Genomic DNA, 102,225 nt, shown 5'->3' with positions numbered 1-102,225 from the left:
ACATTCTACATAACCAATATAACGTTCCTGGCTCCAAGCCTCCTTCTCCTCCCTTTACATCCCCACTGGGCTAATAAAAGGATTTCCAGCTTTGTGTAGAAGGGAGGACATCTCCTGTTCCCTATTGAACACTTCTTGTTCGCCAAGGTGAGCTAAACGCCTCCTCTCTCCTCCTCCTTCAATCGTTTCCTACCTCTTAGCTTCCTATTAACCCTTCCAAACCTGCCCCCAGTCCACCCTAAATCCGGGCTCTGGAGGAGACCGGCTGAAATGAATAAGGGGGCCGAGGAGGGTCAGCAGAAATGCATGATGGGACTTATCATGGAGCACATATGGGAATTGTGGGGGATTTGAGTGTGAGCGTAGCGGACACAGGAATGGATCAGCCTGTGACATCATTAACCACGAGGAACTTCCATCCGCTTGGATTTCTGGGATTTCTATAAGCCAGACGGTGGAGGGTTGTGAGAGGCCGACTGGTCGGGGGAGGGGGGTGGATAGAGAGACAGGATTTATGTGATTGACCGAAAAAGCTGATATTGTGTTTGAATTTTTAAATTCAAAAAGAAAATTAAAGTCGGAAGAGGAAATAGAGAGCCACAGAGGGTGCTTTCTATTTCTGTCTTTGTACCCGCTTTTCTTTTTCGCTCCATACATCACCATGAACGAGATAAACAAACATTCTCAATAAACACACACACACACACACTCGCCACGTGAGTGTGCCGCCCAAGCAGAGTTTGGAAGTGTCAGTGGGTAGGTTTGTCGCCGTCAGCAGGTCTGGTTGCTTGATGGTCGCACTTTGTCGAGGTGTTGTTTTTTCTCCCTTCGTTAGACTCGGCGTTAATTACTAATCTCACGGTCCAGCGCAGGACACTTGTGCTAACGTTAACTCTCTCTCACTAATGAGGGGGAAACCAGACAAACAGAGGGGATTTACAGCACAACACTATTGCACTGTCACACTCACTAAAACAGACACACAAACATTCGGAAAAAGAGGAGACAGAAGCTTTGAGAGAAAGAGACCAGCAAAGATGAGTTCATATAAAAATACAAATGCATAGAAACTTCACTCCAAAATAAATGTATGTATAAGCAAAAGTAATTGGGTCCAGATTCAGGTCTTAAAATAATTGTGTGGTTTTTTTATTTACAGTTTTTTGCTTTCTTGTTGTTTGTAAATTCTTCTTTTAAAAGTGTTCCAAATAAACGTGTTTTTTATTATTATGCTATGATATAAGAGTGCACAAGCCCAACCACACCACACCGCGCTCCATGCATGTTCCTCCAGAACGTACACGACACACAATGCACAGCTGCAGCTGAGATGCTTCGCCAGCACTTTGTCTGTCCCACGCCAGATGCAGCATCGACTTGGGGCACACACACACACACACAGACACACACACACACACACACAGACACACAGACACACACACACAGACACACAAATATTTGTTCTCCTCTACACTTCCGAGGACCCCCGTTGACAGAATGCATTTCCTAATCACTAAAGTTGAATTTACTCTTACCGTAACCCTAAAACCTGAACCCTTAAATGGCACGTTGAAAAGGTGAAGAACCGACGAATCGTCCTCTCTTTGCAAAACCTCATGTTCTTTGCAAAACAATCATGTTCACTTTTTTCCAAAAGACGATTGCTTTTTTCCAAAAGGACCCGACTTTCATACATGTCTTCATTTTCAAAATGCGTCCAACTTTCCAAAAAGGAATGCATGAACGTCCACATCTTTACGAAACAATGTGGACTTAAAAAAGTGTGCTGAACTTCTAAAAATGTCTTGCTTTGCAAAGAATTCCCTCGACTCCCAAATGTCCTCGCTTAAGGGCCAACACTCAAATTGGTCTTCGCAAAGACACAACAACAAACACACAAAGACACACGCGCACACCTTCCCAACCCTTCCTCGGTGTGCTGCCCCCTGAGGGACACCACAATTAATGACCCGACTGATGACCGCATCGATGCTGGTGGGAGAGGCGCCGTCCTCTGCGTACATGACCAGAGGTGAGCTGTGTGTGTGTGTGTGTGTGTGTGTGTGTGTGTGTGTGTAGGTGTGTGTGTGTGTAGGTGTGTGTGTGTGTGTGTAATCAGGACGGTGCACATGGAGGCAGGCCACTCTGGACCCAGGTGGTGTCACACAGCGCCGTCTGTGGCTGCAGGTGTATTAGCTCACGCATGTGTGTGTCGTCCACACTTGCTGCCCAGCGCCAGGTGACGGGTGTGTATCGACGGGGCCGGATGTGTGTTTTTGCTGATGTGTGTGTGTGTGTGTGTGTGTGTGTCAGAGGCAGACGCAGCATTTTAAAGCTCAGGCTTCAGCACAAAGGGAGCTGCGCTCGCTAACCATCAGCGCTTTAGCTGAAGCGTCCACCATTGAGTGGGGGGTGGTGTGTGTGTGTGTGTGTGTTGGGCTGCACCCCCCACCCCACACCCCCGCCCAGGAGCTCCCTGCCCACCCCCCTGTGTCCCCGTATACCTGGCAGGGTGATGAAGGAGAAGCTGTCAATAAGAAAACAGGCCACGCAGAGGTTCAAACAAACTGCTGTTAGAGACACAAACTAACAAGCCTCCGGCCAAGGCCTCTTCTTCATCCCTCTTCTTCTCTGTTCTTCTTCTTCTCTGGTTTTCAGCGTCTGCTTTTCAGTTGCTCAAAGGGTCCTTTAATCATGCACGTCACAGATTCCACCCTCTTCAGCACTTTGCCCGTTTGATTACACCTGTTTATGTGCTGGTGATGTTGTTTGCTCAGCCACTGTGTGTGTGTGTGTGTGTGTGTGTGTGTGTGTGTGTGTGTGTGTGTGTGTGTGTGTTAGTGTGTGCACGTGTGTTCTCTTAAACCAACCTGCTGACACGAGGTCTGTCCAGTTTAGATACCGAGCTCCGAGGGCATTGCTGAACTTGAAACTCTCCTCAGTTTCTTCAGAGTTTACACTGACATAAGTGTTCTCATTTACACTCTCGCTCAGCCCCTTCATGTGCACGTCGCCTCGCTGTGTGTTTTGGCTGCGGGCCGGACTGACATTACACATCAGGGCAACATCTGGATTTTTGCAAACAGACACAAGAGACAAGCTGCCAGGTCAAACTTGCTCATTTCACTTTGAGAATGTGCGGCCGGCGAGGACGGACCATCTGGTCCATCATGAGACAAATGTGGATGCAGATGACTAAAACTGTGTGGTTAACCGAAACAGCTGTAAAAATCTGTTACGATCTCAGACACTTAGGAAGTAGGACCCAATTGCACGACCCGGGAGACAGAGATAAAGTATTTGTAAGTACTTTATTTTTCGGTTCTGCAGTGAACAAAAATGAAAGCGCTCACGTAGTGAGGGATCAAAAACTTTTCAAGAGCACAACATAACCCGACCTGATCATGGCAAAAGACCAGGCAGACTGACAAGGAACACTGGGAGACAGGGAATTTAAGCACATGGTAACAAGACACAGGTGGGACCAATCAGGGCGGGCTGACACTGATGAGCATAGGAGACAGGTGTGATGACAGGTGAAAACAATCAGGAAGCCTGGAATGAGAGAAAGCGAACATAAATGACATGAACCTCTCTAGCATATCTGTCGGTGCACAACAGTACCCCCCCCTCTAGGGCCAACTCCTGATGGCCCAGGCTGATTGTAAAAGTCGTGGATAAGAGTCTTGTCTACGATAAATGAAGCAGCTATCCAGCTTCTAGCCTCAGGACCGTAACCCTTCCAGTCTACCAGGAATTGCTTGCCCTCCCTATTACGGACCTCCAGTAGCTTACGGACGTTGTAAAGGTCACCGTGTTCAAAGAACTGGGGCGGTGGAGGGGGCTTGGAGGCGGGAACAAGTGTGCTCTCACACACCGGCTTGATTTTACTAACGTGAAACGTTGGGTGCACTCTCAAGGTCCTGGGAGTTGCAAGCGGGTTGATGACTCTGGACACTGGAAACGGACCCACAAATCTCGGAGCCAGTTTCTTTGAGGCGACATGGAGTGGTAAGTCTTTGGTAGAGAGCCAAACCTTTTGGCCTGGACTGTAGGAGGAGCGACCCTGCGATGAACGTCCGCAACAGCCTTCATCCGAGCTGAACTGGAGAAGAGACTGGCGAGCACCAGCCCAAACTCTGCGACAACGTCTGATCATGGCATGTGCCGATGGAACCATCACCTCTTCCTCGTTGTTAGGGAAAAGTGGAGGCTGGAAACCATTGACACAATGGAATGGAGAGAGACCTGTGGCCGCCGTGGAAGGGTATTGTGGGCAACCTCGACCCATGTGAGGTGGTCACTCCAGGTGGTCTGGTTCCGGGAGACGAGACAACGTAGCATAGTCTCTAGTTCTTGGTTCAGACGCTCCGACTGTCCATTTGACTGAGGGTGATATCCTGATGACAGGCTGACGGTGGCACCTATGAGTCGACAAAACTCTTTCCAGAAGGCGGAAATGAATTGTGGACCCAAACAATGTCATTAGGGAATCCATGGATCCTGAACACGTGATTCATCATGACCTCTGCGGTGACTTTGGCAGAGGAAGCTTGGTCAATGGGATGAAGTGAGCCATCTTTGAAAATCGATCAACCACTGTTAGAACCGTAGTCTTGCCTCTGGATGAGGGAAATCCTGTCACAAAATCCATCGAAATGTGTGACCAAGGACGATGGGGAATCGGCAGCGGCTGGAGCAAGCCCATCTTAACTTGAGATGAGGTCTTATTACACGCACACCGGACAAGCCGCTACATACTCGGCCACATCTTTCTTCATGGATGGCCACCAGAAACGTTGTTGAATCCTGAACATTGTTCTTGCTACTCCCGGATGGCACGAAGCACAGATGAGTGAGCCCAGTGCATGACCTTGACGTGGAGAGCCTCAGGAACAAACAGCAGATTGTTGGGACACTCGCTAGGCGCTGGATTCATGACATTTGCCTCTTTAACGTCTGACTCCACTTGCCAGGAAAAGGCTCCGATCACCCGGTTAAGTGGAAGGATGGTCTTGGGCTCTACCGCAAGTGGTTCGGGATCGTAAAGACGAGACAAAGCATCGGGTTTTGATTCTGAGACCGGGACGAAAAGAGAGTGTGAAGTTGAATCTACTAAAGAAAAGTGTCCACCTGGCCTGACGGGAGTTGAGACGCTTAGCCTTTCTTATATATTCTAGATTCTTGTGATCTGTCCAGACTAAACACGGTTGCTCTCGCCCCTCTAGCCAGTGTCTCCATTCGTCGAGGGCAGCTTTTACAGCTAACAATTCCTTGTTTCACGTCATAATTCCGCTCTGCCGTTGTCAACTTCCGCGACAGGTAAGCACATGGATGCATCTTGTTGTCTTCTGCAGAACGTTGAGACAGTACTCCTCCAATTCCCTCATTGGAAGCATCCACCTCGACCATAAACTGGCGCTGGGGATCTGGAATGGTGAGTATGGGAGCTGAGGTGAATCTATCTCTGAGAAGTTTGAAAGCAAGATCCGCCTGGGGGGTCCACTTGAAGGGAACCTTAGGAGAAGTCAGAACATGCAGAGGAGCCGCAACAGAACTGAAATTCCTAATAAACTTCCTATAGAAGTTAGCAAATCCTAGGAACTGCTGAACCTTTTTCCTGGAGTCTGGTGTGGGCCACTGGGATACTGCACTGACTTAGGATCCATTTGGATATGATTAGGTGAGACTATGTATCCTAAGAAAGACACCTCTTCTGTGTGGAACTCGCACTTCTCTGCCTTGACATACAGCTGATTATCCAGTAGTTTCTGCAAAACTTGGCGGACATGGTTAACATGAGATTTAGCGTCTGGGGAGAAAATCAGTATGTCATCCAAATACACAAACACTGAAATATTCAAGAATTCCCGCAAAACCTCATTCACAAAAGCTTGAAAAACAGCCGGTGCATTGCACAGTCCAAAAGGCATTACCAAGTACTCATAGTGACCATTCTGAGTGTTGAATCCAGTCTTCCACTCATCCCCTTGTCTTATTCTAACCAAGTGATATGCATTTCTTAAATCCAACTTGGTGAATATCTTGGCCGTTTGAAGCAGTTCAAAAGCAGATGACATGAGTGGCAGAGGATAGCGGTTCTTCACCGTAATGTCATTTAGTGGACTGTAGTCTATGCAAGGTCTCAGAGACCCGTCTTTCTTTCCCACAAAGAATCCGCTCCGGCTGGAGGCGATGAAGGCGGATAATCCCTGATTTGAGTGAAGAGGAGATGTATTCATCCATTGCTGTTCTCTCAGGTCTCGAAATCGAGTAAAGTCTCCCTTGGGAATGGGGGCTCGGTAAGAGATCAATGGGACAGTCAAAATCTCGGTGAGGAGGTAGCGACAAGGCTTTAGACTTGTTAAACACTTCTTTTAAATCATGGTAACAGGAAGGTACCTTGTGTAGATCAGGATAGTCAGGGTGATCTATAATGATCCTACTAGAGTCTGTTGGTGCATTAACAGGTTGCAAAGTTTACACCTGCCCTTACAATCCTCTCCCCATTCCTTAACTTTCCTGAAGGCCAGTCTATGTGAGGATTGTGGATCTTCAGCCAAGGAAACCCCAAAATAATCGGGTGCTGAGTCGACTCAAAAATATGAAATTGCATGCTCTCGGTATGGTCCTTATTTATAGTAATCCGTATGGGCTCAGTGCAATGGGTAACTGTGAACAACAAGCGGCCGTCTAAGGCACTGGCACTAACAGGATGAGATAGCGGGACAGTTTTTATTTTTAGCTGTTTGACTAGGCCCCAGTCTATAAGGCTTTCGTCAGCCCCTGAGTCTATTAACACACCCTGGTCAAAGGTCTGATTGTTAATACAAATGTCTACCTGAGTAACAGGTCGAGGAGGGAAGTCTAAACTTGCTCACCAGCGCCCTCCTTTTGACTGGTGAGCACGATCTTTCCCGGGCATGAAGCGAGTTGATGACCCGGCTGGCGCAGTAGAAACAGCAACCCTCCGCGCTGCCTCTCCTCCAGAGAAAGCCTGGTTCTTCCAAGCTGCATGGGTTCCCTGGAGTCATTCGGAAGTGTAGTCCTCTGATGGTCCGGTAACATGAGCTGGAAATCCTCCGCTGGCGGCGCGACCCTCCGAGGCGAATTCTGGAAGCTGGGAATAACATCTCGGTTGCGCTCCTCTCTCTTTCGAAGACGGTTATCGATGCGGATAGCCACAGCGATGTGGCATTCCAGATCCCGGGGTGTCTCCAGTGGAGCCAGCTGGTCCTTTATCGGTTCCGAAAGTCCTGTCATGAAGGCGTCACGAAGAGCCGGAACATTCCATCCGCTGTCCGCTGCTGCTGTACGAAACTCGATGGCATAATCAACCACCTGACGGTTGAGCTGACGTATTTGAAACAGTCTTCTGCTGGCCTACGTAGCAGGCGATGAGTGGGCAAAAATGCGCCTCATAGTCTCTATGAAATCGGCCAATGAGTAACATAGTTCGGTGTCTCTAGACCATTCTGCAGTAGCCCAGGCTGCAGCTCTTCCCGTTAAATGTGACACAATAAACGCCACTTTACCATGCTCAGATAAAAAAGCTGCTGGGTTGTGTTGAAAATGCAGATCACACTGTACCAGAAAGGCTCTGCAGAAGAGTCTCCGAAAATCTCTCCGGAAGAGCCAGCCGGGAGGAAACAGCCTGACCTGGGTCGTCAGCTGGAGTATTGACAGGCAAATTCTCAGCTGTGGATGACGTCACCGGAGGAGCAGTCTGTTGATGAGTGAAAAAATTATTCATTTGGGCAACCAGTTGTTGCATCTGTGTAGATAATTCCTCCTGAACCCCGGCCTGGCGTCCTCTTAGCTCTTGTATTTCCCGGCTGACTTTGTCCAGTTTTTCCTCGTGATGAAAAATCGTCAGGGCCAGTACCGACAGAGCTGCGTGTAGCGTTCTTGGGTCGGCTGGGTCCATAATGTGGTCAGTGTTCTGTTACGATCTCAGACACTTAGGAGTAGGACCCAATTGCACGACCGGGAGACAGAGTTAAAGTATTTGTAAGTACTTTATTTTTCGGTTCTGCAGTGAACAAAATGAAAGCGCTCACGTAGTGAGGATCAAAACTTTTCAAGAGCACAACATAACCCGACCTGATCATGGCAAAAGACCAGACGAACTGACAAGGAACACTGGGAGACAGGGGAATTTAAGCACATGGTAACAAGACACAGGTGGGACCAATCAGGGGCGGGGCTGACACTGATGAGCATAGGAGACAGGTGTGATGACAGGTGAAAACAATCAGGAAGCCTGGAATGAGAGAAAGCGAACATAAATGACATGAACCTCTCTAGCATATCTGTCGGTGCACAACAAAATCGTTCATCCATCCACCTTCCAGGAATCAGCACCTTGAAAAGAGGCCTCCCACAGTACACTGGTACGCGTCTATTTCTCAAATGTATGAAAGAATATTTTCTGTTCCAACTTGGGTGATTATATTTGAAGTTTAGGTATCATGTTGTCTCCTAGTAATATGACCGTTATACTCATCAAAGAGATTCATGGTACAATATGGCTAGACAGTGATATCGCATCATCATAAGGCAAACCGAGTAAAAGCAACACAAGCGATCAGATTATCTGACCTGAAATCTGACCTGTGGTGAGTTTAATGAAATCCATAACAGCTATTATTGATAGAGGAATAACAGGCCAGTAAGTTTGGTAGTGTAGCCTTGTGGTTGGGTGGTGTCCTTGATATCAGGCGTTGGTGCTGAAGACAGCTGGCAAACATCAATGGGTCTTGGCTCAGAAGCTGCTGCCCTTCAAATTAAGATATTGTCAACAACAAAGAGGACGAAAGGTGTCTTCAGTGTCCTAAAAAAAACACACAATACAAACAAAATGAAGATATATAATGGATTTTAAAAAGCTGCACATGATTTGTGCAAGAAGTAACATGGTGAATATTTGTGTCAGTATTAACATGTCCTTCACTACTTTTGGGATAATGTTGTTGGGGTTTTGAATTAATTAAACGGAAGAGGGAAAGAGTTTGGTGGGGTTACCAGTCGACTTGCAGCCTGAACTCTGGATATATATAACCTGACGATGTCTTGTTGCAAGCCTTTGTGTCCTGTGACCTTAGATGATGCCCATGATTAGGTTTTACGAGGCCTAATGAATGCTTATGCATTCTCTGACCAGCTCTGATTAATATTGATGAGATCCTGGGATTGCTGACATGCACCTTTCCACAAAGACTTGATTATGACCCGTGCATGTTAACACATTAGAGGGACGAGAGGGACGAGAGGGGCGGCGAGCCACTGCTTCTCAGCCTGAGCGTCATAGCAACACAGCAAGTATTAGAAGTCATGGTGATATCGGTTTGAAAGTGTTTAGCTGCAGCAGGAGGGATGTAGCGAGGAAATTAAGCTGAGATTCACAACATTGAAATGTTCACTGAAATGTGAAACGCTGGACCCTGTGTTGAAATATTGGCATTGTATATGTCATTGTTGTATGATACGATGCATAATTGTGTTTTACATCAGCGCCAAATTTAAAGAGCTGTTAGTGTGGGAGGTAAATTAGATATTTTGCCATTTGAGAACTAAAATAGAAATTGGTTTTAGAAACCCAACCTCATTGATCAGTTTAATTTTGAATCTGTGAACAACTATTCCCTCCGTGGGGCCGTGAAGGCCACATCAAAATCAATTAAAAACCCACCTGCTCTTTTTTTATAAAAAAGACTAAATCTGTGTGTTTTGGGGTTAAACTTAAAGTTCTTATTAAATCTGAAGAAATATGCATGGGCTTGGCAAAAAGCGGACTCATTTAGGTGAGTTTGCTGGCATTCATTCACCTGGATTTGGCCCCGCCTTCAATAATTCAGGAAAATGGAGGTTAGCAAAGGGACTGTCCCCATTAGAGTGACCTGTCCATCACAGAGCTGTCACACAGCAGGCTCATACATTTACTCTGCATCACAGTTAAATCCACAGACTGTATCTATTAATTAGTAGCTCTCCCGTTGAGTGAAGGTAACAGCAATGAAATCAATCCTTTCTACCTGCAAACACAGAACGAGCACTCACAACGTTACGGCTCGGTCCAGCTGTTTGTGGCTCACTTGTTTTTACAAAGAGACCAAACCAAAGATAAACTTAGAGAGAGAGAGGGAGAGAGAGAGAGAGGGAGAGAGAGAGAGAGAGAGAGAGAAACGTAAAGGTGGAATGACAGGTGCGGAAAAGGGAGGCCTGAATAATTCAGTGAGTGGTCTGGCAGGATTTCATCTCTCCGTTGATCACTCTGTTCATATTTCCTGCTCTTGCTGCTTTTAACTTCCCTCTTCTTCCTCCTGCATTCAAATCTGGGACCTGATTTGCGTTTAGTACACTGGTTTTAGTCCCATTCTAAACACCGGATCATCAGGTCATTTGGACTATTTTCCATACTCTTGTCATTATCTAGTTTTGCCTATGTAGAGGGGGTTTTTCAGGCAAAATTCCCAAAACAGCCAAAAGATGATTGTGCCTTAAGAGATGGCGTAATATGAAGTGTAGAGCGGAGAATAGAATGGGTGTAGAACGGACATTCCCATTTAAAGGCAACCATTTTCACTCGTACTGTTGCCAGTGTGGCCGTTGTTGTGGGCTTTCTACCATATGAAACTAAACTGACGAACGGAAAGTTACGTTAAAACCAGAGTAAATGAGAGAGATATAACGAGTAATGCCAAATCCACACACTCCTGGTACACCACAGGTAAGCACATTGCCATTTCTGTAACCGCTGTCGCAGTAAAGCATGGTGGAAATAGCAAGTGTACAGCTTGCTCTTGGCTAGCAAGCTCCGCCCTCTTCCTGGGAAGCTGCAACAACACTGACGTGGACTGTCACAATAACAACATAACAACAATCAGGATTTTCTTTTCTTCTGGTCGACTGACCACGGAAAGCAGTTCAAAATCGGTTGCATATCTGAAATATATTGTACTTATATAATGACATAAAATTATTGATAATAATAATATTAATATATTAATAATTAATATAACAATATATAATGATTTGAGACTCAAATTAAAACAATAACTCCCAGTGGTTCCTCCGACTAGGTCGCCTTGGTTGGACCTTTTAATGGACACGATAGTGGGTGGGAAGCTCCCGGGCAACTGGGTGTTAGAAGAAGAGAAAGGTGGGATGAGTAGGAACAAAGACACATTCTTAATGGGAGAACAATGCTATCTATCATCACAATGAAAGCAATGGTACCTCAGTAATAACCTGGACTGTGTCCAAGTTTCAGTTTTCCTTGTTTCCGGAAAAACCTTTTTGTAAAGAGACCGATAGCTTAACACTCACACAAAGTGTCCTTGCCACCGTTTATCTACTTTATTTTGGTCTTCTATCGTCTACTTTCGGATCTGTTTCGTTCCCTCTCCGTCCTCCACCTTGTCTTTCCTCTTATCACGTCTTTCTCCTGTGTGTTTAATGCCTGCTGACTGTGCATTTCCTCATCAGAGTTGATACTCTACGCACATACAAGGCTATCTCAACACACACACACACAAACACACACACATACACACAAACAGACACCATCGGTGTTCAGTCTCTGTGGACTCTGACTCCCAGGACAATAAGCATCATGGGAACTGAACTCCTAATTGGAAGCAGGTAGGGGGCAACTCCGGTCGCGTGCCCATGACACCACTGCACTTTAAATATGTTGCTTGTTTACAAAACCATCGAATATACTGTATATGTATAGCCTCTGCACAAATTAACGTGTGGTGGAGAAATATTAAGCTGGGGGCGGGACAACGCTGAATCACAAAAGTGAATAAAGACAGTGAAGGAGAAAGAAGAGGCACGTAAACAGGCACAAGAGAAAGGAAGGCAACACTGAGGAGGGAGATAAAGATTGAAAAGAAGCGTAAAAGTAGTGTTTAATGGGGAAATGTTACTCCTTTAACCCGTGAGGCTCAGGTTGGCTCAGTTGGGTTTTTAAAAAAAATCAAAAAACAGGTTGCACTGCGAGGATGTGATCAACACAACAAGTCTCAAGCATACGTGCAGGATGCAGTTTTGCTTGGGGATCACAGGTTTGGGTGTCTGTGCAAGCCCGATGGTACCAAACCTGGCAACCTCACTGTGACGCCATCGGGACGCTAAGCACACTCACTGCCTCTGGCCGTCGTTCGCCTACAGAAATACACAAATTGTCCTCTTTATGCAAGGCATCAAACAAACAAGACACATATTGATGAGGGAGTTTTAGAGGAATCAAGAGGTCTATGTCTATAGGGAGGTCAGTCGGTCCACCACTTTGGTTCTGACTGTCTCAGCAATGAATGGACGGAAGTGCATTGACGTTTTGTACACGTGGTTACGGTCCCCAGAGGATGAATCATCTGGACTCTGGTGATCCTCCCGACTTGTTCTCTAATCAGGTAAACCTTTGGTTTGGACATCATTCCTGCAAAATCCATGACATTCCCATTAGCCTCACAGGTTTGTTTGTTGTTGCTAAATAGTGAATGTTACTTTGCAAACATGAGGAAATAAGTAATTATGGTAAACACGACTGGCTAAAGACCTGCTTGTAAGCAGTGCCATTGAGCGTAGCATATAACAAAGCAACAGGGATACTCTCACTGCTAACATGGGCCTTTTTTTAAACCAAGGCGGACTTTGTCTTTCCCGTACACTCAGTCTTTATGCTATCCTAGCCTAACTGCCTCCGAGCGCCAGCTCCATATTTAATGCACAACCATAAAAGTATTGTCAAGCTTTTTCCATCTCGCGACAACAAATAAGCGTATTTCCCACAATTTTGAACTTTTACTATTTAAAATGTTTCAATTCAATTCAGTTTATTCTATCCAGCCCAATATCACAAATTACGAATTTGCCTCGGAGGGCTTAACAATCTGCAGACGTACGACATCCCTGTCGAAGGACCTCACATCAGATCAGGAGAAACTCCCAAGAAATAGGAGGAGAAAAAGGGAAGAGACAGAAGGAGGTAGAGAGGAGGGGGGGGGGGTATCAGCAGGGCCATTGCAGGAGGCCGGCCCACCAGGCAGGAGGCATCACACACACAAAGACTCCGGGGAGGAAGCTGAGTTAGTAATGTACAATGGAGAGATGTAAATTCATCCATAAGGAGAGAGAGAAGTCGAGATAGTTATGCGAGGGCATTATGCAAAGTGGCACGTTTTTTGCTTTAACTTATCTTTATGAGGTACATTTTGATTGCATAATGTAATGGCTAAGGAATAACGTAACCATCTGCTTTTGGAAAGGTTCCATATCAGCCACAATTCTGCGTGCCACCGGACACAATCTCCCAGGAAATGGAGGCTCGATTGATGGCGCAAAGAAAGTGCAGCAACCACTGCGAGGACATCACTGACCGCCTGTGGAAATGAGTACCAGTGGAAAACAAAATGCAGTGGGTCCTGGGTGGTTGGTAGCCGGGCTCTCAGGGAAACGGAAAGAGATCCGGTTGCCTCTGAGACGGCGGCGCCAACAATAATATCACTAACACCACTTGGAAATGCTGAGTATACTCTTAGATACAATATTTGATATTTTACTTGGTGGAAAAGTGCGACATCATTGTTAGTTTTATCCTCTTACAGTACAGTACAGTCACTTTTTTTTTACATACCGTTAGAATCAGGGAGAAGCCTTCAGGTGTCCAAAGGCCACACCTTAGCAGGCAGAATCCTTCCCAGCTGGAAGGGCTGAGCTGGGAAGATGGTGTGAAGTGTGCCTCTAAACATGGCAACTGTGGCGGTGCATGTGTGTTATGATACTCCCTGAAAACACAAAGTTATTCATTAAAAAAAAGTGAGAACTATCTCCTTGGTAATTTAGCACCTTTCCCCTCTCTCCCTCCTGACGTTGACCTCCCACTGAGCGCACTGACTCCCCCGTCACATCCCATCCAAACACACACACACACACACACACACACGCTGCATGCCTCATGAATATTTAATCAGAACTGGTCTTATGACATGCAGTATCAGACCAGTGCAGAAACATCCCCATCCGAGCCCCACTGAGAGATTATTAATCTGTCAGAGGGGACACGCCCTCACACACATTCAAATATACTGTGTATGCAGAAGAACACGTTGCAATGCTCTATTATTGTGTGAGTGAATCACCTATATATGGCACAAATAAATAGCTTATTTCTAATAAAATGTATACGGAATCCTATCCTCTAGAATCTGTTTCATGTTGGGTGTGAATACACTTCTCCAGACATCAGGATGCTCTCATATCTCCGTCTCTTTCACCAGATCACCCAGGTGAGAAGATGAGATACAAAGGTGGGCTGGCAGAGATGTTTTGTGTAATTATCAGAACAGAAGGGGACAATTGAGACCCGGATGACAGGATTGATTCTGCCTTTTCCTCTGAATCAAATCAGCGGATGGATGTCATTCTATTTCATTTCATAGCTTCCAATTTTGTTTTAAAAAAAATTGTTGTGTCCTTTTTGTCCTGAACATATGTTTTCCTTAACATTCCTCAAACCAGAATATTTTTTTTAATCCTCTAAAGCTACTCTATGTTATTAGTATTGGAGATTCCAAAGGTTAGTTTTTATTTTATTTTCAGAAATCACATTGTCTTGCTATGTTGGTTTGCGTATGACCTTGAAGGCTATGTTACCCATGAGCCTCAGCTGCTGTTGTTATAAAGAAGCCACATTCAAAATGTTTCATGGTTTCAAACCAATGCTATTAACTGTATTTTGTCAACAAAATAATAATAATAACCACAAGGTTGACTTACTTGGTGTGCTGAAGCATGTCGTCACTACGGCCTCTTTAGCCGATGGGTTTGCTCCACTGTCTTGGTTTAATTTTTTTAATTATAGTCATATGATGTTTTAATTAAACTCTGCACATCCATCCATCTGCACAGTTAAGCTTAAACATCCAGACGACATAACAAGAGGCAAAACACAATCTTTAAGGTTCATTAAGTTCAGTGAGTGGTAATGACAACATTGCACCACAGGAGTCATTTTTTACTTCTCTTCTTTAGCGTTTATGTTCACAGGCTTGTTTTTAGTTTTTTTTAATCAAGAAGCCAGATATTATCTAACACAGTCGTTCACATTTTGTTCTGATGAGTCAACCAGGAGACCTTTAGGACCATCTAAGCCTATAGCTGTTACTGACCTAACATCGCATGTGCTGACAATGAATCGGACTTTACTGCAGGGTAAAAAGCTGGAAAATACCTCCTCCCATAGATTCCTCCAGTGGATCTCACACGGCTGTCACTCATTCCTGGTTCTTGTTACCAACCCGGAGGTCCAGTGGTCTGACATGATGTGGAAGATGAATCTGTCTCATCAGTAGCAGGGTGAGCTCCCTCTCCAGGGGGGATTCCCAACCGCTCCCCTCCTGACAGGTTTGATGAATCTCCACTTCCCCTCTATGCCCGACGCAAATCTTGAGGTTTTAGCCAAACGCACCACTGATCCATCTTTCAGAGGAGCTGGAGACGGACGGTGGGACTTTTCACTAATGAGAGACGTGACATTTCAACCTCAACTTCAGCCCAGCTCAACCTGACAGATGTGACTCGTCCTTCGGCTCTGTGGTCAAAGTCAACAGAATCCAGTGGGGGGGGGGGACGAAGGATTCAAATCTTTCATTTCTTTTAAGACAACAAATTGAGGAAATGACACAAATGTTTGCAAATACAAGGAAATATGCCTCCTTCAAATTTCTACTAAAATCAAATTAAACGTGACCTTGCAGTTAAACATGGTCACGGGTCAAGAGCAAACGCCCTCATAGTGAGAAGTAGTTTGGTTTCACTGTTGGGAAAAAATACCATACGGTATACACTACCGTTCAAAAGTTTGGGGTCACTCAGAAATGTCTTTATTTTTCAAAGAAAAGCACTGTTTTTTCAATAAAGATAACATTCATCAAAAATACACACTATACATTGTTAATGTGGTAAATGACTATTCTAGGTGGAAACGTCTGGTTTCTAATGAAATGTCTCCATAGGTGTATAGAGGCCCATTTCCATCAACTATCACTCCAGTGTTCTAATGGTACATTGTGTTTGCTAATCGCCTTAGAAGACTAATATCTGATTAGAAAACCCTTGTGCAATTATGTTAGCACAGCTGAAAACAGTTGTGCTGGTGATATAAGCTATACAACTGGCCTTCCTTTGAGCTTGAAGTTTGAAGAACAAAATTAATACTTCAAATATTAATCATTATTTCTAACCTTGTCAATGTCTTGACTATATGTTCTATTCAATTTTCAATTAATTTGATAAATAAAAGTGAGTTTTCATGGAAGACACAAAATTATCTGGATGACCCCAAACTTTTAAACGGTAGTGTATGTGTAAATGTGTTACTCTTTAAATAACTCTAAGAACTTTCAAAGATGGGAAATGATTTTTAAAAAGGATAGAGGAAAGACATAAGTGAAGGAAAGAAGGGCATAAACAAGTCAATAATGAAGAACCGAAAGAAGGATATTTTGGGAAAAGACAGATGAAGTATGTCCTCAGTGAAAAAGTAAATTTTTGGTTACTTGGTTGTACTTAGACTTAATTTCTCGCAGACAAAGTCACATCAGCATCTTAGTTACTGTTAAAGGAACCCAGTCCAACAGTCCAGTGCAGTAACCACTCCACCCTAATGTCCCATAACAACCTACACATCCAGTGTCATATTCTATCCCTAAAGACCAGAGTGTGGACAAGAAGTGGAACGCAGTCACCGTGATATCATCCATTGGTTAGTGAAGTACACTTTTGAAGCCTCAGGTTCAGCATTTTTGTCCATCGCCATCTTGGTTTTACAGAAGTGACACAAGAGGGTGGAGCTAAATACAAACTATGGCTGAATAAGACATTTTAGAGGAGCAAAAAGGTCACAATTAACTTTGATGAACTGATAACAGGCCGTGGACAATTGTAATGGTGCGTTCACACCAAAAGCGACGCGATTTTTTCCGCGCGACCAAATCCCATGAAAAGTCAACGTACAGACGCGCGTGGCTGCGATAGACGCAACATTTTTCAGGGCGGCGCGCTTGTGGCGTTCTGAGCAGCGATAATTTCGCAACTCGGGCCAATCAACTCTTGAGTTCCTCCGCGCGTGGGATGTCCTCAACAAGTATAAAGCAGAACTAGTGGTTAGTTATTCCGTGGTGGATGAAGGAAATGATAACGGTCTTTACGGAGACGAGACACGGAGATAAGCTTTTGGTGTGTACGTACCATGAGACAAAAACAGGGACCACTCCCAGACCGGACAACCCTGTGGTAGCAACCTGTCAATCCCAGGATAGCCATCCCCGAAAGCAAACCCGACTTCATCATCGACACAATCTAAATGATACCACAGTTTACGAAATGAACATCAGGTTGCATTGGAAAAAAAACTTGAAACGAGCCACCGAGGACATAAACCGGTGTTTACAATGTTTAATGAGGTAATAAATCATAGACTTCTATACAAATGGACTTCTTTTAACAACCAAAGGAGTCGCCCCTGGTTGGCCATTAGAAAGTATGCAAATCCAAGACACTTCATTATTGACTTCATTGGGTTGCCGCCTGGTAAAGACTCAAGGATCCTCCAACAGAACTAGTTCATACAACGTGTCCTTCAGCCTCGTAGGATGGCCAAAGTGACTTTAGCTGTTGCCACACTCAAAGGTGGTGAGAAAAGGCCTGCCGTCATTGAAGGGGGACGATGGCGGCACACACATCTGGGCAGTTTCTATTCAGACATTGATCTTGGTCGGCAAACAGATATCAAAAATGTGTATTTAAGTACATAAAGTACCGGGATAATCGCTAAGGGCGGCGTAGAGGGACGTCGGCATGGTTCTATAACTTCGGAGGTTTCTAGACGTTTGATGCCAAGCTGTCAATAAAAACTGGAGAGTTCACAGAGTCACTGCTGGAGGGGAACTATTATGTTTTCCCTTTTTGAGTAAATGTGATTGATCACTTCCCCTTTTCGAAGAATCCATGAACTGAAAGTGTACAAGTCGATGGAAACACATGAATGTTATCCAAATACTTAGCGTGACTCTTCTTTTAAGCTGAACTCCACCCAAGACTGTTGTTCTGCCTCGTCACAGCTGCTCGCGAAGACTCCAACCCTGACCTGTGAAAAGAAGGTCATTCACACTCGGCGAACAAGCAGGAACCATGATTTAAGACAACAACGACAAAACATCACCCATGTAGCTCGGGGGTTTGTGTTTTATTCAGACGGTGAGAAGGTTTTGGGCCTCCGTCCTTAAATGTTAATAAAGCCCATGCAAATTTAATCCATGTAAACGGGCAGCTGAGTGGACTGTGCAGGATGACTTATTCATGGGGGCCTATCTGACCGAGACCTGCTGGCAGTGGGGGTGGGGCTGGGTGGTTTGTTTGTGTGTGTGTATGGGGGGGGGGGGGGGGGTAATGTGTGTTCAACCGCTCATCAGGCTGATTGCGTGTGAATGTCACCACGCTCGATTGCTGATCGACACCACCAAGAATTACAGGTGGTTGAGTCACCGTGAAGATATTCTGTAGGAAGAACTGATGAGGGCGAGTACGTACAGAGAGTCTCCCGCCACATGGGACGATGATGTGGCAGGTTACTCTGATCACTTCCTCCTCTCCATGTTTGTTAGGTATATTGTCTTTTTTACTTTGTGCTGCAAAACTGCAGAATATTGACACTCCACAGCACATGATCGCCCATACAGTATAATCTGAAGCAACAGCAGTATCACTAAAGTGAACCAGTCTTGAGTTGACCATCGTTCACAGGATGGATGTGTTGTCACATAGTTCTGCCGGCAGACTTACTTTTTCTCTGTTAGCGTATGATTATTAAGCGAAAAACTTTTTGCAATGTAATCAAATAAAATGCAGAATTAAATAAAGTGAGGTTCCCTTCGTTGTAGCCTGACAAATTAAACATGGCTCCGGAGAATTCCATGAAGCAGAGAGGTGGGGATTACAATAATACACATTTTACTCACTTTTACTAATTTTACTCACTTTGAAAAAAGTGCTAACACTGGTCAAAACAACAAAAAAACTGATTAGATTAGATTTAAGATTGAAATAAACAAAAAAAGAATGGGCAAGTCAACACAAAAATGCTAAAGACAGTTAGAACGCCCACATGTTCACAGCCACTAATCAAACGTACTCCACTGATGATAACTATTGAGGATACAGGCATGTGAGGCAACATTTCTATGGCGGTAGTTCACCATGAGGCCGATTCAATTTAATTCTTTTTTTTTTATAAAGCCCAATATAACAAATTACATCAGCATCACCAGGAGGCCGACCCACCAGGCAGGAGGCATTGGACCCAGCCAGGTCCGATGGACCCAATGAGACGTCAAAGATTCCAGGGAGGAAGCAGAATGAATAATGTGTGATGGAGAGAGGTAAATTCATTCATAAGGAAAGAGAGAGAAGAGGAGATAGGTGCTCAGTGTATCCTAAAACATCCCCCAGCATCCTATAGCAGCATATCTATGGGCTGGACAGAGGAAAAGAGGAAAGTCTTAAGTCTACGGTTCTACAGGATCTCCTCGACATATTTCATGGCAAACTTTAAAAAGCTATGAAATAGAATGACGTCTTTTCTTGTGCCACAACTTGTATACCTGCACCCACTTCCGCTACATGTTGTATACTTACATAATTCATATATATTTAAACTTTTCAGAGATGCCTTGATCAATCCATAAGGAAGAATGCGGAGTGAAGATGCCTGAGCATCTTTTACCATTTATTTGACCAAAGAAGTGCCAAAGAACCTGAACTAACTTGTTCACTGAAGCGAATGAATATAACGGAAAATCAGTGAGCCGAAACAGAACAATAGGAAACAACGACCACAACAACAGCAGCAGCAGTGAGGGCGGAGAACATTATCAGTATAGAAACGCTGGCCCCAAACTGCCAACGTCTCTCGCCACAAAAAGAAGAAAGAAAACTCTAAATGAAAAGGCAACATGTCAGACAAGTAGCTCCTCTCTTTCACAAACTCCCTTTAGTTTCCCTCCGTTTCTTCCTCCTCCTCCTCCTCGGCCCGCCTGTGCCGCCTCGCACCTCTCTGTCACCGAGCGAGGGATGCCATGACAGTTTCAGCACTCCGTCTACTTCGCACGCCGACAGCGGCAGCGCTGAGTCGGCACTCCCGCACCACAAACACTTCTTCATTCTGTTTACTTCTCCTCGTCTTCCTGATTCCTGCGCTCGGTATTAAACGGGCTAAATGGGGACATGTTGGGTTTTTTTTTAAGACAGGGGCTTTGAGTGTACCCTAGTTTAAGTTAGATCGCAGAAGAAAGAGGACGTTGTTCCGCCACTTTCCGTCACTCAGACAGTCTGTCAGATATTTACTTTCTCTGCGTTGCTCTTATTGAGGAAAACTTTCGGGAGTTACGGGACTACCTAACTTTTCCCAACACATGTAGAACCGTACCATACTGAGCATGCTAGAGAAATGGTGCTTTGGACATTTGTTCAGGTGTCCTGAAACAACCACTAGGTCTACGTTTCTGTGACCAGCGACCAGGGCGGGTCATGTTAGTTCCGTCTCATCCAGACCTCCGATTTGACCTCCGTGTCACTTTTCTGCAGCGATCCGAATAGGTCAGGTGTTTGTTGATGGTTGCTTCCCCGATATGGGGAAAAAAACATAGATCAAAGCTTTGTTTGAGGGATTAAGTAAAATAATTTCATTCCTGTGTGCAAGTTGTCACAAAATAAATATGGAAATGCTTGAATGAGGTCGCAGCAGAAATAACATAAATAACTTAAATCGACATGTGTCTTTCATAGGCATGACGAACATTAACTCCCAATAACCTGCAGTGCAATTTTTAAAGCAACTGATAACTATGTTGACAGGACGCAGGTATGATATCAGACTTTATTTTGAAATGAAAGGAAAATGGAAATTCTTGCTAAAATTCTCAGTCTGGTCTTCTCTCACCTGGTGAAGGTGGAAGTGGAAGTAGGAAATGTTGGTATAAAGATACGTTAAATCATGACGTTTCTGAACCAAAAATCTGTTTCATGCTAACGTCTGTTTGCAGAAATGCACAGTGACACGGGGTTGGAAACGATTGGTTGGGTTTAGGCAACAAAACTACTGAAGGTTAGAACATTTTTTTTATTTGTGTGAACATAAAAACGTATTTAAATGAACATAACAATGTAACCTAACATCGCAACTTGACAAAGTACTGTCAGTAAACCCCGTTTACTTCTGGTTTCACATGGGACACAAACAGCAATCTCCAGGGTGAAAGTCCAGTGTTTGTTTGTTAAAGGGTCATCGATGACAAATGATCCATAAATTCAGTCTAAACTTCATGACAACTAAAACTTTACAACGATGACTAAAGGACTGAACACACTGAAACAGATGCAGATGGAAACCCATGTTGGACCGCACACACACATATTTCTTCTGGCCCCCAAGAGACAACGAACACATGTACAAGCCCTTGTGGCTTTGCAGAGATGGAAAGTATCACTTTCCCTGTATGCAATGTTTTATACATAAAAAGAGGATGAGAACATTGTGCTGAGAGAGTATCTTGCTGAGGAGGAAACTTGTCCACTTTAGAGTCCATCCACACGTCGTCCTGCACGACAAACACTTAACAAGCAACACACACACACACACACAGGGGGGAGGGGGTACCTTTTAGATGTGCATCAGCCCGGACAGTGTGTGTCTGCCTCTGGGTCCTGTTCCCGGGTGTGTGTGTCAGGCTCAGTGACACCTCAGTCACTTCGGCTCTGAAGCCACCGGGAGTGGCCACGCGGCGTTTTGCGGGTGCAGCGGGTGACAGGGTGGGTGACAGGGTGGGTGACAGTGGGCGGTGTGGCACTTTGCACTCCCACGTCAGCTGTGAGAGTCCATTTGGCACGCAACGAACAGAGCCACCCTCAAGAGTGAAGGGGAGTCACTCAGAGAGATACAACTGATCCTGCGCCGGCACGAGACAAGACCTGGGCCCCGGCGTCATGTCGCGTGACGTTCACAGTCACAGTGAGAGTGTAGGACAGACTGAGACTCTGAGCTACGAGCAGGAGTACTGCTGCACTTATTGAGAGACAAATACAGAAAATAATTTTCTGCAGAAAGTATATAAGTGCTGTGTTTAACGTCTCCAGTTGAAGCTATAATGAGCAACTAAACCAAACCCTTCATAGAGGAATTATGTTCACATTTGAAAATTCCGCACATTAAAGTTTAAATGTAATGACAACGTTCAGCGCCAACGCAGGGGAGTGTTTATTCACTGAAAGAAGGCGTTTTATTGACAGGTGGTCTATCCAATCACCTGCCAAGTATTCTTTTTAAGTGCCTGCCCTTTTCTAAACAGTTTCCAATGAAGGCTTCTCAGATAGTTCTCTATAACAAACCATAACGCAGGTCAGATTTTATTGGCAAAGCAAGAGAAGCAAGGGAGACATTTAGTAACGTCAGCATCAGACAACATAACATATGGGCTTGAAAGAATAAACAATATAATGCATGTCAGGATAGTAATTATTACATTAAAAAATATATTTTTTTGTTTCTATAAATCTAAACATTCTTCGTTATTTATGATAGATCCCAAATCCCCAGGGGGAGAAACAATGTTGAATGCTTTTGACATAAAAAAGAAAATCTAAAGTCCCACCAAAAAAAAACTAAATAAAAACGTGTTAAACTACAACCAGAGTGCATTCTAGTGTTTATATTAGTTTTTTTGTCTTCACCAATCCATGCAGATGTAGCATTTTTTCAAAAACAATAGTATGTCACTTTTTTTCCCTGTGTTGGTTACTTTTACAGAGAAATCACAGACTCAGCATCGTGAGACATTAAGGAGGGATACATACATGGGGACTTTGGTAATGTGCGTGTGCAGTGTGAGTGTCATTGTGTGTGTGTGTGTGTGTGTGTGTGTGTGTGTGTGTGTGTGTGTGTGTGTGTGTGTGTGTGTGTGTGTGTGTGTGTGTGTGTGTGTGTGTGTGTGTGTGTGTGTGTGTGTGTGTGCGCGTGTGTGTGTGTGTGTGTGTGTGTTTGGTGCAGGAAGTGAGTCTGTGGTATGGCTGCAGGCCAGGCTGAGTGGAATAATTGATTGCTGATTGACCCTCCACTGCCACTGAGGACAGTCCTCTCCACTGCATTACTGCACAGTCTCCTCTGGTCAACAACCTATGTGCACCCTCAACTGTGTGCGTGTGTGTGTGTGTGTGTGTGTGTGTATACGGTATATGCTAGTGCATGTGTGCCATCCATCTGCTACTATTTGTTTTATGAAGAAATAATGACGTTTGTGAAAAAATGACGGGTTGATAAAGAGAAAATGCTGAATCATTCTCTCTTTCTTTCTCACACACACAAAAACAGAGAGAGAGAGAGAGAGAGAGAGAGATGGGGAAGTGAAACATGAATGGAAGTGATCTTGGTGGTTTGAGGGATTCAGCAGGAACTCGACCCCTCGTTAAAAGGTTGACTCAGTGAATCTCCTTGTGACCACCGTCAACAGGAAATAAAATAACACAAAGGAAATTCTCTGAAAGTGAATTCCTGGCAACAAATAATCCACTTGAAATGCCACTGAGCAAAAACAAGATTTTTCTCTTTCAACACAGAAACAATCTTCAGCACAATGAATACAGAATTGGAATATTGCTTTGTGGTATTGCAAATTACCTTGATAACCGTTATTCTGCATAACCGCTTTAAACGAGAATCTCGGGAGGTAATATCCCCTTTATGGCATGTTTTTATGGTCTTTCAGGTCAAATATAGTTCCCCCCGCCCCCGCCTCCTCCTCCTTGTTTAGAGATCAGCACATCATCCCAACGGTCTCATTTATTTGTTTGTTTGCCAGTTAGGTTTGTTTATTGTATTTTCAAAGCACGGGACAAGGTTATATTTGCTGTTTGGGCATATTTTCTCCTGTGATAGCATGTTCGCATTTGTCTACTCAGCATGCAGCGTGTCAGAGAATGTTTGTGTGTGTCAGTGTGTGTGTGTGTGTGTGTGTGTGTGTGTGTGTGTGTGTGTGTGTGTGTGACAGTACGGAGCCGGTGGAGGCATGGCATGCGTTCAGGGGTCGCAGCAGCAGTACGCCGTCACCGGTGCCAAATTGCTTTCCTGGGGAAGGGGCCGGCTGTGTGGTGCCCCCCCCCCCCCCCCCCCCACACACATACATACACACACACACACCCCCCACACCCCCCTGGTCCACTGTTCTGTGGGGGCTCCTGGCCCCGGGTCACTAACTCAATCACCAGATCAGGAGTAATAATTATTAATACCCCGTGAGCGTTAACAGCACACAGGTGATTTATCAAAAATGTCGATTACATTTTGCGCAGGGTGACAACTTTTTAAAGCCGGACACGTCCCCGGGGAGCGGGTCTAACCGGCACACTTCTGAGTGCAGCCGGGTGGGTTTCTGCTAAATGAAAAGGCAAGCGCGGCATCTGGGAGGATATTTATTCATACAGCTTTAAAATCACAGCATCACTTTCACCTCCTGCTGCTCAATGAGACCGTGTTATGCTGCTCTAGCCCTATAGCCATGGTTCAGAGTCTGACCTGTACACCTGTCCCTCATCAGCTACCCTTTCACATGCCTCCTCCTCCTCATCGTCATCATCATCATCATGTTCCACCTGTTGCTCCACAATGGCGGCTACTGTCGATGTTGAATCTGTTTTATTTTCCTGCAGCAAACATGTTGTCTGCTATGTTTTTTGAAGGCATCGGCCTCCAGATATTATGCTTTTTTTCCTCTACACCCATCTCATGTTTTTGGCTTATCTTGAGTCGCAGAGGAGGAGATGTTGGGAGGATATACCTTTAGCATGTGTACATATTTTTATTCTTAGTGGTCTTAATCTCTTGACAAAGAAACAAACTCTCTCTTACGGATACCTTTTCTTATCTTTTAAATAATGATATATGTTGCAGGGTGGTGGAAGGTACGATGTTTCCTTTTAGGTCTCCATGGGCTACATGACTTGATTTTCTCTTAGATAACTTCTGTCCCGCTGAACCCCACACACTGGAACCAGAGTCAAAGGCGAGTGTAATAAAGTGGCCTCACATATCAACTCAGAAATAAGTAAATTCTCTAAATAATATAAACACGCCTCATTATTAACCCGGAAACCTCTCGATATCTGACCTGGAATTCTATCGTGAGGATGCAAGCTCCATGGAAACTACACTCTCTAAGAAAGGGCCCGACATGGTAACACTACGGGACCTGGCTTAGATAGAGAAGGTGGAGGCTGAGGTTGTTATCAGTCTTAATTAAAATGATGTGAATCTATCAGCCGCAAGCTGCTTCCAGTGTTTGTCTGGACATTGTGTGTGTGTGTGTGTGTGTGTGTGTGTGTGTGTGTGTGTGTGTGTGTGTGTGTTTGTGTGCGTGTGCGTGTGTGCGGGTATACTGTAGGTAAGCTGAGCCGAAGAGACGCTGACTGTGTTAAATCTCAGCAGCAGCTCCAGACGCCAGAGACACACTGCAGCTCTCTCTCTCTCACACACACACACACACACTCTCTCTCTATCCCTCTCCTTCTCGCTGCTTCACTTGTTTTGTTTATCAGATGCGGCTCGGATGGACTTTGCCCTGATTTATGGATAGAAAAGCCCACAGTATATGGCCATGGTGATCGCTCTTGCTCTCTCTCTCTCTCTCCGTCTCACACACACATAAAGACACACACAAAAATTACACACGCCTGCTCCTTCATTTCCCTGCATTTCAATCTGTGTGTGTGTGTGTGTTATAAGCATGCACACACACACACAAACAAACTCACTCACTCACTCACTCTCTCTCTGTCTCTGACTTTCTGTGAGGTGATGGCTGTCACACTGCTCAACGTTTTCCCTGAGTCAGCAAAAACAGGAAGAGGAGGAGAGTGATGGAGAGGCTGAAAGGAGGGAGAGGAGGAGAGAGAGGAGGATGAGATGGAGGGAGATACAAGAACATTCGAATGTGAGGGGAGTGCTGTGTTTCTAACAGCCAAAAAGATGTCAGCACTCAGCAATTTAAATAGTTTTTGAAGTTGGTGAACAGAAACAATAAAGGCAGAAATAGTCCAACTTAAATGGTAGCACTAGGAAATTGGACATGCTGTGTCGGTATATTGCAAGGTGCTTTATTGCATATATAAGTGTTTTTACACAAGTATGCGAAGGTAATACACAGGCGAGTATGTGTGAACAAGCAGAATTTGAGTGACACAATGTACAAAGGTCTAATAAGTTGTTTCACGGGACAGACATGTTGGATATAATGTGTTTGCAAGGACACTAATGTGAATTAAAAGATTTAAATAATAAAATTATTTTTGGGGGTCATGGGAAAACAAAAATACACCCATCTCTCTGGCTCTTTCACTCAAACATGCACACACTTAATTATTTAGAGCACCACCACAGGACCTTAAACACATTAAACTATCAAATGTGCCTGTTTTGGTGCGGCCATTTTGAGCCTTTTTGACAGTCTGTAATTGTTTTGCCTCTCAGTTGAACAAGTTTGTTTATTTGATCAAATATAGTATTTTAAAGTTTAACAAAAAACAAAAGAACACGAACGGGCTTAAATGCACCTAAACAACTCTTATTGACCGTCTGCTGCCCTTCGCAGGCTGCGGCGTGACCATGCAACACGCACGCGCGAGCGCGCACGTGCACACACGTACACACACACACATACACACACAGGCTCTCAGTGCGTTATCCAATGTGTTTGAAGTGAGCCGCCACCGACCAGCGGGCCTGACGGCGGTGTCACATCAGCACCAAACGCGGGGTGACATCTGTCTCAACCCGCAGAGGAGGAAGGATGGACCACTTAATGCAGTTAAGGGCGCGTGCGCACAAAGTGGGCATCGAGGGTATCGGGCAAAGCTGGACACACTCAAAACAACAGCGAAGTGAGAGAGGGAGAGAGAGAGAGAGGGAGGGAGGAGAGAGAGAGAGAGAGAGAATAGCTCATCTACCTTGTTGTTCGGCGGTGGCAGGAGGAGGCAGAGAGCAGGCCGGCTTCATCCATCCATCACCGGCTGATGGGGCGCAGAGAGGCCCGCTGACAGGCGGCCAAAGCCGGGTCAGCGGCGCTGGGAGCGGGCCGGCTGATGCCCTTACACGCAAATTACAGCCGAGAAATGTCAGAAAATATCAAAATCGCAGAAGGAAGAAACGAACATATTAACAGATAATAGGAAAAATGGCGGAGCACAAATTAAGGGCCATATCCCTGCGGTACGTTTACATGCCGTCTCCGAAAAAGAATCTGAATAACAAAATAATAAGAACAACAATGACGATGATATTAATAATAAAGATTCACTCACAACATTCATGACATTATGATTTGTTGACACTTTCGTAAGCATGTCCTTGCATCTCATGGTATATAGTAAACATTAGTTAAACGAATTCATGTGGCCTATTTATTATTATAACTAGTATTAGTATTAGGATAATAAATAACATTTAAACCCTTTATTTCTATTTGTAAAAAACGTAAGCATGTGGATGCAGGTCAAACTTATTTGAGATTTTTACAAAATATGAAAATAATTGTTTAGTCATTCTTGATATTCGAAATAAAAAATATTTTTAAACAAACTGTAGAGCTTTAGTTTTTTTAACCTCATTCATAACACTCCGATGGCCTAAAATAAGAAACAAATGTATGACATTCTTACATAAACCAAGAGCTTCAATTATTTAGAGGCAGGAAGCATTTTCGTTTGTTTGTGTTAAAATAAAACCTTGTTGTTCCTGTAACAATGACGGCAGCAGCAGTCTGACAGATTTGGGACAGAAATTTTTATTAAACATTATGAAAACAAGATTCTCAACAACGTTCCACTTTGTAGGTTTTTCACTTGTTGACTTGTTAGGACACGTTCATTGAATAAATATAGAAATTATATGTAAAGATATACATCAACAGCACTGTGCAGAAGTTTGCTTTCCTTTGTATCTCTTTTTTTGTCTCGCAGTCTCTCCTTCAAAATCAAATGAGTATTCTTGGGCTGGCATTGCTTTTGTAAAAAAAAAAAGTAACAAATTAATTTTGAAACAAAATCAAATCACAAATAAATTCAAACAGAGAACGTCACTGAAGGGAATTTGTTACTGCCTTATATTTATATTATTTCTTTAGATATATTAAATCTAGACGAGTTGCACGATTCATTTGGATCGTTTTCGTTCTTCGGGCTCACACCAATACAAAATATCAATCTCCCATTTCTTTAGCATTTTTTAGTTATTTTTAAACTTCTTTTTCCCCAGTGGCATTTTGATCGAAATGTATAACAGCAGCCTTTTCCCCCTCCCTGCAAGTTCCCGCCATCCAACAGGTAGCCATGTAGTCTGAGCATCGGACCCTTCTGCACAATATTGCACATATATCTAGGCAGCAGAAAACACGCGGACCAGGGACTTGTTGTTGACCGAATAAAGCATCGAGTCACTCCCAGAACAGTGAGCTCCACCACCGGGCACAGTCTCCTCTTCCCAAGCCATCACGCATCCACACAAGACCGCGTTAAAACAGCCGGCTGCGGATCATAAAAACCGCAAGCTCTAGACAAATTATTGTCTACAAATATTCAAAGTAAAAAAACAACAAAAAAGAACAAACAAAGTATTTTTAATCATCGGGTTGGTGCATAGAGTTTTAGCAGCGAATGCAGTCCTTGTCCGTCTCATCAAATTTACATCCAGTTTTTTTTAGAGAGAGTAACAGATCAAAGGTCCTATCAGTAGAAAACAAAACGTTTGTCCATGTTTGATCTCTTCTTAGTGCAGTATAGGCTCGCCTTTGACATTACACGTTCAGTAGGAGGAGGATACAGACGATATTTGCATGCTGTAACATACAAACACTTGTATTAAGACATGTCGAATAATCCAAGCAACTTGAAAGCAAGTTTTCTTTAAAAAGAGAGAGAGAGAAAAAAAAGGTAAAACAACACAGTTAACTGTTTTTTTTTCTCTACACATTATGTACAGGTGGAAATAAATACAGTCTAAAATCTGGCTCAGGTAATCTCTTTTTGTGGTTTTTTTCTCCTTTTCTTTTTAAAACAATGGAAAATTTGATTGAAAATAGCAGTTAAAGACGCATCCATGTGGTTGTACAGCAGATTGTTTTTTGTTGTTGCATGTTCGTCCGCGGTCCTCGCACCTCTCGGGGGTTTGAACGGGCTGGGGGGCGGGGGGGTTGGAGGGGGGAGACAGTTCTGTGGTTCTTGCATAACCAGGCCTTGTTGATGCTGAGGAGGATGGAGGTTGAGGGGGTAGGGGGGGAAGAGACAACCGTGGGCCATGCTTTCCATACACGTGGAAGGATTGTGGGAGATGACTGGAGGTTGCCATACATGTCCTGCATGCAGGGTTGCAAATAGGGGATGGAAAACTATAGACTTGCAATATTGAAAGGTCTCGTCTCTGCATCGCCTCAGCTCTCACACGCACAGTCTGTTGAGCTTTCTGGAGCCACAAAAGAGAGAGAGAGAGAAAGAGAAAAAAAGGTGGTGTATTGCTTTCCTTCAATTTCAGTCCGATCTGATTCTTTCAACAACAACAACAAATATAAACAAAAATCACTCTTTTCCCTCCACTTTTAAGACAAAATCATCTCTCACTTCCTCTGAATTAAGACAGTCATTACATGTCAGATTGGTTTAATAAGACTTCTGACCAGGTTCTGCTGCACCAGAGAACAGTCTCCGCGCTATAAGTGATCCCACGTGCCCACCTGACGGGTGAGCTGACAGAAGTTCAGCCACAACATCTTTAAGACTCGAAATGCGCCCCAAAATGACTGTTGTGCGCATTTAATGCGCCTTTGTTTACTTGTGTATTTTAAGTCTCTTTCAAGGGAATAACCGTAAACAAAATACAGACGCGGGTAAATATAAATTAATGTAACAAGGGTGTTTAGGTGGGGCTGTGATTCAGAGTCTATACGCTACAAACCGCCAGTGTCTCACATGAAGAACTCGTTGTTGGCCTGTTTCCCGGACGGATCTCTCGTGTTCCCGGCTCCGCCGGCAGTGTAGGTCCGGCTGGCCAGCCTCTCATACTTCTCCTTGTAAAGATCCCTCTCCTTGGCAAGGCGCACCACGTCCTGCTTCAGCTGCTCCACCTGGCTCAGCAGCGTGCACTTCTCGGACTCCAACATGTGCCTCTGCTGGACGCGTTTGAAGCGGCAGGACTGCGCGTAGCCCCGGTTCTTCAGGGTGCGCCTCTTCTGCTTCAGGCGGATCACCTCCTCCTTGCTGAAGCCCCGCAGCTGACGGTTCAGCTCCCGCACCGTCATGCTGACCAGCTGATCGTCCGAGAAGCGGTCCTCCAGGCGGGCGTGGTGGCCGTGGTGGTGGTGATGGTGATGGTGGCCCTGGTGGTGGTGGCCCGTCGAGGCCGTGGACAGGTCCTCCCCGACGTACTGCTGCCCGCGGAAGCCATCGTAGGCCTGGTGGTGGTGGTGGTGGTGGTGCGCGTTGCCGATGAGGGCCTCCACCGCGTCCTCCGGGGTCAGGTTGAGCGCCTCCGGGTTGATGTGGTGCTGGTAGCTGGGGATCCAGTACAGATCCTCCAGCTGGGGTTTTCCCCCGTTGCCGTGATTGTTGTTGCCGCTGCTGTTGTTGCTGCTGCTGCCGCTGCTGTTGACCCCGCTGGTGAGGCTCTGGTTGGGCTGCGCGCCGGGGCTCGGGGCGCAGAAGCTCGGCGAGGAAGGCACGGAGGAGCAGGGTGTGCTGATCGGGGTGGAGGACAGGGAGCCCGACGGGAGGCGGTGGCAGTACCGGTCGGCCTCCGGCGGCTCCTTCTTCACCTCAAACTTCATAAGGTCAAAGTCGTTGACGTACTCGATGGCCAGGGGGCTGTTTGGCAGCTCTGCGCTCATGGCGAGGTCGGTAGCCATGTCAGTCCATGCGACGACTCCTGCCCTCACAGCCAAACCGACGGCGGGCAGCCCACTCGGATACAGATTGCGAGGTGGAATAACAGCCTGTGTGGTGTGTATATATAGACACACGCACACGCCCGGTGCACAGAGCTGCTGCTGCTGCTGCTGCAGGGCCGGCGGGTGGGAGGAGAAACTTATCAAGACTGCTCGTCCCTCAGACTATATATAGTGGCGTGAATATACGAATGCATGTAAATGAACTTGTACACCTGCCAGCTTGCCTCTGCTCGCTGCTCTTGTTGACAACTTATGCCAGGTTCAAATGCACGCTTAAATACCAGGAGCCCCCGTGGCGGCTGAAACTCGAGCCGGGTGAATTTGGAGACGCCAACCTGTCTTGTCCTCACTTCACCTCTGCAACCCACTTGCCTTCTTGTGATTAACTGTCCTCGGCTGAAGCTCGATCGAGTAACCGAAAGCGACTTCGTCTCCTCCGCTCGCTTGTGTTATAAATACGTTCCAAGCATCCTTCTCTCGCCTCCTTGCCGTCGACGACTTGATCCGCGAAGTCACTGCAGCATGGCCCGTCTCGAAAGTTTCTCTCACACGATTAGATCAGACGGTGTCTGTGGGTGTGCGTGTGTGTGTGGGGGACAGCCACGGGGCGCAGCGTGCGTGCGTAAAGGCGTGCCAAGAAAAAGTCCAAGGAAATCCCCCCTCAAAAAGAGGACCACAAATGGAATGACACGTGCATACGTTCTCAAAGTTAATATGCATCTGAGACGGACCAGAAGTTGCGGGTTGTAGTGCTCCTACGTGGAGGGGGCAGGAGAGGCAGGTCCCCTGCTGTAAGTCAGTCCACTTGATTCAAGCAGCAGGTTTCTGACAGCTTCGGTCCCCACGGTGCCGTCGCTCCTCACAGGGGTGCGCTGTTGACCTTACGTGTTGATTGTACTATTATGCAAGAGGTGATACATTCCAGTCGGTTTTCCTCACAGACGGCCCTCCCATATAGTTTCTATAGGCGCTGCACGGTGCAACCAGCGGTGTCACTGAGACGCTGCGAGGCAAGCTGCTCTTATAAAGACAGCGTGGCCCGCGACCCTCCCACTCGGAGGTGTGACGGGCCAATGGGAGGAGATCACAGCGGTGCATTTGCATTCGCTCGCCAGGGGAAGCCCAACCCGGCCCGGGATGCCATGCGCTCCGCGGCTTGGCGGAGCCCGGCCGAGCGGACCCGAGTGGAGCCGAAGGGGAAGCGGAGCGCGCATGGGAGAACAGGTGCAGCAGATCCCCCCCTCTAGTGACCGAGCAGATGCTACTGCACGGCGGAGCAAGACCAGAGCTCCAGTAGTTTCTCAGAGAGAGAGAGAGAGAGAGAGAGAGAGAGAGAGAGAGAGAGAGAGAGAGAGAGAGAGAGAGAGAGAGAGAGAGAGAGAGAGAGAGAGAGAGAGAGAGAGAGAGAGAGAGAGAGAGAGAGAGAGAGAGAGAGAGAGAAAGAGAGAGAACAGAAATGTTTACTCGGAACGGAGTTAACAGTTTTCAAAACCGCGCGGCAGTTACGCAACAAAGCTGTCAGCACGTGTTTGGATTTCACGAGGAAGAACAGGAACCGGGTCGTTAAGTCGTGGTATTTATCAATCAATTGAAAGAAGTGAATATATTTCAGACTCTTGGACCCTCTGTAGTGATCTTATGCAACACAAAACCGTTCTAACGTGGGTTTTCATTGGTTGTAAATGGTTTATTCACCACTATATCCACACATGCTACGTATATTGATATTGTGGTCCACACTTTATAGGCAATACTTAGTATCATCTTTAATATTTAATTTCCGAAAGGAAATGATTTCAGTGAGTTACATAAATACCGTATATTTTCTGGATTATGAGATTACCAACAATAAGGAACCGTCGAGGTTAAATTAAATCATGATCAAGTAGATATTCCAAATGACATATAACGGGAATATGACAATATGGAAAAGAGGATACAGTAAATATGAACGACTGCAACACAAATACAATTTTAAAAAGTTAATAAAATGAACTGCAGCTGAACTAGGAACATCTAAGTTTGAACAGAGTGATCTGTTACTCTTCTTGTCTGTGAGAGTGTGTCTGGGTGGTAACTGCGACCAGAAGAGCAACTTAAACTTAAAGAGTGAAGTAAAAAGATCAAACAAGTAAACATGCTGCTTGACTGGCTTCATTAAAAACAGCTTATTGTATCTACTTTACCCATTTATGTCTCTGAAAGGAATGCCTCTGACACCACACACTACCAAATCTATCAATACTGGTCGATGGAAGGCCGCGCGCCCCTGTGCCAAAAAAAATCAATGCGCATTTCCGCGCGGCTGTGAGGAGGCCGCGCTGTGGCGGCGCGCGGGTTAAGTATGATTGGATCGTCCTGCGGTGGTCCGCGGGCTTTTCATTCGCAATTAACCACAAATTGCATCCCGTCTCATCTCCGCGGATCGACGGATAATTAAGCGCCGTCGCGCGCGTCTCCATTCCGGACACATACGTCTTTTATCTTTGGGGGCTGGAGAGGAGAAGGAGGAGGAGGAGGAGGGGGGCTTTGTAGGAGGTGCACATTCGAGCAGGATGTTGATGGTATCAGGGGAGCGCCTGACTTAAACCCGGAAACCCGCTGCACCTGACCCGTTTAACCTCTTCAGCAGCAGTAGCAGTAGCAGCAGCCCCCCCCCCTCTCCCCAGGAGTCCCGTCTACCCACCGATATGTGAGTGATATATCTGCGGAATTAAATGCCTATCTGCAGGGAGGAAATATCCGTAAGTTTAAACTTGGTCAGATGTGAACAGGAACACCTTGCGCAGCTGCTGAGCTTATAACTTCCAGTCCGAAATGGCCATGAAATACGCCGCCCCCCCCCCCACCCTCAAATCTGCTGGCGAGGATGAAAAGAGAAGTATGAGATGAAGGCATGGAAACCATATCAAGGTATTTTTAAGTCCGCAAAGTCATTAGGAGAGGGGTTTTATTATTATTATATATCAAATAAGCACGAGCTGGCCCCCTAAACGCCCAGCTAAGCATTCTGCATTGAAATGGCACATTTAAGAAGATCTGCTGTGGTCCATTCATTGTGAGGGGACGGGGAGCGTCTGCGGCCGAGGGCTTGAGACATTCTTTTTTGAAGTCAGGGTTTTTCATTGTGCCTCCTCACATTGGTACTTCGCTGCACGTGCAGTTTCTACCGATTTCCGCCACATGTAGGAGGCCTCGTCTGCACAGGAATCGTGCTTGTTCCGTCTCAAAGGAGCCACAGATGTGACGACACAGAATCTGGTCAGGGGAAAGAGGGGAATAACTCTAAAAGAAAGAAAGAAAGCAGTTCTAGTTAGACCGCCATTGTTTTGGGCGACGCCCCTGAACCTGCCATGGACCCGGGAACAGTGGCACAGGAAGTCTGCGCAATGACCTGACTGCTGAAACACAGGCGGTTTAGTTTGGACTCTTGGGGGACGGGTCGCTGGAACTTCCTTCATAGAGAGATAGGCTACAGGTGAAACCTAAGTTTTACACGTCATAGTTACTGAGCTTCAGATAACCATTTGGCCATCGTAGGCTGGACGAGATGGAGTGATAATCGGGGTGGGGGGAATTAGTTAGAACAGAACTCCCAACGGCGTGCTGGAGATGGAGAGAACAAATGGAAGCAAACCGGCAGCAGCAGCGATAAAATACAAACATAAAAGACTTTCCACACTGAGACTTCATCTCCCAGCAGCCGGGTGGAGTCGACCGGTTCCACGTCCCATCAGTCACAAAGTGTGTCGACCATCTTTACGCGCAGTCAGACGGGCTGTAACCAGGAAGCTCTCCGATTACCGGGACCCCCTAACCCGGGTCGAACTCAACGAGAGAACGGCGTGAGCACATTTTCAGGAACATTGTTGCGGGCGCAATCCGGTGCGTTTGTGTTTCCTGTGCACGTAAAAGTTTTTCCAACCACATATCTGTGGCCAGCGCTTTATGCTTCTGTATACGAGTAAATGACAGAAGGATAGACATGTTTATTTAAAAAAAGGAAATACAAGCTGGTGCTATCATTTGCCATGAAATTCATTAGACATGGTTATTGTTGTTGGGGGGGGGGGGGGTATTGGGGTATTTGCATGTTTTTTGTGCTATTGGATGTGTTGTTTGGGTATCCATCTTACAATCTATCTATACAGTTCAACTGAGTACAATGTTGTCATAACCAACAGGCAAGATGACCAATGCGCTGAAAATAAATGCTGAAAGTTGTGATAAAATGGAATTATACTTCAACGAGGGGAAAGCTCAAAAGGTGAAGCATTGTAGAACGAAAAGAGGATTATGAACATGTGTACCACACACACACACACACAGAGAAGAATCACAGTTGACCTTTCTTTTCGTCTCCACGAGTCTTCGCGGACAGATGATTTCTCTCCCTCCGTCTTCTCTCCGTCTCGTGCGCTTTTACTAAAAATTGAAATATTGATCTTAATTAGAGTTTGCCGAGCTCAGCAGCTCGCGTTGAGGGTTTTAGACAAGAGGCAGCAGACATCTGTCTCAGGCACTTACGTCTTCCGTGCAGGAGAGGAGCAACGTGGAGGAGGAGAAGGAGGAGGAAGGAGGAGGAAGGAAAGAAAAAAAAAACCTGTGAGAAGAGAAGAGTGATGGCTCCTGTCTCCCGTCTTTTCTGAGAAACACGTCGAGCTCTCCATCTGCTGTCAATACGTGGGAGAAAATAGAGTTAAACACACACACACACACACACAATATTCACCATGACTAAATGGCAGCATGTGACAATCCATACATGGACTTTTAGAGTTGCTGCTTCATCATCAACCCAACGGATCTTTCTCTCGTGTTTGAGGCCTCGTCCGTGATATTGCAGATCAACTGGAGTAACGCACACGTGGATTTTATTTCAGTATTGAAGTCAGCTTCGGTAAAAGGACATTTGGATTAGATTCTTCCAAAAGCATTGGGACACAGACAGACATGTTGTGGCTTTAGTTGGAGTTATGTGGTGGAACTAAAACAATTTCTCCGGACATAACACAACAAGATGTGCAGAAACAGCGTGGAAATGTTTATTTTTGTCGACCGACAGTTTCCAGTGTTTGAGCATTCCCTTTGAATGGTAACATGAATAAAAAACAATCTTCCCCGTTTAACAAGAGTTGAACCCCGGACCGAGACCAAAAACACACTTCTATGCATTATCAGCACGGATTAACAGACGTGTGTCCTCCTAGCTGTGCATTAACGTGTGTTGCTAATGTGTGTGTGTGTGCCCCCCCCCCCTCCCCCGCTTGTGTGTCACACTGCTTGTTCGTCGCCGCGACAACACCTCGGATAAATGGCGTGGTAATGCTGTAAATATGACACACACACACACACACACACACACACACACACACACACACACACACACACACACACACACACACACACACACACACACACACACACACACACACACACACACACACACACACACACACACACACACACACACACACACACACACACACACACACAGGCCTGAGAGCAGTGGATGAGTTACTTATCCCAGCATCCTCTCTGTTACGCTGGACACGGACCGTCGTTTATCTGTGGTTCTGTTGCAGTACGTTTGGACTTCACGGAATCGACAGCGAAGAGATCTTCTCATGAATCCAGGCGGATAATTATTTATTTCTGGATTGGAATAAAGCTTGAACGGACGATGAAACAGAGAAAAAAAAAAGAAGAAGAAAGCCACACAGAAATATAAGACTTGACCAATCCGATTAGACTATTTAAATCGATCTTCTAAATACGAAAGCAAGAAAAGAGACAGAAGAGGATGAAGTCACTGGATCCCCCCGCAGACCTTAAAGTGAGAGGCGCTGCTGCTGCTGTCACCACCGTCCCAATGAAAACGCCCATTAACACGCCCGGACCACGCCACTCCCACAAGGGAAACTGTAACTGTAAAACACTCACGGCGCTGACCACACAAGTCAAAAAAAGAGTCTGTGAAACAACAGGCGGTTTAAAAAGAGGTGGTACTTTATTTGGCATTTTTAAAAAAATTACATAACCTGATGAGAAAGAAAATTGCACAGTTAACACCCATATTGACATGCAAAACAGATTTGTATACACGATATATATATATAGAAAATAAAACCTTCTGGCCCTGAGTGAAGGAATTCAATTCAATTCAGTTTATTTCAGAGGGAGGACACAGATGCACCTGTCAGGACAAACCTGGAGCACAGATATCATCGCTGGGTGTTCTACCCCTCCGGGGCTGCTGGTCTCTGGAGTCTCACAGCCGAGGCTTGATCTGCAGCTTTTTCTCTGCGAGGTGAAAATGACAAAAGAAGAAGAAGTATTGGCAGAAATGAAACGACCCAAAAAAGCCGGGGCGCACGTCGGAGTGCTCAGTCGTGTGGAACTGACTCGGATCGCCTGCGTGTTGAATCCTGCTTAGGCGCTGAGTGATGACACCCCAGCTGATGAGTAAATGAGGAAGAGAGCAGGACAACAGGGATGGATGGATGTGTCTGCGTGTGAAGTGTGTGTGTGTGTGTGAGGTTGCAGTCGGGCAGTGATACATTGCATCAGAACTAATTTATGCAAAGTGTACAGGAGCTGCTTTGGCTGACTTCCACCTGTAATGAGGCTGTGGGCGGTGCAGAGCGTTACCGAAGGACCGGAGCGTCATCAGGAATACTTCAGGAGCGCAAACCAGCCGGACGGGGCGGAACGATGAAGCGATCACGTAAAAAAAAAAAAAAAAGGAAACTCGCGAGGACACGTGAAAACATCTCCAGCGACAATACGATACAAGCTTTTGGGCTATGTGGTGTGTGTGTGTGGGGAGAAGGTCAGAGGCCAAGATGGCTCGGGTCAGATCAGAGGTCCCGTTTGTTTCCAAGCAGAGGAGGCTGAAGATAAACCGTGGATTACCTACAAATAGTAAAGAGTACAGAAACATTCGGGAATCTTGGGAGCAAAGGGTCGGAATACTTATGACCATGTGATATTTCAGTTTGTCTTTTTTAATAAATGTGCAAAAATGTCTACATTTCAGTTTTTTTCTGAGTGTACATTAATGAGAAATAAAATGAACTTTTTTGATTTTAGTAAATGGCTGCAATGAAACATTTCAAGGGGTCTGAATACTTTCTGTACCCTCTGTATATTAGTTTTAAAATCTAGGGGAAATCTTCAAGACACATTACAGTGCATGGTAAAACACGTTAGACGCCGGTGTGTGTGTATGTGTGTGTGTGTGTGTGTGTGTGTGCATGCGTCCAGCGGGCAGGTGGATGGCTGAGCCTGGTGGGAGGAGGATGCAGCCGGTCGGAGGGGGAAGGCCGCCTCTCCCCTAATCCTCTATCCGTCACGTCTGTCAACAGGGAGCTCAGCTGTGCCTCCGTCCGGCCCAAAAGCTAAATATTATTACCTCTGTCCTCTGAGCATTATTACTCCCCCCCTGAGTATCATGGCACTCTTAAGGCTCTGATCATCATTATCTGTCTGCGGCTTAGACGAATCACCACTCCCCATTCTCACGAACTCCGGAATGATCCCGTGGCTTTCACGACAAACATGATCGCTCCACAAAACATCTGTGGACCAGAAGGCCGACGGTCAGCACTCCTACGCTCAGTGACGAGCAGTTAGTCCTCTTCAGGAACGTTACATTTTCTTGACAACCGGGATATATTTTGTAAAATATAGACCCCATAATTCCTATTTATTAAAACATTTGACTCGCCAAACCTGGAGATGTGGAGTCCAATAAGGGCAGAATTGGCAGCTGTCAGCTCGAGTCCACATTTAGCAGATTATCTAAACAGCTTTTTTTGTGAATGCTTTCCTAATGTCAGTGATAATCACCCCATACACAGAAAATAAATATATGAACAACCGTCGTATCTACGGTGGGTTTCCGACGAACTAGAACATCTCATAGATGTGTACGGACAGAACGGACTGTAGGAAAAAGAAAAAGAGTAAACAGATAACTGACACACGACGACTTGGTTTCTCAAGGACGCTCTGCATTGCGGTTACCTTTAACCTGTGAGCTCTCTGCCGGCAGCGTTTCGGGTGCATCTGCCTCGTCCGGCGAGCTGGAGAGGGAGATGAAGGATGGCAGCGCCAGAGGGCCTTTGGTGGGCGTCTCTGGAGTTGCCGGCGGCATGGCGACAGACAGGTGGGGCCTTGAAGAGAGGAAAACAACAACGACGACAACGACGACGATGACAAACCGGAGCGAATTTGACGAAGGCGATGATTCCCGTCGACTACGACGGAGGCTTCCCTGACCTCTTAGCGGGCTCCTTGGTCCGGCCTCTCTTGACCGGGGCGCCGGCGCCGCGCTTAGCTCGTTGGCGGTGCTGCAGCTTGCAGCGGGCCGCTCGAGGGCACGATCCCGTCTTGGAGAAGTCTGGACACACCAGCGTGTGTTTCTTCTTACACTGGTGGTGGGAAACAGGGGAACACACACACACACACACACACACACACACACAGACACACACACAGGCTTTTACATGTAACGGCTGACGCGACGGGGATTGAAGACCGGGAGCCACAGGCTGCCGAGCTCTACGAGAACCGGCAGAACCGGCAGAACAAAACCGCGTTCCTCCGTGGTCACGGCTATATCAAATTCCAAATCGGTTCTACGGTAACAATGACGGAGTCTCGCGCATTTTACGTCCTCTAAAGGCACGGCAGTAAACCCGTTTACACACCTATGTCTTTAAAAGATGTCCCTTTTTTTATTCCACCAAAGAGAGGGGTTCAGCTTCCAGGAGCGACGTAAGCAACGGCGTGTGTGACGGCAGGAGAGATCCCGATCGCTGATATTGTGTTGCGTTATTCCAGCCACTCGGGGTGGTAAGTTACGCAGGTTGAGCAAGTGGGTCGCGGTTAGCGTCATTCTGAGGAGCATTGTGCGTGAGAGAGACAGCTTTCACATGCATGTTTGCAACCGAGTGTGTATGACGGTGTAATACGGGTGTAAATTGGTAGCTTCATTCTCCACGAGATCCGATCCCTCCCACCTGTCAGAAAAGCTAATTATATTCACTCTCGGGTGTAGGCTGCGAGGAGTGTGTGTGTGTGTGTGTCTGTCTCTGTGTGTGTGTGGAGGGACTAGGGAGCCGATTGGCCTAGAAAGAGAGTGTGTATCTGGATGCGTGTGTGAGAGAGTGTGTATCAGTGTGTGCGCGTGCAGGAGAGAAGGATCTTGAGATCGATTTTCAAAGAACATTGTGGACACGTGGTCAACTCTCTGTGGAGCCCAGCAGCCCTGACCCGCTGCCACCTTCGTCGCCCTCACACCCGTGTTCCCGCACCCTCGGGTGCCAGGTGGGGAGCTCCCTGTCGAATGTTTCTCTGGATCATCTTATAGGGCTGCGGTTGACAACGTTGCGCTCAACAAATCAGACACGCTGCTGGCGTTGGTGGTTTTATATTTGGCGTCTGACATCACACACTTCATTTGTCAGCTCCACATAGGGCCGAGAAATACGCCAATATTTACAAATGCCGGGTTTTTTTTACGGTTCACCTTAATATTGTGGATCGTAATGCATGATTTTAGGGTTAAACCACAAAAATACTGTGTGACTCATCTCTCATTACACTTCCCCCCCCCCCCACTTATTATTTAGTCTCTCATGATATCTGAGAGCTGATGATGATATCTTTAAGATGCTTGTTCAGCACAAATTTAGTAAAAACCCAAATTATATAAAACATTTGAGAATATTTGGCATGTTAGCCTGATGGAAGACTTAAATAATCTTACATTTATCAATAAAAGATCAATATTTGTTCCTTTTCTTTTGTGTCTAATAGTGTTTTTGACTGTTAGACGTCCTATTTGCATCAGGGCTGCACAACCGATGTATGAGAGCCGTTACCGGATGTGAGGTCCTGGGACAGGGATGTCGTATGTGAACAGATTGTAAAGCCCTCTGAGGCAAATTTGTAATTTGTGATTATGAGCTATTCAAAATAAACAGAGTTACATTTAATTGATCCTGGATTTTTTCTCATAAAGGGATAAGTACAACTTAAAATTGAAACGGTAAACTGCCTGACCAATCACAGACATGGCAAGCACTTCCCGATCCCATAGTTCTGACTGCAGACTTGCATATGCCACTGCATTATCCATGGATGGACGTCCTTTATGTCGACTGCCAGATCATGTGACAGAGGTTCGGACCGCTCCTGCTCATTTGCATATAAGGACACATAAATGTCACGCATAAATAAATGAAGAAATACGTGCGGACACATAGAGATATAAATAAATGAAGAAATACAGATGTGTAGAAATAGATTTATTTAATGATGTCCTGTTTAGGTAAAACTTATATTGATTTATAGATTTATTTAAGCATTTATTTATTTATTCTTGTATTTATTTATACATTTATTTAAGCATATATTTATTTTTCCCTGTATCTATTTATACATTTATTTAGGCATTTATTTATTTATTACTATATTTATTCATGCATTTATTTATTTATACATAAGACATTTTAAGTCCTCCATACATGTGTTCTTGTTATCATTTTAAAATAAGTTATGTGTGGCTTCAAGAAGATGCATTTATTTCATGGAATCAAAAGAAGAAGTGTTTATCTCTTCATTTGAAATTTTTTGATTGCAACTTAATGATTACAGTTTTAGCCATATTCGTGCAGCAAACATGACCATGCAGTCCAATAGGACGTGAAACAACTACGCATATTCATGCACCTTTGCGGACCTAAACGCACATTATAAAATACTGTATTGCAACATCAGGAGTGTTTGTCATATTTATAATTTCCCATATGGTTTATGACTACCTCCGAATCTCCTGCGCACACCTAACACGTTTACTTCAACGTGGCCGAGCCACATCGGAACGTTGACTTGTGAGAATGGTCGCGTCTCCCACCGAGTTCTGATCCAGCGGCGAGTGTGACGGGACAACAGGAGTTAACAAAGCCGAAGCACTTTCCGTGTGAAAAACAGAGAGCGTACGATGCACTTGCAGTCGAAGCTCGGGCCACTCCCTACAGCTCTGTACATCCTCATTTTCATAAAAAGACACAGCGCTGGAAACGAGGAGGAAAACGCTAAAGTGGACAGAACATCTTCATCCAACACCAAGTTAACAATTTCCCACTTGATTTAAGGAATGCTGGGATGTCTCTGGGGCCTATTAGAGAGCTCTCTGCCGGGCCAAAACCAGGAGTCAGCACATTTACCAAGCGACAGAGAGAATGAGCAAAAGAAGCAAGAAAGAGAGCGATAGAGAGAGAGAGGGATGTAGGGGAGGAGATGGAAAAGACAAAAATGGGACATCGCATGCATTTACCTCTCGGGCAGTAAGCCGACACTCTGGTCTTGAGATACTTACAGTGAGTGGAGCGGAACAACAAATGAGCTCAGAGTATTAACAATGAGAGGGTAATGTTGGGACAAAAAGGAGAAAGTTCACAGCGTTACTCCACCTCCGGTCGCTGCCTCCTCATTCATTTCAATGAGACCCCTGTGTGTGTTTTATGCTGCGTGGATGAACCTCAGATCGCACAGCTGCTTTTGCTGCAACGCAAAGTGACTTCATGAGGAGAACGCACGATGAAAAGGTATCTTATAGAGGTGGAAAATAAAGACGGACTACTTCAAAGAGGGGCGAAACCACGGATTTGTGAGGCTCAGCAGCCGATCAGATAAGCTCTCTATTATCGACGGCCGCCGACAAGACAAGGCCTCAACAGGCTGAATCAGCCCACCGGCCTTTGATAAGAGCCAATAAGAGAAGACTATCGCTAACCTCGCAAAAACGAGGGATGACAGTCGGCCTGCAGATGACTGACTGACGGCCTGTCGTGTCAGGAACCTGCGAGAAAACGGACGAGATCCAAGAGCCTGATTTAAGGTAATAAAAAAAGGGGGAAATAATTAAAAACGACTAAAAATTGATTTTTGGGGAGAAAAAGAAACGAGAGGGACAATTAAGAAGGCAGAGACGGATCCTGCGAGGTGGAGGGTGAGTGTGAGACAAAGCCGGGATGAGGCGAGAGGAGGATGGAGGCGAGGAGCAGACTTAACCCCTGAGCTGCTGGAGTGTCTGCCTGCATGGCCCATAGTGCCATCCTCAGCAGTTTTCCCATCTATAATTACTGCCTGCTATCCATCATAGAGCCACCAGAGCCTCACGGCTCCATAAACACACACACCGACAAACATATACACACACACGCACAACACACACACACACACCCATGGGAGAAAATCACAGACCTAAGCACTTCAGCTAATAGAATAAATATTAATATCCCTTTTGTTTTTCTACATCCTCATTTCCCCATGTACTATTTAAATGAGGTCTGACAGTGTGAAAAAGCATCTGTTTCACACTCGATGCTGGAAAACAAGCAGAGAGAGGAGGAGAGGGGAAGAGAGGGGGGAGACAAAGGGAGGTAAATACGCCAGAGGGGGAAGGGGGTGACGTTTTTTAGGTGGATCGTGTGTGTGTGTGCGTGCAAGTGGGGGGGGGGTCGCAATGAGTGGGGGGGGGTCGCAAAGTGTCAGTCAGACACTACAGTTATGCCATTATGGACCACCACCCTCTGCAGCTGTTGCTGCCTGTGTGTGTGTGTGTGTGTGTGTGTGAGCAGGAGAGATCGGTTACCAAACTACTTGTTTACCTAAGCCCCGGTTTAGCTTCAGAAGAACTGCATACAAGTTGAACAATGTAATTATACGGTTAAATTAACAACCCAGCTTAAACAAAGACCGTCGAAGTCGAGTGAGTCGTCGACGCAGCGCTGAGTCGGAACTGAACGAGATCGAGCGCAGGGTGCGTTACGAGAGCCGAGGCGTCGATTGTTTTACAACGTCCCTCTTTCAACCAGATTGACAGCAATACAGGTGTTGACCGTCTATCTGAATGGGGTCGACACATCCGCTGACCAGTGTCCATGACCCCTGATCTGACCTGGGCAGATGCTGGTCTTTAGTGAACAGGTGTCTGTACTTGGGGCCAGACTGAATTTGAAGAGGTTTGATGTCTAAGTGTCGTCATTGAATGTTTTCTCGGAGCGAGAGAGTACCGGTAATCTCTCTGGTGTGTTTGCGTGGTACCTTCTCTCCTTCAGGACAGTAGCCTTTGACAAAGTCCTCACACACTTCGGCTTTGCGGGACACGTAGACGTGACTGTAGGGACAATCGCTGTTGTTACAGATTCCCTTCAGGAAGTAGGAACACACCGGCATCTATAGAGAGAGAGAAAGAAAGAAAGAAAGAAAGAGAGAGAGAAATATGGTAGCTATCTGAACCCAGCACGTGACAAAAAAAACAGGTAATCAATGAAAAAAAGATGCTAGGGAGATTTAAATATAATCTATTTTACTTCAGTCAGAATATAACAACTCATCTGTCTCATCAAAACCTCCAAAATATATTTAATTGATTTTGGGTATCAAACTGACTGACAGAATAAAGCACTTGGGATTCTTGGCAGTCTCCCTGAAAATATCAGACAATTAATTTAGTATTTTCTACTGTATTTCATGCCTCCATCAAGGTCGTCTCCCCGTGAGTAGACCGATAGATAAGCTGACAGAAGACTCAGAGTTTGTTCACAGACATGCGCTTGTAAAGCCACCGTCGTGTACAGATCAGACGTGTCCCGTGTGCCGAGCAATCCGTCACACAGAGCAGTTAAATGACCTTAATTGCAGTTGACAGCGGCAGAGTGAGAGTGAATGTGCGTTTTGACTATCTTGTTTGGGGTGTGTGTGTGTGTGTGCGTGTGGGGGTTAGCCTGGTGGAAGCCGGTCTAAATTTACCTCTGAGGGAGTTCTGTGAAGAAAAAGGAAGGGTCGGTTGGGGGAGGCGGAGGGGGAGAGGGACTCCGCCTTGTTGGGATGGGAGCAGTTTGATCTAATTAACTGCTACAGAAATATTTGTCCAGGCTCAAATGATGTGTTTATGTGTTCTGGATGGGTCCACAGACTGGGGCCAGTGGTGGAGGGATAGGGGAGAAGGAACTCTCTTTAGCCCCCATACGGCCCCATCTAAGGGGTCCATGTGAAATAAGAGCGGGAGTATCCTGTGGAGGGATGGGCCAAAGGTTTAGGGGTAAGGGGGGAGGGGGGGGGGGACTGCTGGAGAGGTGGCATTACAAACAGACAGCTGGGCTCTCAGCACTTACAGGGTGACAACCAACACGGTGCAGGGCATTGTGTGTGTGTGTGTGTGTGTGTGTGTGTGTGACTGGTGGGTGAGGCAGAGCACCTGTTGTTGGGTTGTTTGTCTTAAGGGAAAGGAAGGAACAAAACTAGAACAGCTTTCCATTTTTGAGTGGTTACACTTCGCCCTCACTAAAACACACACTCACACACATTGTGATATGACTCAGTTAAAACAAACAATACATCCAAATGATCATTTAAAATTGTAGGGGGCCTAGACGCTACACGTACAGGAACACTTCTTTTGAATCCGATCAGGGCCTGTCATGTCATTCCGGTCTCATGTTGACTCACTTGTCATACACTTGTCCTGTTTAATGAAGCGTAAAACCAGTTACAGGCACTGGGCTGTCGGCTATCTGGTTGAGTGAACTTGCGCTTGTATTTCTAGGATTGGTTAGACTGTTTGGAATCAACTGGATTGACTAGAGTTGTGTGCAATCATATTATCACAAAATATTGTTTAAGAAAATGTGACTCGTGAAATCTGCACCCAGCCAGTAAAATAATAAGCTAGAATGGAAATGAATGTCAGCCAGATCAATTGTCTTGTCAAGGAAATTCAATAACTGGTCAAGAAGTCTCCTTGACCTGGACTTGATGTAAGATATTGAACAAATTCATTAAAAAAAATGTCTGCCCGCTGATTGCCCAAATCTGAATCCTGTCCCCCGCTTCACTTGCCACAACATAATTAATATAATCTATTAATATGAAACAAATCATTTCAGCACAACAGGAATAATGGTTCCTTCCACTCGACGACTTTAGATTTGTGCATACCGTTGCCACAATGCGATTTATTGTTAGCCCCTCCCCTGAACCCCCTAATCGGGTTAGGTCTTCTCACTCCTTCCAGAGTCATGGAAAAAAGAGCCGTTCCCAGAATGCAAATACGATCCCCGATGCCGGTACCCAATGCAGTGTCATCTTATACCTACACCGCAACCCGTGGCAACAAAAAACACCATGTTGTCGGACACCCCGCCTCGGGCTGTGTGTGGGGGGAGCACGTTACCTTCTCCTTCGCCACCTTATGGGAGAACGGGCAGGTCCCGTCCGCCTGCTTGCACGTCCCTCGCAGGAACCTGCACATGAACAACGCAGATGCCGAAAGAAAGTCAAAGTGAGAGGAGCTGCTGGTTCTGGGAGTGTTTTTGTTTTCTTCAAACTCTTTGTTGTTGCAAATGGGAACAAAACACTGTGCGATAGCTGCTGAATTTGTATTCAAATTGATTCCCAGAATATCAGAAACAGATCAGACTTTTAGTCCCCGACACCATTGGGCCCAACATAACACCTCCCACCAGCGTCGGAAATACACGAGGGCAAAGTGCAAAACTGCCACCAAGAAATATAATTTTGCCCCTGATATCACGAGGAGGGGGGACACAAATTCGCCCAGAATTTCCTCAAATAATAATTAAATCGCGTTTTGTTTTTGTTCTGCGTTGTGTGTGTCCTATCTGTATTGCCTGTACTAGGTGGGTACACACACAAAAATCAATAAATATAATCTTTAATTATAAAAAACAAATATGTTTTAATTGTAAACAAAAAATTGTAAACAATAAATAACCACAAAGAAATAAGCCTAACATTTAATATGATCGTCTGAATTATGTTTTCCGTTTGTTTTTTGTTCAAAAGATCTAAGAAAACACTTAGAATCTGTAGACTACTGTCGAATAGCATGACAGCTCATATACTGTAAGCCTAAATAATTATATTTATTATTTTTTAACAGGTTATATGTTATTTCACAAGTTAAAAAAAATTGCCCGAAATTAATTTTTTTGTGCCCCTGGATTTCAGTCAGTGGGGGCAAAAATTGCCCCCTAAAAAAGATGTAAATGTCCTCCCCTGCCTCCCACTTCACGACTCCCCAAGAGTCAATGGAAGAACATCCACCTTCACAGAGGACCAGAGACCAGAACACATGTGAGCCTTCACGCCATGACACCAACAGGCGTGTGTTCCCTGTGCGCTACCTGGTGCAGACGGCAACCTTGTCCGGGTCGTGGATGTAGGGACAGCTGTTGCCGCGGTTACACTTGCCGAAGCGGTTGTAGTACATGCAGTACTGCTTCTGCTGCTTCTTCTGATGAGCTTGCCGGATTATGGCAAGGCTGCGCTGGACAGCGCGGCTGGTTTCAGAAAACACAGACAAAGCACAGGTGTCCACACATCAATCCACGAGCAGCTGGCGGGAACTAAAGAGGACGCGTTGTAACAGGGTTAAAGTTTCCACCCTCACCCCCTGTGAGAAACTTGGGATCAAGGCATCTGCCATATGCTAATTTCACTTCTAGGAGGTATCTTCTGGGTTTACAGCCCTCAGCGGAGCGACGCAAGGCATTTCATGTTGAGAAAGGGAGATCAAATTTAAAAGTCGTTGGCTGCCTTGGATTTCTGGTGGTAGAGAGCCAGCAGTATTTTAACAATGTGAATTCCAAGGCATACAGTATAGTATACCTTTAATGAAACAAATGAATGAGAGACCATAGTTTGATTAAAAGAATACACATTTATATACATGTTTATTCGTATAAACACGTATAGAAATGATTAAAGTTTTTTCCATGACTTTTCCAGGCCTGGAAATGACCATTTTAAAATTCCATGACTTTTCCAGGTTTTCCATGACCGTACGAACCAAGACAAGTGTAAAAAGGTAAGTCAAAAGTTTTGGATATGCACGCAGTGATGTTTTCACCCCTTGCTGCTCGAGTGCCTCTGATGAGAAGAGATGAAGCCGGCTCACCTGGCGAGATGACGAGGACTGAAGGGCCCGTTGAGAGCAGGACTCGTGGATGTAACCTGGGAGGGGCTGAAAGACCTTCCTGCATGTGGAGAATGAAGGACACACGAGCAATTCAGTAATTGAAGCATGAAAAGCACCCTGTATTTAATTTGTCCGTTTAATCCGTTTTGAACTCCGGATCTTCTGTTTGGTTCTGTCGTTTTTTTGTCCCACGCGCTGCATATTTCTTTAGTTGTTTTCGTAAGTTACAGACATTACAACGGCACACACATATTACATTTTTTCACAACGGTCATAGTCACCGTCATTATTACCACGAGCATTTTTATACTCAACTAACACTGAACTGCAAGTGTTTTCACGCTTTGCTTCCGTTACCAGTATTAACACGATGACCGAGAGCCATGTTGGTACAATGCATTAACGCCTCCTAACTGGCTTATGTTGTGACATGTTACCACCACCATTAGTTTGGCATGACGATGAGGACTTGGCTACAGCGTGGAGGCACGTTATTGTATGTATATTTGATGTATCGATCATTTAAATACAATCGATTCAATTTACTGTCCAGGTGGAGTTGGCCTTAGTAATAGTAGAGTGGCATAAAAAAAAACTAAAATGCCATGAGAACTATCCACATATGACGTGAGGCTGAGTCTCAGTGTGTGTTTGTGCAGCCAGATGCAATAATAACCCGATATGTGGCCGGTTATTTATACGGCTGTGGTTTGGCACATTGGTGCCAAAGCCAAACGTGACGTCCAGCTCTGTCTGAGAACATCTCACACACACACGCACACGCACACGCACAGTATGTAAGTAAGGAAGTAAGTGACTGGAAGGTTGTCGGAGGCCATAAGAGGAGTGGAGAAGGAGGACACGAAAGGCGAGGAGGCTGAAGTTACAGATGGCGGTTGATCTTATTCCTCTAATTTTGGAACTTTTTTTTTGGGCCTCTCACCAAGTGTGCGCTCGGATGTGATTCAAGCGGAGCGGAATTAAAGACCAGGGCCAAAGGTGGAGCTCTCCGGGGTGAGATGTGAAATCACAAGTCTTGCTGGGAAGACACTGGCGGTGTTTTTCGGGGGGTGGGGGGGGCAGGAATGTGTGCGTTGGGATGCCGGTCACGTGTTCAACAGAACGGAGCGCTTTCATTTCACCTGCAGGAGTAGTTGCTCCAGAACGCGGAGAGGAGAGAAGTGTGAGGGAGGCCGAGGCAGATCCGGGCTGTAATCTGCACCGTGTCCAGTTCTCCAGACCCTCCCCCCTGCTCTCCTCTGACAGATGACAACTTTATCATTTCAGATGGCAAATCCAGCCGGCTCCCGTGAGTCTATTAGAGAGCATGTGGGCCGAGCTGCAGCCACAAGCAGGAACAAACACGCCTGTGTCACCTCGGGGTGCACACAGACTTCGGGTCGGGGACCAAACGTCAGCACGGTTTTGGTCGTGACTGAAATGTGTCCGTAGCGCCGCTGCCCATCACATCAAAGGCGATTATTAAAGAACAGGTCACGTCCGTGCTCCTTTTGAATTATTTTAAACTAATATTTTTTTTGCCAATTTCAGACTGTGCTTCCTCGTGCAGCTGATTCAGTGTCGACAACATTTAAAGAGTGTTGCGTCTTGTGTGCAACGAAATATGGAGGAAAAACTTAACTCAAATGTATTGAAAGTTAAATTACTTTTGGTATCGCTATCGTACGGGTTATCATAATGGCCGAACATTTCAAACGAGTCTCGGGAGAACAAACTGTGAGTGTGCGCAGCACCCAATAACCTCCGACCCCTGTGCTTCCCACGATCAATAAATTGATGCATATATATTATCAGATTAAAATTACAAAGCTGCTATGGATTCCAATGCAAGTGAAGAAATAAATGGTGTTATTATATCTTTATAAACTATGATAATCTACACATTCAGTTGATTACATTCATCTGAAAATGTGGAGTTGAATGAATGATGAAATATTTATACTTGTCGAAGATTGTTTGAATAAAAAAAAAACGTGTGGGCTGAAGTAGCTGTAGTGTGGCTTCTCTTTGCTGCTCCTCTTAAGAGTAGCCCCCATATGGTTGAGCCACACAGCATTTAAATGATCCATGTGTTCGGTGTCATAACTATATAGTACAGAATACCATATTATGCTACAGCTTATCCTTTTTGTGTCATTGTAAAGGAATGCCAAATTAATGCCAGCTAACGTGCAATATAATGCCATTTAAAGCCAAAGAACAATTATATTTTGGGGCTCCGAACAAACAACTAAAACTGCTTTTCTACAGATGAGTAGCTGAGTATTAATACTGTGTCTGAACTGGGAAATACCAGTCCTGTATTTTTCATCTTTGAGAAAGAACGACATGTAATTGCCACAATCCCGCATACCTGTTCGGTTGATGGACATGCTGGACGCCACGGTGCGGGACAGCTTATTGGCCGACACCCGGTACAAGGAACCACGGATCCAGCACATGCTGCTTCCTCTCCAGTGCTGGGCGGATGCCGGGTGTCTGTCGTGGGGAGCTCGCATTCGGCTCTGAAGGAAACTCCTGAGAGGAAGAGGGACAGAAGAAGAAGAAGAGATGGAGAGCAGTCGAGGGAAATAATGGATTGGAAGACATGTGGAAATTACCTTTCAAGTTATATATTCACTTAAAGGATCATTTCGTTTATTACAACTTATGATTGCAATTATCCGTGAAGCTCGGTTTACAAACTGTGACATTTTCAGACATGCCGTTCTCTGAGGTGGGACGATACAATCGGCTCATCCCTCCCTCAGTTCCTCCCCTCTTTTCTCTGTCTTTTCCCTCAAGCCCTTTCACTTTATCTCCCCTCCTCACTTTATGATTCCAATCCTCTGGTCTCCCCTGCCCTCCCTCCCTCCCTCTCTCTCTCTCTCTCTCTCTCCCTCCCATGTCACAGCACTCTGTTAAATTGCTCCTCTAATGGAAAGGACGGCAGTGTGGAAATGGAGAGAATTGAAAAGAGGAGAGGAGGAAATCAATGAGATAATAGGCAGGGCAGGGGGCCAGAGCAGCGAGGTTGGCCCCTACACTGGAGCGAAGAGACCACACACACACACACACACACACACACAATCACAGGCCTCGACACACACATGCTCACTATTCAGAATTCATTCAGAGGCACTTGTGTGTGTGTGTGTGTGTGTGTGTATGGGGGGGATGTACGTGCGCGCCTGCAGTGTGTATGGGGCTGCTGGGTGGTGTTGAGGCGGTGCAAGGGTTATGGCGATAAATTGCGCTGTCCTGTCACTTCTATTTGGGGCGGATTGGGGCTGGTGTGCAGGGTGCCGCTGAAGGTAATTTGCTGCCGTATTTCAGATGGGCTGGAAATGGGTTTAGAGCGAGAGTTCATGCCTCCCATTACAGAGAAGAGAGAGGGTTACCCCGAATGCACGCAGCGCACAGAACAACTGACACGGACGCTTAACGCGCGGCAGGCTTGCACGGCTGCGAGTAAGAACGAAAAAAAAAGGAGAGAGAAAGAGAGGGGAAAAAAAGAGAGGAAAAAACGGTGCAAATATCAGCCATCAGCTGCGTTCACGTACGCGGCCTACCTGACTGCGCTCCATAACTCAGCCGCGCAGACACTCAGTTTCACTGATACAAGATCAGTGGCTGCCCTACACAGGGCAACTGCAGCCAGGGGAGCTGTAATGGAGGCTAATGCCGGAGCGCTGACTGCCACCCAGGGAGGCTTAAACAAGGACCGGGCGGCCTGGGGAGCCACAATGGAGGTTAATGGGGATATGACATGAACAGTTAACACAGACGGTAGTTAACCCTGACACAAGGCCGCAGTCAGGCGGGCGGGGGGCTGGCGTGGACTCCGAACCCCCACCCCCCCCACCCCCCGTTCCTTCGACGACGCGGTGAACATTTTTTCCAACTCGTTTGTTGTAGTATTTTTTTTTTTGATCTGTGAAGTGAACAAATCTGCCCGTCTGTCTCGTCTCCTCTCCACTCGTAGCTTCTGTTCTGCGAGTAGAGAGACGTTGGAAAAAGAGCCGAGTGGAATCTGGGGGCAGAACAGACGTAGTAAGCGATGTCTGGAGACGATTTGAAATAAATTACTTTCCCCCTTCCCCAACACTGCTCGATCAGGCAACTGGCTGATTGCATTTCGTGGCCCGATGTTTGTCGGACCCTGGCTTCAGTGTTACACAACAGTAAAAGCCTATTATTGAGGCAAATTATTTTATAACAGTAAACAAATAAAATGGAATTAAATTAATTTACCGGTTCCATAAACTGTGTGTATTGTGAATCAGTACTGTGTAAAAGTCGTTCAAAACAAAAAAAGAAACGTTTTTTTCTCTCTCTTCTGTGAAATGAGCTCGTGACCTCCATTGACCCCGCTGAATTGCGAGTCGTTAAGAGCGCTGCGCGCAAATTAAGTTCCAAGACGTCCGTGCACAGCCACGTGAACGGGTTTCACCCTCGGGCCGAAACGCCATTAGTGGAAACCGCCTCTGCTGGAGCAGATTACCTTTGCAATTAGATAATCTGCCCGTAATGAGAGAGGGGAGGGGAGAGGGGGGACTAGAAGCCAAGAGAGGAAACAACGTAGATACAATTAAACCATCAGAGAAAGTGACATCATTTTTTTTTTTTAACTGATGTTTAGCAGGTGTTTATATTTTTATTCTCTCCGTCTCCGGCCTCTCCTTGCAACGTCCCCAGTGATGCCCTTGACCTCCAGACGGCTATCTGTTATCAGACACACTCCAGGCACATCGGATTCACAAATCCCCCGAGCTGGACCACCATGGGGGAGCCCTTTCAATGTTGAACACACACTGTACATCACTGCCTTCCTCTCTGCTCCAAGGCCTCGGAGGGAAGCCTTACAGTCGCCATACTAACTATTCATAGCTGTGCTAATCTGTGTTTTCTCTTTTAAACTACGGATAAAGGAACAACGCAAAATGTGTCGCTCGTAGGGACAAGCCGCTTTTAGCTCTTTCTTTTGGGCTTAAGGTACACTACCGTTCACAAGTTTGGGGTCACTTAGAAATGTCTTTATTTTTCAAAGAAAAGCACTGTTTTGTCAATAAAGATAACATTAATCAAAAATACACTCTATACATTGTTAATGTGGTAAATGATTTTTCTAGGTGGAAACATCTGGTTTCTAATGAAATATCTCCAGAGGTGTATAGAGGCCCATTTCCATCAACTATCACTCCAGTGTTCTAATGGTACATTGTGTTTGCTAATCGCCTTAGAAGACTAATATCTGATTAGAAAACCCTTGTGCAATTATGTTAGCACAGCTGAAAACAGTTATGCTGGTGATATAAGCTATACAACTGGCCTTTCTTTGAGCTTGAAGTTTGAAGAACAAAATGAATAACCTTGTCAATGTCTTGACTATATTTTCTATTCAATTTTCAATTCATTTGATAAATAAAAGTGAGTTTTCATGGAAGACACAAAATTGTCTGGATGACCCCAAACTTTTGAACGGTAGTGTACATTTACTGGATGGTTCAGTCAAAATCAGGGCGAAAGAAGCTCGACCGCGATCCGTTGATGAGCAGTTAATCCCAGAGACTTTTGCTTTCTTATGGAGCCATTTGGTTGATTAAGAAGGCAACGGAAATGCAGCAAAGTCTTCAAAGGTCCAATGCCCAATTCAAATGACGATGACACGTAAAAAGCGTGGAGAAGATCACCACATTATACAAAGCTGCAACGAGAGAATGCTGACTAATGACATGAACGGAAAAATCTAAATTCTTGTCCGTTAAAGTTCCGTCCGTCGATGAATCAGCCAATTGTGCCCTGAAGTAAGAGCTCTGTACTTCTAGTGAGGTGTGTTGTAAAACATTCAAAAAGACGATGACTGGAGGTCGCAGTAAAAGAACATTAACTCACGAAAAAGAAAAAGGTGAAATATGTTGGAAAGAAGAAGAAGAGAAGACGACGGTGGGGGGGGGGACACAAGGGCATGCAGAAATTCCCCTGTGACTGGTGTGCACGTACAAGTGTGTGTGTGTGTGTGTGTGTGTGTGTGTGTACACACAGGCAGCTGTGCGTGCGTGCACTGCTCTGACCATGCGACGCACAGATAAAAAGGAGAGCGCGATTCAGCACTACCGGCGCCGTTGATGAATGATCCGACTTTTGTTTTAGTGACAGGGAAGAATTCGGAGGGTCGTGCGACTGCTCCGAATAATGCTGCCCGGGTCTATTTCGTCTGCAACCCAAGCATTAGTAAGCTCATATTGGGGAAACAGTTACCCTTGAAACAGAGCGCAGCAGAAACAGTCATCTGGCTAATTCCAACGGCGGCGACTGCTGCTCCTCTCGAGGCACTTAACGGAAAACCAAAGCAGTGTTCATTACACATCGCGCCCCGATCAAGTCCAACTTAAAAAAATAAGAGACGCCGACTGATACGACTAATGAACGGATTTCCTCTTTCGCGGAGCGGAAATATCATTAAGAAGTGGCGCGGGGGGGGGGGGGGGGTACAGTGTGTGAACAGCAGCCGAGGAGGACCATGACACACGGCTGCAGGTGGTAGATGACTGATGTGATAAGTAATGAGTAAACGAATGGGGGGTGGGGTGGAGGTGGGGGTGTATAAAAAGGGGATGAATGAGGGAGCGAATGCGGGAAAAGAGGAGGAGAGAAGTGAAGAAGAGGGAGCGCAGCTTCACTTTATTGCCCAGTCTCTTACATCCTGTACTGATCGATATCGAAGCACTAAAGGAGATGAGCGCGTGGACAGAGAGAGAGTGTGTGTGTGTGTGTCTTCAGATGTATACACTCAAAGGTAGTATACTTATTTGGAGGTTGGAGGGTCCCGCTTTGTTTGAGGTGTGCGTGTGCGGGGGGAAAGGGGGGGAAGGAGGAGGTAAGTTAGAAAAAGACGAAGCCAAGAAAAGAGCAGACAAAAGAGATGAACTCAAACGCGGATGTGATTATATGTCATTAAATGGCGAGGACAGAAAACCACTACAGAGAGCAGCAGCAAAGCAAACGCACGACTCTAGAAAATTAAAGTCGGGACGGTGGAGAGAAGAATAGGCGGGATGTGAGAGCGATGAAGAGGATGGGGTGGGCTGGGCCGTAATTTATCCTCCAGTGTGCATGCTTTACGGCTTTCTTAATTCAACTCCTGCTACTATTAATGGAGTTAATGTTGAGATTATATCTATTTTCTGGGGGCGGGGGTTGAAATACCGCTGCCGATCCCCTCGCTCCCTCAAACTGCCGGCCGGCACTAAATCACCTGTCACGCTCGTTATGGCAGAAAACAGGTAAGAGAGCGGCGTGCTGGGGTCTGGAAACCTCTCCACGCGGACAGAGTGTGCTGTGGAAATGTACCACCGATTTGTATTTTCCTCCTCAGTGTTTCATCGGTACGATCTCCCGTCTTTAAATCCATCCTCTTAAAAGGATCTCCTGGTGCTCTTTGATGTGTCCAGCGGTTTGAATCCAACACAGATCCCACCGTTGCCGGTACGAGACAAACAGACGGGCGCGCTTATCAATTACTGACGCATAATTAAAAGGTTAAGCATCCTCTGATGCAACAGTTCATTGCGTTAGACTTCAATTCACACTTTATTCTAATAGTTATGTTGTACACTGTTGTAATTTATTTAATATTCTTATTTAAATAATACAAATGTGATTTTTTCTTTTCTTTTTAAATGCCCGGCCCTGAGTGAGGGGCCCGGCTATGAGCAAGCACAGAGATACGAGAACACATGAGGACAGGGATCAGTGGGTCTGATAGGGCAACGATGAAGAGCAGCACTCGGTAGTTAAGAGCAGAGAATATGAGCTCATGCTCCACTCAATGGCTTCAAACTGATAAAAGTGCGAGGTATTTGGAGTTAAACAGATAGATAAGCATGAGAAAGGAGTGCATGGGCGGGTGTGTGTGCGCGTGTGTGCGTTTGTGTCGGGGGGGGGGGGGGTAATCCACTATCCCGGGGGACCCGACCTGTCCCCCTCCTTCCCTCCTTATCTCTTTCCTCACTTCTACACACTTGGTGATATTTCACAAGATGTCACAGGGCTCAAATTGAAAATCCCTTGATGAATCAATATTTACTGCAGCAGCTAAATGAATAGTAATAAGTCACCGGAGGCCGAGTCAAGCCACGTTCCAGGCCTCTCTGTCTCACCAAATCTGGATTACACAAATGAGCCAACACACACACACACACACATGCAAAGAAGCAAATAAAGCCTTTTATAATAAAGAGCGAGCCAAACATGCCCACATTTAAGACAACTTTAAGAGTAGGTCCACCTTTATTAAAGACAAACATCTGAACTCAACAGAGCAGGTAGATTTGTTTGTATGTGCTCAGGTTTTGTGACGTCTGCCTCCCAGAAGTTAGTGTGGCTTTTTTTGTTGTTGCTCACAACAGGGCTGGGAACCTCTGGGGATATCAGGATTACATTTAATCTGAATCCTAATGTGCCACTTCAAACCCTGTGTGTGTGTGTGTGTGTGTGTGTGTGACAGGGTGTGTGTGTCATCACACAGGGTGGCTGTGAAGCGTCTAGTGCAGTAGTGCAGAAGTGCTTGTAGTTAGTGCATGCTGCATGTTGCATGCTGCCCTCTGCTTGCAACTCTCTGCTTTCAGCTACCGCCGCTGGCTAGCTCCCTCATAGGGGGTGAAAAGAGGAGCCGAGAGCGTAAGTCTCCTCTGCCAGTACATAGCCTCTCCACCACCAAGACTCCTGCAGTGCCTCCTCGTGGCCACACATGGTAACTGGGTACCTCCCAGGCTAAACTGCAGGGGATCTCGGAGCAGCAGTGGGCCCCAGAGATGCGGTGTGCAGGCCCACCACAAGGTGGACACGCCTGGCACCCATCAACCACTGCCCCAGCTATGGGCAACAGCCCCACTGCCTTGTGGGTTAGCCTCTTGAGGCAGGGCTAAGGAGCAGACCCGACAGAAAAGCAATGCGCTGGCGGTGCGCAATAGGCGGGCCTAAACACAGCCAGGACCCGGCAGCCTCCTGCAGCCAGGATGGGGAACTGGTCGTCCTGGGCTCACCCATGCCACCAGATTTACCTCACCATGGCGAAGATAGTGCTACTGGGGATAGCGCGCCTCCAACGGCACTCTAAATAATCTCTGCGCAGGTATCCACCTCTGACCACGGTGAATACTCTGGATCCACATCTGGTTGAAGACTGGCGTTGGGGCAACTGGCGACGGGAGCAGGTTTGAATAGACTGGGAGCTTCTAGTCAGAGCCCTGCACGTCAGCGGCACAGGATATTGGTCGCTATCAGCTGGGACTGAGTGGCAGCTGATCTCGGCAGCACCCTGTGTGACTGAGCAGCCCCTATTTAGGGACCACACTGCTCACCTCAATCCGAGGAGGGGCCTAGAAAAGGTGGCCTAAAAAATGCCCACTCAACTCGCACCTGGACAGGCTACCGCACCTGTCGGGTCATTCCACTTCTGCGGTCGAAACAAAAGAAGAAAAAAAAAACCCAAAACCTAAAACTGGCAACATGGAACATAAGAACCCTCCTGGACTCCTATGGCAGAACCGAAAGACCTCACAGAAGAACAGCACTGATTGCGGCCGAGCTGAGGCGTTACAACATCGACATCGCCGCACTTATGAGACCAGGCTCCTTGATGAAGGGTCGCTGATAGAGGAAGGGTCTGGTTACACCTTCTTCTGGAAAGGCTATCCCCCAGGTGGACAACATCTGCACGGTGTGGGACTGGCCATCAAGAACACACTGCTACCAAGACTCACTGAAACACCTGTGGGCATCAGTGAAAGACTGATGACCCTCCGTATCCCCCTGGCGAAGAACCGCTTTGCTACACTTCTTAGTGTGTATGCGCCAACACTGCCATCCGACACTGAGGTTAAAGACTCATTCTATCAGTCACTGGATGAGGCTCTCCACCGGATCCCCAAGACCGACAAGATCCTCCTCCTTGGGGACTTCAATGCTCGTGTGGGGCAGAGTGACAGGATATGGAAAGGAGTGCTTGGCAGGCATGGTATTGGTCAGGCCAACTCAAATGGCATGAGATTACTTACTCTCTGCTCTGAGCACAACCTGACCATAACCAACACCTTCTTCCAGCAAAAGACCAAATATAAAACATCATGGATGCACCCACGCTCTAAACATTGGCACCTGATTGACTATGTCATCGTGAGACGTTGTGACATCAAAGACGTTCTCATATGCCGGGCCATGAGAGGTGCAGAATGCTGGACAGACCACAGGATGATCGTGGCCAAAGTCCACATGAGCGTACGCCCCCACATGCGGAAACGTGGGGTCAGTGGGAGACGCAGACTGTGCCCGTCTGAAGGATACCAGCACAAGAAATGAGTTCCGATGCTCCTGGCTGAAAAACTTGAAGAGCTTGAACTCACCTTGAGAGGAGAGAATGACACAGACCTACAGTGGACCGCTATCAGCTCAGCCCTTCATGAAGCAGCAGCCCACACAATCGGCTATAAGACCAAAAACCACCAGGACTGGTTTGACAATAACTCAGACACCATCCGTAACTCACTGAACGTCATGCACAAAGCACACCAGGCAACCCTGAAAAACCCCTCATTGAGCACCGCCAGACAGCAATGGCAGAGGGCGAGGCGTGAAGTGCAAAGACCCTACGGACAATGCAAAACAAGTGGTGGACAGAGAAGGCACAGGAAATCCAATCTTTGCTGATAGAAATGATATGCATAACTTTACAATGCAGTCAAATCTATCTACGGCCCAACAAACCACTGCATCACTCCTGTTAAAACCGCAGATGGGCTCAGAGTCCTAAAAGACCAGAGCAGTATACTGGAGAGGTGGGCTGAACATTTTAATACCCTGCTTAATCAGGACTCTAAAGCAGACCGCACCATCCTGGATCAACTGCCTGAACTTCCACCGATTGACAACCTTAACCAACCCCGACCTTCCTGGAGGTCCTGTCAGCCGTCCGCTCTCTGAAGAACAACAAGTCTCCTGGCATGGACAATATCCCTGGAACTGCTTAAACATGGTGGTTACCTCTGTACAAGAGCGCTACATCAACACATCACTAAAGTATGGGCTGATGAAAACATCCCACAGCAATGGAGAGATGCCAAAATTGTCACTATATATAAAAACAAAGGTGACAAGACCATCTGTGGCAACCACAGGGTATAGCACTCCTTGCTGTTGCTGGTAAGGTCCTGGCCAAGGTGCTGCTGCAGAGGCTACTCAACAACATCACAGAGGCATTGCTCCCAGAATCACAGTGTGGCTTTAGGAAGAACAGGAGTACAGTCGACATGGTCTTCACAGCCCGGCAGCTTCAGGAAAAGTGCAGAGAGCAACATCAAGACCTGTTTATGGCTTTTGTCGACCTCTCCAAAGCCTTCGACACTGTGCAGAGAGACCTACTGTGGGACATCCTGCTCCGGTTTGGATGCCCTAACAAGTTTGTCAACATCCTCCGACAGTTTCATGATGGTATGAATGCTAGGGTGACAATAGGAGGACAAGAGTCTGCCTCCTTCCCTGTGTGCACAGGGGTCAGGCAGGGGTGTGTACTAGCACCAGTGCTCTTTAACATCTTCCTCCTATGCGTCACCCAGCTTCTCCATAAGGAAATTGAGGACAACAGCGGGTGACAGTAGTCTATAGGCTCGATGGCAACCTCTTTAACATCAGGAGGCTGCAGGCCACCACCAAGCTGCACAGAGTGAGGGTCCTTGAGCTGCAGTATGCAGATGACTGCGCTCTGGTGGCTCACACTCCACAAGACCTCCAGGCTGTCCTGGATGCAGCTGTGAAGGCTTACAGCAGGATGGGGCTGACCATCAACATCACCAAAACAGAGGTAGTCTGTCAGTGGAGCACCAACATCCCACCCACGCCACCCATGTTCAGCATCAATGATAAGCATCTATCTGTAGTACCATCATTCAAATACCTCGGAGTATCCTCTCTGAGGACAATAACATCGACAATGAGGTCCAGAACAGAATCAAACAAGCATCAGCTGCCTTTGGGAGACTCAGGCGCGGGTCTTTCAAAACAAGAACTTATACCTCCATACAAAAATCTCTGTGTATCAAGCAGTGTGCATCACCACCCTCCTGTACAGTTGTGAAGCCTGGGTCACTTACAGCCGCCATGTGAAGTCCCTGGAGCATTTTCACATCCGCTGTCTCCAGCGAATGCTAGGAATCACTTGGCGTGACCGAGTGCCACATACCGAGATCCTCAGGAGAGCAGGCTGTAGGAGCATGGAGGCCACCATCACCCACTACCAGCTACGATGGCTGGGGCACGTTATAAGGATGCCTCAACCGGCTGCCTCACCAATTGCTGTATGGCCAGCTCGCCCAAGGCCAGCGCTCTGCTGGAGGGCAGAAGCGCTATAAAGACCAGATAAAAACAGCGCTAAAGAAATGTAAAATCAGACCAGGGGACCTGGAGGGCTTGGCTGCTGACCGTAACACCTGGCGTCAGATGTGCCAAGACGGGACCACAGCACTGGAGGAGGACAGGACAGCCAGGAGGCAGGAAAGAAGGCATACAAGAAAAACAACCAAGGTTGCCAGGACCACCACTACTACATACGCATGTCCCACCTGCGACAAGACCTGTGGATCCAGGATAGGACTATACAGCCACCAGAAAACTCACCGCTGAAAGTCAGAAGTGGACGTCATCATCGGCTTCGATGGACAACTACAAGCAAGCAAGTCATACCAAAGTCACTTTCCATTCTCTTCCCATTAGCAGATCCTCAAAACCAACCACAACAAGCTGTTCACAGCTTCCACAACAAACCTCAAACATTGTGAAACCCCTGCAGGCAAAGCGGCTCCACACCACTGGGTTGAGTTACTGCCACGAATTAAGTTTTGTACCCTAATAATGACCAAGAGAGCCACAACTAAGCATCAAGTCAGTCAGATAATAAACACATTGTTGTGGTTTATTTTTTACCATTTGTCATTTTGCACTTTTGGATATTTTGATTTAAATTTCCCTGTATCATAACATTTTATAGACTGCATACTTTTTTGTTGTAATTTGCAAATATTTAGATGAATCAACAGTGACAAATATTCACAAGTTGCAGTCCTATTGCAGATGCTGTGAAATCAAGAGCCATTGGTGGATCAAACCTCAGGTGAGAGTGGGTAAGGAGATGAAAGTTAGATAAATGAAGGGAGGTGGGGGTTGTGGGTGGGGAGGGGCAAGAGGGGATGATAGTTGTAATGGCATTTAGAACCACCCTTTCTCTTTTTTCTCTCTCCTCCCTTCCTCCCTCTGTATCGGTCCTGGGTGAGACACTTTCCCTGCCGGTGTAAATTAATGTGAGGAGCACGCTGGTGTAAATGGTTTATTCTCTGGGTTATCTACTGTGTAAAAATGAGCGTAATAAATTCCGACCTCTTCCACTCATGCTGCACATGACAGTGACATTAAAGACAAGGCGCTGCTCTGCTCTGAGGGATATTAGCCATTGGGACGCATTAAACCCAGACCTGCAGGAGAGTGAGTGTGTATGTGTGTGTGTGTGTGTGTGTGTGTGTGTATTTGTCTCTGTTAATGTGGATTACCTCGCAGACTGGATCCTCTTGGCTCTCCAAGAGAGGGCGGGGTTGTAGTGGACGGTGTGTGTGGGGCTGGAGCCCGGGCGGGTCACCATCTTGTAGCGTGTCCTGAACACCCGCGGAGAGGCGGGGCTACGGTGGGAGGAGGAGGCGGGACCTGAGGACAGAGAAGTCGGCAGATCAGTACGAAAGCCTGCAAATTCAAATCTGATGGCGACAGCCAAGCGTGCAGCAGGTATGTGAACAAATGCACATCATGCACATCATTGTGCGTGCATACAACTGTGCAGACACACACATGTTTGTCTGAGGACTCTGGCAGGTGTGCTCGTTAATAAGCTTCACATATAAAAATGAGAGGGAATAACAAAGGCAGAATTTTTATGAGCCTAATAAATCATATCCTTCGTCTCTTCCCTCGCTGCCTTCATCCCTCCTGCCTGGCCTCCCTCCCTCCTCCTTACTTTAGGTCTCATTCGTTATATCATTTTACACATCCATCAGTGAAGAGGCGCAAGAGAAGAGAGCGGAATACAACGGGGGGGGGGGGGAAAAAAGGGACAAAGTGTTTTTATCTATTTATTTAGTTGACTGTGTATCCATCATGTTGTTTTACGATGGCCCGTTCAGGCTGACGTACTCGCACAAAGAACTGAATTTGCATTGTGGGCTGTCGAAGTCGACGTTCAGGTCAAAGACCAAAGACTCACTTTCCACTTCAACCAATCAGAATTTGCCACGGCCTCTTTGAGCAATAGTCCTGTACGCCTCGCGGGGTGACAACAGCTGTGAAATCACAAGTCAAAATATGCCGCCATAATCTGTTCATCTTTTCCTTTTGTGCTCGCTCAAATCATTAAATCAATTTCAGTTCTAAGACGTCGTTAAGCCTTTCTATCAAATTAGTCTTGCCTGACTGAATCAGGTTTGGCTTCCCTGTTGATCATAACCCGTCTGGCTGTTTCTTCACTTGTCTTTTTTTTTAAGGATGACATCATGTTTCCAGATCTCACCAGTTGTCTTGGGTGTGTACAATATTATTATTACAGACAAACTTAGTGGCACAACTGACAGAAATCAGTGCTAAAGTATGACCCACGCTTTCACGGACACAGATTAAAAGCTTTGTGAATAATTACAGTAGCTTGTAAAGAAAAAAGAAAAACATACATGAATCAATTTGCCACAAGCTGCGTGTCGTTTCATAAACAAAGCTAAAAACCTTCCACTGCTGAAAAGCAAGATTTAACGCAACATGAATAGAATAGAATAGAATAGAATATACACTTTCCTTTTATTTAAATTTTTTTCTCTGCATTTAATTTAACCCATCCTTAGTAGTTATTAGCAGTGGGCGCGGTGAAGCGCCTGAAAGAATCAGTTCAGTGCCTTGCTCATGACACTGCGACTTGCAACATGGGGGGGAGGGGAGATCAACAACCAAACGCGGGTTGCAGGACCCCCTCCTCCCCCACTGCTAAAAGCCGCTTCAATCAATTGTTCTCCGAATTCATTTACATCTTTCTATCCCCCCCCCAAAAGAAACCTCTTGCATGTCATTATCTGCACCACGTCTTCCCCCTCCACCAATCATTCACTGCTGTGGTCAGTGACAGCACTCTGTCTTCCTAATGAGTAGAGAACAGACAGAGTGAAGAGAGGTGTGAAAGAGGGATAAAGAATGAGTTCATGCACCCGATGAGGAGCTCATTTGCCGTCACCTCTTTCACAAGTCTTTAATTGCCAATTGCCAAGATTGTTGCCGTTTTAATTAGCATCCAATAACAAACCGTGACCACGAGGGCCGGGGTGACAAACAATAAAATGATTCGATTTCCACTTCTAACACACACACACACACACACACACACACACGCACACACTTCCTCCCCCCAGGCGCTGGTTTCATTCGTCAGCCGGGATGCAGCTCTGGATCAGCTGGAGAATTCATCTCAGACAAACATTTACTGTTGAACAAATCACTGCGAGCTGGGGGGCTGCCGAAATACTGACACACACACACACACACACACACACACATACACACGCATGCACACGCACAATCAGGCCAATGATGCACACATCAAATGTTGCCATGATCAGATGTTACGAACAAACCTCAAGGTTATATAAACCTATTTGGAAGAGAACACAAAGTAAAAATAGTAAAATGACTCACAGTTCACAGAACTTTGACCTTTCCTACTTGAATTTGTGTACTTCGGTTTCCTGTGCAATGAGAGGTTATTACCAACTATGGGTGCTAGTTTTTATATATATATCAGTGTTTCCCCTAGTTTTACAGCTTCAGGGGGGCGGAGACTACTAGTGCCGCTGCTAGCCATGTTGGTGCCCTAAGCTTACCTCCTTCATGATGCCCCCCCTGAGATAGGAAAGGGACCCAAGGCGAGCGGCGCCCGCGAGGGGGGGAGCAGACACGCCGGCATCGGAGCTCTGCGGCACGCGAGACGGAGAGCCGAGAAGTGTTAACGCGACACGTAGAGACAGAAATGCCATGCTGTTGGTTAGAGACGATCAATAACAGACGTGCTCTTTAAGAAAAGAGACCTTAAATTACTTCTGCTGTAATCTGGCGCTATATAGAAAATTACAGGGTGGCGGGCGGAGATTTCAGGGGGGCGGGCCGCCACCCTGATAGAATGGTGGGGGAAACACTGTGTATATATATATATATATATACACAGTATACACACACGCGCATATGTGTATATTTGTTAGTGAACGAACGTTTCTTTCAAAAAGGGCCTCGATACGTAATCGGTCGACTGCCGGCAAATGTTGGGCCGTCGGTGAGCGTCTGTCGCCCTGGTTTTTGTTCCGTTCAGATTGGCTTTTACAGCTTCTCATTTGACATTTTCATCTCAGCGGATTATTCCAAAAAGAAGCAAGAGTGGTGTTGACAACAGTCGGCAAACGCTGCTTTGTTCCATGTATGCATTATAACAGCACATATAGTTATCTATACAGCGTTACTGCTTTCAACCATATTGCTTGTTCGCTGGTGGGTTAAAAGGGTGTGTGTTGGGTTATGAAAGATAAACCTACGACCTTAAAAAAGCGAGGCAGCACATGAGAGTAAATGGGTGGCGGTGGGGGTGTTTGTACAGGATTAGTTGCCTGGCTCGGAGTCTCTTTTTCCCCCATAATCCATCGGTGTTGCAGTCAGAGCTATTTGGGCGTCCCGGCAGATGACAAATAGGGCTTGTCAAAAGGTGCTGCTACGATTCCCGCCCTGCAACCTCACACTCCCGCCTCCCCCCCCTCCCCCCCTCCCCCCCAGCATCCCCAACATGCACCTCAATCTGCCGCTAAACCCCTCGGCCCAACACCGTGACACCCGCAATGTCCACGGCGCTGTCACCCAGCTGTTCCACTTGGGCTATTGTTTAATGACATCTACACTGAGCTGTACTGGTGGCGCGCTTCTGTTAGTGCGAGTGTGTGTGTGTGTGTGTGTGTGTGTGTCAGCAGGGATGGATGGACGGTGTTGCTCTGATTGTAAACCACTGCAGGTTGTGTTGGTTGAGTGGCTATGGGAGAAATGGGGTCTCAATCTTCCGCGATAGGACCATGACCAATGAGCAAGTGAGAACACACACAACACACAATCACGAACACACCCCCACACACACACCTGGGGTCTCAATCTTCCCTTAATAGACCTCTGACAGTGGCCTGCCTTGCAATGTGTGGGGGGGAGCGACCCAAGTGGAGCTCCGTGCCGTGAAGACACCGTTTGCGGACGCATGCAACTCGCTCGCCGTCCGTCCGTCCGTCCATTTGACGCCGGCTCACCGCAATAAAAACACAGATGATTTACTCGAGGCGCCACATGCTGCTCAAATCGCTCCTTCTGCGAGTAGCCACATTGAAAAGGTTTGGATTCAACATTTTATCTTGTGGAATCTGTCAATCCAAATAGTTTTCCCCTCTTTGTCGGTTCGGGTTTTGAGATATCAGTTTCTGAGATTTGTGCCTCTAGTACACTAGGGGCGAGGAAATTGTTGTGATGCTCACGCCTATGGTTACAACGGTCCACTCGGTATTATAAGTATTAGCGCCTGCTGGATCATAAATGGTCAGAGGTCCAAGGCACAACAGCTACTTTTAGGGTTGCGAAAACGGCTTGGCAATGTATAGATGTTATATCAACATCTTGATAGGAGACCTAATGTCATCTAAGACTTGGTGTCTTCTTCTGGTTCTAAAGACTGCATGACATCATTTTCTGAACTGTTTATTATTGACTTTTTAAAAATTATATCCACACAAATTACTGTTTTTCTTATTTAAATCAGAAATCTCATTGTGTGAATATGTTGCAAAAGCACCAATGTTCCTCAATATCGTTTTGATGGACCAGCCCTTCAAAATAAAAAGAAAGGTTATTTTATTCCTCGTTTATCCTCTCTATTATTTATATATATGTATATATATATATATATATATAACAGGTCTGATCCTCTTCTGTTAGTCCGACCAATCCACTCAAAGCTAATGACAAATCAACATAAAGCGGCAGATGTAGCATCACATAAGGGGATCTGGGAGCGCTGAAGTCACATCCCTAAGACGACGGCGCCTCATCTCTGTGGCATGGGCTAGACTTTGAGTCAAGTTGGCTTCCCACTTCCACGCTCTCCATCTCTCTATCCTCAGCCCTCTGACTGGGGCTACTGACAGGCCACAGTACACCCCCCCAGCCCCTCCTCCTCCATCCTCTTAGGGATCCCTCGAGTGATCCCCCCCACCCTCCTCCATACCTGACGGCTAATTCCAGGGAACAGCGTTCTCCGTCTGCCCCCTCCCTGGGACGACCCGATGGATAATAAATCTTATTATTGACAGTGCCTGTTCCCCCTGCCATCCCATGTTCCCGTCCCCTGGGGCTCATCTTCTGACTCCCACTGCTCCAGCGCTCTTACGGAAGACGGCGGCACCATGCTAACATCAGACTTAACAAGGGAGTAACCACAATCTAATAACCCGCTGTAAGCCAGAGTGGTTATGATAATATGATCGGTGTATTTGACACGCAGTCATACTTCCTGACAAACTACCCCCGAGATGTCGACCGAGTTTGGTAAGACTGCGTTCCATGGTCTTAAAAAAAACTGCATCGGAGTAGATCATGTACTCCTAGAGTATGAATTACATTTCTAGAAAATACCGCCGGTCCAAGTTTAGTTCCCGTTAGCTGCCGACATTTGACACCGCGATAGGATATAAACATAATTTCAACAAGTATTTCGGCAGGTTTTATGCTCATCGCAGGCATAGTGGTCTGGAAGTTTGAGCTTTTTGTGCTGCAATGTCTTGTTACTAAACAATCAGCACAAAGATATGTAGTTGGAAAAATATCCCAAAAATATTATTATTAAAAAGTTACAGAGAGCACAGACACGTTTCTCTTTTTTCTCTAAAGGTCACAATCGACATTCACTCCCCAGACAAATGACTCTGCAGTAGTCTCAGGTAATTATCAGCTCCGATCGGCCGTGATGGAAACCTGACGCCGCAATGGGGTTTTCTGCTAACGTACAGAACATAAATCCTTAAAGAAACACTGCATGTGATCCTCATTTTATTCCTTGCGGACTAAAAACAGACCTGCCTTCAGGGAAACTGGAGTAACTGCAAGTGTGATGACAGACGGACAGCTTGACATTAATCAATTGCCCTTTGGTTCTGCACTGCGTCACATGACCGAATTAGAGCTCGCCTGCAAGTAAGACGCCAGAAAATAAACAGTATTATATTCTTAGGTATTTATGTACGGTGGGCCTGCTTGATACTTTTAGAGGAGCACTCAGGGGCTCCATTAATGTGCATGTGGATGAAGAGTTGACACGGACTGACAAGCTGATGGTTGTGTGGGGGCCACATACTGACACACGAGGCCCCGGGTGCGTGCCACCAGCTGTCAGCCAGTGTGGTGGTGATGTCACCACAGAGAGGCGTGTCCAGCTGGAACAGTGTGTTTTAGGAAGGACGGTGGTGGTGCTCGTGATGATGGGTGGGTTGGGGGGGGGGGGGGCTCCTGGCTTGTGGCCTCGTCCATCATCGCTGTGGAGCCATCAGCTGTAACATATACCAGCTGACCCAGGGAACCTCAGGCCAACAAGGGGAGGGGGAATTCTAACACACACACACACACACAGGTTGTTGCTATGGTATATAGTGTTACTAATTTGCTCATAATAGCTTGTTAAATTGAATTAACCCTAACCCAATAACTACAGCCAACTCCAGAGAAACCCACACACTCCAATATCTGCATCACTTATTGTGCATATGCTAAACAAATTATATACCACATGTTAACTAAGGGCGCTTCAGAGCTGATCAACACGTTTCATGCTTCTTGAAGTTAACGTGTTGTGGACGCCAATGTTGCGCAATCACGTGCCGGTGAGTGCAGGGTCCGAGTGCCCCGCCTTGCACCACCTTAAACGATTCTTCTTCTTCTTCTTTGTACAACGTGGACGAGTTCGCATTGCGTTGCAATAATTGGTTTAGATCAGCTGCCAATCGCAGCCGTCGACCCGTTTTCAAAAAAGTCGACTAGTCTAGTTTTTTATGCCAAGCTAATCATCTTCTCACCAACCTCCTAAAATGCTCTAACCCTAAACCTTTTTTCCCCCTATCTGTATATTTGAGAAGGGACATTGCATATTAATAAAAATAAATTCTGTAAACGTGCCAGTTAGCCAAGAGGCTATTTTTCATCTGTAGTCCCGAGAGGCAGATGTCAAAAAACAAACCTAAAAACACAAGATTAAACATACAATATTTGTACAATATGTACGCCTTCCAATAGGTGCACAAACAATTAATCGTGAGAATAGTGAGTATACTCTTAGACATTGTCGAGTATTAACAAGACATTCAACAACAATTCAAAAACAGACAAAGCAACTAAAATAAGGGAGAACTCTGTTAAAATGGACAGAATAAAAACATCCATGTCAGAGACACAGAATATAAAAGCATGCAGCGTGAATTAAATATATAACAGCAGACACAGCCAAACGACAACAAAAGACACACATGCAGGTGGAGTGAATGGTCGACCAGCAAAGTCAAGACACACAGAGACCTGACGACAGACAAATAGTCAACAACTGACAGACGGAGCCAGTTTTCAAATACTAAATGTAATAATATCCAGCCCTTGTAATAAATCTATTGAACAATGATGAAGTGAGCAATTCTTCTTGACCATCATGTCCAAGCAGCATTAAGTTTATACATTAAGTACGAATCTCAACATTTTCAAAAACTATACCATCATAATAAAAGGCGCACTAATGTCAACATGTTGAGAGCACAATCCATATCTAAGTATTTTTCCAATTGTTGAACAATATGTAAGGAGACTTGACAGCATCCTTGATGAATAATTAAATGATAATAGCCCCTGTGTGTGTTTTTCCAGAGTAGCCACATGCTCCTGTAGCCATAAAGGACATCAATAATGTAAACAAGACATGATGAAAACATGCATTTCCTCTGAACCCGACCTTGACCCCGACCCCAACCGCTGACCAAATCTGTGATGGTGATCAGAATTCCGTCAGGTTGGGATTCGCCGGGAATATTGCCTGTGTGTCTCATGACATGTGTGTCACACACACAAACACAAACACACGCGGTGTCGCGTTGGGTCAAAGGGATGACTGTGGCTGTCAATCAGCCGATCCCATTAGAAGCATCAAGAGGAAGAGCCCGGGGCTTCGTCCACTTAAGGACTGCCATTAATACATACGTTACATGTGCATCTGATTGTGAGCGCAGAAAGTGCACGCGTGTGTGTTTTTGGAGCTTGGGAGGTAAGCGAGCCTCACGAAGCCTTCTGTAAGGGTGACACGGGCGCTTCAAGGTTAAGTGAGTGCGTCCCTTAAGGGCAACGCAAGATTCCACAAGGGATGTGAAACTCTGCCCCGGGCGATACACGTCAAGCCCCCCCCCCCCCCCCCTCAGGCAAGTTCGCTGCCCCAGGAGCGTGGATGGGGTGTCAGGAGAGAGACGGGCGGCGAGAGAACGTAAAGACAGAAGGAAAGGACGTGGACCAAAGAGTAGGTCTTTCTTTTCTTTTCTTGGGACGCCGTAATAAGTCATGTATTAATCTGTGATCTTTTTGTTCCTCTTTCTCATCTGTTATTGTCTGTTGTGTTACCGTATATATTTAGTTTATTTTGATTGGCAAAGACATGCCTATGATTATTTTATTATTATTTTATTATGTTATGTCACAAACATTTCAACTGACCCTTTCATTCCATACTGTATTTTGATTATTATTCTGTTTTACCCACATTTAAGGGATACTTGTGAAAGAACAGACTTGCTTTTGTAGAGTTGTGTTGTTGTTGTTATTGTTGTAGTAAACAGAAATAGTTCATCTTAGAGGTCTTGGTTGAGAAAATTCATGCTGGAATAAAGTAATATTGGGAATGAGCAGCTGGTTGACTTTCTGTTTCATCTTACTGGAGTGATGGTTTGAAGACATGTGCAGGACCCTGCAGTACTATGTCAGTCACCGCACCCACACACGCACAGGGAAGAGAGGTGGCTCAGTGGTGTCGATTTAAACCAGGACTGAGGTTGCCAGCACGGTACGCATCCATCATGTTGCTGATTCTTTTGGGCCAGTGAGTGATGGACCGCAGTCAGCCGGTCGAACAGCGGCCCTCGACTTCTGTTTCAGCCACTGAGTGAGAGACAAGGAGGTGATGTACAAGCCCGCCAGGGGACACACAAGCATCATGAATGTGTCAGAGTGTTAAGATAGAAGAGGGGGCGGGGCGAGTACGGGTCGAGGAGAAAGTGGAGGGAGTGTGAGCGTTAAAAAGGGAACCGCATATACAGGACAACAGCTGTAGAGGAAGGTTTTAGGTGTTACTTGCATTTCTTTCCTAAATAGGGATAACAGTCCACCTCAGATTCAGCACTCCCTCGATGTCAGGGAACGAATAAACACGGCCAAAGGTTTGCAATTAACCGTTTGTGTTATTTCCCTTTTATCCAGATCCAAAATAATCAGCAGAGAAATATTTTGAGGATCAATCATTTTGAGGATCAATCTTTAATCATGAATTCCGAAGATTTGATGGTTTCAGAGGATTTGCTGCTTTTTCCCTGGCATACATTGAAGTAAATAGTATAGTAAAGAAAACACGGCGGAGATTTATCTGGTATAAAAATGAGTACGTTGTTCCATGTTGATTTTGCAAAGAAGGAACGGGCATGATGAGGTTTATTAGGTGTGTTAAGAGTGGTTTCTACATCTAAATGTACACAATATGCATCACATCCTGGTGAGGGGGGGGGGGAGACCTTCCTTAAAAGAGTGGAGGTAGGTAAGAGTGGTTTTGGTGTGACATGTTTAAACTGTGTATTCTTTTAATGTTCATATACTTTTATACACAGGGTATAGATGTAATTCTGTGCATTTTAAGTTTCCGTTTTGTTATAAAAAACTTTTTGCTCCTCTGCTTCCTTTTACTCACTGAGATGCTCTGATCAGCTCTTTTTTTTTATTGGTCCGTAGCCTGTTAGGAGATTGAAAAAAAAAAAAAGAGCGTTTAATTCACGTCTTCGTTTGGTTGGAATAATTTTGCTGTACATCGTCGATCTTTGTCCTCATTTGGTGAATTTAAGAATGCTTTGTTTTCTTATCTGAAACCAAAATTGATTGTCGGCTCCTTTTTATTTCTTGTGCTTCATTGTGTGCATATCCCGATATTGTAACTGTTTGGTCTTCGTTGTTTGACGCCGCCATTATATTAAAATAATGCCGTCATTTGCCGACAGTATTGGGAAAAGAAAGTGACCAGCAGCTGTTGGCATGCCCAACAACATATATAGTGCATACATTTACAGAAGCCCATTTGAAATGACACTGATATTTGACCTTTGAGTCTCCGTGTGATGAAGAGTGCCTGCCGGAATAACCACAGAACTTGTGTCTCATGGTTCACTCTGGCCCCGGGCCACGGTCAGTGACATCTTGACATGGCACCGGGGTGAAAAGTGAGGGTTCAGAGGCTAAAGGGCAGGAGGGAGAAAAGGTGGGGGGGGGCGACGGCGCGACGAGCGACCGTCAAGTCGCTCGTCGGCTTCGGCGCTAACTTGGTGAAGGCAGCGGGCCAAGAGGCGTCCACGCCCCCTCTCTGATTAGTTTAGAGGACCAGCAGGTGCTCTGGAGGAGACCGGCTCTGAATAAACAATCTGCCCCCCCGCCGACCGCTTCCCACCCTCCTCATCGTCATCCGCTGCTCTCCAGCAGCTCCGTGCTCACGCCGACCTTTCCTCGTGTCGGACCGGGTGGAGGAGGCTTCCTGCAATAACTCAAGCGATGCTACTTTCCTCCTCTACGCGTTTGTCCTTAGCCCCTGCCTGCCCTTCTCTAGTGCAGCATCTTCGCCCACCCGACAGCCCCCTTTCATTCCACAGGGGGCATTCCGGGTGCAGCTGCCAAAGCGCCTAATTGGTCCCATTGGGCCGGGGAGGAGCTGGCAGCGGCCCGCTAAAATTGCTGAACGCAACCAGGGGGAGCGGGCATCTGCCAGGAACGGACGCTGGCACGGTCCGCTCGCAAACGGATATACGCAGAGGCACGAATAAAGGTCCTTCAAAGTCACGGCGCGGCTCACCGGCCGTCAAGGCATTCACCGCATTAAAGTCACGGAGGAAACTTTCACTTGCTCGTTTTGTCCACGTCAATTTCACGCTCATCATGTCACAGTTTACCGAAGTGTAAAAGTAGGGGAGAGACGTGTAGTTTGTGTGTGTATTGCGGCATCGTGAAATAAAGACGGCACCGCCTGCTCGATGGAGTCGCATCATTAGCCAGTGTGTAAGCAAACTAAGTGCAACGGACAGCGGTCCAGGTACCGCAGCAGGGTGTGGCCAGGCTGAGCCACACTGCGACTTGAGGGATGAAAAGGACCCCTTTTGAAAAAGGCCCCATGCCTGTTTATTTATTTTTTTGGGAGCATTATTTAGACTTCGTCCCGACAAGCTAGTGCATGACATGGCTGGTACCGATGGATTCCTTGGGTTTATCTTTGAAACGGAGCCCGCTACGTCCTCTGAAAGAGAGTGCGTCAGCTGAGCCTGCCCGATAAAAAAAAGAAAAAAAGAAGAGACGTTAACAAAAAGGATTTTCATTAAATTGGCAAAAATGATACGCGTCTAATGGTTCACTCTATCCCCGGGGCCGGTGTCAGCTCGGTAACGGGAGTACCCGGTAAAACTGCTCTTTTTTTCCCCCTCTTTCTCCGTTTACAATAGAGTTTATATTATTAATGGCGGCTATTTGGCAATCAGTCCAGGATTACTGTCATTGAACAACACGGTCAATGATATCAGTGTGTGTGTGTCTCCATAGAGACAGAGTGAAGTATTTAACAGCTAAGCCCCCCGAACACAGGGCACAAATTAACCACACACACACACACACACAGACCAGGCTTACACACGTGTGGCACACACACACACACACACACACACACACAGTGAAGCCCCCCAGACAGGAGACAAATTAACCATTTCCCACAGAGCAATTCACAAGGGAGCAGGGGGACAGTAAACGGCAAATGATCAATATCGCTTTCTCCAGCAGCGCCCACACAATATTAGCCCCACGCGTAGAGACATTTACCAGGAGCGCATGTGCGAGCCGTAGCCGTACGCATGTCCAGGTGTCCAGGTGTGTCAATCCTGTGCATGGACATATTAGTCTACAGGTCTCGAAGGAGGACAGTTTGATCCCGGCGTGTTCCCGTGTAACTGAGGAAGTCTTTCTGGTCGTGAAGCTCTTGTCCCCCATTAGACAAGTGGCTTTCTTCCCCCACCTCTCTTTTTTTCCTCCTGTACTCCTCTTTAACTGTGAAGCTACAATGACAGGAGACAAACTAGCTATTTCCCCCAGAGCAACTCACCAGGGACAGCAGAAAATGAACTGCCCCAGATCAATACTGCACTCTCTCTCTCTCTCTCACAGTCATGCTCCCCTCTCCTCCACAGATACACAGGAAAGTGCGACCCACATGAAAAAGACACTTTTTTTAAGGATTTGAGTCGAGTGTTTGCATGCTTTAATTAAAGTACTGTCAACCACAAGTGAGCATCCTGGACACTGATGAAGATGCAGGTGACCCATGTTCGTCTATTGTTGTACGTTTGCATTTGTCATAGGCTGGTTAAGGTCAACCTGTAACTCAACAACCCTGCTGCCATGAATAAACCAATTTACCTGGAGCAACAAACCCCACAGGTAGAAAGGTCCTACACGCTAAATGTTCTGTCCATTCATTAATTCAATTCAGTTTATTTGTATAGCCCATTTTCACAAATTACAAATTTGTCTCGGAGTGCTTTACAATCTGTACACATAGACATCCCTGCCCCAAAACCTCACATCGGATCAGGAAAAACTCCCAAATAACCCTTCAGGGGGAAAAAATGGAAGAAACCTTCAGGAGAGCAACAGAGGAGGATCCCTCTCCAGGATGGACAGGTGCAATAGATGTCATGTGACCAGAAGGACAGATTAGAGTTAAAATGCATTCAATGAATATGACAGAGTGTATGAATAGTTGGTAGTAGGCATAGTCCACGATATTCCACCTTTTGAAATTTGCCAGTTGTTTACATGATGCTTTGTGCTTCCTTCGCTTCATGTCATTGCGAGGCAGTGATTTCAAAGTTGGTTGTGTCATATTTCACAGTGCTAGAGCCACTCCTCGAAACATTGGCTCTGCAGATATCGCAAGTACCCGTACAACTGGTCGCGGCAGCAAGCGTGAAATATGATCAAAAGAGACATTTGTTGTTCTGCGGTAAACCGGCGCGCTGCGGACGCACGACGTAGTGAACGTGTAATCAGATGCGATCAGAGGATACAAGTGAATATATCCGCCTCATTGTCACCGATAGCCGATCCGTCTTTGGAAATAGGTTCGTGCAAATGAACAAGAGTTCACCAGTTGCTCAGGTTGCTGAGCCAGCAGGATGCATGTGCAGAGCCCCCTCTGCAGCTCACTGGCAGGAATGCAGCAGCGGGACACGCTGGTGCTGATCTACAGGTGCATGTTTTAAATGCGTGCCTGTTTGAGGGTCTAGAATCTGGCTGAACACCCGCTCAGAGGTGAGTATATATAGTACTGGGCCCCAAGAAGACGTGCGGCCTGCTGGTGCTCAATCTGGGATCAGAGTCAAACCATTATCACAGCCAGCTGACTCGGACCACTGATACCCCACCACCGGCCAGGCTTGAAATTAGCAGCAGACCAACTAATCATCAAGAGATCATCCTATTATCATATTTTATTTGACCTTTCGTTCGGCTATGTAGTTCTGAAACAATAAGTTTATTAAACCAATAATATGAACATTTAAAATCGGCTAAAACGTCGATCAAAATCAATTAAAAGTAATTTTACATTGGGTTTCAACCCATAACCATCTTGCTGTGCGTCGACGGTGTTTTCCTCGGATTTCTATCGTTTTGAATTCAATATCAATGGTCGTTGGACAGTTGGACGTCAATTACGTTTTTCACAATTTTATAGAATGAACGTTTTCTGGTGTATATTTGAAATGTCCATTCATTGATCACAAGCCCTACAGCTACTAAAAACATCTGCAAGTCGAGGAATTGAATTTCCACATTTACGAGCCAATCGTGTTTTCTGAACCTAAACAATAACTGCATGTCGGCGCCTGCAGGAACATTTGCATCAGTTTGAAATTGTGAATGTAAGGGCTCAACATGGGCAAATATTTGATTACAGTCTTGATCCCGACGGAGCGCCGTGACTCCCGGAACATTCAGTGCCGGGCCGTGCGATCAAAGTGTTGAGCCTCAATTACAACACCAAAGACGATCAACAAATCCTCCATCATTATTTTGGACGTTGGTAACAGTTAATAATATCACAGTCTGAGCTCTCCACCTATCGCTGCTTACCCCTCCAGCCCCCCGCTGGCATGGAGCGACTGCTGGAAAGGACCACAGCTTCCAGTGCCGGACTTGCCATACCAAAATGGTCACACCTCCGGATGCCAGCGGCGCTAATGTCAACTCACTGACGGTCGCGTCGAAGCCACCGTGCCACTTTAAATCACACGGGACGTTGCGTCAACAGAGGGGACGCGAGGAAGTGACGGTTCGCGGTACGTGTGGCGGACACACACACAGACACGCGTATAAACACAACTCCCAACCGCACAGAGTCGAGGACTCAATTACTCTGCTTCTGTTCAGAGCAAATCTCACTAATTAAATAGGTTAAGCATTAATTATTCAACCAGAGAGAGAGAGAGAGAGAGAGACCCTTGAAGATGGTTGAGGGTGGCGAAGGAGAGGGTACTGAAGGAGCATGGGAAGGGTGATGGAGGGGGATGCAGAGCTCCTCTGGCTATAAAACAATCCACACCCAGCGCGGCTAATCAATACAGCCCTGCTGGAATTAGCAGTTATCTTAAAGCACTTTAACAAGAGCGTGCTGACTGACAAACACAAACAATCATTCATTATTAAATACCAAAACACAACCGGGGCCCTGTGGAGGAGGCGGAGGAGGATGAGGAGGACACATGAGGAGGAGGAGGACACATGAGGAGGAGGACACATGAGGAGGAGGAGGACACATGAGGAGGGGGAGGAGGAGGACACATGGGGAGGAGGAGGACACATGAGGAGGAGGACACATGAGGAGGGGGAGGAGGAGGAGGACACATGAGGAGGGGGAGGAGGAGGAGGAGGAGGACACATGAGGAGGGAGAGGAGGAAGACACATGAGGAGGAGGAGGAGGACACATGAGGAGGAGGAGGAGGACACATGAGGAGGAGGAGGAGGAGGACACATGAGGAGGGGGAGGAGGACACATGAGGAGGAGGAGGAGGAGGACACATGAGGAGGAGGAGGAGGACACATGAGGGGGAGGAGGACACATGAGGGGGAGGATGAGGAGGACACATGAGGAGGAGGAGGACACATGAGGAGGAGGAGGACACATGAGGAGGGGGAGGAGGACACATGAGGAGGAGGAGGAGGACACATGACAAGGGGGAGGAGGGGTGGGAGGCTGGATGGAGGGGGAGGAGGACACATGAGGAGGAGGGGGAGTTGTGTGTGATTGAGGAATCTGGAGAAGCAGATGAGTGAAATGGAGACGTTCCAATTTATGGCAACGTGGGTCATATTTCCATAGTTCGGGCCGTCATGGCAGTTGGTGAAGAGCTTTGAAGGTGAAGACCAGGATTTGGTCGTGGATCCGTTGGGAGACAGGAAGCCAGGGGAGGTCTTTTAGGACTCGAGTGAGACGCAGATGCATTCGGTTCATCCACATCATCTCCATCACTGTATTTAGAGTAGAAACTCTTACGGTAACAAATCCAAAATGCGGGTAGTAACCCCTCATTGCACGGAACAACTTTGAATCCTTTATCTGTCTTGGGGGGTGTACTTAACACAAGCCGAGGGTCAGTGAATAACTCAACAAGACCGGAATAGACCCGGGGTTCGGGTGTCCAGGCTGGTATGACTAAAATGGAAAGTTGGAATGGCTGGAAAAAAAGAAAAAAGCCAAGAAAAAAGGCCAAGAAGATAACGGTTCAGGTTTCTCCTCAGGCCGGGGCCTGGACCTCAAGCCTGGCCAGGGTTTTTCCTGGGTCAAAATGGGTCTTCGGTGCTCCCCAAAAAAATTTGACGCGCACAACGCGCAACATCTATACATCTATGGAGGACTTAAAATTACTTAAGTATAAATAAATAAATAAATGCATGAATAAATACAAGAATAAATAAATAAATGCTTAAATAAATGTATAAATAAATACAGGAATAAATGAATAAATGCTTAAATAAATGTATTAATAAATAAATACAAGAATAAATGTATAAATACAGAAATAAATAAATATAAGTTATAACTCAACAGGACATCATTAAATAAATGTATTTCTACATTTCTGTATTTCTTCATTTATTTATATCTCTATTTAAGTGTCCACACGTATTTCTTCATTTATTTATGTGTGACATTTACGTGTCCGTATATTCAAACGAGCTGGGCGGTCCGAACCTCATTGTTGAACAGGATTGGTCAAGTCGGAGAGCAAGACAGAAGCAATCGATCCCTAGCACTTGGACCTGTAGACGAACAGCGTTTATTATGCATTCTTGTCTGTACATTCTAAATACTACTGTTTGTTGAGTCACGGAATGTAATTTAAGGATGTTTTCAGCCGAGACGTTAGTAGTTTAAGCATCAAATCTGTGGTCGGTTTATCGAGATTCAGCCTAATAAGGATATGCGACGGAGATTTGAGGTCCTGCTCGCGGGACCACTGAGCTGTGTGGCCGCCGAGAGAAGCCTGATCTCGGCAGGACTTTTTGAAATGCTCCGCTGGCTCTGACGTCTCCGTAGCGGCTAAACATGAGATATAATTAGGTTTTGGAGGATCTAAAGAGCACAAAGAGTTTATTATTTATTAAAAGATAATGTTACGTCAATTTGACTGAGGGTTAAGATTCATAGCTTCATATTGTAGCGACCCTGGGTCAGGAAAGCTACGAGACGTTGTATAGTTATTACCGTTTATTCGTAGCCTACGCCAAACAACAGTGAACCGCAACACATTCTACTCCACTGTAAAGTATTTTACAGTGAATAATTGGAGGAAATTCATGAGCAAGAACAGTTGATGTGGTGATGTCACAAGACCAGAAAGACCGTCCTGCGTCCTCGAGAGTCCGGACTCCCGAGACCAGACTCCAAGAAAACACGAGTCTGTACTCAGTGTACTTGGAAATGATAAACGGCTGAAGTCAAAAAGCTGTCGAGGCTAACTTCTGCTAACGGTTAGCTGAGCGAGCCAACTTCAGCTTCATGTGCCAGGCAGAAGTAGTAGAGCACAACACATCAGGTGCATCACACTCCTGTGACCAATCATGCTTTAGACAGAGGTTCGGACCGCCCAGCTCATTTGAATATACGGACACGTAAATGTCACACATGAATAAATGAAGAAATACGTGTGGACACATAAATAGAGAAATAAATAAATGAAGAAATACAGAAATGTAGAGATATATTTATTTAATGATGTCCTGCTGATTTATAACTTATATTTATTAATTCCTATATTTATTTATACATTTATTTAAGCATTTATTTAAGCATTTATTTATTTATTCATGCATTTACTTATTTATTTATTTATACTTAAGTCATTTTGAGTCCTCCATATACATCATGCACGTCGGGCTGTTGAGTGAGTGATCAGCAGCTGGCCGCTCTGTCAAGTCGCGCACCTCACAGTTCCATATTGATCAGACAAGAAGACACGCTTATCAACTCCAGTGTTTCTCCCCTACCATTATAACAGGGTGAAATCTGACCCCCCCCCCTCCCCCGTCGTCAACAACTCCTCTCGGCGCGCGCATCCCGGCTGAAACACTGAACTCGATTACTGTTGATCAAACAGAACGAGGGTTCGACTGTCGCCGACTTGAAACATACTATTGAGAACATATTCGCTGACATGCACCTGATGAACACTTTTTTTCTTCTTTTTCTTTTCATCGCAGACTTTTTTTTGCCTTAGGCGCTCGCGATTTGTCATAGGCGCTCGGGAAAACAGCGTAGGCGCGCGCCCAAATGTTCTCTATGCAGGAAAAACCCTGCTGGCTGTGCAGTGTGGATGAAGAGCCAGGTGGAGCGGGTGGGAGGGACGGAGGGTGTTAGATTGAAAGTGGGACAGAAAGACGGAGATAGACGGAAAGGCAGAGATAAAAAACGATAAGAGCTTACGGCCATAAAATTTGAGTACTGAGCTAGGAGGGATGATCAGTTCACATGACCACACAAAATTCACTAGCATTACAGGTATATGGGTCTTGGCCCCTACTTGGCTCCACCAGCACGCCGAGACTTGCAGCCAAGACATTAATTAGGGGAATACGTTCAGTCCCAGTGGAGAGGGAGGAGGTAAGCCAGTAGAGTGATGGTGCGGGTGAGCAATCAGAGGAATGTGACTGCAGATGGAGGACCAGGAAGAGGAAGAGTGAAGTGAGAACAGTGTGGAAAGTATTGAGACTAGCTTGTGTTTTGTGGGTCTGCATTTATGTATATACACTACCGTTCAAAAGTTTGGGATCACCCAGACAATTTCGTGTCTTCCATGAAAAATCTCACTTTTATTTATCAAATGAATATCAAATATAGTCAAGAAGACATTGACAAGGTTAGAAATAATGATTAATATTTTAAGTATTAATTTTGTTCTACAAACTTCAAGCTCAAAGGAAGGCCAGTTGTATAGCTTATATCACCAGCATAACTGTTTTCAGCTGTGCTAACATAATTGCACGGGTTTTCTAATCAGACATTAGTCTTCTAAGGCGATTAGCAAACACAATGTACCATTAGAACACTGGAGTGATAGTTGCTGTAAAAGGGCCTCGATACACCTATGGAGATATTTCATTAGAAACCAGACACTTCCACCTAGAATAGTCATTTACCACATTAACAATGTAGAGAGTGTATTTCTGATTAATCTAATGTGTTATCTTTATTGAAAAAACAGTGCTTTTCTTTGAAAAATAAAGTCATTTCTAAGTGATCCCAAACTTTTGAACGGTAGTGTATGTGTGTGTGTCTGTTGTGACATCTGCACTATTTAAAACACCATACGTACACACACACTCATCTAATGCCTGGACATCCCTGACCCCTTTCAAGCACTCATCCCAAAATCGTCTCTTCAAAGTAAAGAGGAAGAGGAGCTGGGTGATGCATGGATATAACATTTCATCCTGATATGAGAGCTACAAGTTGCCTGAACTTTAATTTATAGCTATTGGTGTACATACTATAATTAGTGCAGACCGAACATATTTAAGGCACTTTGCATTCTGCTTTAATAAGAAGGGCTCTTCTATTACCCGACTTCTCTGGCGCTCTTAAGAGAAATCGCTTGAATATTGATGTTGATCTCAATGTTGATGAATGTTTAACTTTCTAACTATTTAGACCCATCGGATGACAGCAGGTGCAACCCAATTTGTTGTAGGGAGGTAAAGTGTTTCTGCTAGGCCAACGGAAGATTGGCGACCGATATTGGCTTCATGCTTTTTCTTTTTAAAGCACTGTTTGAAGTGTTACGTATTTCTCCATGACATCACATATCCATGACAGAATAATCAAATGAACGCATGGAGAAAAGCATCCTGCGGTGGGACGGTCAGCTCACCGGCTTCATTCGGGCTGTGGGGGCGTCGCTTTGGCAACACTTTGTTGACAACGGCATAACAAAACAAGTGACGTCACCTATTTACCCCCCAAACTGAGCCCTGCCCTCTTCAAACCAGTTTTTCCACAGCCTTTAAAAATCTGCCCATACGTGTCCCATAAGGCAGCTGGAATGAGCGCGCCGAGCAAAAGGAGAGGCCTGGCGACTGATTTAGAAGAATCGGCAGCTCGACTCTGGCTCTGCGAGGCGGATATAGATGTCCTTAAGTTAAACCCTTTAAAAAAGATTGCGTTACGCAATTAAACTAAAGCAATTTAGAAACCTCCTCGAAACCCCCAGGACCCTGAAGTCATAAACCACGCCTCGTGTCAACAGCGATGCCCAGTGCCCAGATACCCCTGCCTTGGTCATAATGAGCAACCAGCAACCCCCCCCCCCCACCACATCCAGTCATACAATCCCTGCACTCCCATGTGTCCATGTGCGTGCGACATAATTAACATGCCGAGCGCTCCTCAGGTTCTTTGCTCGTCTTCCCACGTAAACGGCAAACCCCCAATGATTATTATGGTGACACGTCAGTGTGTGCAGACATATGGAGGGTGGGGTGGGCAGATAGAGTTACCACCGCCATAGGGCCGGGAGTACAGCAGGGCGAAGGGCGGGGCAGCCCGACCAGCCTGCTCTCCAGCTGACAAAAGGTCTAGATTTATGGAGTTCTCCTAATGGCCTCTTTAACTTTTCCCCGCCCTGTTACCAGAAAACACACACACACACACACACACACACACACACACACACACACACACACACACACACACACACACACACACACACACACACACACACACACACACACACACACACACACACACACACACACACACACACACACACTTCCAGTATGCACATAGCAACACCAGCTGTGTGCCGCGATGTCCAAACAAACAGTGAGTTAATGTCCAATGGTTCTCTCTATAAGCTGCTTGTATGTGTGTGTGTGTGTGTGTGTGTGTGCATGCGTAAGTGAGAGAGGGGTGTGAAGGAAAAGTGGGAGAAACTGGAGCCAGTGTGAACCAGAGAGTGATGCAAAGAAACAAACAAAAATAAACGAGCGTGCGTGCGTCCTGCCAAGCTGAAGTAAAAAAAGGACAGACTGGGCTTTAGAGTCCGAAAGACGAGATGATGTCAATAAAAGAAGAAGAAAAAAACCCACTAATTTCCTTACTCGATGGAAATTGACGTGATGATACAAGGTGCAGCCACTAAGCATTGTTCTAATCAAGAAAATAGAGCACAGAGGCGACTCACACTGCTGTAATATTGTTTGACGTTTACAAATTGGTCGGCACGGACAGTTCATTCAATGAACGTTAGACTCATTAGGTTTCCCGTCGTTAAATTTTCCTTTTACATCTCAAAGTCTTAAAATGAAAAGGTCGAATTAAACTATCCATTCTCTTCTGCTCCTTTCTGAATGTCTCGAACCAAACAAAAATATCATGGGTGAGACCTGAACTACAATTTAAGTCAGCAAGTTCATTTGAGCAATATTCCGAACATGGACAGTAAACTTCGGCTGGAAGCGACCGACAAACGTCCGACAGCCCGTCCTTTTAGATCGATGCCGGAAATCCACACGTTTCATTATTTTCAGCCCATCAATGCTGGGAAATAGGTTTACCCCGATGAGCGCGTGCACAACAACGAGCAAACCGACATCGAGGAGCGTGGACGCGTGGGCTTGTGACACGCGTCAAACGCGTTCGACATCAGTGCCCTCGTTTATTTAGAGAACTCGCAAATCGGCAGAATTTCTGTGACATCATGAAGTTTCATCATGTTCAAATACGCCGTAGATACAGGACCCGGTACACGCAGATCGCTGGTGAAAGGTCAGAGGGAGCCGGACCCCCATGCAGAGCAGCACATGTGATTTATGGGGGAAATAAATGGGATCACTGTAGGCACGGTAACAGGATCCCCGAAGGAGCAGGGGGGGATTAGTCGGTGGTGGTAATGGGGCTCCAAAGGTATTGGGTTTTGGGGGGGGGGGGGGGGGGGGTAGCATGTTGGTACGCTGCCATCGTAAGAGAGCCACTCCTACTACAGGGCACAAACAATCTGACATGTGTGCGTGCGTCCGAGTGCACGTTTTACGACTTGCGCAAAGAGGTACGAGCCAAGCAGTAAAACTAGAGGAGCCGACGGACACATCTCCATCTGAATACATAACTCAGGGGAAACGAGAGAAGAGTTGAGTTTGGGAAAAAGAGATGCAGGGGGTCTGGACCGCAGGTACCCGAGAGAAGTCCTGTTTTCCAGCTGCAGCTGTTTACTTTATTGAACTCTTTGTTACGCATGCTCAAAATGTCACAATATCCTGACAAGCAGTACGTGAGACTGGCTCCTCTGGCTCCTCTGAGAGCCCCGAATGGCATTTGCAAGATTCCTTCCGGCCATCGAAACCCCCTCTCGATTTACAGCGAAGCGATTACCAAAAGCTAAAAATGTGCATCTGAAAACAGTCACTGAGTCTCTATTCGTGTTTGATCGGCGCTGCCCAGTTTGGCCGTTCGATCGGCGTTCACCTCCCAGTGATGGACAGCTGCGTTCAGGACGCAGTCTTCGGCTCCGATCGGTCGTTTCCTGCGGGAGCGCTGGAATCTTGCATGAGCCATTAGGAACATTAATTGGGAGACAGATTATCCACCTGGTTGACTTCCGTCAGGATATAGTGACGGCTTCAGAAAATATAATGAAAAGTATTTTTTTATGAAAGTAACCAACTAGCTTTAAATTCTGCACTGGACACCAAACCAGAGAAGGATTTGACCACTCTACCCGCAGCCTCCAAAAGATGAAATGTAAACAGTTCAATTACACCATTCATGACACCTCTGCCAGGAATGTGCTCCTGCACTTTTTCAATCAATTAACATCAATAGCACCATCATCAACATAAACCACGGATGTGGACTTTCAAAACAAAAGACAAATGTGAGACATATTTGCAAAACATGGACATGTGCTTTTTTAACTGGATGATTATGACCAACATTTCCTTTTGAGCTACATGTAGAATGACTCCCATCGGAACGCTCACACAACTTCTGCAAAACTATCGGCCATTTTTTCTTTCTTACAATAATATGTAGTGGCAGCTTGATATATAAAAAGTCTTTAACATTTTTTTTATTTTTAAAGGCAGCAGATGTGCTACTAATCCCTGCACGGTTGAAAAGGTTAGTTGGTTAAACAATTGAGCAAATAAATTAAAGTACATAAATACTGTCTGCTGGGTTAACCCTCCTGTTACCTTTACATTTACTAACATATTTTACCCTCGGGGTCAATTTGACCCCAGCAATTAAAACCTCCAGAAAATTATTAGAATTAATATTGTTTCCCAAGTTTAAGTGTGAGGTACTTTATGTTTGTTTGTTGACTACCTAAATAGCCCTTTAAATATATAAAAAAGTTGATATTTCTTATATGTTTGACAGTGAAAAACAGCCTGGGGTCAAATTGACCCCAAGGAACACCGTCATTAAACATTGAATGGGGTCAAATTGACCCGAAAGGTAACAGGAGGGTTAAATAACTCTTTCGATTATTTCTTTCTCTCCAGAAAGTTCTTTTTTTTACATTCAGATGAACTCGCCTGACACTTCCCTTCAGACCGAGAACAAGATTATGCAGAAATTGCCTGCAGTCTGCAGTGATTTGCAGTATTGGGCCTAAAGAGTCACAAGGCATACGAGCAGAACGGTGACGACAGCCACAGAGAGAAGACGGGATGAGAGATGGGGAGGGGGAACAAGATAGAGACCTTAAAACGCTCTCGAAGCCCGTCACATGGGGCTTGAAGCCGCACGGCTCAGCACTCTTCCTCTCCGCGTTCCGTCCGCTCCTGACATTTATCTGCTTTATAAGATTATCGGGGCTACGTGGCCGTCTGCGGGCGCACGCCTGCACAGATGTGTTCATTCACACACACCTCTGGATTCATTAACGCCCAAACTGCTTACTTAGGTTTATGCCCTCTTTCAATTAAACCACAGATAACCGAGCACCTCGGGAAACCCCCATCCCCCGAACGCGGCGAGAGAGAAGAGGCTCGGGCCGGCTATTGGGGAGGAAATTAAGAAACATTGTTTGCGAGCGTATTACCGTGCATGTGTGAGTGGTCATAAGGTTTTATTTTTACGGGCTCATCTATAGGGACTCTTGCTTCCCCATCATTAGTAATTCAATTTGCTCTTTATTAGCAGCTCTTATCGGAGGCACAGACGGCTGCGAGCCGCTTCCCTCACTCCATCTTCCTCTGCGCTCACCCCTGCTCCACCTTTCCCAGCGTTTCCCATTTGGAGTCCCCGTCTTTAATTAGAGGCGCCTGTGTTCCCGCTGCGGGCCATGCAGGGTCCCCAGACGTTAAAAGTACATGAAGGGGAGGAGGAAGGGGGGGTGTAGGTGGTGTGAGGAAGGACACAAAAAGTTAAAGAACCAGAAAAAGAGAGGCAGACTGATGGATGCAGAGCCACTGGGACGAATAAAGCCTAATGTTAATAGTGATGGCTTTTCTAATGTCTTCTGACTTCATTGAGTATGGGAGATTACACCAAGATGGGCACGAGGCGTGTAGGGTACACGCAGAATGACCGGAGGGTTGGAGGGGCAAGAGGGAGGAGGGAGGCGGGGGGGAGAGGGAGGGAGAGGGGGGGGGCTGTTAAAAATAAATAAATAAAAAACAATGATTGCTTTCCATCGGGTTAGGCCTATATTCTACAGTTCGTTAAAACAATCCAATTTGCAAAAGGATAATTATGCATTAGCTCCTTTTTATCTACTGGAGGGAGAGCGGTGCCAGGGCTTGATAGCAGTGGCGCTGCCTGCCTCCACCTCTGCAAATTACCCGCTATCGGCACTTGTTCGCCATCACGGCTGAATTGGGCAATCAATTAACCTCCCCACCCACTCCTCCTGCTCCTCCTCCTCCTCCTCCTAGAGTGTGCCTGTAAGCCTCACTGTATTGACAGCCAGCAGCACAAAGCCCCTACCCGTAAGATATGGCTGGGAGCTCCTGCCCTCTACTGGAGAGAGCTGGAACAGCACTCGTCAGGGACACTTATTCCCAATTCCATACTACATACCAGTTAAGCACTGGAAAAACAATATTGTGATAATAAATAATATACTAATGGGAAAGAAACCTGCAGTGAACAATAATGCACGTCCAGGACAATAAGCAGGAGTACAAACAATAGAATCTCAGACGTGGCAGAGGCAGGGGTGCGATAACACTGGGGCACAGGTCGAGGAGAACTGAAAACGAGCACCGAAAGTAGACAATGCCACAAAGAGTGGAAAGAAAATGAAGTTTGAAAAAGGCAATGATGCAACGAACCAAGTGAGAAGCCACAGAAAGATGTCTCCGCGTGAGACAAGGTCAGAGAGGCTGACGATGAGAGCTGCAGTAAATACAGCGGATGCATGTATGTATGGACTGTGAGAGAGAAACACAACTCACATGTGTCAGGATGCCAAGGCCGGTCAGCAGGTCTGCGTTTTCTATAGGCTGTAAGAGCTTAATGCAAATGCACTATATATATATATATATATATATCACCAACTGTAGGCTGTAAGAGCTTAATGCAAATGCACTATATATATATTTATATTTTATGACAGAAGAGAGCACAAAACATAACGTCTTTAGCAGAGAGTCTACGTCAGTTGTTCTCAAACTTTTTCTGTCACTTTTTTTTTCCGCTCTAGAATTACTTTGCAATCATTTTCAATTAAACCAGATAATTGCTCCATCAGACAAAAAACGTATACGTTTTCAATCACTTTATTAGAATACAAATGCAGTTCTATCAAATAAGCTATTTGGCAAAAAGTATCTTATTGTGGCTGCAATTAACCTGTTTCGCACTGAATATCTTTTCAAGATAATAACAATAAAGTGCAACCTGTGAAAAACTAAACAAAACAAGTTCAAATATTTGGCAATAAAGAGTTTTACACAACAATAATGTGCAACTTTTGCAAGAAAATGAAACAAGTGCAGATCTGTGCGAGTCATCACGTGTTATCATTATTATACGCTGCAATGAGCTTTCCACTACACATATTTTATAAACGGGGTTGCAGGCTTGATATGGCCACACTCAATTCATGCTCAATGTTGAGCTCTTGTTTTGAAGGGCAACAGCAGGAACGCCGATCTTACAGAGGATGTGGCAAGTCGCCAAGAATCTCGGCTGTCACGTAAACATTTACACACAAGTACCGTACAGACATTTCCCTCTTCATTTATTAATTACTTAGTTGTATGTCTGTTTACTTTGTAATATGTGAATAAAGGTCTTGACATTTTAAAAAAATCATAATTTCCCCTTGCTCCCCAGCTGAAATGCCTCGGCGCCCCACTAGTTTGAGAACCACTGGACTACGGCAACAGTGGTCAACATCAGTTTGACTGGATGTGCGCCATATTTGTCGTGGCAAATCTAGCAGTGTGAATTATTGCAACGTGTGAATTATTGCAACGGTGAAATAGTGGCAAACACTACAATTGTGTGCAGTTACATAAATAACAAACCTGCCTGTTTGTCAGATTAACCATACATAATATATATTTATTAAGTGTGACTTATGTGGTTGTGACTTAAGAACATGAATTCCCAATGGACCATTAAACAAGTTGGCATAGCACCACCATATGGTCATACGGTGGAATTCGTATGGACTAATGGTGCGTTCACACCAAAAGCAAAACTATTTTTCGCGCGACCGAATCCCATGAAAAGTCAACGTACAGACGCGTGTGGCTGCGATAGACGCGATATTTTCCCGGGCGCCGCGTTTGGGGGCGACGCGTTTACAGCGGCGCAATTTTCGCCCAGTTGAAATACTTCAACTTTGAGGCGGTCATCTCGCAACTCGGGCCAATCAGCTCTTGTGTTCCGCTCTCGTCGCGCTGGAAATAGTTTGGCTTTTGGTGTGAACGCACCTTAAGTCAGTGGTCACCAACAGTGGCGGCTGGTGGATTTTGTGTGTGGGGCCATCCGATCCCATTCAGCAAACATTCCAGTGATTCAATGCAAAAAAGGTATCAAATACGCATTACTACTTTGCAGTTAAATATTTAACATTTATTTCAACATATAATAGCAGTGAACCTAGTGTGCATTGCCATAGGCATCCAATATCTTATGCCCCCCGGTGGATTTTACAGAGAGAGGGTCGGGTCTTCTTGCGGTCGCCATGGTCATGTTGTTAAAATGGCGACTCGGAAGTTTCGCGAGACGTCCCTAACGAGATTCCAGAAATATTTTGGGCCAGATGGCTTTAGCCCCGAGCTGAACTTATTTTAGAATGCTGATTGGCTAAATTGTATATGACTTATTTATATCTTTAATCAGTGGTTTGCGTAACTGCATCTGAGACGCGTCTCATGTGGGCCATAACGATCATGCCCCAGCTCAGCTGAGGCAACCAGACAGGCGGAGAGGACGAGCAGGAAGTGCCGGAAAAGCAAATATTTTGCGCAGATATCTTATTTAAAAAATATGAATATATTGTATATCTCCAAAACAAAAATATTGACAAATTGTATAATTACATTTTTTATAATAATCGGGGGGTTTTTTGCGGCTCAAGGTGGGTGGGGCCAGGCCCCGTGGCCCTCTATGTTCCAGCCGCCACTGGTAACCAACCTTTTTAAGCCCATGATCCCTGACTTGTTGACAGACAAGACCTAACTATTGAGGTGTTGAGAGAAAAAGACCGTCCAGACTGTACTTACGTACTTTTTTGTTGCCTCATTGTAATTGAACGAAATCCGATACTTTGGTCCAGCTTCAAATTGATGTGACCAAGAACACACTAGATGACTACATTACAGTGCAACACAAAAAAGAAATAATGCGTTAACCGCACACAATATGAACAAGAAACAACTTGTCACCAACCAGGTTCGATATGTAACCTTTTGACCGTGTGAAGTTATTTTCCACGAAAGAGCATTTGGTTGACAGCTCGTTGATTAGTCATAGTAAACTCGTGGGAGAGAAGAACTGTGTCGAATGAATACTCTTCATAAAACCGAGCGGAACGACCCTATAGACTCCAGTGTGAAGTGTGTGCTTCTTACTTGTCCTTGACGAGGTCGGGGAGAGCCGCCTCAACTTGTGTCGGCCAAAAGACACGAGCTCCCTGGTGGGCGTCTTCTTCACTCCGACTGGACTCCTGCTCAAGCTCTGCATCCGGCCCCGCGGGGAGTACTTCATCTCTGACCCACTTCCACTGTGGTCACAAAACAGAAGGCGAAGGGTGCGATGAGTAATACACTAGAAAGCTGCTATTCAGCCAATTATATTGGGAAAGATCTATTTAATGAAAGCATTCTGCCACATTTACTGCCACCGTCTGGCAAACCGGTACATCCAGAAAAGGGAAGATGTGTCAGAGTAAAGATAGAATGAGAGGACAGTCAAGCAGATCATGACCAGGTTTCCAACACTTACCCAGTAGGAGACTTCCGAATGATTTTCATCCTGCTGCGGAGCTTGAACCCGGAAGGGGAGCAGGATGGCATCAGGTGGGTACGTTGGGAACGTTGGGTTCCAGGCGGGGAAGCAGCAAACCCTCCTTTCCCTCCTTTGTTGCTTCTTTCCGGCGTCCAGTGGAAAGCAGATCGACGTCGGGCAACTGCTGCGCCTCCTGGAGCTGCCCCAGAGGTACTCTGACCTCCAGCTTTCCAACGGTAACGGCTAATCGGCGGGGAGCTGGCAGAGGAACCCGCAACTCCCTTTTTCATCCTATCTTCTGCTCTTAGCTTCTTGTTAACCTCTCCCCTCTCCAGCGCTCTTTGGGAAAGAGCCAGGGCTCTGGGTGATATTGACTTTCGAGGCGTTTTAGCCTGGGCTCCAGCGGAGATGGAGACCCATCTGTACTTGGAGGTCTTGGGGGATACATTGAGTGTTTGCTTTCGAGGTAACTTCTTGCCGGGCGTCCTCTTCGCTGTGAATGAGGGGGAGCTTCCACTGGCAACTATAGTTACAGCTTTGCCCACTCCTCTTAGGTTCGGGCTCTTTAACCAAGTGAACTTAGACTTCTTCAGAAAGGAGGCATTGACTTGGCTCTTGCTGGTGTGAGATGTGGGTTCGATTGAATGCGTTGACACACCCGGCAGAGCAGGGAGAGGTGGTATGGCGTTAGCATTAGAAACTGCTGGAATTTTCTTGGTCACGGTTGGTTTGTTCTCAATGCTGCTGGTTTTGCATGTCTTGGTAGGTTTGATCTGCACTTGAGGGATACTCGGCAAACTGGTCACGGCGTTGGCCTTAACTGTGGACGGCACTTCTAAAGAACGACTGACTTTTTCTGGCAGGACTGCACACCTGCTTTCAGTTCTCAGCTGCAGATCTTGAGTCTGCCTGTGTGTCGACTCATGTTTCTCACTCGTGTCGGTTGATCTCGACTCTCTTCTTCCAACTTCATGCCGAGACACAGTCGCTCCTGTCTTTCCAAGAGTATCCGTTGGTTTTTTCTCAGTTGCAACTCCCCCTGTGGTGCTGTTTATATGTCTCTCTTCCTTTTGTTGAGGGATCCCTGATGATAAGATGGCAGTCGGGATTTTTTTCAACTCCTCTCCTTTGCTGTGGCTGGGCTGTGAGGCACTGTGGGAATTGGAATGATGTACAGTCGAGGAAGTGGAAGCTGAGGGACGCCCAACGGATAACTGGGAGTTCTTGTTGCTCAGAGAGTATGTTTTCTTCCAACTTCCATGGCTCTGAGTAGCATACGGTCCCCCTCTGGAGCTGTGTGGATGGACGACAGATGTCCCGTGCCCTCTGTCCCTGGCTGACGTTGGAGCTTCCGGTTGCCTCAGCTCATCTCTTGCAAACGGCGTGTCACCATGGACGCTCTTATGTTCATTGATGAGATCTGGGAATTTGAAGATAGGAGTTATGTAGTTGCGAAATTGGATCACGGGTGATAAAACGAGAATAAGGAAACACAAAACATGTAAAAGAGTTGATTCAGCAGACAAAACCTAGTTCTCACTTTGCTTTAGGATAATTTAGTTTAAAGCATCAATGCTAAGATAATACTAAAGCTGTTTTGGCCGATTGTTGGAGCCGTTTGTACTTTTTCCTCGTCATCCACTAGTGCTGTGTACTCGATACCATGGCATATAGCGCGAGCTAAATACCGCCAAATGTAGCTAATCTACAACTATAGTTAGCAGGATATTTGAACATTCACCGGGATACTTTGCAGTTGAACAACTGAACTAAACTAACCTGTTGACAGCCTAAAAAGTGACCTAGTTATTTACTTATAACGAAAATTTAATATAATATGACCTAACTACCACTATGTATCTCTAAATGCAGTACACTAAACTGACGTTAGATAAAATGAGCCAACGTCTCTCTTCTTCGACATGTGCGAGCTTAAGCTAACGGATAGTAGTTGTTATATAACGCTTAATACGTAAACGGTACTTTAAAAAAAAACACAGCCACACGACGACTATGAATTTAAAAGGCACGACATTTTAAAAAACTGTTGCCTAACACGCTTTCTACTAAACAACCGAAAAGGGAGTGTACAGAGAGCTTTACTTTCTAGAAGTTCAATCTGCCTCTTCAGCGCTTCTCTCTCCTCCATGTTTACAACCGAAATGTTACGTCATCTGACTGCGACGAAACAGGCCTTTGCGGATGATGTATTGTTAACCGTCCAATCACAGAACGCGGCCGATGCATTTTAGACTCCTCAGTTCTGCCTTACAGGTGGACATTTCATTGACTGAAAAGGTACAATTGTCCTTATTTTACTGGACAAAATTAATCAAGGGACAATATATATATATATATATTAATTGAAGCGAGAAGACATTATGAAGTAAACAATCATTAATATTTAAGTGTCAGGCATTAGTAACAGAGACAGTATGTAAATTGAAATTACAATAATTAATTTGTCAATTGTAAAATTATGTATGTCATGACATGTTTATAGACAAAGTCTTTCGATCAACAATGTAGGCATAGGTGACATCAAGAACTGGTGTTCAAGAAATGAAGAAATGTATCTCTTGACAAAATATAACTTTCCAAATTCTCAGTGATTGGATTTCTTTTCTGCTTTTTTGCATATCAACTCAAGTCTCTTCAGTTTTACAGAGAGTTTATTTTTTCTCTGTATCTACAGCCTATCTGATGTATTTTTTTTAATGTAATACCCTTTATCAATGTAATCCACATATCTTACTTTCAGCTCCTCTTTACCAGAAAGCAGTTCCAGTGCAAACGGTACTCATTTGAGTCTGTGTCATTACGTAAACAATTTAGAAATCAAAGAGAAAGATATCTCAAAACCATACCAAAACTATCTTTATGGATGAATACCACGAAGGTGATAAAGCTAAAATGTTTGCTCACATTTGAAAGAGGGGAAGGGAATGACCAGCCAAGGCTGTAAAATGTTATGAAAATATACCATTGCAACCATAACACAATGGTTCTGGTTGACAACAATTTTAAGGCAAGTAAATTGTAATTCCCAATGCCACAAATACCAAATCACACATTTGACTCAAGAGGCTTGACAGTTTGTTCAGCATACAACGCCCTCTGACCTTTGACCCTCGATTTTCACAAAAGGGGACATGGAAGTCTCCCTGCACGGACAAAATTATAAACTGTAGCTCACAGAATATCCATGATAATACAATTACAGTATACTCGACCAAGATACAATTATAGATTGTAGCCGTATGACAATGCACCTACTTTCGGCTATAATCAACCGCAGAATTAAGTTTGAAGGGAGCAAACGCGTGAATCGCCTTTCTTAATGGTTGTCTGTAAGACCGTACTCAGGGGCTCAATCCGTCGGGACCATCGAGCGATCCTGCTGCTGGCTGTCAACTGATTGTAAAACAGCGACGTCACATGGAAAATGTGTCCCCAACATTAATGACAAAGTATTGCAAATAAGTTTTTTCAATAGTTTACAACAAAAAGCAAACTAACAACACAAATTGATATCGGGAAGAGAGTGACATGCCGATGACGCCGCACGTGAACTGAAATGAAAGAGGAAGTGAAACTAACAGCAACTGGTTGAGACTCAAAGCAAGAAGCTCGGAGGCAACGGAGTTTAAAGTTGCCCTCAAGCTCGCAAAAGGTAAGGCTCACCTCGCCACCCGCGTTCTGGAAGAGGAAAGGAAAACCACCGCCGCGACTCGTGAGAAAAGCTTAGACGTCACATGTCGGTGAAACGGTTCAGTTCACGACAGCTACTGTTAGTTCAGCCTTGGAGCTAGTTAGCGAGCTAGCATGACCGTTTTGTACACAGTAGATAATATTCGTAACACTTGTTTGTGTGTGTGTGTGTGTGTGTGCGTGCGTGTGCGCGTGCATAGGTGTGCCTGTGTGTGTTTTTCTATACAGTTCACGTCATGACGTCATCAAACAACCGGTACTTCATCCTAACTAAACAATCTGAAAACCGTCCTTTGGCCAAACCTGGCAGCATATGCTACATATCCGAATACAAATACAGTTCCCTCACGAGAACATGTACTCCCACGAAGTTGCCCGTCTGCTTCCTGGACACGCGTACCATGTTAGATTACGAGTTGGAGTTCAGTTGCATGCAGTCGCTGAGCGAAGAGGAAGCCAAGCTGCTGCAGGCCCTGTCCACAGACGCCGAGAGGCTGGAGTGGTTCCGGGAGAGAGATGCCCTCCAAGCGGCGCAGGGACTCACTGTGGGCACCGCGGTGACGGTGGACGAGGGAGGAGAGAGACTCCGAGGCATCGTGCGCTACATCGGAAGTATGACAGAGCCATCCTACTCCTGTCCTGTACAGAGCACGTTCTTTGGCATTGAACTACAGGTGGGGGACTTTCAAAACTGTTACGCCCTTCCGCTGCAGGGATATTCAATTCAATTCAGTTTATTTGTATAGCCCAATTTCACAAATTACAAATTTGTCTCGGAGTGCTTTACAATCTGTACACATAGACATCCCTGCCCCAAAACCTCACATCGGACCAGGAAAAACTCCCAAATAACCCTTCAGGGGAAAAAGGAAGAAACCTGGAGGAGAGCAACAGAGGAGGATCCCTCTCCAGGATGGACAGATGCAATAGATGTAATGTGTACAGAAGGGCAGATTTAGAGTTAAAATACATTCAATGAATATGACAGAGTGTATGAATAGTTCATAGTAGGCTTATTCCACGATGGAGACCTCCACGATCCATCAGGCAGATGGCGGTGGGGAGGAGGAGTGGGCGGAGTCTCAACAGTGGGCGGAGTCTCAACAGGACAGTGGCGTAGTCAGGAGCAGGAATTCCACGACCCAGACGATCCATCAGGCAGATAGGATCTATGCCGTCTCATAGGGTCCGATGACCCCATGAGACGTGAAGTCAAAAGGACTCCGGGGAGAAAGCAGAGTTAGTAACGTGTGATTGAGAGATGAAAATTCATCCTTAAGGAGAGAAAAAAGAGGAGATAGGTACTCAGTGCATCCTAAACGTTCCCCTCCATACATCTCCGAAAACACCAACGCAAAATGGAAATGGGTTTGTGGTGTTCACAGACGGTTTAAAAAAAGAAAGCGGTTAAGTGTGTGCTGCTCTGCTTCTTTCCACCTAGGGTGAAGACAAGGGAAAGGGGAATACCGGTGGGATCTACCAATCCAGAGTCCTCTTCTCCTGCAAGAAGGATTGTGGCATTTTTTCCTCGTTCTCCAGAGTCAGGCCTGTGGTTCCCAGCTCCTTGTCCCCCCCCAACGCTGAGCACTCTCAAGCAACAGACGAGCTCGCCCCAGGAGATCGGGTCACGTACTTCACCGCGGATAATTGTCGCCATGGAATGGTGTTGCATGTGCAGGAGCAGGACGGAGAACACGTTGTTCGTATCTCCACGGTGAGTTATTTATCGGGTTATTGGTTAAAATAATACAAAACATCGTAAGAGTTAAGAGTGTCACAAATGGTAAAGAGGGTGTTTTGTTCATTTTAAATTGTGTGGGCAGATTCTGGAAATCTGACCAATTTTAATCTATTTTTGCAATTCAAAAGTGAGGTCTGAAACGTCCTAAAATGGAGATGAAAGAGACGTGCAACTATTCTGTTTGTTGTCTTACTCCTATTAATGGAAACGTTTTCTTTTAGCCATGAAACGCCACGCTGTCGCAGTTTATATTCTCCCCCTCGAGTTCTTCTCTACAACCACGACTTCAGATTTGAAATGAGATGAGCCACTTTCTTGAGAAGCGCGTTCATCATTTTGTCTTTGTTGGTGTTTTCAGGACACAGATGAGAATGGAAAGAGAGGGGGCGAAGTCGATGTCCCACTACAGATGGTTGCGAAGGGGGAGGTGCCCCAAGGTTTGAGCAGCTCTTTACGTGATGACGTGTGCATCACATTTGTACAAGCAATGTGACTCAAATGTATTCCTAGCTGAAGAGCCAGAGAGGATGGAGGTTGATACAACACCAGTGGAAAAAGACAGTGGCGATCTGAGCCTGAACTCTTTGGTGGAGGTGACCTTGAGCAAGGGCAGGTCCTATGGAATCATCCGCTGGATCGGCACTCCGCCTGGTTTAACAGAAACCATGGCTGGCATCGAGCTGGTGGGTCTGAACCATGGCTGCTTCATTGTTTTGTTCCTTCCATTTGATCCTGGATGAAATTCATCTCATGCCCGTCTCCAGGACGAAGACCACGGGGTCAGTGATGGCACCTTCAAGAAGGAGCGTTTCTTTGACTGTCCACCGAAGAGAGCCCTGTTCATGAAGCTTCGAACCTGCCGTCCCGACTCGCGCTTTCAGAGCTCATCCGCCAGTTGCAGTGAGAGGACACTGAAGCTGGACGACGCAGGTCAGGACAACACTGACGGATGCTTTTCTGCTTCGTCTTGAGGAGAGCTGCAACAATGAATCGGAAAAAAAAATCTATTATTAAAATAGCTGCCAACGAATTTCATGATCGATCCGTTGTGTCGCGCGATTATTACGGCACTCAATAAGTCACGGAGATGTTTGAGTGTAAAAAAGATGAGTTTAGCGCAGAGCGGAGCAAAAACAAAAAGAGCAGAGCGGAGGGAGAGGAAAGACTGTGATGCTGCGCTGCGAAAGCCAATCAGCTTTGAGGCCCTCCGCCCGACATCACTGACGTCACGCCGTTGGTTATTTTAACTGGCTGCTGCTACGCTAGAGCACGGGGGCGTTAAATGTTGCGACGGTTGTGGGATTTCCACAACTAGTATAATGTAGAAATAGTGGTTAAGATAACCGTTTCCAACAGAGATAAGCCACGCCCCCTCACCGACACCATTAAACCACAAATAGTCGGGCGAGTAAAGCGTTTTCAGTTCCGTTTTTGAAAAAAGGATTGAAAATTAATGAACAGATTAATCGATTATTAAAATAATCGTTTGTTGCAGCCCTAGTCTTGAGGAACTCCTTGTTTTGTAGTGTGCTGAAAATCCACGTAATCTTTATGCGGGTCAAGTTTAAGTCCCTATCCCTATGCGTCATATCAGGTTTTAAAGGTACATTTATCGGATTTATTAGATGAAATGTCTTCAGGAAAAAAATGTCAATTCAAATACAGTTTATAAAGTAATAGAACAAGAAACATTAACAATAAAGTTTAAAACACAAGTAAGGGCCAATCAGGAAAGACGGCTCCAGAAACAAACAAAACACTCTTTGGTGTGAAGACGGGGCTGTCCACACACTTTTGTCAATACAGCATTAACATTGCAGAAACACTGATTGTATGTTAACTGTTTCTCTAACAGCTGAACAAGTAATGATTTCCATGCGTGTTCCCGTAGGGACGGTTGAAGAGGACAACACAGGGATGCCGTGGACTGTTCCTCCCATCAGCACAGAGCAGGTCAGCCAGATTCTGATTGGACGAATGAAGGGGATCCAAGGCCACCACAACTCCTGCTACATGGATGCTGCCCTCTTCAGGTCAGGATGATGGACGCGTGACATCATCAATAGCGTGTTATCTATTTCATCCTTCCTGACCGCTTAGCACTGGATTCCGAGTGACCAAGAACTCTGGCGGTCATCCAGGATTCATAAAACCATAGTTACATACGTAACTTGAGTTTCAAGGCCTTTGTGAGAAGTTTGGCTGTATCTCATTTATTCCACATGCGCTGACCAGTATATTTCTGCACATTACGGAATTTATCTAGCCACATGACGCATGCTTGAGATTTGCTAACAATATTTGTGTCTGTGGTAAATGCATTTGCAAGCAGCGGTCATTTTCATTGGCTAGTGTCTGATCCCTAAAAGCACACAAAGGAATAGAAGTTTAAAACACCATTTCAAAACTTATTTATATTTTAGAACACACTCTCATAATTTCATCACTTTTTGCTTTTGTTTGTCTGTGCTCTCAGCTTGTTTTCCTGCTCCTCTGTGTTGGACTCCATGCTGTTTAAAACCACAGACCCTCAAGATGCTCCGATTCAGAGCACACTGCTCCACGACATTGTTAATCCCCTCCGCAAGTGTGTGTGTGCGCCGTCATGCATTTTGACGAAACATTACATTCTTCATTTTGTGGTACCTGATGAATGCGTGAATACTCTGTGTGCACGCTGTGCCGCAGAAAGGGCTTCGTGGAAGGGCGGCACATCATGAAGCTCCGGCAGCAGCTCCAGAAACACGGCTACAGCGAATCCTTCACCACCGATGAGAAGGGTCCGTTAGTTTAATCTGAAAGCTTTCAAACAGCTGGTTTCAGGTTTTTTTTCTAGTTTAAAGTGACGGTTGATGTGGCTTCTTTTTTTGTTGTCTCTCAGATCCAGAGGAGTTTCTTACCGTCATCATGCACCACATTCTCGCGCTGGATCCTCTCCTCAAACTGTACAGTTCCACCACAGCTAAAAGACCACTTCCCACTCCATCGCTTTGAAATACAATAGGTCTTGCGAAGGATTTTGCATTCACGCCTCACGTTCCTCTTTCCCGTTTTAGCTCAGTGGGTGGTAAAGTGCAGGAGAGTTACTGCTACCAGATCTTCTTGGACCAGAACCACAGGCTGGTGCTGCCGACCGTCCAGCAGCTGCTGGAGCATTCCTTCCACACGGCAGGACTCAAGCTGGCAGAGGTGAGATCACTCTGTCACTCTATTCCAATTTGTTTGATATGGGATACTTGTGTAGAACAAGTAATAATTTTTTTTAGTAGCAACTAATTCGGAGATCTAACGGCTAGTTTGGCTCAATTGATGCTGATCCGTGTTTTGGTTTGGAAATGTATTTATTTGATGCTTTCTTTTTTTTCTCCAGTAGATGTCTCTGTTAGACAGTTTTCAAAGCGCATCTTCTCTTATGGTGTGTGTGTGTGTGTGTCTGTGATTGATCTTTACCTTCGATTGAAAATGCGGAAGGTAATGTTTTGATCGCGGTGTATTTATTCATTTGTATGCGTGTTCTTCGCACAACAAAAAAAGTTTTAAACCGAATCGCATGAAATTTGGTGGGATGGTTGGTTATTATCCGGGGACCATTTGATTCGATTTTGGGATCGATCGGGTCAAAGGTCAAGGTCATGAAAAGGTCAACATCTTCTTGAATCGCATGAAATTTGTGGGATGATTGGTTATTATCCGGCGACCATTTGTTTAGATTTTGGGATCGATCGGGTCAAAGGTCAAGGTCATGGAAAGGTCACAATCTTCTTTTTACCATAGCACGGTCAATTTCTATCCAATTGGCATGCAACTAATGCCAACATGTTCATAATTCAATGCCCAATCTTGTGATATGCGAAGGTATGCGCTCTACCGAGTGCCCATTCTAGTTTTTTATTTGATTGTCTTATAATTGCAGGTGCCATCCTGCCTGATCCTCCAGATGCCTCGCTTCGGGAAGAAATTCAAGATGTTTGACAAGATCATTCCCTCTCTGGAGCTGGACATCACTGACCTCCTCTCTGAAGGTGCTGTTAAACACACACAAGCAACACATTACATTACATGTCATTTAGCTGACGCTTTTATCCAAAGCCACTTACAATCCTGTTCCATTCATACACTGTAGACGCAGCTACAGGGAGCACACTTGGACTCATGTGGTCGAAAGCAAATGTTCACACAGTGAACACACCATGTGTGTGTGTGTGTTTCAGGTCCTCAACAGTGCATGCTCTGTGGTGGCTTGGCCCAGGTAGAGTGCACCGACTGTTTTAACGATCCCTTATTCGGTCAGACGGGCTTCAAAGTCTTCTGCAGGACGTGTTCATCCCAGGTGCAGTGTTTGTCTCGTCGTCCGTCTGCCATGCAACATCTCTTCGCCAGCTCTGTAAAAAGAAAATATGGCGGAATTCTTTGTGAATCTGTTTCCGTGGTTCAATCCGTTTGCGCAGAATTCTTTTCCCACCGGGCAGAAAGGGCTTCTTATGCTGCGTTCACACCAAAAGCGTCAATGTACACTCTTGAATGGTTGCAATTCATGAAAATGTTCACCGGGCGGCGCAAATGTCGCGAATCGCGCAAAAAATGTGCCTCGAGATGAAATATTTCAGCTGTGAAAGCCAATCAGCGTTGCTGAATCTAACTGGCTGCTGCTGCCATAATGACGCTGGAAGCAGCCGTCATTCAGACGTGAAAGTCACCGAGCTGTGTGAGCCTACGGGTGATGAACCCAAACACGAGGGCGTTAGATGTTCTGACGTTTGTGGGATGTCCTCAACAAGTATAAAGCAGAAATAGTGGTTATTTATCCCATGGTGGATGGTGGAAATTATAACCTTTTTCCACAGAGTAAAGCCACAGAGATAAGCCCCGCCCCCTTTAAGGCGCGAATGACGCGGAAAAAAAGCCACAGATAGTCAAGCGAGTAAACTCACACGAGAGCCTTTTGGCGTAAACGCAGCATTACAATTAGTTTTTATACGTGGAGACATTGCATACGGTGACATTGCATGACCTCTATTGATGCACTGCTGGGTTAAAGTATGTCGTCCCGAAACTCTGGCAATTGACAATAACGATGAGACGTTTCAGTAATTTATTCAGCAAACATGCCTCCTGTTACCTTTACATTTACTAACATATTTTACCCTCGGGGTCAATTTGACCCAGAGCAATTAAAACCTCCAGAAAATTATTAGAATTAATATTGTTTCCCAAGTTTAAGTGTGAGGTACTTTATGTTTGTTTGTTGACTACCTAAATAGCCCTTTAAATAAATAAAAAAGTTGATATTTATTCTATGTTTGACACAGTGAAAAACAGCCTGGGGTCAAATTGACCCCAAAGAACACCGACGTTAAACATTGAATGGGGTCAAATTGACCCTAAAGGTAACAGGAGGGTTAATTCTATTATGGAAATAACTGTTAAATGCAACCACGACAGCTTTTGTGTGATGTTTTTCTTTTCCAGGTACACTCTCATCCTCAACGCCATTCCCATCAACCGGTTGGTCTGGACATCCCTCAGGGTTATTTGGGTCACAGCGTGCCTCATACTCTCATCAGAGACAAGCTGGAGCTGTTCGCCGTCCTCTGCATCGAGACGAGCCACTACGTGTCCTTCATCAAGTACGGACCAAACAGCCAAGACTGGATCTTCTTTGACAGCATGGCGGACCGAGAAGGTGAATCCGTTTTTAAAAACATATGCATCGTCTACATCACGCGTCCCTCTTTATGCGTGCGTTCAGTGGCTCATCTGTGTGTTGTGTTCAGGAGAGAGAGACGGATTCAACATCCCGGAGGTTCACGCTTGCCCGGAGGTCAGCATGTACCTGGAAATGTCTCGCGCGGAGCTGGCCAATGAGGTGCCTCGAGACATGAAAGGTGTGGCCAAACGTCTCTTTTGTGATGCCTACATGTACCTGTATCAGAGCACCAGCATGTGTCTCTATCGGTGAGGGGACGCCCCCCCCCCGGTCACTGCACAAAATGTTAATTTGCAAATGAAAATGTGTTGCCTACGCTATCCTTGTTCTTTGGTTTGTTATTCTGTGTGTGTGTGTGTGTGTGTGTGCGTGTGTGTTGAGATACTATATACAAAAGAGTTAAAATTGAAATAATTTAGCAAAATAATTTACAATAACTGACATTGGCATCTGGGAGAAAAGACAAATATTGCACTATAATATTTTGTAAATTACCTCTTGGTGTTTGATATTTTCTCCAAAAGTTATATTTACAATTGTTATACCGAGATTGAATGAGTGTTGCAGATATTAAAAAATCCACGAAGAAGGCGGCAAATTACTGATTTAAGAGTGGCGTGTTTGAATGAGTTTAACTTAACAGGGCTATTGTAAACACAATGCTATTGATTTGCTCAGTAGTCTCACCATTGTGCCTTAATGTGTTCTTTTAAATCAGGGTTTAGTTTCAGGAACACCTGTATGGATTCCTTTGAACATCAGATCTGAAAATGATGGATCATTTGTTCTTTTCATATTCAGTTGGCAATCCAAAATCGGAAAATTGATCAGCCGCTTACATCACGCAAATACACTTTCCAGAGTCAATCATGTAAAATATGTTTCACTCCCATCTTGATGTGCACTGCTCCACCTTGCATCAGCACCAGTGGTGGGCGGGGCTCGGCCAGATCCAGGATTTCTCAATGAGGAAAAAAAACATGTTAAACAGAACTGTTAACCATAGTAGAGTATTTTTGCATATACTTTAAAAAGTGTCTAGAGGAGAACTTTAAAATTGCGGAATTTGTTTTGATGGCCTGAAGTTAAATTCAACATTTGTGAGTAATAAAGGTATGAGGACGCCCCCCCCCCCGCCCCCCCCCTAGGGATCACTTATTGGTCTCCTCTCCTGTTCAGTGGGGAAATGCTTTACTACAATATTCCCATCAAATATGCTGATGACGCTGAGCATACTACTTGTATTCCCTCCTCTGAAAGGGAGGCCCACCAAGTGGTTGAGTGTATTAAAGACATAAATGAACTTGGATGTCTTGCAGTTTCCGTCAACAACATATTATTATTGTTCTCATTTATTTCTGTCTGGAAGGTACCTCACAGGTCCCAAACCTTTGGCTTAATTATGATTTGTGACGTTGATTTCCAGAGCGTTGTAAGCGGCGCCATTACTTTCCCTGATCTATCTTTTTCTGTTTCTTAATGCGTCATGTGACTTATTGCCGTGGGAGAGAGGAGTGTTGGAGTCCAGAGAGCATAGATTAGTGTTCTCTAAATAAATGTCATCGCCATGGGAGAATATTTAGTCA

At 45.7% G+C, this 102,225-nt stretch overlaps 3 protein-coding genes across 3 annotated transcripts; 1 reads left to right on the top strand and 2 right to left on the bottom strand.

The window, feature by feature from the left end:
• Positions 1 to 27,872: 27,872 nt before the first annotated feature.
• Positions 27,873 to 31,959, bottom strand: mafaa (MAF bZIP transcription factor Aa). Its single transcript, XM_056414709.1, has 2 exons — positions 30,067 to 31,959; positions 27,873 to 29,563 (listed from the first exon to the last, which is right to left on the bottom strand). Exons 1-2 carry the CDS (start codon positions 30,996 to 30,998, stop codon positions 29,539 to 29,541), a joined length of 957 nt encoding a protein of 318 aa, XP_056270684.1. The 5' UTR covers positions 30,999 to 31,959; the 3' UTR covers positions 27,873 to 29,538.
• A 5,067-nt stretch (positions 31,960 to 37,026) lies between these two features.
• zc3h3 (zinc finger CCCH-type containing 3) lies at positions 37,027 to 91,650 on the bottom strand. Its single transcript, XM_056414015.1, has 12 exons — positions 91,584 to 91,650; positions 89,478 to 90,900; positions 89,105 to 89,256; positions 61,656 to 61,806; positions 50,432 to 50,595; positions 48,037 to 48,115; positions 47,264 to 47,419; positions 46,291 to 46,360; positions 44,160 to 44,291; positions 39,324 to 39,475; positions 39,069 to 39,217; positions 37,027 to 37,343 (listed from the first exon to the last, which is right to left on the bottom strand). The coding sequence occupies exons 1-12, from the start codon at positions 91,627 to 91,629 to the stop codon at positions 37,312 to 37,314; spliced, it is 2,706 nt and encodes a 901-aa protein (XP_056269990.1). The 5' UTR covers positions 91,630 to 91,650; the 3' UTR covers positions 37,027 to 37,311.
• Positions 91,651 to 92,900: 1,250 nt separating this feature from the next.
• cyldl (cylindromatosis (turban tumor syndrome), like) lies at positions 92,901 to 101,946 on the top strand. Its single transcript, XM_056414016.1, has 15 exons — positions 92,901 to 93,153; positions 93,392 to 93,865; positions 94,633 to 94,905; positions 95,291 to 95,369; positions 95,443 to 95,615; positions 95,697 to 95,862; positions 96,824 to 96,965; positions 97,409 to 97,519; positions 97,621 to 97,712; positions 97,814 to 97,877; positions 97,989 to 98,121; positions 98,846 to 98,954; positions 99,144 to 99,262; positions 100,402 to 100,615; positions 100,707 to 101,946. Exons 2-15 carry the CDS (start codon positions 93,428 to 93,430, stop codon positions 100,889 to 100,891), a joined length of 2,298 nt encoding a protein of 765 aa, XP_056269991.1. The 5' UTR covers positions 92,901 to 93,153; positions 93,392 to 93,427; the 3' UTR covers positions 100,892 to 101,946.
• Positions 101,947 to 102,225: the final 279 nt, after the last annotated feature.

The sequence above is a fragment of the Pseudoliparis swirei genome, chromosome 5 (genome assembly GCF_029220125.1).
Source record: "Pseudoliparis swirei isolate HS2019 ecotype Mariana Trench chromosome 5, NWPU_hadal_v1, whole genome shotgun sequence".
Taxonomy (NCBI): domain Eukaryota; kingdom Metazoa; phylum Chordata; class Actinopteri; order Perciformes; family Liparidae; genus Pseudoliparis; species Pseudoliparis swirei.
The sequence above is the reverse complement of the archived record's forward strand: the minus strand, read 5'-3'. Positions and strand labels throughout refer to the sequence as shown.

What these genes read in the sequence shown, in the direction of transcription:
- mafaa (XM_056414709.1), bottom strand. Translation starts at nt 30,998, where the DNA reads ATGGCTACCGACCTCGCCATGAGCGCAGAGCTGCCAAACAGCCCCCTG. An exon ending in GCCAACAACGAGTTCTTCAT is followed by an intron (nt 29,564 to 30,066) that starts GTGAGACACTGG and finishes TTGTGGCTCCAG; the next exon opens with AAAGCTCAACAGACTGTGCG.
- zc3h3 (XM_056414015.1), bottom strand. Translation starts at nt 91,629, where the DNA reads ATGGAGGAGAGAGAAGCGCTGAAGAGGCAGATTGAACTTCTAGAAA. An exon ending in GCAGATTGAACTTCTAGAAA is followed by an intron (nt 90,901 to 91,583) that starts GTAAAGCTCTCT and finishes TCAAATTCCCAG; the next exon opens with ATCTCATCAATGAACATAAG. An exon ending in AGTCCTCGTCATCTCGCCAG is followed by an intron (nt 47,420 to 48,036) that starts GTGAGCCGGCTT and finishes TTCTGAAACCAG; the next exon opens with CCGCGCTGTCCAGCGCAGCC.
- cyldl (XM_056414016.1), top strand. Translation starts at nt 93,428, where the DNA reads ATGACGTCATCAAACAACCGGTACTTCATCCTAACTAAACAATCTGAA. An exon ending in ACTGAAGCTGGACGACGCAG is followed by an intron (nt 95,863 to 96,823) that starts GTCAGGACAACA and finishes GTGTTCCCGTAG; the next exon opens with GGACGGTTGAAGAGGACAAC. An exon ending in ATTGTTAATCCCCTCCGCAA is followed by an intron (nt 97,520 to 97,620) that starts GTGTGTGTGTGC and finishes GCTGTGCCGCAG; the next exon opens with AAAGGGCTTCGTGGAAGGGC.